Below are 144,179 nucleotides of genomic sequence, written 5' to 3' on the forward strand. Positions count from 1 at the left end.
AAGACTGCATGGGCACCAGCCACTCCGAAACGATGTGGTGCTGGAGACATGGCACAAACAGGGTGTGCCGCCTCTCTGTATTTGGTCACTGGATCCTGGGGGAGTCCCGGAGTGGGGCCTGGAAGGCCAGTGCAGAAGAGGAGCCCTTAGGAAGCTAAGAGCAGCAGCTAGTTAACAACCGGAACAGAAGGCTTTCAATCATTTAAGAACCAGAATGGCCATACACCAGTGCATAGCAGCTAGACATCAGCCCTGCTCTAAAACCACTTCTGAGCATGGCTGACCCTCTGGCAGAGGCTGCAACCCATTGCTCCAAGCCACATTTTATGGAGTTTTTTTTATTAGTCTCTCATGTAACGCATAGCCACATCATAAAATTAAACACCCCATTCTGTACATCAAGTCCACTGACTTCTTGAGCCCTGATTAGCACTGGGCCTTTCTCTCTGGGGTTGTATTACAGTAACATTGTAACTGACAGAAAAGGAATCTTTTCTTGGAACAGTCAAATCCTTCAGACTAACTCAGTCTCTGCTGGACTCAGAGTGTTTCGCCCTTTCTCTGAAGCCCCTTTGCCAGCCTCCTTTCCATCTTAGTCTGCATCTTTCATTCCTACCCTTCCCCATTCCTCCCTGTGGATCTCGTTCCCTTCCCCTTCCCAAGTCCCTTCCACTTCTTGTGATATTATAGCGCTATGGATGCTCAAATGCTTGCCTTGAGTCACTGGTCAGGGTAGCCCCAACTCACCCCGAGAATAAATTTAGCCTGTGGGTGATATTCCAGATAGAGAGGTTATCTTTAGCCTGGCAGAGGTTGGGAGTTAGTCTGGGCCATGATAGGAAACAGCAGAGGGAGGGCGAAGGAGGAAAGGAAACTAATACTGGAGAGTCTACAACAGCAGTGCTCAAGTATACTCAGGTGGTAGAGAACTAAAGTCGTGGTGTGTGCTTCCTGAAACATGAGGCTCTTCCGGGAACACCCTGGAATAATGGTCTGTTTCATTCCATCCACGAACTAGGAACAATTTTAATAGCAGAAAATATGGCTACATTATGGGCAGACCATATAAAACCACACGCACACATGTTCTTTTTAAAAAGCAACAAACTCAGCATGATCAGTGGTTTTCAAGCTTTCCCATTCATATCTGTTTACTACTTGTTCATTAGTTTTGTTGCCTGCAGGTGTTAAAGGTTTAAGACTTGAGAAAAATGTATGGAAAAAAATTTACATGGAAAAATTACGTTACCTGAACTAGAGGAAAGGCCACTACTATTCGATTTTAAAGGTAGAACATCTCAATGCACCTCAGGAATACCAAGGGCTCAGCTTGGGAAGAACTAGGACTCCGTTCCTGGACTATTCAAGAAAGACGGCAGACTTTTCCTTAAGGAGATCGAATAACTTTCCTTGTTATCATCCCCATATGAGAAATCCTTCCTTTTCACTCACTAAAATTGTTCCTACGATCCTTTATAGCCACAGCCTCTTGTTTGGCCTTCCTTACAGAGCAACTGATCAGAATCTTTTGTCCAAATGACTGAGCACTGGCTGGTTATTATTGGGGGAACCAAGGACCTAGTCTGAACCTGAGCTGGAGTCTGACGTGTCTGAGCATATCTGACAACCAACTCCTGAGAGGAGCTCATTCTGTGGGAAAGGAGACCTGAGGAGCCTGACTGACCCAGGAAGACAGTCTTGTTCATGGGAGAAAAAGAGCAATGGATTCTGAGTGTCCCTTGGCCAAACATGCTTTGGACTCAAGTCTGAGTCCTACCAGGAGCAGCAGGACCATAAAGGAAAACTGAAAAGACTCATGTGTTGGAGTTTTGCGGGAAATCAGAACGTAGACAGTAGAGCTTTGGGGCCACACTAGTGGAACATCACACAGAGAGAGGGAAGAAGGGTGTAAACACTCTTCCTCATTCCCCAGAGCTCTGGCGCCAGAGCACCGAAGGGGTGCCCAGTGGGAACTGGAGTAACCAGTAGGAGCGGGCCCCGGAGGCTCCTGGGACAACTCAGAGAAGCTGTGCAGAAGGCTGCAGAGCTTTGCTTGAGGCAGCCTTCAGGTACAGTGCCAGTAAGAAGTCATCTGTCCTCAGGTGGTAGGTGAGACCTGGGGGCACTCGACTTACTTTACCATGTGCTCAAACAGTTAAGTCACTTTTTGTTCTTTTCTTCTCTAATTAAACGATGCCATTTTGGTCAACCAGTCTATTGAGGGCACCCTTTATTGTAATGTTGTAGGAGGGCTTCTGGGTCTTCCTTATTCAACTAGAGGTTACCTTATTCATCTTGGTGATACTTCCTCCTATCAGTCAGTCACTCACCCTCTCAGTTTCACCATCTGCAAAATGGCATAATAGCACCTCCTTCCAAAAGTCCCTGTACCCCCCCTCTACCCCCCAGCATTAGGGCAGGGCCTGCCTCCTGTCTGCTCTCCTCTAATTCTAGCCCCAGGCTGTAGGTACTCTACTCCACCGGCTGTCCTTGTCACCTCCAAAACTTTGAGGAACAGGACAGGAGCTCTTCATCTCTGAATCAATCTCTCTCTCTCAGGGGCTTGCACGTGTCCCACAAAGTAGGTGTTCCGTTACTATATTTTGAAGGAACAAACAAAACATGGTCACGAAAAGAAAGGGGAAAAAAAGGGTCAAGTCCAAATGCAAAGACAAGGAAATGTAGGTGAAATGACGGGAAAGGAATGTAGAAAAGGAAAAGCAGGGATGAGAATCTGCCACTCCTTCAGAGGAGAAACATTTCTATCACCCCTCGTCCATGTCTTCCCCGCGCCTTTTTATTTGCATGATAGTTTTCCTTTCCAGCTTCGCTGGCCTTGGCGCCCCTCCCACCGCCCGGCCCGGCCGCAGCCCTGACCTCCACTCCCACGCCGCGCTGGGCAGCAGCCGGCCAGCCGGCGGGCAGGCGGACGGGCAGGAAGGGGGAGCCGCGGCTCCGGGCACCCGAGATCCTTAACTGCAGCTCGCAAAGCCTGGCTGATCCCAATCAGTGTGGGAAAGGAGCGCGGGCCGGCCCGCCTGCCGGGGACGCCGCCTCTTTTCATAAACTTTATCGCCAGGCGCAGCCACTGATAACCCACCGTAAATAAACGAGCGCCTGGGAGTGTGCGGTGGCCCGAGGCCCCCGGCGCGCGCGCCAGCTCGGCCCTGCCACTGCCCGGGGCGAGATGAATCACACACCAAGTTGGAAGGCGGTCCATGTCCTCCTCCTCTCCAGACCAGCGCCATAAATAATCCAGCATTCTTCCCCTGCCCAGAAACCCTCACCCTTTGTTTGACGCAGCCAGGAAACTGTGCAGGGGTTTCTCGCTCTGGCAGCCCGGCCACTCCTCCTCACCCAGGGAGTCCGGTGCGTGGTTCTGGGTTGTGCTCTTGCCTCACTCAGGTCAAGCTCCTCTGGCCTGGGTTGGGCCTGTGCCTGTGGCTGGGTTTTCACGAGTCTTTGGCTCCTGCACAACCTGAGAAGGGCTGGACCAGGGTAGGGAGAGGGTGGGAAAGTGATTTAAAGTCTCTAGGGACAAGTGATGAGCCCTGGTTCCCACAGAAGTGGCCTTGGACATGCATAGGTGACAGTTTGCGGTGGACAAGTCAGAGGAGGAGCCCTGGGGCCAGCACCCAGGTATTCAGAGGCAGAGGGAACATGCAATATCCTGATTGTATTGCAAGGGAGGGACCCCTCTCCACTTAAATGGTAGTGTTTTCAAAAGTCCCTTAGATGTTATTTGGCAGAACTGATGGTCTGCAGTCTTTAGTTCTTGAAATTTTGACTTGGGGGCCTTCAGATTAACTTATAGTACAACTTGAAGACTGAAGTTTGAGGAAGATTTCCCTGAGTATGAAGGCATATAGAAGATGGGTTGTGCAGAGCAGCGCAAAGCACCCCAGCTCAGGCACAAGACCCAGGTCTCTTGCCCAGCTCTGCTACCACCTGGTTCTAAGGCACCCACGACCCCTCTCTGTGCCTCAGTTTCCTCCTCGGTCTGTTGAATAAGTGACTAATATCTAAAAGGAGCCTCCAGTTTTCCTACTTTGTAGGAAATAACATCCTTCCTATAAATCACTACATTTCTGATGTGTGACATCACACGCCCCTCTGAAGAAAACACTGTTCTGTCCCTTTGGAAGAAAGCAGGGGATGGCCAATTTCCATAACTGACCCCTCATTAGTGAGATTAACACTAGTCTTTACCCCTCATGAAGGTTACAGAAATCCAGGGACCCTTTAGGTAGAACGAAGTCCACCTGTGAGTCAAAAAGACATTTAAAAATAAAATCCAGCAAACTAACATTAGTTCAGTGCTTCTTGAGGCCCCAACTGTAAGTTGCCTTTTGACTGTGGTTCAGTTTCATATGGGAGGGACTGGTCGGCTCAGAACATCTAATCTGGAAAACTTAATGTTTCCCTCAGTGGGAAGCAAGGCAGGGAAGGGAAGGAGCTTCTGGATGGCAGCTCAAGAGGTAGCAGAACCTGATAGGAATCCTGAAGTGATTCTCTCCAGGGGCATGTGGGTTGGGAGCCACCCTCCAGCCATGGCCAAGAGGAGGAGCTCACTCATGAACCAGAAAAGAACAAAGGCCTGCTTCTTCCCGAACCCATTTCTGACACAACAATGTGTCCCAAGGGAACATGTGACCCCAGACAAGCTTCATTTCCTGCTCTCTGGACAGAAAGCCACTCAGTCTTATTTCCCTCATTTGCATAATGTCAAGAAAAATGAGTCATACTGAATTATCATTTGTTAAGAAATATTGGCAAGAGGTTTCCAACTGAGATTGCAGTTGATTTCTTAAAAAGAAATGAACACTAACTTGATCACGGATTTATTTGGTGAGTGTGATCAACATTTTAGGCTTCAGTTTTCCCACCTATGGATTCTGATCATTTTTAAGGTTTTGGTTTTTTTTCCCACTCTGTCATACTGGGACTGTAATATACGTGGGACTATCATGAGTAAAAGAAGATTTTAACTTTCCAGAACAGAGACAGGATAGGGCAGCTTATGAAAACGTGACTTCTCCACAACTGTTCTTGCTTTCCACTTTGTCTGCTGTTGTGGAGGTCAGCAACCAAGGAAAAAGGAGAGGACTGGGCAGAGGGATGGCCGAACGGGTTAATGAGGGTCAATAACGTGGCAATGGATGGAAACTAGACTTCTGGTGGTCAGCACAATGTAGTACGTACAGATGCCAAAATACACTGCACACCTGAAATGTAAATAATGTTATAAACCAATGTTACCTTAATTGAAAAAATAAATAAAGAATAATTCATCAAAAAAGGGCTGAACGTCAAGCTTGGGCTAATCTGCCAATTATTTTACAAGAATTGAAACCCTAGGGTAGTGGTTCTGAATCTTTTACAGTCACAGAACTTCATAGAATTTGATGAAAATCACATGTTCTTCCTTCTCCCCTCCCTGCCAAATGCACATAAAATATATCGTTCTCTTTGCAGATCACGTCAGGTGTTCACAGACACCTGAAGCCCCATCCAAGGAGCGTGTTAAAAATTTGTGCTCCAGAGGCTAATAAAATATTGACCCTCCATTTCCTTACCTGTAAAAAGGAAATACTACTCACCTCCAATAAGCTTCATAGAGGAGGAGGAGGATAAATAGATCTTTGCTCTTAAAACATATTGGTTCTCTGCCTGGTAGACATGTAATATTGATGCAACATTATTACCATCATCGGCCATACTCATTCTGAACTATTCTGCTTCATGGGATGCAAATTTCCTTACAAGACAGAAGCAGCCCTGTCTGTGAAATCCCCAAAGCAAATCCTTCTGGTAAGCCAGCACTGTAAGTCTTCATACTTCCCTATTAGAAACGTAATAAATCCCCACAGAGACCAAAGGGAAGGCTGGAGGCAGCTCTGCAGGCACTCAAAGGGTAATAATTGCCGGAGTAGGAATGTACCAAATGATACCCTTGTGGCTTTAAAAGTCAACATAACTTTCCAAAGTGTCTTCCTTTCTTCCAGAGTAGGTTGTAATGTTATAGAAATTAATTCATTGAAACAAAACCAACGTTTAGGAAAAAAGCTTTTGATGAAGTAATCAGCTAATATATTAAATAGAGTCAGTCCATTTGCTGTAAGGAACCAAACATCAATTTCTATATTACCCATATAAAAGGGGTCAGATTGGACTCCATAATCTTCCCGGGTTCACAGATTCTTTGAGAATCAGGTGTAAGCTATCGTTTCTGGCCTCAGAAAATACACATGCACTGGACATACTGTCACACAATTTTACTTACAATGTAGGTATCTTACAGAGCCTGGTAGTCCATCTGTGGACCACTAGATTCATGGAAGCTGCACTACTCGTCCTAAGGCCTTAATAGTTGAAGACTTTTGGGATTCACAGATGGAATCAGGGCCAAGCCCTTGACCATTCTCAGAGCCTCTGAAAACAGAGGAAGGAGCAAAGAGTCCTTTCTATGGCTGCTGTGAAATAACCATGCTTTAAACATTCAATGTAGGTTATGTTTGGAAAGCATAGTTCCAACAGCAGCTCTTTCAGAAAATGGCGTGAAACTATAACTCATTGTTTTGTTTTGTTTTGTTCCCCCTGGGAGATGGGGAATGAGGAGGAATGGGAGGTCTGGATAGTACAGGAGAAAGAGTAGGATGTAATCAGAACATACAGACAGCGCAGTCCTTGGCGAAGTTAAGGATCTGAGAAAGCCTGGATGAATGGCAGCCTTCCCCATGTGGGAGGTGGTAGAGAAGGCTAGGCAGCTTCTCAACAGACAGAGGAGCTCTTCCTACAGCACCTGCCACCTGCCTCACTGTGGTTCATACATTTTCACTGCCACTCCCTGAGTAAAGATGATATTCCTCTTCCTCGGTGACATCAAACTTGGCCTCGCGATTTGTCCTGGCCAGTGAATTGAACAAAAGCAACATCCGTCACTCCTAGGCAGAAGATTCCAGAGCCAGCCTGAGGTGTACCAGGCACTCTTCTTCCTCTGCCACGAGACTGGACATATTCCAAATCTGCCACTCCACCAGGCTGGTCCCAGGGGGAAGGTGACCTGGAGCACTCCTGTGGTCAACCTGTCGTAGATCTCAGGCTAGTGTAACAAAAAATGTTTGGTGTGTGAGCCACTGAGATTTTGGAGTTGCTTGTGACTGCACCAGAGCCAAGCCTAAGTTACTGGTACAGCATCTCCTTTGGAAGGGAAGAGAGGTGGGTGCTCAGAATGGCCCTCACTAACCTGCAGGGCTGCTGATGACAGCACCAGCCAATGTCAGCAGGAGCAACGTATACACTTGTCACTCTTTCCATCCTTCCCTCTCCCTGACACTGTTAACAGTGCCCTCCCTATCCACCATCACCCAAGCACCCTAGAGCTCAGCTAAAACCCAGTAGCCCATCACGCCACCTGTAGTGGGGTGAATGGTAGCCCCCCCAAAAGATATCTATACCTAACTCACAGAAACTGTGAATGTGATCTTATTTGAGGGGAAAAAAAGGTCTTTGCAGATGTAATTAAGTATCTCTAGATGAGGTCATCCTGGATTACCCGAATACACTTTCAATCCAGTGACAAGTGCCCTTATAACGATGAAGAGAAGACAGAGGCAGAAGTTGGAGTGCTGCAGCCATAAACCAAAGAACACCAGGAGACACCAGATACTGAAAGAGGCATGGGAGGATTCTCCCCTAGAGCTTTTGGAAGAAACCTACAGCCTTGCTAGCATTTTAATTTCAGACGTCTGGCCTCCAGAAGAGTGAGAAAGTAAATGAGAAAGTAAGCCACCCAGTTTGTGGTAATTTCTTATGGCAACCATAGAAAACTAATACTCCACCTTACAAAATATTTTTTTCTTCATTAGCTCCTCCCTTTGATATAATTCTTAAAGGCAAGAACTACAAACCAGTATACTAATGGATTAGGAAGAAAGGCTCTCTTTCTCTCTACCCAGTCCCTAGAGCAGGCCCTCAATTATGTTTAAAGAGGGGAGAATGCCAGCTCACAAAACCCGACTGGTCTACTTCCTCTCCAGAGGAGACACCAGCCTGAGAGAGGTTGAATCCTTGATTATGGGCTCTGCAGAAACTGATGCTCAAAATAAATAGCTCCTGGAATCAAAGCTCAAGGGATGGTGCATAGAATTTTAGAGTTTCGAGGTGAGAGATTATGCAGTCCAACAGCTTCAGAGTTTTAAGAGAAATAGAGCTTAAAGGATTTTTGCATATTGGTTTATTTTATTTATTATTATTATTATTATTATTATTATTATTATGTTGTTGTTGTTGTTGTTTTATTGAGGACCTTGAGGCACAGAGAGGGACACAATCTGCTCAGGGTCACAAACTAATTAGGGGAGATTCCCATTCCACCATCCAGCGTGGGAAGATGCTTAGTTCTCCACAGAACTCTGGGGGTCCAGCCCTGTGGTACACTCCCAACACTCCCTCCCCAGGAGCAGGGGCTCACTGCCTAACTGGTCTGCGTGGCTTAGGCCCCATGTAAGGCCTCAACTCTCCTAGTCTGGGGACACTGCTCCACATCATTTTAAACAGCTTAAAATACATGCTCATCCCACATCAAATGTTATTTTTATTTTAAAATTATTTCATCGTTCTTTTATAATTTTTGCTTTGAAAGTAATTGCTCATAAGTAACTTCTTTGATTTTAGATTTACCACAATGTGCTCAGCAATCCTCATACAGAGCTAGGAAAATCAAACCATAGATTGTTTTCAAATGCAATGAAACTTTTACAAATACTACATTTCCGTTAATTTAATAAGATGGATAGCATGCTTCCTTTTGTACAGATTTAATTCAATCAATACAGATATTAATTTCCAGCTTGCCTTTTAATTTTTGGGTTGGGAAGTATGCGAGGACACTGTCGCATGAAGGACAGTGTACTAAGTAAGGTAGTCAGAATGGGATGTCAGTGTGTGAAACATCTAGCAAATGGCGTGCAGCTCTGAGGCTGAGTGTAGGTGAGGCAAGTAGCAGGGGATAGATTTGAAGCATCTACCCCAGGTCAGACACTGAGCCAGGCACCTCCACATCCACAATCTTCTCTAACATTTGAAAACCAAGCTGGGGAGAGATTACAAATGACTTCACATGCCACTATTAGCTCCACCTGCCACCTGCACCCAGGGCAGCCATGGGGGGCATTCCTGGTTCTGGATTCTTGCCTCCAAACAGCTCACTTGACATGACTAGAAGTCATATGCCAAGCCATACCCATTTCCATCTGTTTGTATGGCCCAAAGCCAGCTGAGATAGGGGCTTGCTGGGGGTGAAAGATAAGGCAGGCATCATCGAGTGGTTGGGACTTATCCTCCCAGGAAATGACTTTGCTGTACTCACCTCTATACCACCCGGGCCAGGGGACCCTTGTGGAGAGGATTCCAGCCGACATGACCTCAAACACCTGGGAGAAGAAAAAAACCACTCAAGCATGTATTTAACTGAAACATATAACTCTTACAGGCTAAATATAGAACAGGCAGACAGATTTTTCAAATGGTGCCTCTGCAATTCATTAGGCCACCATGAAATATCAATGCACAGAATGACTGTGGAAAGTCAGCCTATACTATAATCTTTCCTCTTTAGCTTGAATTTCATAGCAACTGCTCCATATGGTAGGAAAGACTAATTGTCCCCATTTTAACCCTTAAAGTAGAAGGGCCACTCTCCCAAGGATACTCAACTAGGAATGAAAGAAGCCAAGAAGACTGCAACTCAAGTCTTCACACTCTGAAGAGTCCCCTTTCCCTTACGCCCAGCAGAGCTATCATTCAAAAGACTAACTGACATTCTCAAAAAATGATGGGGAAATGCCAAATATACAGAAGTCAGCTTGGAAGCACTCTCACTGGTCAAATCTGGGACAATGTACTAATATTTATCAAAATAAATAATGATAGTAGTGGACTGAAATCACTGAGTAAGAGAGGAATCTAGAAGTCCATACTGATACAGAGAAATAAATGAAAAGAATAGAAAGCTTCTCCTTACAGTAAAATGCCAACTAATAAGTAGAGAAATTATAGATTCATAAAAATCACCACCTAGCAACCATCTGAGTAATAATTCAGCCAAGAAACATCAGTAGATGTTAAAACTAGTGGGCAGAGTTTGATTGAAAAAAAGCGCGTGGGGGAGGGGAACTTGCAGTTTCAGAGTACCTCCACACACAATTCTTATTAATTACAAGGAGAGAAAAAATACTTTCATGATGAAAAATCCTGACAGACTCCACCTCAACGAAGGGATTAAAGTGAACGTCACCAATAGTGGGGTCAAGTTGAAATCATGTACAACCTAATTGAATGCATAAGAACAGAGAATCACTTCTGTGGTATGTTTGCCAAAAATGCATAATTTGAATATCATTGGGAAGAAATATCAGACAAATATAAATTCAGGGACATTCTATAAAATATTCAGCATGGAAGATTCGAAAGTATCAAAGTTACAAAAGTCAAGGAAAGATCGAGGACCTATTCTGAGTGAAGAAAACTAAAGAGACATGACAACTCAATACAACCGGTGATCCTAAATTGGATACTTTAACAAACATATCTGATAAATTGTCAAAACTTCAATGGCATCTGAGGAATAGATGGTAGTAATGTATCAGTGTTAATTTCCTTATTTGATGATTGCATCATAATTATGTAGGATAATTTTTTTTGTTTGTAGGAATTATACAGTGAAGTATTCAGTTTCAGAAAAAAGTTGTTTTATGGTATTTTTGCAATTTTTGTGTAAACATATAATTATTTCACAATAAAAAATTTACAGAAGAAATTCAGGCACAAGCAAATCAAAGTCGTATTAAACACATTTTTGTCACTTTGTCCAGGAAATAGGCTGCTTCACTCAAGGGTAATAATCTGCCAATTGAGGCAGCTTGGTGCATTTCTAGAAAGACTTATGTGCAATGAATGTCTACAATCAAATCCTATCCTCACCAGTATAAATTGATGATGCCTGATCATTTACTGTCAACCCTTAGTTAGCAATGGCTCTTTTATTTTACCTTTAAATCTGACCCATTCAATGAAAAGATGTTCTGAAAAACAAAACATTTAAGGGTATTGAGATGGTTCCCATCTTAAGAACTCATCAATAAATTTTTTAATCTAATTTTGTCATGTGAATTCTGGTTTTCTTCAAAAGGGGGACCACCAGAAATGAATGTGCTATCTATCATCAGAGTGTAAGACGGAACAAAAACAACACCAGCTTACAAAACAATATACCTTCCCACACTGGATTCTCCTGTGCCCTCTACTGCCTTCCCATTAAATGATGAATTTCCAATGAAATAGTATGCAGGATATGTCTCTTCTTGTCTAGCAGTGATGGGCTTGCTCCCTCCTTCCCTTCTTTCCTTCCTCGTTGTCTTACTCCACTCAGCATTGTCTGGGTCGATCAGAAGTCTACTTTTCTTGCAGACTTTAGGAAATCTACGATATCTAGTGAACCTATAATTAAGCTTAATATAACCTGGGGAAGGCGGAAGAAAAGGAAAATGAAGGCTGTGAAAAAGAGGAGACATGCAGTGAGCATATACCCATTTCCTTTGTGAAAAAGGGAATAAAGTCTGCAAACATCAAGAGTTCTCTAATGTGTGCTGGGTCTAACTCAGATCTTGAGCTATTTCAAATCTTCGTTTTCAAAGAATTGACATGTGTGGAGAATGATTAGAGCACGTCCACAGTGGTCCATAGGAAGCTGCACTCACCCTTCCTTCTCTCCAAATGGAACAGCCTATCCCCAACTCACAATCCTGCTAATTTCCAAAAGTTCTTTTTTAAATTATTACTTAGAGCTTAGTAGTAATGTCATAAATTATAGTTTGATTTCCATATTAACCACAAAAACTCCCTATAATTAGTTTATAAAATAACCAGTACACACACACACACACACACACACACACACACACACACAGAACCCCAAACTCCATCAGAACTGCTAAGGTGGCATTTTCATGTAATGACTGTAAGTCAAGTGTTCGTAGCTCAGAGACTACCTTGATTTAAGTGATACATGTTGACAAATGGCTCCTTCACTTGGAATTCTGATTTGAACAAGAACATGGTAAGGGGTTCATACTAGGCCACTCTCTCTCTCTCACCCCCACAGGTATAAACCCCAAGAGTCTACACTGAGTTTCATTACACTCTAATCACTATTTTGCTGTAATTTTTATTTCACCCCCTCACAGCTCTCATATTCCCTCCTCCCACCCCTTTTTCTCATAATCATTTCACTGAGCCCAGAAAATATGGCAGTTGGGCAGAAAATTAGGCCTGAAAGGAAATTTAAGAAAGCACATATCACTTCTCATTTCACCACTAAATATGTATTTCATTTAGAATGGGCATCTATTGATACTTGGTGTAATTCTCTTATTTAAAACATTTTTAGAATATTCTATTTATCATGATAATGAGGAAAAGAAACAAGAAGAGGAGGAAGAAGACCTGAATAGCAATTGATACCCACTCATGGCTGTAACTGCACTTGGCTATAAAAAATGATAAGACTATCACCAGGATGATCTCACCGAAACTATAAATGTCCCTGAAATTCTTATTCTGTGACAAAAAAATGAAGACAAATCTGTCTAGTAGTCTCCCTAGATGTTCTTCTTCAAGACGAAGTTTCCAAAGTAATCTCAGATGTAACATTTGCCAGACAGTTATTCTAGGGAATGCCAAGAAGATAACCCCTGGGTCTGTCATAGTTTTTTTCTTCCTTCAGTGAATTCTGGGTCCCAGCCAGTTTGTAGACTCATGTTTTGAAAGTTCAAAAAGTCTCTCTAAGGAGCCTTGATGTTACTTAAAGCTTTTTACGTCTATTCTACCGACCTAGTTGGGAAGGCAGTCTGTTGACTTTTTCACAAAGGGATTGACCTGAACTCTATTTCTAGACGGCAAATGTCTATGAAGATAAAGCTTCCACTGAAGTACACCAGCCCTGAGATGTACCTGGTCTGAATGCTCTCTCTCCACCCTTGAGATAGCTCCCATCCAGAGTGGATGAAACCCTGGGACCAGGGAGTTGCAGACTTGTTGATCTTAGAGCCAGAAGAAAACCCTAGCAGTCATTTGGCCTGAACTGTTGGTTACACCCACAGTCTAGCTGAAATAAGTCTTCTAGAAAATGAAATTCTTTCTACCAATAAACATGTTCAGATTCTCGTGGATATTTTAACACATAAGACTTTATCTTTCATTCAAATGGGTTTAGTGAAGGAAGTTTAGACAGGGAGTAAAGGATTTTGTGTGTTTACATAGACCTAGATATAAAAACCTTAAGGCCAGACCTTCCCTCAAATCTTCAAAATACCAGTTCTCTGACGCTACTGCTTCTTAAATCTTCATCATCTGTCAGAGAACAAAGAAGACCATTAATAGAAGAGGAGACAGAGAAGCATACAATATGGACATGGGGACTGGAAAACAGACGCTGATCTCAGGCAGAGGAAACATGAGAGAGAAATGTTCACAGCTCTCTTTGAGGTCCCGACAGATTGTTGCAGAAAGCCAGATTTTTGGCTTTGGAGATATTTTCTCTTCTCACTAAGCTTTCTTCAGCTCTACTAAGAAATAGGTTAGTGCATTGGTTTTCATGGGCTGCCGTAACAAAATACCACAGACTGAGTAGATGAAACAACATAAATTAAATTTCTCATAGTTCTGGAGGCTGGAAGTCCAAGATCAAGGTGTTGGCAGATTTGGTTTCTCCTAAGGCCTCTCTCCTTAGCCTGTAGATGGCCACCTTCTCTCTGTGTCCTTACACAGCCTTTCCTCTGTGCATGCACATCTCTGGTATCTCTTTTTGTGTCCAACTTTCCTATTCTTTAAGGACACCAGTCAGATTGGATTAAGACCCACCCTAACAGCCTCATTTTACCTTACTTTCCTCTTCAAAGGCCCTATTTCTATGACATTCAGAGGCACCAGTGACATTCTGAGGCACCAGGAGTTAGGACTTCAATCTATGAATTTTGAGGGGACACAATTCAGCCCATAATAGTTAGAAAGAGTACTTTTCAAAATAGGGTACTAAAATCCAAGTAATTAGTAGGATTTCAGGGTTTTTAAAACAAGTCTGTTGACTACTTTATACTTACAGCACATGTCAATATGGACTGGCCACATTTCTAGTGCTCAATACCCATGTGGACTAGTGGCAGCCATACTAGGCAGTAGGATCTAGAGAGTGGTCAGGTCCACAGTGGCCTAGGAAACTGACCTATCTTATGCTCCAAACAAAAATCTGAGGGTTTAGTGAAGGAGCAGGATGGGCCAGAAATGAAAGGGATTTTCATGAGGAAAATCAAGAGCAGTCAGAGCCGGAGTGGCCGGTCAGCTCAGTTGGTTAGAGCGTGGTGCTGACAACACCAAGGTTGCGGGTTCGATCCCCTCATAGGTGACTGTGAGCTGCGCCCTCCTTAAAAAAACAACAAAAAAGAGTAGTCAGGGCCTTCTAGGACTCCTAAACCTGCCCAGGGACTTGTGAACGGGGCCCTGTCAGATGGTACCTTTCAGATGGTGCATTTCCAAACTCAAAACTGTATGAACAAACCAAGGATATGACTCGGGGGCAGAGCACCCAGAGGGACTGATGACCTTCCCCGAGCCACTCAGCTCTGACTTGGTGAACAGGAGCATTCCCTCAACCTTCTCTTCTAGAACGGTGGCCAAATCACCTCAGCCCGTGCCCAACAGGAATCACACAGGCCTAATAAGAAACGTCATGTTACCTGGCCTTGCCTCTCTTTCCTTCCATGCTGGCTTTTCTAGGAGTCCATCACCACGGAGGTGACAAAGAGGATTTTTCCTGCAGACTAGCAGGTGTATTACAATGACGGCATATACAAAATTAATAATTAAGACAGAAAAATGGGAACATTTTTGGAAGTCACATGGCCTTAGAGGATTACTGATTTTGGAATATTGTATGGGAAATGGGGCACCCTCAAATCCTCAAAAGGTTTTAAAGGTTTAATTCATGCTGAGAGATAAAGCAAGAAGCCTAAAGCCTGCGCCGTTCCCACTATAACAACATATACAACCTGTTGCCTGTCCTCGGAGAAGCCATCGAAGTGCGTGGTTAATCCGAAAGAAATCCATGGTTATCTACAAAGGTAAGCACATTATTTGCCCTAACGGCACATTCCTGATGCTTCTAATACTGACATCTTCTCGCAATGTCCCTATGAGGTAGACTAGAAAACTGAGGCTCACAGAATTGGCAAAGTTAGCAGGTAGTAGAGGATTTTGAAAACAGTCTCCTGACCTGAAGTCTGCATTAATAGTACACAGGGTAATTGGCATATAATGTGTGCTTGGCATGTAGTCAATAAACACTTAATAAAAGTTGGTTGAGTGAATGAATAAATGGATGAGTGAATGAATGAAAAATAAGAAACTGAATTTCTTGAAATTCCACAAAAAAACACCATTTCTAAATTTAAGTATGAGATCACACATCCTCAGGAAATGTCCTCAGGAAAGTGTCTTTGTTTGATTAACATTGTTTAGGAACAGCAGAAAGCACTTCCTTTAGTCTAGATTGCTTTATAAAATCATTATATAGCAGTAGTTGGAGAACATGGACCTCTGTTTCTCCAGGATTTTTGCAACAATATCCAGACATCCCAGCAGCAAGTGCTGAACATTAAGCAAAGCAGCCTTCACTGGGAAAATTCATTGTCCACAGATGACTTTGATTAGCTACAGAGATCATACACACATACACACATACAGGCAGAAATGGAGCTGGTCAAGGTAGCCTCTGCCAAGGCCTAGGCTTTCCTCACTTACCTGGAGATGGAAATTTCCAGGGAAGAAGATGCTAAAGAGGGAGCTAAAGGAATTCAATAGATAACTGGGTTGGAGGAACAAACCAGTTAAGAGAGAAAATCATCTGCTCATAAACTATTTTTGTCCTTCAAGATCAAGTCCATTCTCTCTAATTCTGGTGGTGGATGGAAATCATTTAAAGGATCTCAGACACTGGCTGTTCAAGCTGGAAGAAATTTTACAGGAACAAGAATAATAACTAATACTTGCATATACCAGGCATGATCTAAACATTACACCTGTATTAACCCATCTCATCCCCAGCAGGTTCTCCTACCATCCCCTCTTGAGTAACTCCATCTAGTCCAATCCCAGGTACCGTTGTCCACAGTATATTTGAAAGCACCAAGGGAATGCAGCCCTGGAGTTGTGCAACCCTGCAGCCTTCCCCATTTTGCAGTGGTAGAAACACCACACACACACATCCAGTACCCTCGTTTTACTGGTGGAGAAACTGATATTCAGGAACTCACTGGACAGCAGGTTATCGATAGAGCTGGTTCTAGGATCTCAAGCCCCTAGTTTTGAGGCTGGTGCCTGTGGGATGAGACATGTGCTACATTTTGGAAGCTGTCAGTGATTTCAGTATCCCCACCTTTAAAGAGCTCACAACAAATAAGGGAGGTACTGGTAACATAAGCACATAAACCCCAGCACTTCTTCACATCCAGGTTCTGGCCAATGGTTCCATCAGCCTCTTGGTTGTACTTGATTTCTCCTTCTTCAAGTCCCTCCTCCAAAAAATTGCAACACTCTGACATCTCAGCATAGAAGTTGAGGACATGTGCTCTGAAGTCATACTGCTGTACGACCTTGGGCAAGTTTCTGTGCCTCAGTTTCCTCCTCCAGAATGTGGAGATAATACCAAAACTTATTTCCGGGGGTTGTTATGAGAATTAATAAGTTAACATCTCCAAAGCAACTAAAATAGTGCATGGCACATAGTAAGCACAGTATGTAAGTGTTTCATAAAATGCTGGATTATTAAACAGCTTCATTCTCTTCCTACAATAGCAAAACACACCTGCTAAAACCCAAGTCTGCTCACCACCTGCCCGGTTCTACATTATCTATAGCAGTAGTTCTCAAACTTCAGTTTGCACAAGAATTCCCTGGGGTGTTTGAAAAAAAAAAAAGAAAGAAAAAAGTGAACTTCTGAGCCACTCCCAAGATTCTGGTTTAAGAAGTCTGGGTGGAGCTCAGGAATCTACATTTTAACACATTCCCACAGGGGATTTCTCATGTAGGTGGTCTGACAGCACACGCTGAGAAAAGAGCCCTCCTGGATAAAGTCCACTTTTAGCAAGGCTTTCAATGACCCTGGTCATCTGGCCCTTGTCCACCATTTGAACCTCACTGCTCAAAACCCCGCCCCTAATCCTGCCAGCCAGACCTGTGTCAGGAAAAATCAAAAACCATGTTAGAGTCAAGCCCAATTGCATTTCTCCGTATGACTGCTGTGCTATATGAGATTAGGAAAAAATAGCTGAGTTGACAACCAGCAAAGTCTCTATGATCATGCCTGTGGGTCACCATGGGAACCACATCTCTGACTTAGCCCAGAGTGAGCAGACAAGCTGAGAGGGACAAAACACATCAAGCTTCTGAGTTCCTGCTCTCTTTCTGAATCTCCCCTAGAGACCAGACCCCTTGTTTTCTTAAAGTCACTCAAGGGATTGTCAATTCTAAATTTGAGGAAAGGAAGGTGAGAAGGGGCAGAATAGAGACACAAGTAGGCCTGAAGCCAAAGGGACAAACACTGAGATAGATGGAAGTATTAAGATCTAGGAATGCCCCGGCTTCAAACCATGAACTTATCCAAAGGAAAAAAATATATATATACGTATTTTTCTCCCTCGTGGCAGAGCAATTTAAACTTGATGTTAGACTTGATGTTAGACGCACTGAAAACTGAGTCTTAACATGTGAGTCTGAGCACTTTTAATCCAAGTACTTTTCAAAGGTGTTCAGTCAGAAAACAAAAGTCTGTGAAATCCCACTGCAGGAAGCTTCCTTCTCCATGGATTTCAGGTCTAACCCATTTGGGTTTTTTCATATCTGAAGTTGACTTAATCAGCCACCAGCACAGCAAACTCCATTCTCTGCCTGTAGTGGTTGGACAGTGTCCCCGCAAAATGTACGTCTATCTGAAATCTGTGATTATGACCTTGTTTGGAAATGGGGTCTTTGCAGATGAAAGTAAAATGTAAGTTGAGATAAGCTTGTACTGGTTTTCTGTCTTAGACCATTCAGGGTGCTATAACGAAAATACACTGGGTCGCTTAGAACAATAGAAATGTAGTTTTCACAGTTCTGGAGGCTGGAAGTCAGGGGACCAGTGTGGTCAGGCGAGGGCACTCCTCCTGGTTCCTAGCCAGTGTCTGCACAATGTGTAAGGGGCTAGCGAGCTCTCTGGGCCTCTTTTTGAAGGGCACTAATCCCATTCAGGAGGGCCCCATCCTCATGACCTCATCATCCCCCAAAGGCCCCACCTCCTAATATCATCACATTTGGGGGTAGAATTTCAACATATGAATATGGGAGGGACACAAACATTCAGAACATAGTAGATGAGGTCATACTGGATTAGAGGGGACCCTAAATCCCACCACTGATGTCCTTAAAAAGAGGAGACACACAGAGAGGAAAACACCATGTGAAGACACAGACACATGGGGAAGACTATATGACAATGGGGCCAGAGATTGGAATGATGTAGAGGCAAGTCAAGTGTTGGGAAAATTTCCCAGGGCCGAGAGGCCAGACGAAGAGGGTGACATCTCTATCATGACATTAAGAGTTTGTTAAGGGAACTTACATGTGAGCGTACAAGGTATGTCCTAAGCAGCAGTGAGATGCCACGGATATCCTCTGTATCATGGGGCAGGCGCTAAGTAGTTGTGCAGGACAGGGCAGGATGGATGGGGTCCTGGGGCCTGACCCACCCCCCAGGCCTATCATGCTTGCCCCAGGTGAGGCAATGGCCTGTTCCAAGAACTAGCACAAACCAGCAAGCTATGGGGCATAGATGAGGGGTTGATCAGACAGTCTCTATGGGGAGTTAGGGGAAGCAATCTCTGTCCTGCACTGGATCTAGCTGGCAGACCCAGCAGCACTCAGGCAGCAGTCACGTCATGAACTAGTCTTTCCTCTAAGGTTGCCAGCCACCACCGGAAGCTAGGAAATGCAAGGAAGGATTCTCTCCTAGAGCCTTCAGAGGGAGCATGGACCTGCTGACAACTTGATTTCAGACTTCTGGCCTCCAGAACTGTAAGAGAATACATTTCTGTTGCTTTAAGCCAGTTTGTGGTACTTTGTAATGGCAGCCCTGGGAAACTGCCCAACAGGTCCCTTTCTTAATGATAGACAGTTCAAACTCTGCTGGCTTTCAGATAGATCATTGAACAATCATTGGGTCAGTTTATCACGAGAGCATCATTAGGATAAGCTCAGATAACAGAAAACAGTAAAAAGCAGCTGTATTTTCGAATCAGGAAATTTCCTTAAGCAAATCCAGCGTGGGGTGGAGTTAGTACCCTGCTGGATAACAGCATTCCAGTTTTCCTTAGGGAACTGTCCTCTGCCCTCATTGTGTGCAGTTTTAGTGAGGCTGTCAAAATTCCTTGACATCCTCTAACAAGTTGCTGCCACATGACTTACACTTTGCCCCTTGGACGCTCTTCTGGGATTTTTGTCCCATGCATAGTCATGCCGGAAGGAAGAGCTACACGTCGTCCACCCAGCTGCTGAGCCGCAAACTGCCTGTCCACTGAGACGGGCTGCCTGGGCACTGGGAAGTAACGAGGCCTGGTTCTCCTACTCTGCCCTCTGAAGGACTTCCTCTCCTGCTGATTGGGCCAGAAGCCGTTTTTGTTGCCTGCAGCTCAACACTAATAGAGATACCTGCCTGAACAACCACCCTAAATCCCCCTGTCCTCAAGGGGAGAGGGAGGACGGAAGGGAATTCCTTGGAGTATCTGATGAAATGTCACAATTGCCCCCCACACAGACACACATAGCTGCATCTGTTGCAAAAGTGCTGCTAAAAATATAGTCATCATGTTTTCCAAAGTGCCTTGTGTACAGACGTGTGACATACATTTACTTCAGAAATCATTACAGTGCTAGATAAAGGTCCTCTCATCTGAACAACAGTTACGTTTCTTGCTACCAGACAAAACACATCACGTAACTTACTGAGTTTCCCTTCTCTCCACATGTGCCTTTTGGTTCAGAGTTAAAGCCACTATCTGATCATAATGACTTGAAGTATATTTTTCCGTCCCCTTTTCCATTGTTTTTGATCTTTGATTTTCATTTTAAATATCTGTTGTAAGACCCCCTAAAATCTCTTATGGAAATAGGTGAGATGTAAATTATAAATAAATAAATAGACTCATAGAGAGATCAAATGATCTCCATAAATCTTATCAAATGAGATCCATAGTGATCTAAATTTAGCTTTCAGAAGCACATATTTATTCCCCAGACATAGTTTAATTGGGATTGGGAAGAAGACAGATTGGATCCCAAAATAAAACACACCCCAGCCCGTCTTCCTGATGTTGCTAATGTTTTTATGTGATCACCAAACTCTGATACCATTGCCTTCAAAGACCTGCTTTACACCCCTGAAATGTGTCCTGCCGATTGTTCAGCAGCATTCACGAAACAAACCAGACAAATTCCTAAACCGCCAGCCAGAGATCCCAGAGGCCAAAGGCCATGCCACACCCTCGTCTTTCACCAGAAATGTGTGAAAAGTACAGGCCACACACTGGTCTTGTTTTGTTTTCATATTTTTTAACTGAATTGGTGTGCTCACCTGAACGAGCTGGCCCACGAGGAAAGGATTTCACTGGGTGACTGTTTGGCCAGAGCAAAGCCATCTTTGTTTTCTAACCCCCCTCTTCTGTCCCCAGGGCCTGAAAATAACACCAACACCAACTTCTCTCAAATCTGAGGAGCTATTGTGTGAACTTGAGTAAGTCAGTTACTCTTTTCTTTGCCTTGGGGAGGAGGGAAAAAACAAAACAAAACACAGACGGGACTCTTCGCATAAACCAGACCTTAGGACTGAAAAGATTAATATTTCCATGGTCAGATGAAAGATGGTATGTAAATGCAAAATGGGTCACTGTACATTATTAAATTTCTATTACACTTGAATTAGTTATAGAGTGACATTTTGACTGTTTCCTCCATGTAGTTCTCATAACTCCACCTGTTTGACATTTCCTTCCTCTCCGGCCCATGAAGAACAGGTCCCACTTTGTGGGAGAGAGGCCACCCTGCAGAATTTCAAGAACACATTCCAGGGGAGGCTGTTGCTGAGGCACACACAGGAAATTTCAAGCACTCACAGATATCAAGAGGTTAATCTCCCCCAGGACTCAATCATTCAAGAACTATCATGGAAGAACAGAGAAAGTTCTTCATTAAAAAAAAAAAAAAGAAAGAAAGAAACAAAAAAAAATTCCGGACCCTTTCACCTCCTTATAGCCCTCAGGGACAAAAACTCATTGAGTAACCAAATAGGCATTTCTCTCCTGGTCTGAGTGGGCACTCAGAGAAAAATCACAAAGATTAAAAGCTTAGCACCGATTGTCCAGAAGAAATGCAAAGAGCAGTAAGTGTACTGGGAGAGAGGAAATAGGGTGCCAAAAACTGAGACTTAAGAAAAAGAAAAGACAGAGAAAGAAAAGACAAAAGGTAATGACCTCAAACAAACATTACCTTTGCTGCACTAAGGCGAACGGCAGGCAGAATGTTTATGAGGTGCCCATGCCCCATCCCCACCCCTGCTTTTTTCCTTGGGTCACAGCCAGGACTTCAAATGGCATCACATATGGGCTTCAGCAGATTCTAGCACCTACCTCACTTTAAGATAACTAGTCCAAGCACAGATTTCCTTCTAATGCATATTCTTCTGTCTTGGATAAATCCAAGGGGCATTACCAGCCAAAAGACCCTGAAGGATCTTGTTATAATATGGGAAGAGGAGGGGCCTTGCCCTCTAATCTGAATCTGTGGTATTATGGTGTCGTAAGAGTGGAATTAGCGCCCAGCCCCAAAGCACAAGCATTAGTGACTTCTCATTTCTCTGTAAAGTACCCCAGATAGGAGAGGAAAATGGAAGGATACCCCTAGAGGTAACCCCCACTTCCAACCCCCACTTCCCCCAAACATACACATACACCTACACTCAAGCCCAAGCTTTCCCTAAAGCCTGTGGTTAAGCTTAGAAATTCATGCAGAATTTGTATCCTATTACTCCATAAGATATCTTTGTTTTACTATAAAAACATGTCAAATTACTTACCACTAAGTGAACGTATATCTCACGAAGACATACCAAGTTTATCCTGTGGATTAATGTATTTTGCTGGATTGCGACCCCAAATGGAGACCATGTTTCCTTTTGTTTGAGAAGCACAGTCTTACACCATCACTTATCTTAGAGAAGCAAAAGTCTGGCCAATCATTCTGGAAACACATTTGAGCAGCCACCCTATTTTATTTTCAGTTGTCACCAAGAAAGCGTTTAGATAGGTGAGCAACATTCCTAAAAGTTGATGCAAAAGGGGAATTTTCTCCAATGTGCTGGTTCTCTCTCCTCATCGCCTTCTCTGAGGAAGCTGGGGAAATATGACCTGCTCATGATTAACCTCTCAAATCTTAAAATGGGCTACAAAGTGCTGCATGATCTGGCCCCTGCTCAGTTCTCCAAACTCATCTCACAATGCTGTCTTCCTCTTGATCGCTGTGCTCTAGCTTTGGTCCTGACTGGCCTTCCATCTAAGAGTAGCGCTTGCTTTGCTACAAATCCCCTACTTCAGTAGGAAGGAAATAGTTCTACTCATGGTCCCTGTGAGTCTGAGCTCTTCTCTAATTACTTGTCTAGGACCCCAGCTCATCATCTAGGACTTGCTGTCTCAGGGATCTTCTGCCACCAGTCCTTACAGTCCTGGACGGAAGTATGGTTGGCCTTCCCAACACACCTTCCACCCTTCCCCTACTTTATAACAGTCATTCAGTCTTGTACAACTGATCCCAACCTACTAAAAGACTTGAATCCATTTTGGCAATCCTCTTCTTACAGTTCAGGAGTGGACATACCATTGAATCAGAGAAAGTCTAGGACTATTGTTCGATGGTTGGAGGAGAAACCATCTGTGGTTTCTGTCTTTCTTTGCACATGGACAAGAAAGCAGGTATCCTGGGGGCTCCTAGCAGACACTGTGTGACAAGAATAGGAGACCATCTTAAGACAAAGCTGACACACAAAAGACAGAGGAGAGAGAGAAAAATAAACTGGGTCATTGCTTACACCCCTGAGCCACTGAATTACAGCCATATTGAGACTTACCCTCTGGAATATTTATTTCCAAGAGTCAATACCATGTTTCCCCCCAAAATAAGACCTAGCCAGAAAATAAGCCCTAGCATGATTTTTCAGGATGACATTCCCTGAACATAAGCCTTAATGCGTCTTTTGGAGCAAGAATTAATATAAGACCTGGTCATATTTTGGGGGAAACACGGTACACATCTTCATTATTTAAGCAGTTCGATTTGGGATAAAATAGATAAATGTCCTGCCCTTGGAGAGTCTAAAGTCCAGTGAAGGAGACAGAAAAGTACATATATAATTAAAACTAAACTGGGGGAAGTATAGGATTCTAAGAAACAGAGAGCTGGGCCAACTAATCCAAACTTGGAATCCAAACTTGAAAGCATTAACCAAGATTTGATGGGTGGATAGCATTAGGCAGGCAATGTGAGGTGAAGAAGAAAAAGAAGAGGGAGGTTATAAAGTTCCACACAGAGAGAATATGTGCAAAGACCTAAAGTGAGAAAGAACATGGTGCTTTCATGCAACCAAAACGGTCTCATGATTTGGTCCTGTGTTAGAAAGCAGGCACTGAGGGCATAGGTACCCTGGATCCTGCCTGGAGTCCTGTGATCTCTTTTGAATTATTTGTAGTCTGATGGCCAGACCCTGGTGCCATCTTTAGCCCAAAAGTATCCTTGCAGGAGCAGTGCAAGTAAGGAAAGCAGATATGGACCCACCAGGGTTTTGGGAGCCCCACACACAATCTCTACACCCCCTGCCCCAATCCCATACTAGCATAAGACCTCCTTCAGCCAGGATTTACCCAACAAGATATCAGGTCAAAGCGTTCTGGTGGTATCTAATGATAATCTATTCTCCTCATTTTCAGATTCACCTATTTCTGACCCCCATATCAATGTTCATGGTGCTCTGGCATTCATTTGTAATTATGAAAAATTTTAGTCCCTTGATGCACACATTCCCAGCTGAGGTCCACCCTGTGTCTTCTTGTTTCAGTTCTCATACTGTAAAACGTCCTTTTCACAATTTATTTAGTGTCCTTTTTTTTTTTTTGCATTTTTGTGCTTTTAAAAAGTGATTTCACTGTTTTAAAAGATCCCAAGTGTGATGCTAGAGCGTTGTCCAGTGTTCTAGTGGACAACTAGTGGACAGCTAGTGCAAGAAGGCTGAGTGTGCCATATGGAGCAAACAATACATGTGTTAAACAAGTTTCATTCAGGCATAAATTATAGTGCTGTTGGCTGTGAGTTCATTGTTAAAGAATTGTTAAAGAATCAACTATATATGTATTTTTTTACTTATTGGGGTGACAATTATTAGTAAAATTACATAGATTTCAGGTCTACAATTCTGTATTACATCATCTATAAATCCCATTGGTACCGCCAAATAGTATTCCATTGTGTATATATACCACAACTTCTTTATCCATTCATCTATCGAAGGACATTTTGGTTGTTTCCATGTCTTGGCCACCGTAAACAAAGCAGCAATGAACATTGGAGCACACGTGTCTTTATGTATAAATGTTTTCATATTTTTTGGGTAGATACCCAGGAGAGGGATTGCTGGATCATATGGTAATTCTATTCGTAATTTTTTTAAGAACCTCCACACTGCCTTCCATAACGGCTGCACCAGTCTGCATTCCCACCAACAGTGTACGAGGGTTCCTTTTTCTCTACAGCCTCTCCAACACTTGTCACTATTTGTCTTGTTGATGATAGCCATTCTGATTGGGGTGAGGTAATATCTCATTGTGGTTTTTATTTACATTTCTCTGATGATTAATGATGTTGAGCATTTCTTCATATGTCTATTTGCCATTTGTATGTCCTCTTTGGAGAAATGTCTCTTCAGGTCGTCTGCCCATTTTTCAATTGGGTTGTTTATTTTTTTGTTGTTGAGTTGCATGAGTTCCTTGTATATTTTGGATATTAGCCCCTTATCGGAGGCACTGTTTGCAAAAATCTTCTCCCATTCAGTTGGTTGCCTCTTTATTTTGTCGATGGTTTCTTTTGCTGTGCAGAAGCTTTTAAGTTTCATATAGTCCCATTCATTTATTTTAGCTTTTACTTCCTTTGCCTTTGGAGTCAAATTCATAAAATGCTCTTTGAACCCAAGGTCCATATGTTTAGTACCTATGTTTTCTTCTATGCAGTTTATTGTGTCAGGTCTTATGCTTAAGTCTTTGATCCATTTTGAATTAATTTTGGTACATGGTGACAAATAGTAGTCCAGTTTCATTCTTTTGCATGTGGCTATCCAATTCTCCCAGCACCATTTATTGAAGAGGCTGTCTTTTCTCCATTGTATATTTTTTGCTTCTTTGTCAAAAATTATCTGTCCATATTTATGTGGGTTTATTTCTGGGTTCTCAATTCTATTCCATTGGTCTATGTGTCTGTTTTTCTGCCAATACCATGCTGTTTTGATTATTGTAGCCCTGTAGTACAAGCTAAAGTCAGGGAGTGTGATACCTCCAGCATAAACAATATATTTAAATAAAGTTTCTTTATGTGCTCACTTCTGCAGCAAATGTACTAAAGTATCTTTAAACAGAAACACAGGTAAAACAAGGTTATGTATTGATCGATTAACAAAAATGTTGTGACCAGAGGCTCACAGGAAGCTAACCCTGAATTTCTCCTAGGAGCAATAGATCAGTATTTGCTAATTCAGTGTTCACCACAATCTTCTAGAACATAATTACCATGAATAAGGAGAATAAAATGTATAGATTGCAAGGACTAGAGGCTGTCTCTCTAGCTCAAGTGTTTGTTCCTATATGAACAAGTGTAAGTGTATCACTCTAGCAAACAAACCCCAAAATTCATAACAGTTCAAATGCAATAGATGTTTATTTCTTGTTCACATATCAGTTCTGAGCTGGTGAGTGAGGGAATCAACACAATGGCCCTCTTCCCCTCAGCTCTGCAGGAATTCAGGTTGGATGGATACTGCCATTACAATGTGTGGCTTTCAAGGGTCCCTAGGCATTATCCTCATTTAGCCCAAAGTGGAAAGGAACATGTAGGAGTGCATCTGAGATGTTTTAATCAGCCAGACCTGGAAGTGGCACTCTTCACTCCTGCTCACATTCCATTGGCTAGAACTGAGTCACATGGCCATGCTTAGCTGCAAGGGAGTCTAGGAAATGTACTCTGTCTAATAATCAGGAAGAAGAGAACAAGATTTCCTTCACTGCTAGCCGTCTCTGTCACAGGGTATTTGTTTTAAGGACTCATGGAGTAAGGTTCATACCAAGACCTATGACTGCCTCAGGAAGATTAATAACTTGTTCCCTTCCCTTCACTTCTTTAAACATTTGTTCAAAGTTTATTTGGAGGCAAAACCAAGATACGTGTGGAGGTAGAGAGGAAGAATGCTGTACCTTGACCTGAGGAATTCCTGCCCAAATCTTTGCTCTGGTTCCTGAGCCACCTCCGGATCTGATGAAGATTGTCAGCCCCTCTTCAGGGCTGCCTATAAATGTAGCATTTTTCTAACCCTCGTGTGACTCAGAGCCGTTGGGTGTAAAGCAGCCCAAAGGCTGAAGGAGGGTTCTCAGGCCCCTATGAGGACCAGGAATCCCCCAGAGGAATCACACAGGCCCAGCAAGCCCACACCCTCAGCAAGAGGGAGGCCACAGTGAACACCCAGCTCCAGCTAGGGAGTACCGAGCCCCTGGCAGCTCCCAGAGGCAAGTGATACGTGGTCATGTCCAGCCAGGGAAGGCCTGAGCCAGACCCGACTTTACCTGTCTGAGCCCCTTCCCACACTGCGAGGCCTACTGTGAGGAACCTGAAAGGAATGTCGCAGGAGGAGAGGCAGTTTTGGGTAAGAATGGCCTGAGTAAGACGGCGGGGGAATGGAGGGGCCTCATCTTCAGCCCATGTTCTAAGAAGAAAGAAGCACCTCTTTGTGTTTTAAAAGCCTCTATAGGAAAACATGTAGTCGCAGGCCACCTAGGAGGCCTCCTCAGCTTATTGCCCCTACATACTCTAGCTGAAGTGCAAAGGAACACAGACAGGGGATGTCTCACGAAAAGGCATTATACCCTCTGTCCTCCCTCTGCTGTATCTCTCCTGGGTGCCAAAAGAAAGAGTCTAGTTCTATAAACCAGCAGAAGCTTGAAGTCTGGAAATAATCCCTGCAAGAAAAAATAACAATAATTTTATATTGAACACCAGGCCCTGTGATAAACATTTGACGTGTTGTTGTACTGAATTCTCACGATGACCTGTGAGGCAGGGATTCTAATCCCCATCCTACTAAAGAGGTTCAGAGGAGTTAAGCCACTTGCCCTAGGTTCATGCTAGTTGAGTGAAGGCATTTGGACTGTTTGCTAAGCCTGTATTCTTAGCCTCTAAGCTCTGTGGCTCTGACAGAGTTGGTCACATACTGGGTTGGGCAGGGATGAATCTGTACCTGCCTCCCTCCTTGCACCTGTGTCCTCCTCCTCCCCAGCTGAGTGACGCCTGTCTCCCTTGCTAGAACCACTTCCGTGCTGACCACCTAGCAGAGTGGCCTCATCACCTCTACGCATTCACTGAACTCTGCTCTTTTCCTCAGATAGGTTTTCAGGCCTCTCCCTTGCATGAATTCCATCCTGGAGTGTTCGGCCAGAGTCTGCTCACCAGCAGCCTGAACTCCATTGTTGAAAGACTGTGTTTCTGGGATGCTGAAAGGAGCCTCTGGTAGCAGAGCTAACTATACAAACCCTCTTTCCTCCTTGTTCACTCCCCGTCATGTGGCTCTTGAAGCGCCTTAGAATTGTACCCACATCTCAGAACATATGACTTCCCCTAACCTCCTCACAGGAGCTCAAAAGGTAGTGTGATCCACCAATTAAAGGAGTTCATTATTAGCCCTGAATCAGGCCAGGGGTCTGGTCCATGCTTTCAGCTGGCAGGCTGCCATCAGTGGCTGCTTGAGCAACACAGAGATGTGACCTTGGACCTTGGACCTGGAAACCTGTGCAAACAGCTCATGTGACAGAGCTGAGTCCTAGGCAGGCAGAAAAGAGCTGGGGTTTCTCTTGACCGTGCTACTATCACCCTGCTGCTTGACCTTGGACAATATCCCTCCCTTCTCCGAACCTACCTTTTCCCTTTATAGGATGGACTAGGCCTTAGGGGTCTGCCAGTTCTAAAATGTTCTGGGGGGAAAAAAATAACACTTTAAACTGTGGGTCCTTCAATGGGTTTCCGTGGGCAGTCTTAATTAATGCAGTTGGCATTTGCTTCTTGGCCCGTTCTCTCTGGAGGCAGTCACCATGTCTGGCCTCATTTCAATCCTTTTTCTCTTTTTTGTTTTTTTCTTAAAACAAATGCTGTGGATTAGTGTGGGAAGGAACCAGTGAAGATCTTGTGAAGGCTCACTGTTTAGGACATTACTTCTTTACATTATTTCTAGTGTGTTTTTTTGTTTGTTTGTTTATTTTCTGGGGCAGGATGGAGGGTGGTGCGTAGGCCAACCCTTTATCGGGGTGTTGCTAAGCCATGTCAAACTGTCCCCAACCAGTACTTCTTTCCAAGGCTGTGGAGGATTTGGCAGAGAAAGGACAGTTGGGTGCTACAGCAGGTTTCCCAGGAGCCTGGGCCATGCCTGGCTTTCCAGCTGCGTTGGATTGAGTGACAGCATGGTTAAGAGATTTGCCAAAAATCACAGAGCCAGGGATAGCCCTCCCAGAGTACAGGGACACTATGAGCAGGCCCAAGGGCCTGGAGTAGAGTCCTGAGGCAGAAAGCATCCAGGGAGCCCAGGACAATACCTGGGGCTGAGCATTGGCAAGTGTGCTTTGGGCCTGACTGCTGAAAGCTCCCTGGAGAGCCTGTCCCCATGCATCCAAGGGTCTCAGTCTCCTTGTCTAGAAACCAGTGGGAAGGGCCATCTGAGGCAGACAGATACGAAATGGATTTAAGCCCCCCTCCAACTTTGGGATCCTCTGACTACTTTACAATTAAAGGGTCTGAAAATGCTCCCTTGGCCGTTTTCCATTTACATGGAGTGCTGTGGGTACAGCAGACCTCAGAAGCCTCATCCAGCTCTCCCTCCCCTCCCTTCTCCTCACCCCTGCCTGTGCCAAGGAAATGGAGTCAGGCTGTTTAGATCCATTTACCTCAAAGGCAACCAAACAATAGCCTGGCAAAGAGGACCCAATTCCTTCAAACCCATGATGAGCTCCCCGGGTGGGTGAGTTTTATGACTTCTCTCACTCCCAGGGACCAGACAGCTTTATTTGATCAACATTCAAGTCCAAAATCTTCCAGTTTGCCTGGAGCAACCCCAGGAATGTTAACCCTGGAGAGCTACCCACCTCAGCCATCACCAGACACCTAGCAGGGAGGGGTGGGGTTGCAACACGTCACACCCACTGCCCTGTGACATCTCCATCCCTCCCTCCCACCCCCACCCCCTCACCCCCACATCACCCTGGCTGCCCTGCCAGGAGAACTGGTCCCAGCCAGGGTCAGAAGTCAAAACAAAGCTGCTTTTCCATGTGCACATTCTTCCTCAATGGCTTAGACTGTAAAGTCATCAGGAAGCATGGTCTAATGCTCCAAGCTCCAGACAGACAGCCTGACCTCTGTCCTGGCTCCGTGGTCCAGCCTGGTCCAGACACCAGACCCCCAGGACTGCTTTCTCATCTGCAAAACAACTCGGGCCTCCCTCGGCCAGCATCACCTCTCCTGGCCAAACACAGCCCCTCCCTCCCTTGCAGCAGCCAGGCTTAGGAACCAGAAGCAGCCTGTCTTCAGGAGTGGAATCAGTGTGGGGAAGGGTGTGGAAGAACATAGCAGAGAGAAAGAAGAAGACTCATTGTACATGAGGGTGAGGGGCAGGGGATAAAGATTTCAGACAGTGTCTCCCATCTTCACCTTTTCCACTCTCTCGCCCTGAGGTGGAGGGGCCTTCCTCCGGGCTCCTTGTATTTGGACGGGTTCCCTTCAGAGGGGAACAGCCCGATGTGCAGATAAACAGAGGGGCTCATTGTGGATGGCTGCTCAGTGTCTCTGGGGACAGTAACACCTCCATCAGAGAGGCACTTATGTAAGCATTCACTTCCCTTCCCTGCCCCCACCCCCTAAGTAAGCAAGCTGTTTCCTCCGCCCGCCCTGCCCCTCACAGCTGGGTCACTTTGCCTTCCCCCGGCTGGAGCCTGACTTCTCATCCAGTTTCAGACCTCAGCTGCCCTTCGTGAACCTGTCTTCTGCTACTTTTGAGTTGTCTTTTTACACCTGCCTTTAAATAAGACCCCGAGCTGACCGTGAAGAAAACTTGTTTCTCTGTCTATGCTGGCATGACAAGCGTTTTTGGAGCCAAGAAACATGAGGCAAGGCCTTGAGATTCATGAAGAATAAGCCCCTGCAGGGACCCTCTGCCACGGCTCTGGTGACGGTGTCCATCTGATCCTTGATCCATCTCCAGACACAACAGCCAAACACACCCCACATAGCCTCCTGCGGTAGGTTCCAAATATCCCTGGCTCTCTGCTTTCATATAAGGAAACTTCACTTGCCCTTCATTACTGACCCCAGGTGTAGGGGTTCATCCTCAGGGGAAGAAACGGTTAATAGGTCCCAGAGCAGAAAAGTCCAAGAATTTGAAGAGGCAGACATCCTTGCTCCTGAAAGCAAACCACTGCACACAGTTTCATGGGCCCTTTGATAAGATCTAAGAGAGTGATTCTCAACCCTGGCTGCACATTAGAATCCAGGCCATTCCCCAGACCGATTAAATGGAAATCTCTAGAGGTAAGATACAGGCATCTGTCACCTTTGAGAGCTGTTGATCTAAAACGATGCCCTGTTTGGCAGCTTGGGAGACAGAAGCTAGAGAGAGGGGGAGTGACTTGCCCAAAGTTAAATGGCCAGTCGAGACAGAGCCCTAAGCAGAAGTTGGGTCTCCTAACTTTAAATTCATATCTCTTCCCATTATGGTTTTCCCTCTGGTTGCTTTAGATGAAAGGATCTTAACCTCAGGTGCACATTAAAGTTATCTGGGGGAACTTTAAAAATATATGATGACAGGTTCCTTCCTGAAATTCTGATGTAATTGCTCTGAAGTATGGCCTGGACATACATATATTTTTGAAGTTTCTTGAGTGATTCTAGTATGTAGTCATGACTGAGAGAAGTCCCGCTTTAAACGCAAAACTCAGGTGGGGGAAGGGAGGAAGGAGAGAAAGAAAACAATGCTATGGAGGCCAGGGAAGGGAAAAATGTTCCTGTAGGAGGGATCTTGGGATTTGTCCAAAGAAATGATGTTTGAGTTGGATCTTGATGGAAAAATGGATTTAGATACTTGGAACCGGTAAAAGGCTTTCCAAGGGAGGGAAGAGCGTGGGCAGAGTACCTTAGGAAGGGATACGGGAGAGGTAATAGTTGAGAATTGGACAAACTGGGACTAGAGTGTGGGAATTGTGAATACCACACAAAGGAGTATGGACTGAATTGTCTAGGCCACACATCAGAATCACCTGGAGGGCTTGTTAGAACAGGTTACTGGACCCCCCGGCAGAGCTGTGATTCAGTGGGTCCGGGTCCAGGCCCGATAACTTGCATTTTGAGCCAGGTAAGTGATCCTGGTGCTGGTGGTCCTCAGAAGGCACTTTCAGAATCACTGCGCTAAGCCAAGGGAGGTCACAGAGGGTTTGGCTCTGGGATCACATGGAAACTGTGGGGGGTGGGGGAGAGGGAGAACCTTACTAAGACAGGAACATGGATCTTGTGTAGAGAGAAAACAGGAAGTCCAGCGCAGCCCGGAAGCTAATGCAGGGGCTTTCGGTAGAAGAAGCAAGGGAGGTCATGAGGAGAGCCCGGGCGCGGGGCCTGGGGAGCAGTGCAGAATGTGGTGACCATCTGGATTTGGGGAGAAGTTAAGGCAGAGTCCAGGGTGAGTGAGTTTGGGAGATAAACAGCCAAGACAATGCTACTGCAATTCTCTGTGCTCAGGAGCTAGGAGGAGGCGCAAGCGTGGGGCTCGGCTGGAATGCGAATGCTGAACTCTTGTCTCAAGCTCCCAGCAAGACCGTGACCTCTGACTCAGGCCCAGAGCATGCCAAAACCAAGACGACTTGGCTCTGTGCCCCTAAAAGTCACTGCTTCTGCCCTAGAACTGCTACCCGCCTGGGGGTGGGGGAGCAGCTGAGACAGTATAACCTGACCCACCACACACAGCTCTTCCCATCCCATAGGCTGGAGGAGGGAAAGGCAATGGTGTATCGCTCCAGTGAAATCAGGAAGGCAAAGGAATGGAGCATTGTTATGTCCCTCAGGCTAAAACTCACTCTGCTCCAAACCCTCCCTTTTCACCTGCCTTCACGTTTACAGAATGTTCCCTAAAGTTGTCGTGCGCAAGCTTGGCTGCACAATGGAATCTCTGGGAACTTTAACAAGGCCTTGTACGCAGGCTGCAACCCACACCTAAGAAAACAGTCATCTCTGGAGTGGGACCGAGGCACCAGTTTACAATTTTAAAGCTCCCTGAGTGATTCAAAAGTGCAACCAGGATTGACAACTGTATCCTGTAGGGTGTGTATAGGCAGCCTTCAAATAGCGTACTTATGAAAATGACATTTCCTCCCTAAGGAAATGGTTTAAATGTGTCTAACATCACCCCACCGCCCCTCTCCCTTCCCACACATGGCCACTGGTCAAGGGGCAGGTTGTCCTTTCAGCCTCACAGGCCGGCAGCGCAAGTTGGGGGCAGGGGCTGTTTACCAGAGCTGTGGTTTATGGCACTGGAGGCCATGCCCTGGGAGAGGCTTGAATGCCCAAAGTCCAAGCAGGCCTTCACTCAAGGAGCCTGGCCCAAAACGGAGACGGGTGGGGGAGATGGGTGGGGGAGATGTGAAGGAGGGGTGGGGCAGAGTTCACAGCCAAAACTGACGGGAGGTTTGAGGACCCAAGAAACCCTGTGGGAGGAACAATGGGTGGGGCAATGGCAGCTGTTCTGCATGGATTTTGCCATCACAGGCAACTCTCACAGCTGCCCTTCAGGCCTGGGTGAGTGTGGGGGAGCCAGGAGAGGGCACAGTGTGACAGGTGTCAGCTCCTGGTCTCCCATCTGATTCGGAGTCCCAGAGGCAGAGAAGATAAAGAAACTTATAGGGGAGAAGGATTAACTTTAGGGGCTACTTGGATTTGGGGGGCCTGAATCTTGTACAGTTTGGGGAGGGGCACCTTTAAGAAAAAGAATACAAAATGACAAGTGTAACATGAAGCACAGCGCCTTGGAAAGCGCCTGAGTAAATAAGGGGCCTGGTTATGGAGCTTTATGACCTCCCAGAAAATCTGCTCTGGTTAACATGCTGACGTTCTGTGATAGGACCTTAACTAAGTGTTTCATTCCCAAATCTTGTCATACCTTCCAGCGTTGTGCCTGTGTGGTCCTGTAGGTGCTGTGGTCTTTGGGATACCTGTCAGACCAGCAAGGCCAGTCATCCATTTTATTTCTGGGGAAACAAAGTAGAGAGAGATATGTGGTCAGTCACCTAACACATCAGTGGCTGTGCCACCAATAAGGTCTTCAGTGTCAGCCCTGTGAGCTATTCACTCCCTCCACAGACTCGTATTAGGAGGTACCAACCGTGTGTCAGGGTGGTGCTGGGCGTGGCAAGTACCACAGTGACTCAGACACAGACTTGACTCTCAAAAATGACAAGACTCTGCCCATAAAGAGCTCCAACTGTGGTGAGGAGGCCAATTTAGGCAGGTAATTACAGTGTGAGGAGCACGGGAAAGGTGCACAGAGGAGCAGGCAGGAGGGAGGGAGTGCCCATCCCAGGCAGTGAGGGCAAGCTTCCTAGAGGGGGCCAGGAGAAGGGAACCTGAGAGAATGTGCACAGATTCACTGCAATGGGAACAACCACAATATTTATTGAGCATCTACTATGTACCAAGTCTGAGCTAATCATTACATATATTAAGCAATGAATCTGTAAAACATTACCACAAGACGGGTTCAATTGTTATCCCCCTTTCACAGGTACAGAAGCTGAGGCAGAGTGAAAGTGAAGGAGCTTTTTCTCAATCTCATAGCTATTTAAGTGGTGGGTCTGAGGTTTAAACCCAGGAAGTCTGGCTCCAGAGCTCACATGGGCACAAAAGTATGAGGAGACAACTTGGAGCATTTGGGGAACTATAAGAAATTCAGTGTCTCACACAGAGGAAGCACAAGAGAGGCTGGCAAGGAAGGAGGCTGGGGAGGCCCAAGGGGGCAGGATGGATTCTGAAGGGCCTAGAAGAACAAGTAAAGGAGTTTGTGATGGTCAAATAAGAGGCAGGAGAGCTCCTGGAGGTTTTGAAGCAAGAGTAGAGTGGGATCAGGTTTTTAGAGAGGTTTTTCTGTTTAGGAGATGTGAGTATAGAAAATGGATTGGAGGCCATCCGATGGAAGCAGGGGACCTCCAAGGACGCGATTGCAGAGTCCTGGCAGGTGCTGATGGGACATTAGCTGAAGCCGAGGGACCAGCTCAAAGGTCTTCTGGCTCCAAAGACCAGCTTTACCAGCCTGGGGAGATGGATTGTGGAGGGGCAGGGAATAACTATACCACAGAAAATGCTCTGGGCTTGGAGCCAAGAGGCCTGAATTCCATGACCATATTCCTACTGCCCACCTTCCTAGACTTTCTCAAATCCCTTCACCTGTCATAATTTTTTCACGTGGAAGGGGAGCATAATAATTCTTGCTCTGTATGACTCACTCAGTTTTTGTGAAATTCAAACAACATAATGTATGTGAAAAATGGCCCACAAGTACAATGGGAGATTTAAAATGTCTGCATAATGAAACAGACAGCCCAGAGACACAGGCCTTCATATTCTTGGGCTAAAGTGGTTTCCTTTGCCTTGGCAATGGGCCTCACAGCTCATGCATGTCCCTTCTTCCCACCTCCAGAGGACCCCCCAAATCTTCCCACTTCTTCAAAGCACGGTCTACTGCCACCTCTTCCATGAAGGCTTTCAAGCCTTTCTCCAAACCCCTGACTGGAAATAACCTCTTCTTCTGCTGAAGGAGTGCTGCTCTCCAGCTCCTCCAGAATCTCACTTTTTTCTCTTTGGTTTAGCTGCAGTTGGTTATTTACCTGGCCCCCACACCGTCCCACCTTCCTGAGTGTGATGGCTGGTGCCATTCTTATTCCTTTTGCAGCACAAAGGACACACTGCATTTTTGTTAAATGATTGAAATATAGTAAATGAGTGAACTGGCCACGGTTCCACAGAGAAGTCTGGGAAGACAGCAGCCCTTACCCAGTAAAAAGGGCCAGCGGGGTCCATGTGTTGCCTTGGGGAGGGGTGAGCATGGGGTGGGGGTCAGAAGCATGAAAGGCCTTTCAAATTCTACTCTTCTCCAAAGAATAAATAATAATACTGTGATGAAATAATGTGAGTGGTAATAATAATAGTGAGAATTGTATTTGCTAACAGTCATTGAGTACTTACTTATTCTATTATATGACCATTCGCTGAGTGTTTTACCGAATTGTCTCATTTAATCCTCACAACAAATCTATGAGGAGATAACATTTTTATCCAGCATCTAGCACAGTGCCTAGGACAGAGACAGTGTTTATAAAAAGAAACAAATGCTAGATAAGAAAACTGGGCACCGGAAGGTGAAGTAACTTGCCTAAGGTCATACAATTAATAGCCAGCAGAGTTGAGATTCAAACCCCTCTGGCTTACCTACTGCTTCTCATAAAAGAAAAGCTGATAGGATGTGGGCACCATGAAGGAAAAGCAGGAGTGGTGAGGGAAAACTCCTTTCCTCTGCAGTGGGATAGGGGAGCTGGAGTCTGAGAATCCAGGAGAGACCCCTGACTCCATGGTCCTGCGTGGCCAGCCTTCCCCAACCTGAAAAGAATCAAGTATGTGTCTCAGGTCCCCCGCTCAGAGTAGGAGGGGATAGTTTCAGGGTCCAAGACCAGCAGTCCAGCACATGCAGAGAAATGGAGATTTATTTGCTTGAGGTTTTTCCAGACATTTCCTTCTCAGCATCTCTCCTGGAAGGACCTAGGCAATCAGCTTCATTATAGGTGACTGAGCCTGACAGAAACCCTGTTTGTTAGAAAGGGTAGAATAGACTTGGGGTGTTCTAGGATCTGTCCTCTGCTCCCTCACCTCAGCTGGTTGAGAGAAGATGGGACAGGAGACAGAGAAGGTGTGAATGTGCAGGAGAAACCCCACAGCCTTTGCCCAGGAGAGGAGGAGAGAAGCAGACCCTGTCTGTCTGATCCCAGACCCCTCCACTGCCCCTGCTGACATTTGATAAATGCTTCCTGTGAAAATGTTTACCCAGGAGGAAATGGATCATGCTTCCCCTTCCTATCAGGAAGGTGGGAAGAGGGGCTGCATTGGTCCCATAAATTCAACAACTGTGTGCTCACCACCCCACCTCCCTGGGTGTCCCAGAGGAGGTAAGACAGAGGTGTCAGACACAGAAAGAGCTGTGACAGGAGACAGGTATATGGCTGGGAGGTCATGTCCATCTGTCGCTTTTATCTCCTATATTTTCCTCCATTTCTTTTCAATTAAGTTGCCATCTGTCCTTGTGTTATCCAGGAAGTCCTAAAGAAACCTTTATATTTTTCCCTGCTTGGGAGGTGATGCAATGGGTGGATCTAGCAAACCATCAATGTAGATCTTAAATCTTGGGAGCAGAGATGTCCATGGGCCTGGAAAAATCATTTGCTTCCCCAGCAATCAGAGTCACTTGGTTCCAGTGTCAATTGCACTGCTGTATTCTATAGAGAGGTAGTTGGATGTATTGAAAAGAGTGATGTCAGGAGCCAGAGCAGCCAGTGGGCACTGGTGTCATCACTTATTCACTCTGGGACCTTGCACAGGCCCCATAACTTCTCTGAGCCCAGACTCCCTCCCCTGAAATAGAGACAATGACATTACTTGCCACACAGTCTCCTCTGAGGGTCAAGTAAGGGAATACGTGTACAAATGCTCTGAAATAGTAAACTAATGCACAAATACTGTTTTTCCTTAAGCCTTGGCTGAGTTTCCCATTTGTAAAATGGGTACAATAATCTCTGTGTCTCACTTTCCAAAACGTCAGGAGGACAGAAGAGTTAATGTTTGCAAAAGTGTCCAAGATCTTGGGTCAATTTTCCATTTTACCAACATCCAGTCAGAAAATGAAAAACATCCCAAACACATTTCAATTCTAAACACTGACTACCTCAACCAACAAGAGTCCTCTGAGGCAAAGCACCAAAGACGCCTATTCTCTAAATATGTCATTCCCAGTCTCTAAAAGGTCTTGATCCATATTTCTAGCTTAGCTTGAATATCTCTAACTAAAGCGTCCCAATTCCCAGCAGTAGTTCTATAAAGTATAACTCAGAGAGTGCAATTATCAGAAGCAACACAGGAGCTTATTTAAAACCCCAGATTCTTGCCCTGTACTGAATCAGAAACTCTGGGGATAGGGCACAGAAACTGCATCTTAACATGCTCTTTAGGCGGCCGCTCTGCATGATGAAGTTTAAGAGCCACTAGTCTGGAAGCCCCATACTGTGCTGTGGACAAGGTTCGCGGGAAGTTTCTCCTGAACCTTCTCTCTATATGTTCTCTAGCAGCCAATCCCTAGATTCCTCCAAAAGAAGAGACTCAGATACACAGAAATCTACTGGTACCCAAGTCATGTGACCCCAGCCTCCAAGGCCCCACATCCATAGCTCTGATTCTGGAAAAGACAGGTGGGAAAGGCTGGGTCCAGAGCCAAATCTAGATTTGAGTCTAGACCAGAGCAGACATTAGCCGAAAGAAGCACAACTGATGCATGCATCTGAAGTAATAAATAGGGCCACTGGGCTCTGACAGGAGTAAGGTGGGCTGCAGGTGACATCAGAGTCCTGGCTGTCAAGCAGCTGACCCAGGTCAAAGGAGCAATGTCAGAGGGAGATAGACCAAGCAGGTCATTACAGTGTCTTGGGATACGAGTTCTAATGACTTGGATATTTCATTTTGATCAATGTATGCTTTCCTCTGAGTTTGTGGAAACAAATCTCGAATCTTGGAGCCCTTGAAAGAATTGATGCATTCTCAGGTACTGGCTGAACCGTGATTGGTTAATCATTTCACAGGATTCTATGGTTTTCTACATGGTATTAGAGTTGTGTGTGGAGCTATATTTCCTCATGAAGGGGGAGGCTGTCCTCTCACTTATTCCTCAAGATGACCTGAACTTACTGTGTTCCATGATACTGTTCACTGCAGCTCTTGGTCATCCTGTAGGAATGTGGTGAGGGTCTACAAATGAATAAACATTCCAATTCCATTATGTCGCTTGATGGCAGCACAACCTTTATGAGTAAGACAGAACGGGCTATCACCTCCATTTCTCAGGTGAGCAAACTGAGGTTCAGAGAAGGTAGAATAATTTCCTAAATTGCACAGTATAAAGTTCATAAATAGGAATCTGGGTCTTCTGCCTCAAATTTCCTTCCACTGCAACTTTCTTAAGTCTCAGAAACTTGACTTTTGAGATACATCTAGAAGCTTTCTTCTTAGCACTTTGAAAATCTACAGAGCTCTTTCTTCTTGTTTTCTGGTTAAAAACGACATCTTTATTTAATACTTTGGCATATGAATTAGGGAGACCAATCATCTGAATTTTTCCAGGACTACCCTATCTTTAGCATTAAATGTCCCATGTCCCAAGAAACTCCTCAGTCCTGGGGAAACTGTGACAGTTAGGCACCTTACTGTTCAAACCATCTCACCCCTCAGTGACTTTCCAGCTGCGTAGGAACTCATGCCTCCTGACTCCCCATCCAGGCTCTGACTCTCTCACCACATCCACTGCTCCCCAAGAATCTGACTCTTCACAGCAAATATGACACTGGGAAATCAATCTGCATCCTGCTAAGCATTCTGGTGAACTTCTGATCACAACGGGCATATTAGCAATATAGGAGAAAGGACACAGAAAACAATAATATTAGATTCATCAGTACCAATCCAAGTGACCATATACAAGAATTTCCTTCATGGAACACTGGTGCTGGGAGGGGGAAAAAAATGACTGAAGACACAAACACCATGGTGCTCTATAGTTAATTTAGAAATAGTGTTGGGTGCATTAATTATTATGGCCACTGAAGCAGACAATCTGGTTAAACCCTGGCTCTGCCATCCAACGGCTGTGTGAGCTTGGGCAGGTTGTGTCTAATTTCCTCATCTATAAAATGGAAATAACAGAATCTCCTTCATAGAGTTATGATAAGAATTAATACATGTAACACAAGAGAGAGGGCCTGCCATAAATCACTCATTGCCCCCATAACCTAGACACTGCATGGCCAATACCAATGTCTAAATAGTAAATACTACACAAACCAAGCAGAGATAACAGGATTCATTTGTTTCCCAATAACTGAGGACAGTAAAAGGGAGATGGGAAAACTGTTTTACCTGAATGTAGTCTTCTTTCTTCTTCACTTTGAGAGTCACTATAGCCTCACAGTATTATTGCGGTCTTTCACTTCATGATCACAAATAAAAGAGGAACAATCAGCGGGATAATTAATTGCTCCTTATACTAGTACAATACTTTATATAGGTCAACTCACTTTTCCATATTTGGGTTTCCATTTTTGGATTTTGATGGAAGCAGACCTGTACAAACCACATTCCATTTTAAACCAGGGTTGTTTGGCCCATGTTGTCTGACTGGTATTTACCACTGAGCATCTACCATACATTTCTTGCTAAGCTGGATACTGTGGGAAAAGCTGAACCTTGATGCATTCACTACTTATCTCGGGACAAACTATTAGTGGATACAGCAGTACATATAAGGTACCAAATGACCTGGGTATTCAGTAAGGACAAGAGAAGGCAGAGGTCACTGTGGGCTGAGGCAATTAAGACAGGGAATAAGAGAAATAAAGTGGCATTGGTTGGAGTGCCTGCTGTATCCCAGCTTTTTGGACGTATCTTGTTCAATCTTCTCTGACAGAGAGGTTATCAGAGCACGGCCTGTGACCCTCAATCTCATCCTTTTGGTGTGCTCCAGAAAACTTCCAACTACCTGTATGGACATCTCTGAGCCTGAGGGCTTTTTCCAGAAGCAGGAGCAGTCCAGATGAACCAGGAAATTAGCTCTCTCTAGGCAGCAGCCTTCCACCAATAATGGAGAGGAGTTAGTATTTAAATACCCCAGCTCCCTTTAGGGAGGATAATTTTTGAGGCCTGCATTTCACAACTTTCCAAGAGTGTCTCTGTTGGGACTAAGCTGCAGTTGCCCACAGAGGTAACTAGCTTGATAATGAACCCTTTCCTAGTTGCCTTCCCTTCCTTATATTACTGCCCATGCCTCTACCTGTGCTCCTTCCCCTTCCCAAATAGATCATTTGCACTCACATCCTTGTTTAAAGGCCTGCTTCTGTCCAAACCCAAACTAAGGCAGCCTCGTATTTGTGAAATTGGCTAAAATGGCATCATGTTGACTAGTGAGAAAACTAAGACTCAAAGAGATTAAATATCTAAGGCACCTAGCAAGTGTGCGGTAGTGCCCAGGCCTACATCCTTCTGACTCCAAGTTCACCCTGCCCTGTTAGCATACTGAGAAAAGTCGTGCGATCTTGCAAACAGCCCACTCCTACTCCTGCACTCATCCCACTCAGGAAACTGGGAACTTTCCCCAAATTAAGGCTGAAAAATAGGCTGATGACGGTCTCATTTAGTTCTCATTGACTATTCATTTTAAATTGGCTCAGTCCCAGCTCTCCATGTGAAATAAGGACAGAAATGATGGTTACACAGGAGAAAAGCATCCACATGGAAATCCAGTACTCCACATGTGAGGGTAGGTGAAAGCCAAGAAACTGGAAGGTACCCTTTCTGTATGTGGAGATGCGGAGAGAATGTTGTCTCTATATTGTTTATCCAGATCCATAGAAAATGGTTTTTAAAGCCACATTTCCATTCATGACAATTTTTGCAGATCACTTGGATTAAGGTAGAATGTAAGCCATTGTGTTGGAATAAGCCAAGTATATGGCTGGATATACCAACAACTATCCCAGAGTTGGGAATACCAACAACTGGATATACCAACTGGATATACCAACAACTATACCAGAGTTGAGAAGTTTGGAAGACTTGTGGCTCAGGGAGTTTTCTGCGAACCCAGGTGAAGTTTTGGCTCAGTCAAGAGGTAACTTGATCCAACTTTTAAGCAACATGAGATTAGCACGGTCAGGAGCAGGTCGATGGAGTAAATCACATGAAATCAGCCTAAATTTATCAAAAGTTACCAGCAAAATTTCATCTAGTTATGTCTAGTATTCTAGTTACCTATTGCTGCATATCAAACCATCCCAAAATTTAGTGCTTTAAAACAACCATTTTATTATATCTCATGATTTGTGAGGGTCAGGAATTCAGGCTGGGCTTGGCTTAGCAATTCAGTCCCACATGGCATCAACCACTGTTACTCAGAGGCATTCAGCTGGCTAATGGACTGGTATGAATGGTCTGAGATGGCTTCACTCACATGTCAGGCTCATGGGTGGACACGGCTAGAAGTCTGAGCTCAGTGGGGACTTTTAATCAAAGAACCAAGTCTCCAGTGAACAAGGTAGAAGCTACATGGCTTTTCTTTTTATGGCCTACCTTTGGAATCACATAGGGTCACTTCTGCCAAAGTTCTTGTCAAAGCAGTCACAAGTACATCTAGATTCAAGTGGAAGGGACTTACACCTAACCCTTGAATGGCACAGTGTGTAAAACTGCAACATCCAATTTGAGTTAAGCAAAGAAAGGAAGTCAAAGCCTGTAGGCTTTCTCTGAATCTGAGACTGTTGCTGCAGCTGCTTTGCCAGGATAAAGCATGTGTGACCTAGGGCATGGCCAGGGAGGGAATTAGGAAAGGAGAGATCTAGTGCAGCTAAAATCCCTGGTCTCCTGAGAGTGCTCCTTGATCCCAGCTTTGCTGGGCTGGCAGACAGCTTGAGCTGAGTGAAAGGTTTCACCTGCTCCAGGACACTGGTCCCTTGGAACTAAGAAAAAGGGAAGAGACCCATGTGGAAAGGTTTGGCTGATTTGAGCAATGTGCAAATCAAGCAGGGGTCAGAGCTGAGAAATAGTGCCTACTGTTGCTGTCACATCAAAGATCTGCAGCTGAGCTTAGGCTCCATGGGGAACTGTTACCAAAGCCTGCAGCTCCCAGGGGAAGGCCACACTGTGGGCTTCAATCCTGATATTACTGTCCAACACATTGATCACTTTCCTTAAAGTTTTATCATCTAGTTTTGAATTGAGTCCCTGGAATGACTCCTAGCAGAGTAAATCCTTAGTTTCCCTATAACCATGATGATAGAGCCATAAAAACACAGAGCCAGTAATTACCTGACATGTTCATATGTCTGGAGTGCTATAATGGAGTATCCCATGGGAGCTGAATGCAGGAGGAATTTTGCATTTTTGCATTGGACAATGTAGGCTGCTCCAATTAATGTCAGTCCTGGAAAGCCCAAACTTACATGCTGATTTATTGAAACTATAATGTTCCAAAATCAATTTTTAAACACCTCTACAAACCAGGACATTATACAGAGGATATATATATATATGTAAGTTCAGTGCTCTGAACTTAGTAAATATTTAATAAATGTGAGCTGAATAAATGGATGTCCCACAGGCTGGAAGTCAGGACACCTGAGTTCCAGTCTCATTCTTCTACTAACTGGCCATGAGGTCTTGGGAAAAGCACTTCCCCTCACTGAGCCTGCCAAAACAAATTCTAACACTCTTTAAAAGCAGATAGCAAAGTCCAGATACTTAATGATATAGCTTCACAATGTCTACTATCTAGTAAAAAATTACTAGACATATAAAGCAGGAAAATGTTCACCCATGACCAGGAGAAAAATCAGTTAATAAAAACAGGCTAGTATATGACAGAGATAATGTACAAGTATTTAAGTAACTAGACAAAACCCAACAGAGTCAGTAAAAAGTGCAAATTCAAACCCTGGTCTTCTGACACTTTCTTTCACACAGCGTTCTTTCCATTACCTGTGCTCACCAGTCTTTCTGTATCTGTGGCAATTTATAAGGTTTTACCATGACAATTCCAATGCAATTAACCTATACTGTAGTTGGCACTTTAGTTTAGAATCTCTCAGACGCTTATAGAGATAGGCACAGATCTGAAAATTCTGAACGCCAGTCTCTAATCAGGGACCAGCACAGACCATCCTCATGGACAAAATTTCAACATTATTGCAACAGAACTCCTTTGTCTGCTTCCCATGGCCACCCCTAAGTCACACCTCAGGCCGAAGGAGCTCTGCCATAGGGGCTGTGGCTTATGAGCACATAGGAATCAGTGTGTGAACAGTGGGAGCACATGCCAGAAACCAAGCCTCCATTTCAGCCCTGAGTTGGCAAAAACTTAAGCAAGAGGTAAAGGGGAACAGAAAATATTGCAGGCTGATGTCAACCTGCAGAAAGGTGCACATTCCCCCCATCCCAACCCCCAATGCTGAGGATGTATTCATGTGAGCGCTGCCTACAAGTGCTTCTGAAAAGATGGTTCAAGGAGCACAGACATAGGGTCACCTCCCAGGCTGAGGGTGTAGCTTTCCTCCCTGCAGTTCACTACAGAACTTATTACCAAAGCAAATATCAAAGCCCTGCAATTTGCTAATTACAAGCAGGATCCTGGGCTTGTGGGACCAATTAGGGACTTGTTCCTCATTTTCTGTGTGACCTGCCGACTATACCCAAAATTACCCACTCATCTTTTAACTGCCCTGAGATCTGGTTGACTCATGTCCAATTCACTCCCACAAATGGCCTTTGGTATCTCTGTGCTTTCCAGGTTCCCCTGCCCCAACACACACACACACACACACACACACACACACACACACACACACACACACCCCTATTATCTTTCTCTCTGCATCACACAGCAATGTCTGGTCTCCCCCAATTGGGGCTCCTCTGAGATTTCCTGATCTTGCTCCTTGCCTAGGCTTGGAGCATAAGGCAGGAAACAGCTCCTGTTGGTCTGGGCATCTTGCCTAGCTTCCCCAAGGGAGCTCAGGAGGCTGTGGCTACATTCAGTTCAGCCTCTGCCCCAGACACAGAAGGAGTAAGGAAAATTACAGCTTCTCTGGAGCCGGCTACTGCCAGCGCTCCTGCCCACACTCTCCATCAATACACCCCTGGCTCTGGACCTCAGTCAGATCAGGGCTGGATCCAGGAAGACTCACTGCCAGTCCTGGGGAAGGAGGTCCTAGTAGCTGCCAGCAGTAGCTCTCCAGGGAGACACAGTTGGAAAGGAGAAAAAACCCTCATGATTTTCTACTTCATTAGGCAAGCTACCTGGCAAGCAAAAAATTTCCAGCAAACTTTTTGATGATTTACTATGTCAATGCTTCCTACTCTTTTTTGTGTCACAGACACCTTCGCAAATCTGATGAAAGTCCTGGACCCTCTCCAGCAAGAACCTTTCATATTTTTATTACATTTATTTATTTAATCATTCAACAAATATTTATGGAGCACCTATGTGCCAAGCACTAAGCAAACACCAGTGGACAAAAGAGACAAAAATTTCTACTCTCATGGAGCTTATATTCTATCAGGAAGAGAGAAGCAATAAATAATAAATGTAACAAATAAATAAAATATACAATTTGCCAGAAAATAAGTGCTATGGAAAAAAAATCGAGCAGGCTAAGAGAGAGATTGGTGGAGATGAAGGTTATATTTCAAATAGAGTGTGCCAGGCTGTCCTCATTGAAAAGTGAAATGTAAGCAAATAATTGAAGAATGTGAGAGGTTTCACCATGTGGGTATCTGGAGAAAGAGTGGAACAGCCAGAGGTAACAGCCCAAGGGCGAGTCCCTGCCATGCGTCTGAGGAAAAGTGAGAACAGTATGGCTAGACTGGAGAGAGGGAGGGAGGCAGTCTCAGTGGGTCACAGACAAGGGAGTGGGGGTGGGGCAGATATCACACAGGGCCTTGTAGGTCACAAGGACGTTGACTTTTACTCTGAATTAAATCAGGAGCCATTAGTGGGATTTGAGCAAAGGGGGAATATGATCTCAGTAGTGGCAGTAGAGACCTTGAGAAGGTTGAGTCAAGAGGATTTCCTGAATAGTTGTGGTGTGTGTAAGAAAGACGTGCATGTATAATTTCACACACACTTCAGCAGTTTACCATCCTCCGAAACACCCTCCATGCATGCACGTGGAGGGCCCCTTGTCAAATGATAAAGGGAATAGTGACCCCAAGGAGGGAGGGGAAAGTGGCGACTCCAGTGGAGAGGGAGTAACTTCGCTATATCTAAAAGTTTCGTTTCTTTTTAAAAGTGCATAAGAAGATATTTCAGGCAAGCATGGTAAAATATAATATCTGGTAATCTGAGAGGTGGATACATAGGTGTCTATTATATTCTTTATACTTCAATTTTTCATAATTTTGAAAAGAATTGATCATTTCAGAGTTTTTCAGAAAGCCTCTCTCTCACTTGCTTGTCAATGCACGAGAGAAAATCAACACAACTCTGCTAGTCATTCTGGCTGTGACTTCTGGCTGGGTGTACTTCACTTCTCTGACTTACTTTCCTTCCCTTCCTTCTAGTAGCTCAGAATCAAAGGTGAGGTAAAACAAGGACTAACACAAAAACCATTCTATAGCCAACAGAATCTAGAAGAGGAACAGAGTAGTGGGAGCTGGGAAGACTACAGAAGGCCTCCTGGCAGAGGCAGCCCTTCTGCAGGATCCAGGATAGGCAGATTGGGCCTCGCAGAAAGGAGGGAAAGTCTTTCCAACTGGGGGCTGCTTCAGGAACAGCGGCAGAGTTGGGAGGAAGCGTAGGGCCCAAGCACCTACTCTACCATGGCCCACTTTAGGGAGAGTAAGCAGATAAGATTTTTTCCTCAGGATCAGAATTAGAGAGAAAGGGCCCGATGGAAGGGGCTTTCAGAGCCCTGCAGTTGACTGGTGGGACCAAGAGAGCCTGGTGGTGAAAAATCGTGGATCCAGCTCTGCAGCAAGCTGAAACTTGCAGATGAGGGGCCCCCAGGGATTAAAGCTGCTGAGCTGCGTGGAGTCGCCTTGCTGACCTCCAGAGAGACCTTCTCTGAAGCAGAAGACCAGGGAAGCTCCCCTGCCACTTCTGCCTCAGCCAGGCCATCGCCCTCAGACCGCAAATTCCTCACAAGCTGCAGACCTGTCATTGAGCCTGGGGGAAGGTCCCCTGCTGCCCACATTTTGCAGAAACTGGCCATGTCACAAGTCCTGATTAGGTGCCAAAGGAACGATTTCCCAGGCCACAGCTTTAACAAGACCATGCTTCCTAATTACTAGTTTTCCCCTAATTAAATAAAAAGGGGGGAGAGAAACCAGTGATTACTCCGCCTTGTAATACCACCTTCTATTTATGTGCGTCTCTCTTCAGAGGAGCTCAAAGTGCTTTTTATATTATTGTATATTTTTCCCTCGTAATAGCCTTGAGATTCCTAGGGATGGTTATTATCATACCATTTTACAGCTGGGAAAAGGGACGGGGCTGAGATTAAGCGAAGTGTCCAAGAGTCCTCACTGGCTATGGTCAGTATTCTGAAGCTCTTAATCAGAAACCTCCTCGTATTTGAAAATAAAGTTGTCCCCTTGGAGATAAACTAGGCTAAAGCAACACATAAAGAATAGTCATTTACTGCAAACTTTACAATAGTAATTAACACTGTTTATTCTCACAACAATTCTATAAAACAGATAGTTGTACATCAGTCTTGCATAGGAGGACACTGAGATTCAGACAGGCAAAGTAAGCTGCCTAGAGTTGCATAATGAAAATAATTGTAGTCGTAGTAAAAGCAGAAGCTAATATTTACTAAGCACTTACCATGTGCCAGGCATTTTGCATTAATCATTTTAATTCTTATGACAACCTTTTGAAGTAGATATTAGTATTATCATCATTTTGCTGATGACTAGACCGAAGCACAGAAAACTTACGTAACTTGCCTAAAGTCACACAGCACGTCAGTGGCAGAGCCATATAGGAACTCACAAAAGCTATGCAGTCCCACCACACCAGTGTACCCATCTGACGGAATGCTGTAATCTCAGGGGTGGCCTGGGAACACCCAGGTACAGTCCCCGTGACCCAAGTATAGCCCCAGGACTGCTCTGTGCCCTATTCACCATGGTACCAAGGTGGGTGGGGGTGCACTTTCTGCATTCCTGCTGTGTGCCAGGCCCCTCACTCTAAGGGTGGGTACCAGGAGAGGGGACCTTGGAGGAAAGGCTCTTCCTGCCCACCTGGAGCTAAATATGCTGGGTACTTTCACTGGTATAAAATGGCACTGTTGAAGCTGTTAGCGCAAAGGTAGTGGAATCTGTGAGTAAGGAGTAGCCTAGGGAGACATTCAGATTAGTGGGAAGTGAACTTGCTGCAGTGCATGTATGTAGGAGGTGGTGTATCTATCTCTTCCACACTCCAGAGACATGAGCCGCCAAAACATCCTAGAACCTTGGTTTTTACACTGCCCTCCCCGCAAAAGCATCCTCAAGTGACTCATTCTACCCATCTCCTTACCAGGAGGGGAGATGTCCTAGATGAGGAGAGAAATTCTGACTCCTTGACAGTCTAGCCAACCTTGTGCATCAGTAAATCGGCCTTCAAGAATGGGCTTAAGAGGTGGGGGCCTCCAAGTGCCCAGCTACTTCCTGGGGCAGTAAAGATGAGATCAGGCCCCTTCCCTGACTCCCAGGTAAGGCCCTGGCTGGCCTGCCAGGTGGCATGTTGCACTCAAACCTGTCTTCTCTTTTCAGACCAACACTTGTAGCAGACTGACTGCAATCCTCACCTCCTGCCATGATGTATCCTATCCCTTTCCATAGGTCAAAATGCCAGGGAGCCCTTCCTGAGAATGACAGGATGAAGGTTAACAAAGGGCTAGCATGTCACAATTCCCAGTGAGTGTTGGCTACACCACCCCCATGGTCCCCAGGTCTTTTCGACCAAATCAGAACATTTAGGAAGGGCTTGCCATGTCTCTTTTACAAACTTTCCAGAACTTTTGCTCCACCTTGTTGAGAGCCTAAGTGCTAGAAGAAGAATTCGAGAAGACAGCATCTTTTATCTAGTGAGCACAGTGGCTACAAGCACGGGATCTGGAGCAAGACCGCCTAAATTTAAACTGTAGTCCTACCATTTACTAGCTGCGTGACCCTGAGCAAGTTGGTGAACCTCTCTGTGCCTGTTTTGTTGCCTGGAAGTTGTGGATAATAAGAATTCCTACCTCCTAAGAGTCATAGGATTGTTGTGAGAATTAAATGTTAACTACTAGGTGGCCTGGAAATTTCCTCCCCAGAAAGAATCCATTACTTTTTGTCAGCTTCACCCGTGTACCCCAGTACCTCAGGCACGTAGAGGCAGCTGAGTATTGTGAAAACTTGTATTAGGTTTGGGCATGGAAAATGATATTAGAAAGGGGGCTTCATCTTCTAAAGGTTTATTCTCAGCCCCTGCGGACCACATAGTATGTGCAGGTAAAGAAAGAAGAAAAGAAAATTCGAGGTCCGGTTCCCACCCGAGGAGGGGGAAGCACGAACCTGGCTCTCTCCAGCCTCCTTGAAGATCCATTTGCTGTTTTCGCCCCACCCCCCACCCTCTGCCAGCGACTGGAGGTTCCCCTGCAGATGTTCAGACCCTTCAGAAATGTAAAACCAGGGAAGCCAATGCTGGTGAGTTCCCAGAGCCTCTCAGGCACGCGGCATCGCTCCCCACCCTTAAATGAGGCTTAAACACCAGAGGACTTGCCAAAGATGGAACTGTTTTGTTGGGAGCTCGGGTTTCTCCCCCCGCTTGGCTGAGCCGGTGGTGCAGCTGCTCTGAGGTCACGCCCGAGACACGTCCGCACAAGCCCTGCGGGGGGGGGGGGGGGGGGGGGGAGGACGCGGGCCGTCACCTTCTCCAGGGACCTGCTCTGTCTCTGTTCCCATCTTCATTTATTTCACAGTCATGCAGCCCTGGACGTGGCTTTCCTTTTGCTATAAAGATATTCTTTTTGTCGCACAAAAGAAAAAGACCCAAAGTGAAAGAAATGCTTCTTTAACAATGCTAATTGTGAGCACTTGTTAATAATTGTTTTGGAATTCTGTCTGTTGGATTTGGAGATCTTTTTCAGTAAATGGCAGAAGGAAAAAAATCTACGTTTGCCATAGGAAACCTGAAGCCATTTAACTTTGAAAGTTAGTCTTCATTTTCTATTACTTAAAATGTTTGCATTTGCATGCTTGGAGCCTTCCACATATGATAAAAATAGAGGCACTGAACAGTTAAACCACCTGTGTTTTCCTTGGATTGCATATTTTCCACTGTAAACAAGAAAACACAGATTGAAAATCCATTCATTCCTTCATAAGTGCTTCAGTTGGGGTTTATTTGTGTTTTCAATCAATGGAAACCAAAAACAACCTTTGGAAGATTAAGACATTCAAGCAAAAGAAACTCCAAGACATTTTTTTATCCCCTCTGCAGCTATTTCTACATAAAGCCCAAGATTTTTTTAAAAATACAATTAATAATTATAATTACCATTTAATGTACTGAGCACATACTACCCGTTTGACTTGTTGTCATCTCATTTTTTATAATATTGGGAGGTAGTTATTTCTAATTCCTATTTTACAGATGAGAAGACAGGCTCAGAGAGTATAAGCAATGGCTAATAAATGCAGCCTTTTATCCCTGTCACTTGGGTCTGAGAGCTAGCGGTAAAGCTGTGCTCTTTTCACCACCATAAACCATTTCCGGTGTTTAAATATTTCTAAGTAAATGGGTGGTTAGGAACATAGAGGTATAGATGATGTTTTCTCTTAATTTTCAATATAACTTTTAGAGAGTGAGGCAAACAGCGAAAGGCACTGATTTCTAGAGCTGGTGCTGCCTACATTCTCTGGCCATGCCACCAGAATAAGGCTCTGAGCCTCAGTAACCCCTCTCTAAAATGAGACGTTATCTCTATAAAGTCATATCTAGCTCTGACATCTTAAGATTTATCCTAAGTGAAAAGCTCAGATTCTTCAGCCTGTTATTGGACATGACGTAATATTAATCACTACCCTCCTGATTCTCTGGTTCCATTTATCTAACTCTGGGATTCTCAACACTGGCTGCACATTAGAATCTTTTGAAAGAGCTTTTTAAAAATACAGATGCTCAGGCCACACCCACAAAGATTCTGATTTAATTGGTCTGACATGTGGCCCTGGCATTGGTATTTTTCTAAGACTCCCCAGGTGAATGTGCAGTCAGGATTGAATATTGATCTAACCTAGTGAACTACTCCAATTTCATCTACCCCAGTGGTGCTTTTATAAATGTAGTTGCTGTGACTGGAATTCCTTTTTTTATAAAATCCAATAACACTAGTGCTACCAGAGTCCATCTCAAAACAGATGTGAGCTTTTACTTTATTTGTGTAATTTGCTTAAATAAGTTAAGATGTCTCATGATAGTTTCAAAATGCTCAAAGGGTGTGTGTGTGTGTTTGTGTGTGTGTGTGTGTGTGTGTTGTTGTTGTTGTTGTTGTTCTTGTTCTTGTTGAGACAGTAGATGATTTGTTTTCTTCAGAGGTAGAGACAGAAGATTGTTACAATAACCAGAGGTTCTAGATCAATCTGATCCAATAATTGACTGGCCAGGTGAAAGAGATCACACAAAATATTTATCTAACCTCAAGATGATAGTCCTTCTTTGGAAACAGCCTATTTTAGACCTTGCCTCAGAAACTGGGTTGAACTGGAGATGGTAGAAGTGTAGAAGTCTAGGTAAGAGGTCAGCCTGGAGCCATTTGAATCCCCAAAGGCCCTAAGTTATTTTATGTACAGATGATTAGTGTTTTGATTTGGCACCTATTAGAGGGGGGCAAACTTTCCAAAGCTCTCCATCTAAACGTAACCCAATGACATAAGTACCCAGGAAAAGTCCAAACATTCTTGCAAGTCAGAAAAGATTTACTTCTTATTTATGGAAGGATCTACTGATTTCTTGATATGCAAAATAAATCTAGAGAGTTTGCTTCATTTAAAAGAAAAAAGTCTGTTATAGTTTGTTCATTAAGGTTAAGCTTCTTTCTTTCTCTTTTGCACGAGCCTGTGAGACCCACCACCTCAGATGCGTGCGTGCGCGTACACACACACATAAATGAAAATGTCGTTTTTTTAATTCAACCTCTGGTGACACAGTTCAGGTGGATGAATTATTAGTAGGTCATGTTAGTTGGTACTGTGGTCAGAACAGTGACTTCTATAAACATCTTTGGTGGGACTGATATTCAAGCAGGAATATCAGGCGATTCTGTGGACCTTTGGCCTTTACCTGTTACTTGCAAACAATCTCAACCACACAACATGGACACAAAATTATACTTAATGTATAAATGCGTGAAATCACCTTACATGTTAAACTGTTTCCCCTTAGCAATAGAAAGATTAACATTTCTGTACAAAGAATGGTTTTGGTCTTGCCTTCCAGCTACAGTACTTATATTCCAATAAAGTTCATCTGGAACAGTTAGTAGTCACATGAATGAATATGTAGCCCAAGATCACATTCTTAAATAAAGAAATCACCCAAAGAACAGGGGTCGGGAGGCGGGTAACTTATCGTAGTAATCTAAAGATGAAAATCCCAGAAAGATGTGCAAATGTTCTCTGATGTGGATTTCCATAATAAACTCTGGGTCAAAAGAAAAAATCATTTCAGGATTAGAACAAGGAAAGGATGACTGATTAAAGCTTGCTTAAATGAGGAAACTGGGAAAAACATCTTGTCCACTCAGGTACATTGTCCTCCATAGATCAAAGATGAGCCTGTGCTTTAAAACATTGAAATAAAATTAAAAATCAGTCTAGGTAAGAGAAAGAGACTTTGAAGTAGTAGGGAAGTTGTCACCTCTTATATGAACTGCAGGGACCAGATCTGAAATGCTGACCTTAAGAAGCTAATAGCATAGCTTCCAAAGCAGGAAATAATTTTTTTAAAAATCTCTTTTACCTGTAATGATATACAGTATGACTTTGGGGACAGCAGTTGCCTAAGGAGAATGTGTTTCCTGTCTGTCTAATCTAATAAACATTTATTGAGCACTTACTATACCCCAGGCACTGGGCTAAGCATCAAGATACCAAGATGAGTAAGACTCAGTCCTCTTCCTCAGGTGACATGGTTTACAGTGGAAATTCATATGAGGTGTTAGTACAGCCACAGTTTCACAGCTGATAAATCTCATTGCTCACAACTCGAGGCTTGGTAGTCAAGATGGGTTGGGGGTAACTTGGACAGGGCACCAGCATCGATCATTAGTTCAAGCCAACAACAGTTCTCTCAGAGCCAACCCTGAGCAAGAACTCGTGGGAGGAGCTATGCAGCGTGCAGAGATGAACGTCAGGGTCGCCATGCAGAGGTTCCCAACCAAGTTTCCAAATGAAAAGGAAAAGTACATGAGTAACTTTAGGGGTAACTCATTGCATGTGGCAAGAAGGACTCCTTGCTAATTGGTTCTCCCCAAGAGAAACTACATAGAGAGACATTTGAAATACTCTGGAAGAAGAATGCTTCAAAAGCACAATAGATTGAAACACCAGAATGACATATTAGTTGCAAACCACTTAGTGAATAGCCTTCCTTCAGCACATTGGGCTGATTAAGAAGTATATTAACTGGTGAGCTTCTCTGTCTGACACAGACATTTAACCCTTTGCAGAGAATTTAACAGGCTTTTCAAGGAAAAGTATATATTCATTCAAAATAGATGCTGATAAAGCCTAACTAACCACCTCTAGACAAGTGTTGGAGCAAAAAGTATCACTGAAGGAAATGCTGCATCATAACTGTCTATGTCACAAAATCCATGGGGCTGACTTATTGTGAAGCTGTTCCCTCAAAGTCTCCCCAACCATCCCAGCCTGGATGGCTGTTACTGTATCTAAATTCTCCCAGGCCCCGGGGCTGTATCCCTGGAGCTCACACCGCAGCCAGTACAGTTGGGAGCTGTTCTATGGTTGAGTTGTGGCCTTCCCGATTAGTCTGTGAGACCCTGACACTAGAGATCACATCTCCTCTCCTCTCTGCCACCCCATTAATCCTAGAATAGGGTTATTTGTATGATTGGGGCTGAGCACGTCCTGACAGGGAAACCTTAGACTCAGACTGGAAGACCATAGCCAGTGTGACCACTGAATAGCCCTTGACCTTGGAAAAGGAACTTTTTCTGCCTGGACTTTGTTGCCCTCATCTATAAAATGAGAAGGTGGGTTATATATTATTTGAGGCCGGTCCCTAATACTCCGTGATAATGTGATTTCTAGCAAATGCCAAATCTCTCCCCCAACACACACACACCCCACCTTCCAGCTCACTTCTCCTTTCTTCTCCCTGTATTTGTGAATTAGCAGGCAACTGACCGTCTTACATGCGATAAATACACAACTTCAAGCACAGAAGCCTCACACTAACTGCTGTTAGGCCTCTCAAGAGGAATGCTCCTAACACAGGCCTTTTCTCCTAACAATAACAGCATCTCATTGATCCCAATTCCCACTAAATACAAAACTGAGCACCACATGTGTCCAATTCTTTACAGTTTATAGGACAATGTTACATATGGTCCCACAAAATTCTATAACCTGTTACTGTTGGGCCCATTTTACAGAAGAGGATTCGATGGAGTCACATAGTTAGCTAGTAAGTTTCCACTCCACAAAAGCCAGCTGCCTCCTCCCTGAGGTGACACAGTCACAGCTGCAGGTCCTTCTTTTCAAGTGAGAGGCAGGAAAGGAGTAGTTGAAGTTCAAAAAGAGAGAAGAGCAAAGGGAAGAGATAGGGAAAGGGGAAGAGAGAAAAGAAGGACAGCTACATCCTGATACTGGTAAGAAGCCCTCCAGCTTTAATCTGCCCTCGGCTCACAGCTCCTTACACCGCCCAGGATTTAGAACCCCTGGGTTATTCTTCTGACCCTCTGCCACTTCCCTGCCCTCTCCTGCTCTTTCCTCTTCTTAGGCTGACCTAAAAAGAATGTCTGTTGTAATCTCCAGCTGTTTGATCTTTTAAAATGTCTCTCACTTGTCTGTGGCATATGCTCCAACCAAAAAAATAGACCTTGGGCATTCAAGATGGGAAAGAGTATTAAATGGCAAAAGCCAGCCTCATGCCAAGGGTGTGGGCAGCCCCTAGATAACTATGATGACCAGGTGTCCTGGATTTGCTGGGATGGTCCTAATTTAAAACATTCTAGCCTCTTGTCCCCATAAGTGCCTTCACACTTGTCAGCCTGTGTGTCCCTGTTTGGGGTTTGGAAAATATAGTTACCACATGGATACCCGATATCCAAGTATCTAACAGACGCAGTGTCAGAGTCATGGGGGTGGAAAGAGGACAGATATTGGAGCCAGATGGATCTTGGGTCAACCAGCTCTGCCACTTACTATTTGTGTGGCTTTAGGCAACTTTTGTTCTTTCCGAACCTCAGTTTCTTCACCTAGAAAATTGTGAATTGCGCAATAAGTCAGCCCCATGGATTTTGACTTATCAGAAAAACCACTGCTTACAGACACTTAATATCTTCCAGATGTTTCTGTCGTTCTGTTTGTACGTCATATTGTTTGGATTTTGGTCAAATCTGGTGTATTACAATTTAAAGTATTAACTTAAATGTGTGGTTCCGAGTGCCATCTTAAATAGCTATAATAATAGCAGAATATCCCAACAGATATGAAATGCCCTTTTTTATTCCTATCCATCCATTCCAAATCCTCCTCATTCTTCAAGACTTAATTCAAATCTGCTCTTGTCTGATCCCTAATAGTTTCACGTAGGCTGATGCTGCTCCAGCCAAGTTCGGGGTCTCATCTAGATAATTGCTATAGGTTCCAGCTGCTTTTGCCTCAGCTCTCACCTCCCTCTAATGCACTTGTCACAAGCCCAGCACATAGACCTTCCTGAGCCCGGTCCCCCCTGGTACTCAGGGGCCAAGGCAAACAATAAAAGGGTCCACTGTGAAGCCAACCAAGCACCTTATCTGATCCTGGTGCCCCACTAACCTGATGTTGACCTTAGTCGCGTGATTTGACCTTTCTCAGCCTCAGTGCCCTCATCTAAAAACTAGGATTAAGTTTCCAATATCTTCTGCCCATGAGAAGCATTTTCAAAGCCTTATTGTTGCCATGTCATTTAACAAGCACTGACTCCTCCAATTCCCAAATCTTCTTCAGCTCCTGTTTTCAGGCACATTGAACACAAACTCAGCATTCAAAACCCTCCATAATCTGGCCACACTCCAAGATTCTCAAACTTATTTCCACCCAGCACACTCTTTTGGTACCAGCCACGACGGGCTCCTCACTGCTCACTCATCCCTGCCTCTGCATTTCTGCCCAAGCTGTTCCCTTTACCAAGCATGCCCTCTGCCCACTATCCAAGGAGTTCTCTCTTTCTAGACTGAGTCACATTCTTTTCCCACTACTATGGACTGAATTGTGTCCCCCTCCCCAAATTCATATGTTAACACTAACTCCCCTCATGTGAACTGTATTTGGAGATAGGGCCTTTAAGGAAGTAGTTAAGGTCAAATGAGGTTATAAAGGTCGGGCCCTAATACAATAGCCTTAGTATCCTCATAAGAAAAGACACCTGAGATCCCTCTCTCTCTCTCTCTCTCTCTCTCTCTCTCTCTCTCCCCACTATGGGAAGACACAGTGGAAGGCAGCTATCTACAAACCAGGAAGAGCGATCTCACCAAAGAGTAAATTGGTCAGCACCTTGATCTTGGGCTTCCCAGCCTCCAGAACTGTGAGGAAAATGAATGTCTGTTGTTTAAGCCACCTAGTCTATTGTAGTTTGTTATGGCCACCGCCCAAGCAGACTAATACACCCACCATCACTTCTCTCTCCTTCCTCAGAACACTGTGTCACTTGTCACCTGTCCCTCACATGATAGCACTGAATTAGTGACACTCTATCTTGCTGATTCAGTAATTTCCCTTATGCGTACCCCTTTGGCTCCTCCACTAAGGAGGAAGCTCTTTGCAGGTAGGGGCATCATGGTCTGTATCACCCACAGGTGCAACACACAGCACTGCACACACAGATACTCAAGACGTGCTTAGCTGGTTAAAAGTCCTGTACTGATGGAGGAGGAACAGTGGTCCTGAGAGGACAGGGGTCTTTCCAGTGTAGCTGTGGGACACCTTTAAGGGGCACATGGCTGCCCTCACCCATACATTTGCTTCTCTACATCCAATCTTGGCTCTGTCACTATGGCCCAAGGCAGGACCCTAGGAAGGAGCAAGCACCCAAAAGATGACCCACAGTGATATAACAAGGAGTTTCCCCAACCACCGGCTTAGCTAACAGAGACAGACATGTCATATTGAAATAGTCTTTGAAAATATTTGTCATTTAATTGCATATTTTACGTGTATACTAAAAAGCACTTGTGTACTATTTTAAAATATAGATACATATATACATATATGTATATATGTATATATGTATCTATATATATAATGGAGAGAGAGAGAGAGAGGCGGCTTCATGCCAGCCTCTACACAAGTCACTTCAGACCCAATACCAATTGAATTTATCTCCATTTTACAGATGAGAAAACTGAGACTTAAAGAGGTTAAATAGGTTGCCCAAGGTCACACATCTGGTAAGTGAAATTGCGAGTCAGTGATAAATTGCATTTGAAAACCCTTCATTTGTTAGAAAAAAAGCAGACACCATAAGTAGACCCCCACACTGCTATTTGTGGGAGATATAGAAAGGAGGGCAACATAGTTTCTGTCCTTTCAAAATTGTAGAAGAAAGGAGAGGTCATGTAGATCACGAATTATAGGTGGCTACAAATGCAGTAAGAAGAGAGAAATCAAGCGCTTTAGGAGCTCAGGACCGGGTGCACGCTGACTTGGACCGGATATTGAAGGACCAGCAGCAGCGAGGTACAGAAATGGAAAGATGCTGGTAGAGCGATGGGATCTTGTGGAGGTTTCACTCACCAGGACCGAAGGCTTATGCGGTGGTTCCCCCCCCCCCCCCCCCCCCCCCGGAAGACAGACTGAGGTAAGAGCGCAAGGCTGACTTGAGGCAAAGTTGCTAAGGTCTCAGGACACACACCCAACTTTTCTAGTTAAAGCAGGGTATTCGTTAGGGGCACTAGGCTGCTGAGAAGGGGCTCGATTCCTAGGAGAACGTTGGGGTGTGGCAGAAAGGGCTTGGAATCCAGAAGTAGCTCTGCTGCCACCCAGCAGAGTGACTCTGGATAAGTCTCCCAGCACTGCACAACCTAGAAGGCATCAGCCTGGGAGCTCTCTGAGTACCCTGGCGTGAAGCTCACTCACACCAGGCCCTGGGCTGCAGTTGTGTGTGGCCAGAGAGTGAAGGTGTGAGGGGGCAGGGAGATGCAGATCGCCCTGTTTCTGATTTGGGGGAAGTGGATACACAGTGGGGCCTCCTACTCAGAGCTCTCTGATAACTGAGCCCTACCTCAAGATGCCTGGCAGGGGACCAGGAAGGTGCTGACATCAGACACCCCCAGTGGGGATGGCCACCCCTCCTCCCTCTCTAACCACACCTCCTCCAGGCCTTCACTCCCCAGGCCCTTTTCTGTTCCATCTAACAGGGCTAACCTACTTAAATGAGAGAGACTAGAGCATTCCCCTGGAATATGAAGGGCAGGAAAGGGCCCAACTAGGCTGCCCCTTCCTGCCTGCCTGCCTGCCTGCCTGCCTGCCGCGGGTCACGCCCCCTGCGGAGGCAGGCCCTCCTTGGGTCCCCCGGGGAGGGCTGGGAGAGCGTGGGTGCGGGCCAGCAGCGTGCACTTGGAAGTGCCCCTGGGGCCTGGGCAGCGGGTGGCTCCTGTTTCCCAGCTCCGCCAGGGCGGGGCGTAGGGCAGCTGCTGGGAGGTGAGCTGAGCAGCCTTTTCCCACAGTCTGGGGCGGTGACACATGGCGCTCACACATTCCACAGCCCGCGGCCGCGCCAGCTCTGGCTGCGAGTCAAGGCCGCGCCAGGAGCCGAGGCCGCTGAGCAGGTTCTGACTTTGGCACCCGCAGCGCCGCCTTCCCGCCTTCCCCAGGCTGTGGGGCGGGCGGGCTGGGCAGGACGAGGGGTCCGCGCTGCCTGCTTAATCTTTAGGCATCTAGACACAACTGCGCAGTTTTTTGACTCCCAGTGTGTAGCTCACCTAGGTGCTGAATAAATGTAGAATAAATAAATGAAGGAAGGAACAAAGGAACACTAAGGGTAACCCCTCCTGGCGTGGATATACAACGTGCTTATACAGTTATTTGCCATTTCCAAAGCACTTGACTCCCAGCCTCTTTGGTACACTTTGAAAAGACCCTGAGAAGTGAGGGGAGGGGGGTATTTGCACCCTCAGTTTACCATGGGGAAAACTGCACTCTGAGAAGTGGCTTGCTCAGAGCTGGGCCACTCTTGCCTTTAGATTCAGATGGAAACTGCCAAAGGAAGGTTTGGTAGGGGCACTCTCCATCATGCACATTCTCCACCTCTCAGTCTGTGATGAGGGGGGTTACCAATCTCTAGCCAAGACCCACTCCCACAGTTCCCTATTTATTGATGGACTATGGAAGCCTTGATCACAAGCCCCCTCTGCAACCATTTCAGAGCCGTGAAAACACACGAGTAGAGAAAAACAAGAACAAAAACGGGCCCTCTGATCCCGGGGTGGGTATTCCTTTCTCTGTGTGGACTCCTTCACAACTCCTCCAATTCTATCATCTCTAGACCTGTATCTAACTGCCCAGGGCAGATAGAGCACCGAAACTGGAGGTCACAGGGAGACTTCACTCATGTAAAACCTCCCAGAGCAAGGAACCCACCAAGCATCTCTCACAGGAGCTGCCCAGACCCCAGGGTCAGGAAGTGTTCTGGAAACTCCACCATTTCCAGAGCTGTCTTATGTACATTGCCTTTAATTCTAATGACAACCAGTGAGCTGGGTGGTATTCTTGTTCTTAGTTTATACCTAAAGAAACTGAAACTTCAAGAAGCAAAAATCACTTGCCTAAGGTCAGAGTTATAAACATGCTTGACCCCAGGTTTGTCTAACCACCGGCCCAGTGCTTTTGTCAGCTAGGTCGCAAAGATGAAATGCAGTTCCGATTACATTCCATGCACACACCCTCTCCCCGTCACCTCTGCATAGCACACACATGCACAAAGGACTGCCCAACCTTAACCTTCTCAGAGTGTAGTCACACATGATCCTCTCCTGTCTTCTGATCCACAATCAATAATTATTGACCATTACAACATAATCCAAAGACAGAGATCAACCATGAGATCCTGCGTACATTCAAGTTAATTCACTCAGTCAGTTAGCATTCACTGTGAACCTGCTGGGCCAGGTACATAGCAGGGTGCTGGTGGACGCAAGAAGGGCCTAGGAGCAGACGAAAAGGAGAAAGAGAAGGTACAAGGAAGAATACAATACAAAAGACCTACAGTCCCACATGGGGTTCCCAATCAGGGAGGTTGGAAAGACCCATAAAGAGCCAATTATATCATCACATTGTCAGAGAAATATGAGGAACTGAGGCAAGAATGCTGCTAGTTGAAGGGCAGGAAGAGCTGACCTTTATGACGGGCCATGAAGAATGAATGGTCTCCTGACAGACGCAACCTGAAAGGCCACTCTGATCAGAGGAAACAGGATAGGATAGCTTAGAGAGGACACAGAAAATGAATCATAAATTTAAAAAAAAAAAGTGATAAATTGTATGTCATCAAAATTTTAAATGTTTGCTCACACTCAAAAAAAAAAAAATCATACCAAGAAAATAAACAGGCAAACAACAGACCAGGAGCAAATATTCATAAAAGCCTCTCTGACAAAGGGCTTACATGTAGACTACATAAAGATCTCCTGCCAGCTGACGATGAAAACAGAAATCCACCCAATTTTATTTTTAATGGCCAAAGACTAAGCGGACGTTTTCCAAAAGGTACACAAATGACCACAGTGTGAAGCCCTCAACATCATGAGTCACCAGAAAAATGCAAGTTAAAACTATAGTGAGATACCACCTACCAGAATGCCCAAAATTAAAAACTGACAACACCAGATGTTGAGGAGGCTGTGGAGCAATTGAAACTTTCATACATCACTGATGGAAATGTGAGACAGTACAGCCACTTGAAAAACTGTTCCTTAAAAATGTATGCATACATCTACACAGTAATATACTGCTAAATGTTTAACAACTATCTCCCACGGTACAAAACAAGCCTGATTGGTGATGCTTGGCTGATTTCTCTGGTATAAATACTCCCATCAGGGCCGATTTCAAGGTGCGTCTATGACATCAGTGAAAGTGGAACTGGGAAGAGATGAGCACACTTGCCTCTAGCTGCTGGTACAGACCACTCCAGGACACCACTGCATCGACCCCCTGACCTAGCAGTTTTACTCACAGCAATTCACCTAAGAGAAATGAAAACATACGTCTATGAAAAGTCTCATAGAAGAATGTTTGTGGCAACTTGTTTCGTTATAGGCCAACACTGGAAACAACCCAGGTGCCCATCACAAGAGAACAGGTTAATGAGCTGCACTATATTCATACAATGGAATACTACTTATTGATAAAAATGAATGCTCTCCGGAGACATCCAACAACATGGATGAATCTCAAAAATATCACGCTGTGTGAAAGAAGATAAACTTGAGAAGAACACCCTGTGTGATTGCATTTACATGAAATCCTAGAACAGTGACAACTAACCAGTGGTGACAGTAATCAGAACGTAGCTGTTAAGGGAAGTGGGGATTGACTGGAAAGGACCTTGAGCAAACTTTCTGGGGTGACAGACATGTTCTGGGCTTTGAGAATGCATTGGTCAAAACAGAACACGGAGGTCTGAGCATTTCACTGTATGTAAATGATAAGAAAAGAAAAAGGCACCACAGCTGAAAAGCCTGGATTTCCTTCACTTGAACACTCAAGCTACCTTAGGAGCAGAGGACCACAGCCCAGTGTGGGGGCTACAAAGCGTCTGGCTCAGCACACGGGCCTCAGGGACTAAACTGTGTTTCTCTTATTTTCTTTTAGCAAAACCAACAAAGCATTATTTGCTTTGCCGCCCACTGTGATTACTAGGTCCCCCAGCCACAGGGCAGAGTATGAGCTGGGCAGCTGGAGGGCACTGAGGTCATCTGGCCCAATCATCCCCACAGCTCAGCTCATCTTTCCACCGTCCTCTCTCCCCTCCCCCATTTTTAAGGAATAAGTTTAAGGAACTTGCAAAGTTACTCTGCCTCCCAGCTCTCTCTATTCCCTCATATTTTCCTCCAACACTCCCCTCCTCCCATCCACAACCTTCCATCCCTTTTCTACTTAATTATGGTTTCATAGATCTATGCTAATTATTTATCAGCCCATAGCAGTCAGGAATCCCTGTCACCAAGAGTTCTAAAATAACAGAAGCACAAAAATTGTTTAGTAAATTATCAAAGGTATTCCAGTGTGTTGAGTTTGGAACATCGTTCTGCCACCACTTACCTAGCTGTGTGATTGTGAGAACATTCCTCAAACTTTCTGACCTCAATTTTCTTATTTGCAAAATAGGGGAAATAATTCCTACTTCAGTGGGCTATGGGCTACCTAAGGGGTAAAATGAGATAACCTGTGAAAGAGCCAGTATGTTTGGGGGACTTAACATTTGGGGTTAGTTTATTTTTTTCATATTTCATTGTAATTAATCCTTACTATAAACATGTCAATGATATCATTTTAAAGAGGTTGTGCAACTCTCAAGTCACACACCTAAAAAGGAGCAAAGACAGCTTCCAGTCCTGGTCTCTCTCCTCTTCCAGTCCTTAGTCTACAAGGTTTTGGGGCTGGCAAACCATGGGGCTCAGGGCACAGCAGTGGACTCCGCCCACTCGGGCTTTCATTTCTGCAATTCCAGAAAAATAGCATAAGAGGGCCAGGTGCAGGAAGGTGGAAAGGCTCTTGTCTCACACAAAAACAGTGAAATTCCTTTCACACCCTCCTACCTCCCACTCTTTAAGGAGTCTCTTACGAACTAAAGTCTCCTTGACTTTTCAAACTTCTATAAAGAGTTGCTTGTAGGACCCGGAGACTGAATACGAGGCACTTGCAAAACTTCACACAATACGCAGGATTTCCTTTTGCTTTTTTTCATATATTATTCACACATCCTTTCCCATAACAAAATGTGCTAGTCATTGTCTGGTGGCTCCCCACTGGTCTCATCTTCTTAACTTCATTCTCATCCTACTCTCTCTACTGTAACAATGGCTGGTTCCAAGTTCCTCCAAAACACTGCCATCTACTCTCCTTAATTGCCTTGATGCTCAGAGTTAATGTTTCTCCGGTCTTCTTCCTCATTTGACCTTCTTTCTTGACAACTCAGTGTGCTCCAGACAAGCACAGTCCTTTCCTATCTTGGTGTCTTTGCTCATGTTGTCTCCCCTACACTCTCTTCTTCACATACTACCCATCTTTCAAAACTCAGCTCAAATACCACCTTCTCCATGAAGCCTTCTGTCATGTCACCAGCTGGAAGGGATCTCTTCCCTCATCGGAGCCACACAGCACTTGTCTAAACCTCCTTCTTATGGCACTCCTTCCTATCTCCCATGTAGTGTACAGATGAATGAGATGGATAGATGGACAGACAGACAGAGTGGTCAGTTGATGGGTGGATTGATGCATGGATGAGTGCTTGGATGGACTGTAGATGAGTTGTTGAGTGGGCAGATAGATAACAGGCTGGCAACAGGAGCTATAAGACACACTCATACCTGGGTGTCTGCATCATGTTAATATAGTAACTTGTTTAATGTTTATCCAACAGTTTCTATGTCTTGTCTATCTATCCAGAATTTCTTTCTGATCTTGGGAACAGGCACTGGGAATACTTAATTCAGGCTAGATCCGAAGTCCTGTGCAGTCAATATTTACAAATGACAAAGGGCCAGATATGTTTTAATTTGTCCCTAACCTAAAGCCTGATGAGTTCTTACTAGCATTCAAAAGTAGACGCCAACATATCTCTTGTTTCTGCTTTCGGGGTTCCAGCCGGATGGGAGGTCAACCAGTCCAACTGTTCATTTCTCAGATGAGGAGACCGAGGTCTGGAGAGGGAACATGGCGTACGCAAGATCAGGTATAGAGACTAAAGCTCTACCTGGCTCCCAACTCTCAACCTTAAAATTTAAATCCAAAGGTCTGGCTTATCTATTCTAGTTGTGTTTCAAACTTTGATGAAAAGCAGGGAGGCTGAGAAGAAAATCCAAGACTTCTCTAAAGAGAGGTAACATTTCTCTTTCCATAGATTCTTTTGAAGTTTAACATTAGATTTGGGGGCTTAACGTTCCAAGGTGTCGTTTGTACAATGAAGATAAAAATGTTCTGCCTCAGACTCCTTCCTGAGAGCTCTGAAGGATTCCAGTTGTGTTTGCACAGTAAGCTCCTCTCTGACGTGGAAAAGTGAAGACTCAGAGACCTGTCTGCTGTAGATTCTGACTCCTCTTTGTAATAAAATTTCTAACATCCACTAGGACTTCGTCACATTTTGAAGAATGCCTCTATTATCAGACCAAGATTTAACTATTTCTTTGCTCTGGTGACATAATCCCTGCCTACAGATTTTATTGAAGAACAAAATTCTCAGGGAAACCTCTGTACGCTATTAATCTCTCTGACTTCTCTAGCTCAACATCCAAGTAAACAGCACCGCCCAGGAATGTTTAAAACTTTGATCAAAAGTTTCCAGAAACACCTTCAGTTCTGTTTTTATATTGTAATATAATTTCTTGATGACCATGAGTCAAAATCCCAGTTCCCCTCCTTAAAAAAAAATACCACCATCTGGCTCAAAACCTTGTGTGAAGAACAAAGGGCACAACTTATCTATGCATCATAAATACACCCAGTGACTACCCATGGGCATTAAAATGTTTCTTGCATTGTCATTTTTCTCCTGGAAAGTCCAAAGATAATGGGAAGAAAGTGGGAAAGAGTAGCCAGAGAATGGGGACATCAGGGGAGGGTGTCTCTGTGAGAAGTTAACCTCGTCCCTGAGCATTGAAGCAGCAATTATGACTGGTCAGCCAACCTGAAACGCATCCTGCTTTTATGAATTTCCACTCAATACTCAAAATACCAGAAGTTTCTTTTCAAATTTTAAAAAAAAAAAATGAGTGAGGGAGGAAGAAAGGAAGAAATCCAAACAGCGGACAAAAACCAGGCGCCGTGGCCCCTCACTCCAGCTTGTGTCGTGGCGACAATGGTGAGAAATCAATGCTCAGAACCACAAGGCAGCTTTCAGACACCTCTTGACCTTGTCACTTCCTGGGTAATTAAGAGGCACTACAGTTCCGTGTCACTGTCAGGGGCTGAATGTATATCGATAGATAGATAGATATGTTCTTAAGAGATTCTTTTCCTACAGCCGTGGTCAGGATCTCACCAAAGAAAAGAGGGAAAAGAAAGGCATTTTGTCCAGAGTACGGTGAAAGGAAACATGAAAGGAAAAACCTAAATTTTTCAGCAGTCTGCTCCTGACATGGGAAAATGGCGCAGACAAGAATAGATGGCTTGTTCACTGTTGTTTTTTCCCTTCGGTCCCCTGACAGATTATCTCTGTGAACGTATTGTAGGCAGCAGGGTACCCCTCCCTCTCCGTGTTCTTCTTCAGATTCCTTAAGAGCAATCATGCAAACCCTGAGGTCTCCAAGCCAGGCTGAGTCACTGCTTTGCTTCATCGGGCTCAAAGGGAGCAGCTTCCCTTCTTTCGGCCTCAGTTTCCCCAAATGAGAGACATTAGACTAAACCCTCTTTGGAGTCTTTTTCAGTGCTGCCATTCACTGAGACTATGAGAAATGGTTTCTGTCTCCTGACCCTGCCAAGGAAATAGAGGAACAGGAACACGGAAGATTGAGAAAGTAGGAGGGGGCCTCCCCACCCAGGCCTGTCAAACACCAGCTACCGAGGCCACTCAAACCCAAACCCGTGGGGAGCCTTGAGGTAAGGACGCTCGCATGGGAGAAGGTCGTACTGCAACCCACTGCAGAGGAAAGCTCTGAAGGCACTTTGTCAGCTCTGACTCTGACAGTTCTTTGGGAAGTCTGTGTTCCTTCCCAGAGGCTCTTGTCTGTGAGGCTGATCACAGTCTGCTTTATAAATCGATACAAGTGGCATCTCCATCGTGGACTGTGAGCTGCCTGACCCATGGCCCTCACCAATTATCGCCACATCCCTCTCAGCTCTAAGCCCAGGGACCAGCATGCAGGAGGTGCTCAGTGAATGCTTATTCAGCCAACATCTGAATGTAAAGCTACAGCGGGAAGTAGGAAGTGACTGGTGTTGGATGCCTCAGTGAATCACTTCCATGTAAAACTGAGGGTTTTTATTTCAGCAAAACTAGTGACTTCACTAAGTTCTAGGTAACTAGTTTTACACCTCGAGGACAAGAATCTGGTTCTATCATCTCAGTTATCTCAGTTCCCACTACTATTACAGTGACGGTGTATATAAACCAGTCAAGTTTGAGGGAAGGAATGGCTGAATGATGTCACCCGCTGAGTGACATCTTTGGTCTGCGAACTCTATAGTGACTGCCCTAGAATACCTGTTGGTGTGCCCACTGATGCCCTGTAATGACTGACATTCTCTGCTGTCATGCTGCTGTAAGGGTGTTATGTACGCACGGGCGGCAAAATAGTCTGGAAGTTGCATTGGCTGTCACACCAAAGATGCCCCCCTTCACTCTTGGAATATCAAAAGTATGAATGTTGTAGATGTGAAATGGAATTACACTTGCCTGGAGGGAAAGTACAATATAAACGTATTATCATAATTGTGCATTTATAACTCCGATGAAGCTTGCCTTGATGTTCTGTCCAACTCACCAGCTAGGTGCTGTGTTTTAAAGCTTTCTGGCTGAACTTGTAGAAAACTGAGTCCCAGACACCCTGGCTTCGTCTGCAGCCCCACCTGAGGGGAGGCACCCGCTCAGCGTGACCCATCTTGAGGAAGGGCAGGTTCTGCCCAGCTACCAAAAGATCATCATTACTTTGGCCTTTTGGCGACTTTGTCTTCTGGCCAGCTTAATGCCCACTTCATTTGTTCTCACAGGGGCTTAAGGGGCAGAGGGACAGCATGACAGCCCAGGGAAGACTAGGCCCAGAAAAGCAAAGCTATTTGCTGCAGTGAAGTAAGAGTGGAGGTGAGACTGGACCTACAGCACTCACAGCTTGAGTCCTCTAAAAATTATCTGGAACAAGGCCAAAGGGAGAGATCGTTTAAGAAGAAAGGTAAAAGGAGACAAAAGTAGCTACCCCCCACCCCCTTCAAAACAAAACACTGGCTAAACTGGCTAAAAAGCAACTTTCCGTACCAGGGCTATCCAATAGAATATTGTGTGATGATGGGACAGTTCTGTCCTTGTTGTCCAACATGGTGGTGACCAGCCACTTGTGGCTCCCAGCACTTAAAATGTCACTCATGTGACTGAGAAACTCAATTGTACATTTTATTGCATTTAATTAATTTAAATAACCATATGTGCATGGTAGCTACCATGTTGAACTGCCCAACTCTACACCCATCTTCATCACCCCAAAATATTACAGAATCTCAAATATTTTGGGACTTGTAAGGCCTTGAAAAACCCAAATAAGACAATTAACAAAGGAACTAAAAGGAAGAAGAATCTTCTTAACTCTCATTTGGGGTCAACCGGGGACTGTAAGTCCGTAGGGCCCAGGCAGAGCTGGGTGCAGAGCCTGACCCGAGACAGCTGGCAGCATCTCCCCACTAGGATGACGCTTGTCTCATGGTCCCCTGCTCCCACCTCGCCATCCCAGCCCTGATGACAAGATGCATGGCCGCGTGAGTATGGAGCAGCCCGTCTTTTGGACTGTGAGCTCCTGGAGGACAGCGACCAGGATTCACCCCCAATTGAACACCTACCTCCAATCCCCAGCCCAGTGCCTGTCACACAGCTGAAACTCAAAAGAAAGTTGTTTTAAACAGAATTCCCAGTATTTAATTCAGAGGTTGTTATGATTACAAGATAGACAATGGACTAAATGTTTGTGTTCTCCCCCTCTCCCAGAATTCATATCTGGAAGCACTAATACCCCAATGTGATGGTACTAGGTTGGTGCGAAAGTAATTGAGGTTTAAAAGGTTAAAAATAATTGTAAAAACTGCAATTACTTTTGCACCAACCTAATATTTGGAAGAGACCAGAGCCCTCTCTTTCTCTCCACTATGAGAGGACACAGCAAGAAGGCGGCAGCCTGCAAACCGGGAAGGGGGCCCTTGCCCGAGCTAGCACCTTCATCTTGAACCTCCCAGCCTCCAGAACTGTGAGGAATAAGTGTTTATTGTTTAGCAGCCTGAATAGACTAAGACAGGGTCTTTGGGAAGAGCAGCTCTTGACAGCTTTTTCACATGTACTCATTAAAAGTAAAAATAAAACTAACCAAACCCAAAAAGACATTTTACCAAGCACCTCCCATGGGGACTATGGAGCCAAAAGAGAGACATTCCTTGCTCTGAAGAGGACCCAGTCCAGTGGGAGAAATAACCAAGTACAGAAGTAATTATGATCCCAAAGTGATTGGCTCAATTTGAGCAATGTAGATGGAGACCTTGAAGACTTCAGAGGAAATAGGGATGGATTATCGCTAAAATGGGGGGGTGGGGGTAACAGGGGACAGCCTCCTGGAGAAAGTGGCATCTGAGCCAGGTCTAGAGGGATAAGGTGGTTGTGCTTGAGCAGAAAGGAGGTTGGGATGGGAGCCAAGAGCAGAGGCTGGAAGGCAGGATGTCAGGGGAGTCGGCGTCTGGGGACTAGCAACCAGTCTAGCCTCATCTGTAGCAATGCTATACAATGAGCCTGGAGAGAAACGCTGCTCTGTCTGAAGAAGTGATGGTAAGGAGTCTCCAGCCTCCCACTCCTATAGCTCCTTGGAGCTCAGGTTTAAAACCATAAGGAACGGAGGTATTTTGTATTCCTAGCTTTTAGGTTCACCTCCACTGAAATGGATCCCCCAATCTCAAGCCCCACCCCTTTCACAAGGAGTGAGGGAGGACAGCTGAACAACCAGTGTGGCCTCCCAAGTGGCTGTGGGAAGGGGCTGGGTCGTCTGCTCCCCCTCACCCTCTTCCGCCTGCTGTGAAATCCACATCAGCTGGAGATGCCCAAGGGTTCATTTCCATCTGTTCTGGGCATGGCTGGTGGGAAACCCTCAAATCAGAGAGGGCAGCTCGGCCGATCAGCATGACAGAGGCAGCCTCTGTGGGGGCGGGGAAGGAGCCCACCGCAAAGGCAGACTCAGCCAGCTCTGGGAACAGCTGTCCAGCCGTGGGGCCAGGAGGCTTCCAGCTTCCCAGCCACTCTCAAATCACCCAGTTTGTAGCCTGGTTGCTAATAATGCAATTAAATTCATCAGAAAAACATGTGCTGTGAATGATAGGGACAGCTGGTATAGACTCTGAGGGACGCCCACCAGAGTGAGGGGACTTGGGTGACTAACCAAGCAGGGCCCTTGATGTCCCCAAGAGCCTGGACTTTCCCCTTCCAGACTTCATCCATCTCTAACTAGATCAGGAATTATCCTGGGCCAAGACCCCAGGACAGGCTCGTCCGCAGCAGTACTGCTCTTGGCAGGTCCCAGAGCTCGCTGCCACCCACTACCCTTCGCACTCGTGAGCTCCCCACACTCCGTGAGACTGAGGCAGGGGAAATACCTTTGAGAAAATACTGGATGAGCAGCTGTTCTGTTTAAGCTTATTGGCTTAGAAGTTCCCTTCGAAAGCAGGGCTGGAAACAAAGGTTCCCACGCTGGCATTCACTTGGGTGATGACCCCAGGGACAGGGGTGAGGTGCAGAGAGCCAGTACAAGGATGCATTACTGAGGCAGCTTCCACCTGCGAAATGAGTGCTCACTGCCTGGGGACGCCTGAAGAGCTTTGTGAAAAGCATCTCAGAACTGCCCACATTGGGGGCGAAAGGGGGAAGCATTTATCCATAGGTTCACGTCCTCTATACGTCAAAGGTGGTCCCAAGCAATTCCAGGATGGACAGCAGTAAACGTCAGTGCCACACAGCAGAAAGTCCCAGGACAGGAAGGGAGAGGCATGTGCGGTGGCCTAGGAGGCGGCAGCCACAGAATCTCCATGAAGCTGCTCAGAGCCGTTGAACACCTGGCTGCTGCACCATGGCTGGAGTAAGAGGGGTCCCGGAGAGGAGTTTTCTGAAAAGCCGTAGAGAGTGTGTCTGCTTCTACCATGTCTGTCCCTGCACATGTCTGGCAAGGCACAAGCTAAACCTGCTTGAGGATTGCTCTTTGCTAAGAGACTGTATTCATTTCCTATGGCTGCTATAATAAATCACCACAGTGCCTGAAAACAACACGACCTGACAATACTGGAGCTCAGAAGTCCAAAAGGGGTCTCACTGGGCTAAATCCAAGGGGGTGGCCAGGCTGCTTTCTTTCTGGAAGCTCTAGGAAAGACTGTTTTCTTGCTTTTTCCAACTTTCAGAAGGTGCTTGCATTCCTTGGTTTGTGGTCCCTTCCTCCATCTTCAAAGCCGGCAACGACCATGTGAGCCTTTCTCACATCACATCACATGACACTGGCTCTCCTGCCTCTCTCTGCCCCATTATAAGAACTCTTGTGATTACATCGGACCCACCTGGATAAGCCAGGACAATTTCCTCATCTCAAGGCCAGCTGGTTAGCAACCTGAATTCCACTTGCAACCTTAATTCTCCTTTGAGGTATAACATAACCTGTTCATAGGTTCCAGAGATTAGGTCGTGGATATTTTGAGGGATCCATGTTTATTGTCTGTCATACTGTTAGATACGTTTCCACCTCTTTCTGAATAGACGAGCTCAAACACTTATGCAATTAATTGGGGCTGACCCGCCAAGAGAGGAGAGGAGAAGCTGTCTGTCCCTGAAGCTGTTCCTAGGATTTTACACCTTCCTGGCAAAGCAGCCTCCTTTCCCAAGGACAACTAAGCCCAATAAAGTCAGGAGACAGATGACCCAGAGGCCCCAGGTCATCCTGGGCATCAGGGAAAGAGCCTGATCCACAGAGAGATGGATTGCGATCCAATCCCAACTCACCAATTAGCTAGTACTATGAGCAGGCCATTCAACCTTTCCTATGCTTATCAATATAGCAGGGCCAATGCCCCAGTAGGCTGCCAGGATCAGAAATCACTTTTTCATCTCTAAAATACACCTGTCGAAGAACTATTATGGGACCAGCATTCCTCTGGGCCTGGGACTGCAGCAGGGAACAAGGCCGCGTCCCAACCTTCATCAAGCTTCTATTCTAATGGGCTAGAATATGTGTTAAGTCTCCAGACAGTGACTGGAACATAGTAGGTGCTCAATAAATTGAAGGCATCATCAGGGCTTTCAAGGCTATAATTCTCAAGGAAATAAAACTACTCTTTAGTTATTTACTGATTTATAATGGACAAAATGCAATCATAACCATTACCTCATCTGATCCTCAAAACAATAACCCAGAGAACTATGTCGGATAGCAGCCCACTCCACAGCTCTTCCTGCAGCCTCAGGGAGACCTGTGTCCAACCCAAGCATCTCCAACCATGCAGAGCAGGCCACCTCCTGCCCTGTTTCTATATTTTCATTTGGCAAAGGGTTGGGGAATGAAAAAGCAAACCCTGAAAAATTTAGAATGGCACTTCTCTAGAGCTATAGATACAGTAAAATGTTTTAAAGCCATTTTCTCACCTGGTATAAATACTTTAATCATATGTGGGTGGTGGTGGAAGGGGATATTTGCACCTTTCTTTTTGCATTCAGCCCAGGCTGCTTTGCTTTAGCATGTGTGTTTTCTTGTCTGTCTCTCCCACAGAGCTGTGAACTCATCACCTAGGGACACCAAGGCCTCATGAGGTGTTTTACAATTATGTAGTAGCCCACAGGAAGCATTTGCTAAATCTGCCCCTCTCCCATCCTGAGGCCTCTGGGTGGGGGAGAATCTAGAGAGAGTCTGTACCAGAAGCCTCAGGTGGCTACCCAAGGCCTGACTATTTCTCTCTACGTCTCTATTTTACACTCAGGTTGGCAGGTATGAGCTTTGCACCTGGTGATGTGGGCTAGCCGCCTCCCCCTCCCCAAACTGCAGAGCGGAGGCGAGGTTGCCTGTGAGCGTGTGTATGAGCGTGCTTCTGGCTTTTCCCTTAGCCCAGTCTCCAGTTCCTGGAAGGCGAGCTCCAACTTCACAGAGCCTGAGGGGCTCGGGATGGGGGACGGCTGGTGCACAGGCCACAGGCGGTTGTCCCTGTTGCCCCTGCTTATCTGGCACGTGCCTCTGCCTCTGCCGGCCGCCCTTTCCCACACTCTGCTTGCCCCACCTCCAGGGCTCCCTCTGTCACTTGTCAGATCTCCCAGTCTCTGCAGGCAGTATGCCATAACTCTCAAGAAGAAAGAAAACATTTCAGGGGTTGACAAGCCCAACATTTGCATGTCTGTTTTCAGAGAAATACCCATCTTGGGGGATTAAGCCTTTTTTTTTTTCTCCCTCCCCATCTAACCCAAAGTATGGAAACATTCTTGACATAGTTGCCTGAAGAAGGATTTCTAAAGAGAAAAATACCACCTATACCCTGTGATTTCAGTGTCTTGGTGTGAAAGGCACCTGAAAGGAAGAGGATGGGGTGGAGAAGAGAAAAGAACAAAATCTCTTTAGTCAAATAGGTTGTTAATCTTAAAGCAGGCAATGTGTTAGCTTTTGTCTCTAGTTACAGGAAATACCCAGGTTGATTTGTGCCCTTTCCCTGCACTGGTGCATATTCCCTCCTTAGGCACGACCTCTTCGCAGAGGAGGGGAGCCTGGACTCCCCTAAGCAAGTAACAGTCCATGTGGGAAAGGGCAGAAGCCCGAGGTGCAGAGCCGAGGCAGTGAGCAGAGAAGGAGGAACAGGGGACATTCCCCAGGGCATTTTACACGTGGGGGGTGGGGGGTGTTGGGCTATCCCGATGTAAAAGGCTCTGCATTGAAGAGAGAAAAGATCTATTTCACTTCACAGTTGGGAAGTCTTCCTTCTCAGGGATGTGCCTCCCTCCTGAGGAGGTCCTCTGGGGCCTACTCCGAGCCTATAAAGTGAATCCGTGGGGGGGGGGGGGAGTCCTAGAAAAAGGTCAAGTAGGGTGACTTATCCTAAATCACTAAAGATTTTAGTTAAAGATGATTTCCACAAAGGCCAATTCCTCTCAGGTTGGGAAGCTGGTGAACTTGTAAGCGACAGGGTCCCTCTGACATAATAAACTTCGCTGTCATTGTCCCAAGGAAGGTGGAGTTGTGCCCAAAAAAGTGATTGAGTACTGAGCAGCTGGTCCAGGTAGATGTAGCAAAAGGCAGTTTTAGAGTTTTGAAGGCAAAGAAAATGTGCTGTTGTCCAGGATAAGAACCATTCACCTCTGCATTCATTCAACAATTGAGCATGTATGTTGGGCACAGCCCTGTGTTAAATGGTGAGTCCCTCCAACCTCAAGAGGGCCTATGAAGCCCTGGACAGGAGAGATGGCAGGAGGAACAGAGGATTTAGAGAACCCCCAGTGTGGAAGGGGGTGGGGGGCAGTGTCCCAGTACAAACTCCAGAGACGGGGCCAGTACATATTGCTGAAGATAGGTCGCCCACCACTCACAGGATCTCAGACACTTCCAGTGGCCTGAGCCCAAATGGCACAGGCTGAGGCCACCCATCTTGTACGTCAGGCAGGAGAGCAGTTTCGAAATGAAGCCAAGAGGAGAAGCCCACAGGAAACGACCCCTCTTCTCCAAGGAATCAGGGTGCTGATAGGGCGAGCTCAGCCTGGCCTGGGAGAGGAGAAGGGAGGCTCTTCCCAGGACCCAGTGCCCAGAGGGAAGGAGCTCATGTCAGGACTTCTGGGACAGACCAGGTGAGGCCAGGGCACCAGGCCCCACCTAGGACTTGGGCTGCAGAGCACAGTCCAGGCATGCCCTTGAGCCACCGCAAAGAGCAGTTGCCTAATCACTGCTGGAAAGCAGAGGGTTGGGCCAGGGCAGGCCTGACAGGGGGATCCTTGAAGAAAGAGGGAGGGGGATGTGGACAGCGGAAGCCAGAGACCTCCATTGAAAGGAGAAATATTCCCTTCTGTCCCCATTAACCCTAGAGTCTGCTGCCTGAGATAAGAGCAGTAAGGAAACCGGCCAGGGAAAAAGTCCTCCCTCTGTGGTTTTTGTCCCAGAAGTACGGCAAAGAGAATGCTCCCCACCACCTTTATGCCTTCTCCCAGGAACAGGTTAATTTCAAAAAAATCATTCTTGTACACAACAGAGCGTATCAGACAAAATTACGCATTTTGGATTTCACTCCTGGATTTCTCTGTAAGCATTTAGCTTTCCTTCTGCAGGACCAAACCTGAGGCTTGAAGGGAAGTTTGCAATCAGCTGACAGCAACAATGTCCCAGGTAGACAGATTCCAGGGGACAGTGAAGATCGCCATCTGGGTACAATATGTGATCCCAGTTCCGTCCGCCTAAGGCCCACTCAACACCTGGTACCATCTGCCTCACTGCTACCCTGCCAGCCCTGCCTCGACCACCCAGTCCTGCTCCGTGCTGAACTGATTAGTCATTCGTAACACTTAAGTCATTCATTCAGGAAGGAAGCCACGCTTACTGCCTCCTCTTCTCAGCCAGGAGTTTGCTGCTATTGCAAAACAGATGAGTAATCAGACATTCCTGGAGCCCTCGTTAAGCCCATTGCCAAGAAAGGTGTCTTGCAGCTCATTTGCCGGTGGGGAAGCCACGCTACAGCCCCTGAATCATGTTGGATCCAGGGGAGAGCAAGGCCAGACTTGCCTGAATTCAGTATTGCACCACCAAGATCAGCATGGGAGAGGCTCCCCAGGTCACCAAGGCCTGTGGACTCCACCCACGGCCCCAGCTGCGGCTGACCCTCTGTGGGGCACTCTGCTACATCTGGGGTTTGGAGAAACTCAAAGGTTCAGAGCTAGACAGGCTGGGAAGGACGCTAGATACTAGCAAGAGCCCAATGTCCTCATTTGATGGATGGTGAAACTGAGGCCCAGGGGGGCAGTGGCACTTGTCCAAAATCAAATAGCTAATTAATACAGGCTTAGGATAGAACTTTCATCTCTCAGATCTCTCGTCCCAGCAAATTACTTCAATGTTATTTGTTAAGGCTTGGATGAGCCAGCAGGAAAAGGACCCCTCTTCTCTAAGGAGTCAGGAACTGATGGTGAGAGCTCAGCCTGGCCTGGGAGAAGAGGTGGGAAACTCCTCATAGGACCCAGTGCCCAGACTGAAGGAGCTGCTGTCAGGCCTTTTGGGATGGGACCACGTGAGGCCAGGACATGAGGCCCTACCTGGAATTGTCCAGGCATGCCCTCGAGCCACCACAATGGTCATGCCTGGAACCACATAAATAACAAGATAATGAAAACTACCCAAAAGTCCATCAGTAGGCACATAGTTTAAAAAGTAAAATGTATGTTAAATAACATGAAATGCTAATCAGCCATTTAGAAAGATTGGCATGGCTCCCTATGTTCTAATATGGAGCTATCTCCCTGATTAAAAAAAAAAAAAGATATAGAAACAGAAAAGCAAGATATAGAAACAGTACATACAGGGCTGGCCGGTTGGCTTGGTGGTTGGAGCGCAGTGTTCATATCACCAAGGTCACCAGTGCGATTCCCACATGGGCCAGTGAGAGACAACGGCTTGTGCTTGGAGCTGAGCCACCTGTGGGCAGCGGGTTGGCTCAGTGGTTGGAATGCAGTGCTTATAACACCAAGGTCGCCGGTTCGATTTTCACATGGGCCAGTGAACTGCACCCTCCACAATTAAATTGAAGACAAAAGACTTGACCTGGAGCTGATGGGTCCTGGAAAAACACACTGTTCCACAATATTCCCCAATAAGAGAAAAGAAAAGAAAGAGTACATACAATGTGTTACCATTTTGGAAGAAGGGGCACGCACACACACACACACACACACACACACACAAATGCTAGCATATGCATAGACCAGGGGTGTTCAAACTGCGGCCCACGGGCCAACTGTGGCCCGCGATCCATTTTTAATTGGCCCACAGCAAATCCCAAAAATATATTTAGTTTAAATAAACCAGGTGAGGCAATACGTACTTCACCTCGAGTGAGTGGCCCGGCTGTTTGTGTATTTTACCGCATATGGCCCTTGGTGAAAAACATTGAAAAAAGTTTGGACACCCCTGGCCTAGACTATCTCTGAAGGGATGTACAAGACACGCAATACTGTTTGTGTCTGGGAGGGGCCCTGAGGGACAGGGGAGGGAGAGGCTTACTTTTCACCCTTTTCTCTTACAATTTGGATGTTTAACATGGGCCTGTGCAAGGCTTTTAAAATCTAAAAATCACACCTAGCCCAAAACTAAGAGTCAGGGATCCTCAGTAGCTACAACGTGCAGTCGGTTCTCAGGAAATGTAGGCTGAATTAGGGTTTCCAGGCAGGAATTCCCACCCGTTCTCAGGAATTTTTGTCACTTTCCCGAATCCCGAGATATACACTGTTTTTTGTCTCCACGATGAATCGTTTCCACAAAGTCACGCCTGATGCTACCAACCACCTGGGTTCAAGGAGCCGATTTTCCCAATTTCCCGACCAACTTTTCTCAGGATTCGGGAACGGGAAAGCGAAAAAAATTCCTGAGAATGGGCGGGAATTTCTACCTGGAAACCCTGGGCTGAATAAACAATGAATTGATGACTGAAAGATAAGTGAATGAACAAAAATGGGTCTGTTTTTTTCCTGAGCTCCAAGGTAATAATTAAATGTATGGCATGACATTTGGGAACAACCGGGAACATAGACCACAGTACTTAAGAGCTGGGAGGAAGTATTAAGATCATCGTGGGCTGAGTGGTAGGAGTCTGAAAACCTGGTTTATGTCCTTGCTCAACTAAAATGTACTCAGAAACCTCCATTGCCTCGTCTGCAAATTGGGAGTAGTAATATTTCCTTCCTGTAATTTTTGTGTGAATCTAAAGAGATGATGGATGGGCAAGAACTTCATAATATCTAATGTTTGGAACAGGTTGAGGGGTTATGGTTATTATTAGTAATACTAGTTATTTTCAGAGTGTGCTTTCTCCTACGGGTGCCCTTAATTAGTCAAGTTTCCAAGAGTGACTCCTATTCACTGCCCCGAGTCTAGCAAGCCCTGTTTTCCCTCCTCTCTACCTACAAGTCTAAATGTTTTTCCCAGCCTCTGCCACCTCAAGTGCTCAGTGACTCAGTTTCCACATGCTTTGGAAAAGCTCTTGGGGGTGGGGTGGGGTCGGGGGCCTCATGAGTCCCCTTCTACCCTTTACCCTCATGCAACAGAGGCCCAGACACGATTTGCCTAAAGTCACAAAGGGACAGCACCAGGAAGAGAATGACATCATTCCTTCACGTCTTAAAAGTGTTTGTTTTTTATAAGTTGTCTGGTCACATGTAGAGGCCTTGAGAGGAATCAGCCACCACCTCATTATTTACCCACCACCCTCTCAGGAGAGTGAAGCTCTCAGGAAACGCCTGAGCACCCTTGCAGGTGGCTGCATGGGATGAGTCACCCTGCAGTTCTCACTCTAGGACAAGAGCGGAGGGGCCATCTGAGCTTTATTGGGTGGGCATGTGGCAAGAACGGTACCCTTGGGTGGGACTGAGGCTTTGGAGAAGCCAGAAGGAAAAAAGCGCCCATGAGGAAAACTCTTCCAGGATTAACTGGAAAAGTGTCTCCAAGAACTCCTAATATCACCATCGGCACTCTCCGTAGAGTCTCAGGGAAGCTGGTATTATCGTCCCCATATTGTGGATGAGAAAACTGAGGCTTAGAGAGAAGAGAATCATATACCTAGTGTTAGGGCCAGGCTCCTGCCTGCATCGCAGTTGTTTCCAGCTGTGTCCATGTAAAGTGGTGCCTGGAACACAGTGGGCATCCGGTCGATATTCATTGACTAAACGGAAGAAAACCCAAGACAATGCTTGGAAAGGGTGAGACACCCATCATTTAGGATACAAATATTTGTAGTCTGAATGGAAGACAAAAGCAGGGGAGTGCAGTGGAGACACGAGGACTTCGTAAGGAAACACACTCACTGGTTTAGGGCCATCAGTCACATGCTATTTATGGACTATTAATTATGCATAAGGGCCACACGGGGCCCTGAGATCTGCACTTCACTTCACCGTATACTTTTATTCTTACACTCACTCCTAATTTCCATGGCTTCTCTCTCCCCTCCCTATCACCCCAACTGTATCACTGCTGCCATGTTTTCCCCTATTACTCTGTCCACCCTCCTTTCATCACCATCATAAACCTCTTCCCCAGGCATGGGCTGGTCTGGTCCTTCATATTGACCAGAGAAGTCTGTGCAAGGACAGAAGCTTTCCTTTTTGGGGTCCTTCCCTCCTTCATTAATGTGCTCATTCATTCATTAATTCATCCAATATTTACTGAACTCTGATATGCCAGACACCCCACTAATATCATTTCATATGAATAATCATTGAAAATAACACAGAATTTGGTATGTCTTTCATTGAAAGCCAGAAAGAGAAAAAAACTGTTCTCAAAAAATCCTAAAATGAAACAATTTCTAAGGAACAGGGACAGCAGTAAAAAATTTGAGTTTTTTGAGTTAATGCATTATAATTTATTAAATCTTTTCCTGTGTCTTATATTCTCCCTCATTCACCAGAATGGAGTCAATAAATGGCAACATTTTCCCATCTGATGTTTTTAAACCAGATTACAAAGGCATGGAGGTTTAATTTCACAGGCATTCATTTCTGGGTCTCTGGTCTTTTTTTTTTCTTCTTTTTTTTCCCTCAAAGCAGATAAATGAGGTTCTAAACTTAGGATAATAAGGCTTAACAGTGAGGCGCTTTTTAAAAAGTGAATCATTTCTCAGTTCTCCTTTGCTAATCTCTCTTGGTAACATTAATTATGAGTTTGTGCAGCGTGCCCCAAGGCGAGCTCGGCTTTCCCAGGACAATTAAAGTTACTTAATTATTAAAAACTGTGTGTGCTGCTGCCCAGAGAGAAAGAGGCAGCCAGGCCCGGCTCCCACAGCCCCCCACAGGACTGACCGGACACTCTGTGGGAACTCGGCTCCTTTCCCTCACCATTGTAATTCTTTCAATATAATCTATGAAAATCCCCTTGCCGGCCCCTCCCATCCGGGAAGGAATGATTTAGAGGCTGCTCCGTTGCTGCTGATCGCAGCTTGCTGGCTCCTGACTGCCTCGGGGCTGGACTCCAGCTTCTCCAGGCCAGTGCCTGGGGCAGGGAGGCCGGGGGAGAGGACAGGGCCTGTGCCTGGGGTTCATGCTGGAGTAAGGCCCTTCCGACTGAGGGACACTGGAAAATGCCCAACCCTTGGTGTTGAGTGATTCCTTGACCCCATTCTTTCTCAGGCGTTGTGCCTCACAGGAGCAGGACATGTCATCCCACACCCTGAAAATAGGTAGAGAGGAAGGGGATGGGGGGCCATGGCCAGGCTGCCTTTGCGGCAGACATTACCAAGGGCAAATGCTAATTTGTAATGGCCTTTTTTTCTGGACGATTCTTTGGTTGTGGGACGGAAGAAACTGGAGGTGGTCCTGTCTGCCGTCAACACCCAGAGAGACCCGAAGCAAGTCATTCCCACTTTCTAGCCTTCGCTTCATAGTGCAAGGCACCCTACAATCTCCAGGGGTCTCCAAGTCCTGACACTCTGATGAATCTACCACTTAACCGAGAAAGGAAAACTCAAATTTTCCTTTTTACTTCCTATTCTCATCCATTTTACTTCCTACTCGCATCTCATTCCTCTTCAGCAAGCACCCAGTCTGTGCCAGGCACTGTTCTAGCTCTGGGGACAGAGCAGAGGACAAACCTGCCCTCCTAGAAGCAACGGACTGGAATCCTGGTCATCATCCTGCACACAGGGGGACACAGACAGAGAAGAGAGAAGGCTGGTCTGGTCTTCAGGTCTCTCGGAAAGTCACCGTGAGATGGAGGGAGGACCCAGTCCTCTCACCACCCGGCTGGGAGCTTTCAGCAGTCTGCTCTGGACATCTGTCTCTTTTCCTCTGCTTTCTCCCCTTCTGCCCTATTTAGCTCCTTCCCACCCCAGCTCTGTCTCTGGGCTCCAAGTCTCCAAGGAATCATATAGTCCAATAGAAATTTGCTGGTCACAAATGCGAGCCACATACATCATTTTACATTTGCTAGTAACCACATTTTTTTTTTTTTTAGTAACCACATTTTTTAAAGGTAATTTAAAAAAAGATGAAACTTATCGTAACATATTTTGTTTAACCAATATACTCAAAAATTATAATCTTAACTTGTCGTACATATAAAATTTATTAATTAATAAGATAGTTTATATTTTTAAATTAAATCTTCAAAATCCAGTATTGCACATGTACAGTCCATCTCAATCCAGCTACCATATGTCAAGTGCTCAACAGGCCATGTGAGGCTAGTGGTTCCCTCCCGGGGCAGCCCAGGTACAAGGTCCCTCCCATCTCTAACTCTCCTTCACCCCTCAATCCTCCATACTGCCCAGGAACAGAAGTGTGTCATTCGTGCACACAGCATGGCAAGGGAACGATGGAGCACAGCTGCTTAGAGATGCCTGGCATTTTCCGCAGGACACGGACCCTGTGGAGTATTACGTAGCCAAGTAAAACAAAGCAATGGACTCGTTTATGGACGCCTACGGAAAGAGTGCCAAGCTACATCATTAGGTGAAAAAGGCAAGATACAGACTGTGTCCAGTATAGGGAAGTAGACATTTGGTTTTACGTGCATCAGTTATCTGTAGAACGATTCATAAACCAAAACATCAGTAGGGAGAACTGGATGGATGGAAGCAGGGGTGGGAGGTGGACTTTCACGGCATGACCTCCATTACATTTTTTGAATTTTGAAATATCTGGATGTATTACTTATTCAAAAATTAAAATCAAAATGCTCTAGTTCAAGCATATACTTTGGGTACACGAGGCCTGCCCGGCACAGCACTTGTCCCCATTCCCCTGCGGCAATGCATTAAGAGGAGCAAATACAGGTCTCTGTTTTTACTGTGGCTGCACAGTAGGAAGAGGAAGGCTTGGCAGAGGCCCAGGGCAGGAAGACTTGATATCAAGTGACTTTAAAGGGGTCTTTTGTTTCCGGAAAGGCAGTGGTTTCTACTCCACATCCCTGCACCCCTCTCACGCCCAATGTTTCTGGGATCCCTTCCCCACCTGCTATAAGAGCATCATTTCTCCCCCGGAAGAGCCTCTGAACTTGAGGTGGGGAGGGGAGACACTGGATGGGCAGGGGCATCAACCTCTCTTCCCAAAGGATGTCCGTCGTTCATTCCCAAATGTCATTTCCAGAGGCATGATGCCATTCTGCCAGCTGCCCTCTAACTCTTGGCCTCTCCAGCGTGCAGATGACATAGAACAATGGAACTAAGAAAGTAGAGCATGAGTGTTTGTGCATGTGTCTGTCCACCTGTGCACATCTGTGGCCCAATCTCTGGCATCATTCACCTATTAATTTATCCTTTCAACAGATATTAGTCGGGGCATCTGCTGTATTCTAGTCTCTGTGCTAGACCCTAGGGATAGAGCCAGGAACAACACAGCTGGGGTCCTGCCCTCATGGAGCTTACAGTTCAGCAGGAGAAACAGGCATTACGTTAAAAATAATTCACTCCTACCTATTGTAATAAGTGATTGGAAAAATACCTGAAATTGGGGCACATGATCTAGTCTGGGAGGCCAGGAAAGGCTCCCTCAAAAACTGGCATTTAAAGGGTGGCCGGATGGCTCAGGTGGTTAGAGCGCGAGCTCTCAACAACAAGGTTGCCAGTTCAGTTTCCACATGGGATGGTGGGCTGTGACCCCTGCAACTAAAGATTGAAAATGGCGACTGGACTTGGAGCTGAGCTGCGCCCTCCACAATTAGATTGAAGGACAGCGACTTGGAGCTGATGGACCCTGGAAAAAGACACTGTTCTCCAATATTCCCCAGTTAAAAAAAAACACACAAGAAACACTGGCATTTAAGCTGAGTGTGACAAACATGTAAATATAGAGATGATAAGATGTGACAAGTGGGCCTTACATGGATAGGGGCCCCACTGCTAACTTGCTCTTTATCCTTGAATAAGCCACATCCCCTTCTTAAAGAAATGTTTTACTTGGAAGTAAATTTAAAATTCCAAAAAATTATAAAAATAAAATTAGCATTAAAAACCCCTGTGTATTCTTTACCTAGGTGATTCACCATTGTTGTTACCCCAATTGCTTTATCAGTTGTTTCTCGCGCGCGCGCTCTCTCTCTCTCTCTACACACACACACACACACACACACACACACACACACACACACACACACACGATTTCTTTCTGAACAATTTGAAGGTAGCAAACATGGCCCTTGATGACTAAACACATCAGAACCCCACGCCCTTCCTGAGCTCAGCTCGCCGGGTTCCAGCCCCAGCACAGGCAGATAACGTTGTCCCCTCTCCTCCCTAGGCAGTTATGATAGGAAAGGCACATGAATGCTTGCATGCGCATATCTTGGGCACATGGAGCAAAATCACTGTTATCTTTTTACTAAGCAATTCTTGGGACTTAGACATGAAAATTAAAGTGCTTTCCCAGAGAGATGCTCAGGGTCGCAATTCCTCCAGCAGACAGGCTGCTTTTCAGGCTGGCCTTGGGCTGTGTGGTGGGGAGATGTAAGGAGGGCCGTCAGAGTTCTCTGCAGCCCCTCCTCTCGGCTGGGCAGACATGAACCCTGGTGAGGACCTTTCTGGCTGATCAGCTCTCCCCAGGGCTCAGGGGAGCTTCCCAAGGAAGCTGTGGCTGGTACAGACAATGCTCGCCCACCCCAGGGAGGGCTCCTCCTTGATGAAATGGAAGCCAGCCAGCGCAGAAACCCTCTCCTGGCCAGTTGGCTCTGTATTCAGGAGCACAATAGTGTTGGTCCTCTCAGCGGGTTTTGAGAGCCATTCCCTTAATGAGAACGATAAATCCACAAGAAAAGGCTGGTTGCCAAGCACAAGCAAGGGAAGTGCTCTCCAGGCCTCACGGCCCCAGGGGACCACCCCTCTGAGCGTGGGACCTGCGGAAGCAACCACCAGACACAGACCAGACCCAGAATTACTGAGTCGGAACATCTGGGCTCAGGGCCTGACAATGTGTATTTTTAAAAGCTTCCCAGGTAACAATCTGTCAGTGCAGCAACCACTGACCTGGATACTCTCTGAGATCCTCCCAGAGCTGAGATCCCTTCATGGTGTGATTGGGAGAAGAGACCCAGAGGTAGAAGAGATGCAGATGCAGTTAAAGGACACACATTCCTCCCTTGCACCCCAGGAATGAACTTGGTAACACTTTTTCCAGAGTAGAAACCTCAGGCAGTTTGCTGGCAGCCATTAATCTTGGAAGTGAAATGTATGCACCAAGCCTCAGTGTGTGTGCAAGGATGTTTTCCAGTGTCTCTCATCCTTGGTTTTCCTGAACCATCCCTCATGTAGGCACAGTTCTGTCCTTGAAACTCAAGTTCTCCCTGAGTGCCTGGTAGAGGCAGTGACGCAAGCTGACTGCTGGTGTGGGCCACTCGCGGAAGTACAGCTGTGAGAAAGGCCAGGTGCAGTCAGTCGGGCAGCCTCTGGGTGAGTCCAGAGGGCCCAGCTGCCCACCCAAGTCAGGGAGCAGCACTGCTGAGCCTGACTCATTCAGCTCCTCTCAGCAGCAAGCCTGGGACTTCCCCTCTGGCTGCCCTGCAAGCTGCTTCCCTCCCCCACTCCCTTGGCTAGCTTATTTTCTTTTACTCCAGTTACCCACACCCCTCCATGGGGTCACTCTGCCCCACGCTGGGGGCTTCTTCTTGAATTTCTAGGCAAACACTGGGACCCTGGAGCCCTGCAACTTTATCCCTCCCATCATTAAATACTGAGGCTCCCAGGGGGCCCAAAACTGTGTCAGACTAAGTTCCCTCCTCCCCTTGCCCAGCACTCAGCACTGCCCCAGGCAGATGCAGGCACTAAGGACTCAAGGGAAAGAGGAAGGGAGAGAGAGGAGGAGGGAGAAAGGAAAGGGGAGGAGGAGGGAGGCAGGGAGGAAGGCTGCAATAAATTGGCAATAAAACCTAGTTCTTAACTGACCCACTGCAATAGCTCTCTCCCCAGGGTCTACCAGCTACTTTCACATCAGTAGCTGCTGTAGTCCAGAGGGTAACTTGGTGAAGTTGCCCAGAATGGAATCATTATTGTCCCCATTTTACAGACCAGGAAAAACTGAGGCTCCAAGGAGGGAGACATACATATTTCAGGACACTCCACAGTATTCGGAGGAGGTAGATTCAGTCACTGATGTCAGGAGTTTGCTGAGAATTTTCCCTCTGCCCTCTGAAGGGGAAGCTGAGAGCCCTTTTTGATTTCTTCATGTCACTTTAAGGACATGCTTTTTCTTTCTCTTTCTTTTCTTTTTTAACTTTTATTTATTTTAAGTGTGTTTTTCCAGGACCCATCAGCTCCAAGTCAAGTACTTGTTTCAACCTAGTTGTGGAGGGCGCAGCTCACAGTGGCCCAAGAGGGAATCAAACCGGCAACCTTGTTAAGAGCATCGCGCTCTAACCAACTGAGCTAACCGCCCCCCCCTCCCCGACATCGTTTTTCTTGATGATACCTACTGATTGATGAGGCAGGCAAATAGTATGTTCACCCAAAAAATCCTCAGAGACTACTCTCCATGGCTATAGGGTATAAAAATTACAAAGGAGAGAGAAAGAGAGAGAGAGACAGAGAGAGAGACAGAGAGAGAGACAGAGAGAGAGAGAGAGAGAGAGAGAGAGAGAGAGAGAGAGAGAGAATATGCCACTCTGGAGACCAACGCAGCAGGCAGGGTCAGAGGGGAGAAAGGGAGAGCACTCTTCTGAAGCACTGAGCTCCTGGCCCCACTGAAAAGGGAGGTGTGTGCACCAGAGACAACAGAAGTAGTGCACCAATACATGATCAGCCACTTTTGAATGGATTCCAGGCCACAGCTGGGAAAAGGGTCAAGTCCAAAAGACAAGGCAGCTAGAGCTGGGAGAGCAAATGTCAGGTCCGGTGGAGGGAGGGTGGGTGCTGAGAAAAAGTCCAGGAAACCTGAGGGCACTGGAGCTCCCTCTTCTGTGGTGGGTGTGTGGGTCTGAGGACAGGCGTGGTGGCCACAGGGGCCCTGCAGGGTGGGGCATTTCAGCTGCAGTTTCCTTTCCTGGCTGATGAAGGGTTGACACTAGGTTCTTTGGCATGCCCAGCTTTAACATAGAAATTACCTTCATGAACTGAAAACCTTCTGGTTCTCCATCTCCAGACCACCAAGGGCTGGGTCACATCCAGATCCCAGTGACCCAGCAAACACACAGCTGTGTCACTGCAGTCTTTTAGTCCCCATGACTAAAGGAGCACAGTTCAGTCCTGTGGTACTGATGGGTAAACTGAGGCATGACATGGTGAAGGCACTCTCCTAAGTACCACAATTCATACGTGGAGGAGTCCGGATCTGAATCCAGTCCCACCTGGCTGCAAATCTCAGGCTATTTCTCTTCACTGCGCTGTTTCCCAAGCTCATGCTGAAGATTTGTCTAGAGCAACAATCCCCTGTGGTTGTTCTGCTTTTTTTTTTTTTTCAAGTTGGCCAGCTACATCAACAGAGAACTAAAAGGGACCAGTGATAAGGCGAGGCTCTATCTCTTTCCTTTGCCCAAAGAGAATAAACACTAATACCGAGGGCAATGGTGCAGAAAGCCATTTGCCCCAATGTCCTTGCCAGAGACAAACAGATAACCCTTATTTGCAAGTTTGGTTACATATTAACTCAGCACCCAAGGGCGCTGTCTCATACCAGCAAGACAAAGTCCTTACCTTACGCTTCAGAGCTCAGAACTGAGCCACAGGAGCCTGAGTGTTCACCATGCTGTGTCCCCCACACTGAGGAGCCTGGTGCTGGGGTCCTTTCCTCTCCACCATGAAGCTGCAATCAGGCACCACCTCCATGCACTGCCGGCCTGGGTGAGCGAGTGAGCGCTGAGCGCTCAGCCCTCACGCCAAGCTGGAAGTCTCCGGATCTATAGGAGAACTCAGTTTACACGCCGGGCCTTCTTCCGCACATGCCCGTACGGTGTCACCCACTCTCAGTCCTGGTGTCACGGGCCGTGACCAGGCAGAGCTGAGACACATGGCCCCCACTCCCTTGCAGCTTCGTGTGGGAGCCGCCTCTTCCAGCTGCATCAGGGTTTCTGCTCTCTGGGCCTCGGTGATGTCTCTACTCTGCGAACTGCCCACTGGCTGAGAGTCACATCACCCTCCGCCTGTGACCACTGTTTCTGTGGACACAGTGGGGTGGCAGAGGGGAGCGGTAACAGACCTCGGTGGTGCTGAAGGAGGGCTCTGACCATTTCCTAAACATGCTGACATCTCAATCCTCAGTTACCATAGGTGCCAACTCGCCTTTCCAACTGGATTGGAAAAATAATGACATATCTGAAAACCTACTTTCTTTCTTTAGCTAAACCCCGCTACTCAGTGTTACGTTAAAATCTTATTAAATAAGACGGTGTTGGCAATAAACCTCACCCACTAGTGCTGACGAGGAATAAAAAGAAAAACAAAAAGCAAACCAAAACCGTCTTCCTCTTAGGCAGTTACAGGTAGACAGGACAATAATTTTCAGGCCGATGGCTCCAATGCAGAACTGGAGCCTAAAACAAACCAACAATGGGCCCAGAGGAACTAAACAGGCAGTAAGACCTCTCCTGTTCGTACTTACCAATCAAGTCAGGAGACCATCTGCAAATACATTGTCATGCTTGTTAGACCTCAAAATTCTTGGCCGCCCCCAAATCCTCTTCTTCTCCACCTGGCTTGTGCCTACAACTGCTCAATGTCTCCTCCTCAGAGAAGCCCCTCCTGATTAACTCAGCCCTGAACCTCAATCAGGTTTGATTGCCACCACCACCACCCCCAACCCCGCATCAGTCCCTATGGTGGGCATAGCTATTTGATAGCACTTACCACATTTTTTTGTCCTTAGTTCTTTTAAAAATCGGGATTTCAGAATACTTCAAATTGTTCCTACGCAGAGAACATATTTATAAATCCCAAACCTGCTTTATAGTAACTGCTCAGCAAATGTTTATTGAATAGATTAGTGACTGGATAAAATAACTTTATAAACTACTTCTTTGTTTCTCATAGCATCCTTCATATGGGAAAGAACAGATGTTATTATCCCCGTTTTACAGATGAGACAAGGCCACAAGGCTCACTCGCATTCACTCACTTAACGAATGTTTGTTGTATGCAAGTTTCAGGCGAGAGTAGTGTTTCACAAACTTTAACGTGCACATGAATTTCCTGGAGAGCTTGGGCAAATGTAGGTTCTGTTTCAGTAGATCTAAGGTGGGGCCTGAGATTCTGCATTTCTAACAAGCTTCCAGGTGACACCCATGCTGCTGGTGCAAGGGCCATTCTCAAGACTTACCTACCTAACAGGGTTGCTAAGAGAAAGAAAATACCCAGTTAGCTTGAGTATGTAGCAAGAACTAGTCTTCTTCAAAACCTTAGAAAGGAGGAAGGATAGAGAGCATTATACCCCTTTTACAGACATAGAAACTGAGGATCAGAGAGACTAATTGACTTCTCCAAGGTCTAATACAGCCCTTCTGACACCAGTTCAGTGCTGCCTTGACTGCCACCCACTGCACTGAGTGCTGGGAGGATTCAGAGATGAAGGTACCACATCCCCTCAGGAAGATGACAAAGGAGATGCACATTCACCAGGAGCTACAGTACAAAGTCGACTGAGGGAAGAACCAGAAGTCCAGAGGTGGGTGAGCACGTGCTGGCCAGATTTGACCCCCAAAACGTGCCACATCTTTGTTTTCTACCCAGAGCCCAATTAGACTGCAGATGGGGGTCTTCTTCTATCGACCCAATCCCTTTAAAAGAGAAAAAAAACAGTGCCTTTAGGATTTTCCTTTTAAGCCCTGAACCTCTTCAGTGGAAAGCGCTGCCCTTCCGACCTGTTGATGTAATTGCCATAATTGAAGATTCCAGGCCCCCATGTGGGTGGACAGGGCCCCATTCATCCATCGGGTCAGCGAAGTGTAAACCTGCTGAGTCCTTCAGATGCCCCGGCCATAGCCTCCCCCTCCCACCCGCCTCCAGCCCTGCAGGCTGGGCTCCCTGCGACGCCAGGGCAGCCAGGCTCAGGCTGGTCCCTGTCTCGCTCTGGGAATGGTGCCTAATTAAGGGGTCTGTTCTCATCTCCATGGGGCCGACTTAAGGCCTCCTGACAGTAATGAGAGCCACACGTGTGCGACTGAGGGGTGGGAAGGACAGCTCCCCTGCTGTCTTAGCACCCTATTAAATACCAAATCTCTCTCTCTCAATCTCTCTCTCTCTCTCTCTCTCTCTCTCTCTCTCTCTCTCTCTCACACACACACACACACACACACACACACACACACACACGGTGCAATTCTGCAGTCACCCTCAAATCTTTAGAGCTACAAGGAGCTTCCCCAATTCTGAAAGAGGAAGGAACCAAAGAAAAGAAATAACTTGCCCAAGGGCACACAGCAAGTCAATCAGTGTCACTGGACTTGGGTGTCTAGTTGCACCTCACAGCACAGACTTCCCCTTGGAGGGTGGGGCTCTCTGCTGCAGCCCCAGGGAAGCAGATGTGGGGTGGAGGAGGGGGAGGAGACAGACTCCCAACTCGCTATTCTGGAGCAGCCAGTTTCAGGGACCAGCCACAACAGAGGAGAAAGGAGCAGTTTGCTGGGGCCGGAGCTGTTGGCATCTCTGAGATATCCTTTGATCACACAACAAATCCAACCTCAGAGTGGGACATTCCCTGCTTAGAGTGGATCCATACCTAATCCTCAACCTCCCAGCATGAAAAGGAGCCAGTCTTGTTGTCCTCTTCTGCAAACCCTCCCCCGCCCCCACACCCTGTCTCCCAGAATCCGCCCCTACAGCAGCACCTAGTTGGTTCTCAGTAAATATTCATTAAATATAATAAAAGTCAAGTCGATGTTCGTCCTAACGCATAGTCATGTTAGTGCATTGTTTTAATCACAACTTTGCTTATAGAGAGGGCCTTGGGGTGAGGTAGTACAGAACTGCTGAAAATAACATGAAGCAAATCTCAGAAATACTGGCTCATAGATAAAGACAGTGAATGAAGGGAACAGAATATTTCAGTTATGTCTAATACCAGTTCCTTGGCACTATGACGAACCCCAGGAAAGAAGCCAATGATAGCCCGGGGACTAAATACAATGTGGAGACCGAGGCTTCCTCCAGAAGCCCCCTCACTAGCATCTCTACTCCCATACTCCCTCTTTCCACCGCCCACTCCTCTGTGCACGCTAGCTATCAGACTGCTGGATCTCACTATGCGTGTCATATGACACTCCTGCTCGAAAGCCTTCGATGGCTCCCTATTTCCTCTACTTGACTGTCCGGGACCTCCTCAGTCTGGCTCAGCCTTAATTCAACATAGTTTCCCACTGCTCTCTAGAGCACTTATTTCCCTCTCGTCAGTTGGTCTCCTCACCCAGCTAAGGCAGGGGTGGGATGAAGATGAAATTTGGAGACTGAAGGCCTGCATATGAGTCCCAGACCCATCGCGTGACCTCTCGGAGCCTAGTTTCCCATGGGTAAACGGGGATAACAGTATCCACTTTGTAGAGTTGGTGTGAGGATTAAGTGGCATAAGGGATGTTAAAGTACTTTGCACACTATAAAGGGTAAAGGAATGACAACTGTTCATATCTAGTCGTGGTTATCCCCACCTCCAGCACTGCCTTTGATCTCATGACTCTACCACCCAGTCAAATCCAACTGGAGCTCTTGGTGACCCTAGCTTATAAGGCCTCACATATAAAGTATCTATATCTGTTCACTGTGTCTTGCACATGTTAGCCTTAAAACTCCAAGTTCAAGTGTATTTACTTGTATATCATATAATACAAAAATTTTGGCTACCTAAAATTAAAAAAATAAATACACTCACAATTCCCAAGCTCAAGAAACAAACGGAGGGGAAAATCAGAAACATCACTGAGGGAGGAAAAGGACGATCACCGCACGCTAGACATCTGGTTAGCTGGCTACTGTATTTAAGTACCCTCGGAGGTACCCCTCATTTTCTCTTCCTCACCTTTCTGTAGAAGAGAGATTTGCACGCCCCAGCCCACAAAAGGTTAGCGTTGGAATGGGACTTTGCCATCTCTCTCCTCCTGGGGAGGAAGAGTAGCTAACGAGCCGGGCACAGTCCACATTTCTCAGGAGTGGTCACTGAGTCAGGGGCACTGTGACACCGTCACCGCCTGTACTCCTTGGTCTGACCAGAGCAGAGCAGGTTCCTGTTCTCTGTTCCCCCTGGATTTCTATGCTAGATGCCTGCACAAGGAATCACCTCTCACTGCCCCCACCCCCCAGCAGCAGCATCACTACCCAGCAGGCTGGTCGCCTTTCTCCTGCTGCTTCAACTCCGCCCGCCTTCTAGAAGCAGGCCCATAATCTGTTCCTCACAGCGACAGCGACTTGAATACATGAACTCAGCATCTGTTTGGCAGAACATGCAAATCCCAAAGTCTAGTTCAGGAAAAGTGTAGGAGGTCCCACCCCATACAGGGGTTGAAAGAGAACCTGCAGTTTTGAAAGCTTACCTCGTCATCTATTAAGCTGCTACTCTGATGTGTATTTGGCTAGTGGTACTTGAACCTACTCTCAATCACTCTGAAAGAGGAGAGACGGTTTTAGAGCCCTTCCTTCCAGCAAACACCAAAGTGAACTATGAGCTTCTTGATATCCTAGGTATCATTATTTGATTTTTTTTTTAAATGGAAATATGACTGAAGTTAAACAGGAACATGTCCTGATATAAGGGACATTGAGTAACACAATGGATGGGGTCATCAATGAGGGTTTAGCAGAGATGCCAAATGTGCCTTTTTTGTTTTGTTTTCTAATAACCTGTAATGAAAGTTAAGGACATAGTATTCATTTATAATTCGATGTAAAGGAACTAAATTAATACAATTCAAATCTATTTTTTTGTGTTGATCCAATCAACATGGAGAAGGCTTAATTCATTGTCTCAGTGATGTTTTTGGCAAGAATAACAGACAATTGAGAATTAAACTCATGCACTCACATATAGTACAAAAATAAAAACTGGTATGACCCTTTGGAAAAGAATTTGGCAATCTGTATTGAGCGTCTTAATAACGCTCCTCTCTTTAATTAGCAATTCCACTTCTGGGAATTTATCTTAAGAAAAATGAATATTTTAAAAGTTATATACTTAAATATATTAAGTAAATCATGGTACATAAGTGATGAAAAACTATATAGTCATTTGAAATGAATTGTATGTTGCCATAAAATTTGAAATGAATTTTATATTGCCATAATATTAAAGAAGCAGATTATAAAATTATATATATGCAATGATCATAACCACATAAAATCATGGAAGGAAGAAAAATATGAAATAATGAGAGTGGTTGGTTATCTTCTTTCAACTTTTTCTGTATTTTTTTACTCTCTAGTAACCACATATTATGTTACAATCGGAAATAAAATGCTCGTAAAATAGCTGCCCATAGATCATCGTACTCTAGACACTAGCCTGGCAGACAACAGAGCTGGCATTCTGATACAAAAATTAAGAGCTGTACTTAAACTGCCTCACTCCGGTGAGGGGGCATCTCACTTCTACTCAGAAGGAAACTTGCTTTTGCTAGTGGGCAGGCCCTACCTTTTAATAAACTAGTAGCTCTGGAGGTGACGGCACATTTGGCCATTTCAGTTTAGCTGAGGGTAAGAGACAGATTTTCTCACTTCTGTTTTGTCCCCAGTGCTTAATGGTAGCTTGTCACCTTCCAGTAGGCCAGTTGTTGGTTTGACTGGTTGATCTAATATTTCATCTAGCTGGTTCGCTAAGACTATCATAGGTACTCAATCTGTAGTCACTGAATGGTGATAGGTCAGTTCACCTGACTGGGAAGTACCGAAAGAATACAGCACTCCTGCATATGCTTCCAGGTCCAGCTCAGTGGTCCCTGCCTAACCACTGTGCCCTTGCTGGAGCCCACCCCACCCCACCTTCCTCCGTGGCCTTGTGCTGACTATAGCTGCACCACAACTGCCATTCTCCCAGCCTTGATGCAATGTACTTGTCTGGCACCTCACTTCACTCTGAGCTCCTTGGGACAAGGTTTTGCATGTTGTTCATTTTTTAAAATCTGCCTTATTAGCACCGAGTTTGGGACATAATTCCTTCAACATGACACATAATAGGGGTTCAGCAAATGTTTGTGAATGAAGCAACAAACGAATGCAGGATATCTCAAGTACCAACGAGCCATCCAGCCCTGGGCCAGGTGCAGTGTGCCGGCATGGAGGAACCACGGGACAATGAGTGTAACTCTCACCACACTTCACTGCAATCCATCGCTTACTTGTTTCTCTTCCCTTATGGATCATAAACACCATGAGGGCAGGGGCTCTGTCTGTCTTATTTACTCAAACTCCCGGAACACACACAATGCCATGGAAGGGACTCGATAGATTTCTGTGGAAGGAATAAATGGATGGCAAGGGAAAGCCAATTTTCAGTTTTGCTTTCCTCTGTGATTACGCCCTGAACAAAATGGCACATTACATGTGTTTTTTTACAGCCTGCCCCATTCAATGCCCTTTCTCTCTCCCTCTCCCCACCCCCCCACCCCTTAAACTGATAACTAGGGAGAACTGTTGGAGCTTTCTCTCTTCAGTTGAAGATCACCTGGAGACCTAAGCAAGAGCTATGGCAGGTCCTCCACAAACAGGGCCTCAAAGATAAATGTTAATCCTCCCTGAGCAGGTGGCTGAGCAACAGGCAACAGAAACGATTCACCCCAGTAATCTCCTCGGAATTGAACTGTATGTCTTCAAACCTCCTTACACACTTTCCTTAGAAAATACAGGGAGAAACAGTGAAAAAAAGTGTTTGCCGGTTCCTGAAGTTTTGAGACAAAATCGGTTATGGGACATAGAGCTCCATCCTTATATTTTGCAAAAAGTTGTCACAGGCTGTCCCTTGCTCAGCTCTACCTCAGCCAAGTTCTCAGTTATAAATGAATGTACAGCTCTCTGGAGCTCTGGGCCTCTCCCCCAAGGTCAGACTTCCTTACTCACTCACGTACTCACTGGTCCCAACACTCACTGGAAACATCCTTTTTGATGTTGAAGCCTAAAGCATTCTAAATTAGACATTTTCCAACTTAGATTCTGGCTCACTAGGTTTGGGGTGAGAGTCTGGAATCTGCATTTTAACAAACTCTCCCAGGTAATTCTGATGCTGAGTACCCAAGGCCTATGCATTGAAAAATCACTATTCTAGTCCCAGAATACAACTCTCCTCCCTGCTTGCCCAGGCCACTGGTTGAGCTCTCTACTTCCCCATGACTCTCTCAGCTCCCTGGACAAACCTATCCTTAGTCATACTAGTATCACCAAACTGTGACATTGTCTCTATTTCCCCAGCATATCTCACAGTATATGGCCTCTAATAGGCATTCAGAAAATGTCTGTTGAATTAATGAATGAATAGGTGAATAAGTGAATGAGCAAATGAATTTAACATCGCCACAGAATAATTGCTTCCATTTCAGTTTCCCCCCAATTCTTCCAACTCTAACTTGAGAGAACCGTGACTTGCTATTTGAGACCATTTGTCATTCTCTTTGTCTTGGCGGCACTCTCTCAGAGACACTGACTGGGGAGTCAGCATCAGTGGAGAAAAGCAGTTCCACACATACGTCTTAAGGGAGGCCATCTGGTCATTTGCTAAAGCCCAGAGAATATTGTCTTCCTCAAAGATGTGTGCATCAAAGACATCCCCAAGTGTTGCTGCTGTGGTGCCCATGCCAGAGAGATGGCACCAGAACCTTCTCTCCCTCGCAGGAAAGCACTACTGAGCCAGGTCAGATCGGGGAAAGAACTGAGGGTCCAGTGGCTTGCTCTTCTCCACATCTGCTGCTAAGGAAAGACTTGCGCTGGAAACCCAGGATGGGAGGTTAATTGGGAAGTTTGAATTTAAACACGATAAGCTCCTCTTTCCTTCCCCATTCACATCTTCCATTCTCAAGGCTGGAAATAAAAGGACCCTCCCCCCTTGTACACGACTGCCTGACTTAATCAAAACCCTAAGCTGCTGTCATTCACCTGTGTTGGCAGCACAGTGACAATGATCAGCTTAGGTGTTTAGAAAAGTATGAGGTAAGTGGGGCTTGTGATGAAAGACTCACTGACAAGCTGACACCATGACAACAGCTTGGGGAATGAGGTCATTTGGTCCAACAGGTAGGCCTTTCTGTTTTCTTCACCCTGACAGTCGATGCCCCGCCAGTTATTCAGTAACCAGAAATGAGGTGGGTCCTACAAATTCCTGAATCTCCTTGGGGATGGAGGGGGAGGGGCTGTGCCTTCTTGATCAAGGGCACCTTAGAAGCTAGAGCTGGAAATTTGTCCCCAGGAGGAGGGGTTGATGAAACAAAACGTGAGGAAATATTTAGAAACAAGTAGCATCATTTCTGTGAAGAGATGAACAACGATGCTGCATCCCGTTTAATTCAGACAATTATGTCCTGCTCCTAGAGGGGCAAGTGAGACTCGCTCGCAGGCTGAACAAGTGCGCAAACGTGCAGGTCAAATGAAGAAGACAATTCTCAGCAAATTTGCTGTAAAAAGATGAGGGAGGGAGTTTTTGTTTGTTAGGGAAGAGGCTGTTCACTTTTTGATTTGTTTATCTTACTACTCATTTTACACCACATATATGATCCAAATACAAAGGATTTATAACTCTAAATACATGACATATTTTTGATGTGAGGCTATAATTAATGTTTGAAAAATGTACGTTCAAGCCAAACATATTTTCCTGTGAACATTTCATAGAGGTTAAAGGAAAAAGAGATTATAGATTTTCCTTTTCAGCCATAATATTGGGGGTGGGATAATGTATTCACTTCCCAGGGCTGCCATTAACAAAGTACCACAAACTGTGTAACCACCACTTTTCTGGATAAAACAATAGAAATTTATGCCTCAGTTTTGGAGGCCACAAGTCTGAAATCAAGGTGTCAGCAGGACCATGTTCCCTCTGAAAGCTGTAGGGGAGGGTCCTTCCTTGCTTCTTCTAGTTTCTGGGGGTGGCTGGCAAACCTTACTGTTTCTTGGCTTGTAGATGCATCACTCCCATCTGCCTCCATCATCACGTGGCCATCTTCTCCCCTGGGTGTCTCTGTGCCCAGTTTATTGAATTAAGGACCCATCCTACTCCAGGATGACCTCATCTTAACTAATTCCATCTGTAACCACCCTACGTCTAAATCAGGTCCCATGCTAAGGCACAGGAGGTTAGGATTTCAACTTTTTTTTTTAAGGGATCTCAATTCAACCCATAACAGGTGACACCCCCATCAGCTGTAATCAGCCCAGCTCATAAAAGGAAAACATGGAGCCCACAGCGTCCACAAGCTCCAGGCAGTCCTAGGAAGGCCCTTAGCTATGGCTACACCTATGATTCCTCCCAAACATGGAAGCAAGCCATTCATTCATCAATTCTTTCAGCAAATATTTACTGCGTCCTATATACACTAGCTACGGTGAGAGAGATAAGACAAGTTTCCAGTTATTGGTGAAGAATATTAGGAGTAAGCCATTAAGTAGTTCTTTGTTCAACTGTCTCCAGCCCACCCCGTTTAAATCTGAGCAGTTTGAGGGCCAGGTAACCTGTTCCAGGCAGCCTTTGAAACGGGTCCCACATACTCATAACAATTTGTGGGACTGGGCACTGAGGAGTCTTTGGGGAGACAAAAACAAGCACACAAGTGGTTAAAGCACAACATGCTACCAATTAGAAGAGAAAAAGTCCAAAAGCCAGGGAGGCATAGGGAACAATCATAAGATTTTAGAGCTGGAGAGAATTTTTGAGAGCATCTTGGTAGTTTTCAAATTTAACCACATAAACCAGAACACTTGCTTTGAAATAAATCATATGAGGACATGCAATGCGTGAGCTGGTAAAAGCCCAACTGTTCTTACGGGATGAGCGGGTTTGCAAGCGCCTGTCCTGCTCAGTATCAGCTCCAGGCTCTGCCCGCACTCCCTGGAGAGGAAAGTCCTCCGAGGCATTGGGTGAAAACCATTAGACTACGGATGGGGAAACTAAGGCCCAGAGCGGAGACAATGAATGCCATCTTCAGGGACATACACTGTGTGTCTACAGCAGAGGCAGGACCAGAACGTGGATCCTTCCCTGACGTCCAGTCCAAATCTTTCTGCACGACCTTGTGTTCTCAGGGCTAAGTGGACGAGAAGACAGTTTCCACTGTCCGGTCGCTCTTTTCATCCCAACTCTCCTTTTCTGCAGGCTACTCCTTGCCCCCACATTGCACTTCCCAGCAGGGACAAATCCAGGGCCAGCCCCGGAACATGTGCTCTCATCCTCTTTCCGTGGAGACCAGGAAAGGGACTAAATGACTTTTTGGTTCTCTTCCAGCTCAGTGATGCTACAGCTCCGATTGGGCTTCCTAGCTCTGTAGCCCAGGTGAAGCCTTTGAAACTCCCTGGGACTTACCCCACTCTATCCCTCTGTGTGAGGGAAAAATCAAGGTTAATGAGACAAACTGGGAGCCATCTCTTCACAAGTTTGTTCTGAATCCAGCTTTTTCTGGCCCACACAATTGAGAGGGACAGAATGAGTCAGGAAGGTGCATACACTTCCACCAAGCCATGTCCACCTCACTTTGGGACCACTTAGACGGCCATACCCCAAGAACAACACCCACTGCCCAGGTTTCTTAGCCAATCAACTCAACGCTGGGAGAACTTCCAAAGAGGCCAGGTGTCCTCATGAGGCATCCTGTCTACAGTTGTGGTCAGTTTGGCCTCCATTCATTGAATTACTCTCCAAAGACTAACTACAACCTCCAGAGTAACTCTCCTCTCCTGCCAGTCAAAGGAAGGGCAGTAGTTTGGGGAAATCTTCAGAGTGGTGTCTCTAGAGGTAATGATGGGAACTGTGTGTATTCAAGACTTGAGTTCAAGTCCAGACTCTGCCACTTACTACCAGTTGACTCAGGATCAATCTCTTGATTACTCTTGTATCTGCCGTGTAAATTGGGGGTTTACTCAACATTCATTCAACACTCATGTAGCACCGAGCACGAGCCAGATGCAATATAGAGCTGTGGTGACTGTTGCCCCTCCCCACTTCCCAGTCCTGTGTGAGTATCAGACCCTTAGGGATTTGAAAGTGCTCGTCAGTGGTGGTGATATTTACATGTCGTTTCTATTCTAAGACCCTTGATGGAGTGGAAGACAGTTATTTCCTCAGCATGTCCTTTAGTCCTCCAGACCACATTCTCTGATTTTATGCCAAAACAATGTGATTCGATCTCACATTTTTCATGATTTTCCATCACACCACCTGTTTTGAGGGCTGAGTTGGCACCTGAAAAACTGTGATCCATGAAAACAGGATGTCATGTGGGGTGACATGCAGGGTCTCAGCTCCCGCTCCCCACATAAGAATGCAGGACATGGCGAGGCCAAAACGAACACCCACGGAGCCACAGATAGGGAGTCATACCGCCATATTCTCACTGGCAGCCGGGCAAGACACAGGAAGCAGTATCCACATGATCCGCAATCCGCCGTCCACTTCCCTGCTGCCAACCAACCCCTGCTAACTGCAATCCGCGCTTGCTAGCTCAGCCACGGCAGTTATATCAGTGGCCAATGGCTCACTGGTTACAGCTGACGGCCAACTAGCCACAGCTAATGGCCATCCAATCACAGTTGACGGCCATTTACTACCTAAGCCAACACCTTTCCACATGAGGCCGAGAGCCTGGAAACTGCACTCCTGGCTCTGTCCCCACACAGGTATTCTACAATTTTCCTTTAAAAATGGTGAATGGCATGAATTTTGTCTTACGCACCCTCTATTCCTAGCAGAGCCAGGCACATAGTAGGTGCTCAATATGTCAAATAAATTAATGAATGAATGGGCAATCTTGCCTCCAAAGAGAATTAGTAAAATTGGAATTAATAAGAAGGAAAACTTTTCTATGAATCCTGTGTGTGTGTGTTTTTGTTTTTTACCAGTATATAAGCATCCTCTCTATACTTTCCTGACTACAATGAATGACCCCACATTGCATGGTCCCTCTCTGGCTATGGCATAAAAACCCTTCAGTCTAGTGGACATTGCACTGTCCAGCAGCCAGTCCCAGCTTCAATCTCCTGCCGTCTTCCTAGTACACCAGTTACACAAAAGGGAGTAGGCGATGTGTGTGTCCCCTGCCACCCTCATGCTAACTGCCGGGGGCAAGTGGAATATTTTCATCCAGCCTACTCCCCCTTTCTTTTTTCTTTTAAGCTTCTTCTAGTGATAAAAGCTGAAGCAAATTGAAATTGGCAGCTCCGTGGTCTTCAAGCAATAGGAAAAGTACTAGAGATCATGTGAACCACACTTTGAAAACTTAAAAAAAAAAAAAAATCTAATCTTGCCTCAATAAAAACGACATCATGTCACTGTAATCGGCAGGGGAAAAGGCTTGAAAGTTGCTGGCAGTGGCCCAGCAGAGTTCAGGGGTTCTGTTGGCTTGTGCTGAATTCCCACGGGAAAGGTAGAGGGAGAGTTTTGCCTTTCAGGTGAGCTTCTGAGGCACAAGGAGGGGTGGGGGGGAAATGATAACGCTCCCCCGGAAAACTCACTGTGATGTCCTGCATTGCTGTAATCACGGCTCAGGGACTGGCTCTGTCCACTCCCTCTCCCACTGGCCTTTCTTCCTGATACAGCTTTTGGCTGTGCTCCTCCCTCTGGCTGACATGGAGGGAGAGACAACAGCCAACCTGGGAAATCTCAATGACAATGAATCTCCCTGTCAGGGCACAGACCTACAGCCAAAGAGGGTGGTACCAAATGCCCAATTCCATTGAGTGCGGTGTCTCTGCAAATTCACCGCTGTGTGGTCTGAGCCAAAAACAACTATAAAAATGGTAGGTTGGCTGTGCTATAGCCAGCCCTTCTGCATGAGAGCTGCGTTAGCCCTGGGAAGTGCAGAGCTGGGGGCTGGTTTTCACAGCGCCTCAATTTACCTGCCATTGGTAGTTACTGTCTACTACCAGCCATTGACTGTACTTCAGCCATCCCCGGATGGGTATATAAGGGGTGAGTAGTAGTGACTCTTGGACAAGACTTGGGGGCTGGGGCCACAGGGGGAAGGGTTACTTTTGAGGATCTGCCCTTTCATACTGCTTCAAATTTTTAATCATATGCATTTTAAGTTAAATCAATCAGTAGATAAAGAGATGAAAATTCATCAGCAGTAAATGAAAACTCAGTGATGCCTGCTTCTCCCTATACCCCTCATCTGACTTCCCAAACTGGAGTACACAGGACTCCCAGGGGTACAGAGTGGCCCAACAAGAGGAAATCTGGAATTTTAATTTTACTTGAAGGGCTGGGCAGAGGGAGAGGCAGAAACACCATTTTTACATGAAAACAAATAGGACTATATGAAGTAAAATGCAACATGCACTTAGATGATTACAAAGAAACACAATATTTTTATTCAACCATGTGCCATTTACCAGCACACCAACCACCAGGCTGATGAAATATCCGGGTGCCGGTCTTCGTGTTTAAGGGGCCCCGAGGCCTCAGGAGTGTTTGAGGGCGTGTCTGTCCCAGGGGCTGCACATCTGAAGCAGAGTCAATTAGTGTTCCCAGCCAAGAGGGAAGGTATTCCTAGAGTGGGGCTGGGTGTGGCAAAGCTGAGCCTTGGAGGATGGGAAGGATCTCGTTTGGCAGAGGAAGGGTAGGAGACTGTGAGCAAACATGGTGGGTTGGTCTGAGCAGAAGGTTGGCCCTGGGAGAGAGAGAAGTGTGTGGTGCAGTATAGAGAGGGAAGGAAGGCAGACTGAGACAACAGAAGGCTCTGATGAGGGGCTGGGGAGCTTAGACTTGAGGTGGCCCGCCAGTGCTTCTCAATCTTGTTCTTGAAGCCCCACTTCAAAGCAGAAGAGAGAGGATACATGTCCTTGGGGTTTCAGGAAGCTGCTGGCCACCAGGGAGACCTTTCTTAGCACTATTAGTTCTACTTTCAAAAGACATCCAAAGTTCCCCACCACCTCTTGGCTGCCATTCTGGTCCAAGACACTTATCACTCTTACCTGGATGAATGTCATAGTTTCCTAAACATGGTTTCCTTGCACCCATCCTTGCTAACCACAGAGCAGTCAAAGTGATCTTTTAATAATATGAAGCTATCATGGGACCCCTTTGCTCAAAATCTTGCAACGGCTCCTGCCTTCTTCAGATGAATAGCCAGGTCATTAGAATGTCCCCACAATGGCACCATCTGGCTCTGTCACTCTTTGCTTCGTACTCTCATCCCCGTTCTCCCGTTGCTCACTACGCACCAGTCACTCCGGCCTCCTGGCTTTCCTAGAGCACTTAGGCTAAACGTGGTCCTGTCTTAGAGCCTTTGCACTTGCTGTTTCTTCTCTTTAGAAGCCAGATATTCACATGCTGGCTCCCTCCTCTACTTCAAGTCTTCTCTCTAAGTCCTTCCCTGACCATGCCATTGATACTTGCACTGCCAGAGCCGTCCCTTCTCCCCTCCCTTACTTGATTTCTCTCTGTAGTCCTTGTCACCATTTAAAATACTATCTAAGTCATGTGTTTATTTTGCTTACCTATCCCCCCATCAAAAATTTAGGCTCCAAAAGAGTATGGATTTTTTTTTTAATTTCTGCTTTATTACACTGTAACATCATGCAATTCCTCCTTAAGAAGACTTCCAATTAATGTAGAGACAACGAGGGGCATAAGAAAATCACTATTAGATTACCACAGTTATTCATTGGCACGAGTGAGATCCTTCAATAGATTCTAAATTTAGTGGGCAGAAGTGGGAGCAGAAAAGCACATTTACATCATCTTGAAGTATCACTTCCCCCTCAAAAAAACATTTAGGAAATACAAAAAGAAAAGTTGTAGCTTTAGAGTGGACAACCCTGGAGAAACCATCTTAACCTCACGATCATGGTTAAAACTACAGCAGTGAAATACAACAATGTCACACAGCCCCCGACCTGCTGCCCTGGGAGGGCACACACCTCTGGGGGCTCTTCACAATAATGCAGTTCCTCTCTACCCCCGTGAGAAAACATCAGACAGACCCCAGTGGGGGACATTCTATGAAACGACTGACTAGTACACTTAGAAGTGTCATGAAAAACAAGGCAAGATGGCGGACCTGTCACAGAGTGAAGGAGACTAAGGAGACAAGACAACCAAATGCACTGTGGAATCCTGGATGGGATCCTGGAACAGAAAGAGAAACAAAAATACATTAATAGAAAAAATGGTGAAATCTGAATGAAGTCGGCAGTCTCTAGTAGTGTACCAGATTACTTTCTTAGTTTTGATGATCGCTCCATGTTTGTGTAAGATGGTAATGTAGGGGACCCTGGTTAAGTGAGCTCTCTGTACTCTTTTTGCAACTTTTCTGTAAGTCTAAAGTTATTTCCAAATAAAACAAAATGTAAGGGTCACCAGGGCCAATTTGGCAGTCTTCTTTCACTGAACTTTAGGCTGTGGGGCAGGAAGAAGGGAAAATAAGTCTAGGAGTTATTAAGAGTGGGACTGTGGAAGCAGGGTCCACACAGTTAGTTGTTCAAACAACAAACCAGATGTCACCTTTTAACTCCTCCTTCCCCATCATGGTCCAGTCAGTCACCAAAGCCTGGCAGGTCTCTTGATCATTTGAATCCATTCTCTTCAACCCACCAGCCCCACCTAAATTAAGGCAGGGCTCCACCCTCTAGATTACTGCCAGAGACTCTCCTTCTATCAATGAAAACGAAGAGTGAGGCTCCAGGGAAAAGGGTCCCTAAAGACCCATAAAGAGACTCTCTTGCAGACTACTGACATGGAGTGACTAGACAGGTGGGAAGAAAATGAATGCACATGACAGGGGAAATGTTGCCTCAAACCTATCAGCAAGTAAAAGGAAAAATCTATAAAACTCAAAAGCCCCAATGTTGGTCATTCTACACAATCTTTATTCTGTGAGAGAAAGCGGTGGGCCCCACACAGGGTATCAAAGACTGAGATCCCACGTTATCTCCAGTTTTTACTCAAAGAATTCAGCATATTTAGGTGTGTGTTTTTTTTAAATCTCCCCCTTTCATTTATTGTCTCAGGGTAAACACTTGTGATTCATAAATGCCTTGAGAGTGAATCAGTATTCTCCTGTTCAAACCAGCAGAGGCCACATCAAACAATAGCCCACGAGGTGTTATTAATCATTAAATAGGCACATATAAGAACACTCAGGCAAGGGAGCCATTTTTCTTTTATTTTTCTTTCTTTCTTTTTTTTTTTTTTTTAAGAAAATTAACAAAGAGCAAACCTTGACTTTGACCTATTCAGAAAAAAGGTGTTTTCTGTTTGGTTGGGTGTTTGTTTGGTTTTCACTATTAAAGATTTAGTCAAATTCAAGGCTAAAAGGGCAAATATTTCACGTGGGAAAATGCTCCTTCCTTTGGGGGTCTTCCTTCAGCCATTTAAGAAATGGACTGAATTCAAATTTTAGCACTCACTTTTTCCACATTCATACGCCTGAGAAAGACAGATCTGCTCAGCCATGGTCAGTAGGTGCAAAAGTCCCTGGCAGCCTTACTCTGCTGTAGCCACAACGTGGGTGCAAACAGGCAGAGAGAGAAGTTTGGAGCACTCATGCTCTATTGAAGAAGAAATCAATACCGTAGAAACATACCATATTTTGCCAGGTATAATGCGTGCGTTTTTGCCCAAATTTGTGAGGGAAAAATAAGGATGTGCATTATACATGGGTAGTACTAATTCTGTTTCCCTGAAAGTTTGGGCCAAAAACGTGGGAACGCATTATACACAGCAAAATATGGTACCTTGAATACAACCATCCAACCACCATGGGGCCTTCCTCTGACCCTCCTGTCTCCTACACACACTAAGGTCCACTGCATTAAAAAAAATGGGGCTCCTCCCTCTGTGGAAGGTAGATCAATGGCATCACCCTCCACAGATATAGAAGTGCTAAAACATTAGTGACTTAAAAATAATATTTCTCCTTAGGCAGCATCTCTGATGAAAAGATAGCTGAGCGGACAGCTGAACAATGTAGCACGCAGGACCACAGAACTAGGATGGCCGTGTGTCCCAGTTTATGCCAGTTGTCCCGACATAGTTGTTGATAGCACTACCACCTTTCACTCTCAAAAGTGTCCCAGTTTGAATCATACATTCTATGGTTATCTACAAGCACGTGCTAGAGCAGGAAAGTTCTCAGACATTCACGTTTCCCATCAATCTTATCTCATACAAATGGGACTGGGATTCAGGAAAGGCCTGCCCATGATTACTCTTCTGGATTAAATGTCCCTGTACAGCCCTTCCCATTCCTTCCTACTGGGGAAGAAGGGAGGAGTTGCCCACACGTGCTGTGTGCTAGGCCCCTGCTGATGCCCCTGCCTCCATCCAGAACTCTCCTTTCTGTGGGCCTGAGGCTCATTTCAATTATCAAGGCAGGACCACACCATGCTCCACATCTGCCCACAGACAAAGCTACAACCCTAGTGCTTGGGTGGTAGAGACCCTCCTCCCTGGAAAAGGAGCCATATCGGTTTGGGGGGCTGCTCCCTGAGATTCATAAAAGACTGGCTGAAGCTTCTGCTTTGTCAAAGACTCATGGACCAATTTATCACAGTGGTTGTCCATCGTTTCTCTGAGAATATTAACATCTTGCGGCTTTTTTTTAGGTGAATGAGGATATCTGTCTTACATGTCACAGACATATGTAGCAATGATAAAAGCAGATGAGAACTTATATTGTATTGACAATATGGCAGGCACTGCTCTAAGCATATTTTATATATATTTGTCCTCCTAATAATCCTATAAATGCTATGGATATCACCTCATTAACAGGTAAGTAAATTGAGGTACAGAATGGTTATGTCACATAGCTAGAAAGCAAACAAGCTGGAATATGAACCCAAGCAGTCTGGCTCCAGTCTTTCCTTTTTCACCACCTTGCTATAGTTTTTCCTGAACATGCATAGAGATATGTGTTCAACATTCCTATAAGCAATAATCACCAGGTCAGTCAAATCTCAGCTGTAAAACACTTGAAGTTCACAGAGGAAGGCGCTATTTAAATATAACAGGCCATTTCACCTCGACTTTACAGCCCCCTTTATCAATACCACTCAACATTGTAAAACAATGGGAGTGTTGGGGTGCTCTATAAAAACAGGTGTTTTTCTGTTCTGTATTTACGCTTATTTAACCCAGTTTGTCTGGGCATGATTACTATGTATTTCTTGGTTATGCAGAATCTTCCCTGAGGGGCTGGCACGAAAAGAGTGAGGGCAGGAGAAGAGGTAAGCAGTGGTCCTTGCCAAGGCCGTCTGTGGGCTCCTGCTCTACCTCAGTGACTGCCCACCAAGTACACCCTTCTTAAGTTTCTTTCCTGGTTTTCCAGAAGGACCGATGATCTCCCCACTAGCCTTTTTCCCCTTTCCATTTGCTGCCCAGTGGTGGAAGCTGCCTGCTGAAATCTTACTTATTAACTATACATAGATATGGCAGACCGTGATTACAGTAGAATTGTTTGGGAGCCCAGTATCTCACTTCTTCCCATGAACCTTACCCTGGGAATTGCTTTGTACTTTCGTACTGCCATGTGGTGGTGTGTCTTTAATAACCATCAATAAAGATAGGCCTGGGAAAACTCGGACAGCCACAGACTCCTCTAAATTCACCTGATTGCAGGGGTATCCTGGCTGCCCAGAGGTGGTTACTGGGAGTGGTCAATGTAAACCCATCCCTGATTCAGCAACCGAAGAAAACTTAGAAAAATATGTTGACCTTCTGAGGGTTCTTTAAATTGCTAATAAAATATACTTCTTTAAGTCAAAATTCAGTTATGCATTTATTCTCTAAATATTTGAAAGATAAGTTCAGGAAATTGGAAATTGGATGGTTTTAACCCTTGATTATTTTGTCTACCATCAACACAAGTTCACTGGATACAAAGAAAATACACAGAGACTCCTCCTCTCTGTCCAGATGACAGGTACTCCTAGATACCCAGTCTAGGTTTGTCCCAGGTGCCAGACTTCCATGGCAGGTGAGGAGGGTGCAGAGGGTTGAATAGCCACCCAGGACGAGGAGATCAAATACTTGAACGTGATTACTTGGTCTCTCCGTAACTGTGGCAGCCTAGCAAGATAAGGGCCACAGCTAGATACGCGTGTGATACCTGCACAGCTGGGACTTTATCAGGAGCCCTCTGTGGATCAGGAAAACTGCCGCCACATACTAGCACGTCACATGTGAGCTCCCCTCCCTGGCTCCTCTCAGATTTCAGTCAAGGCTGGCCGTGGAAGTCTAACGCTGCAAAAGGAGAGGTTCCCTTTCTCTGCTGTACATAACGTCGCACCCCAAGCAATCCCCCCAACCTTTTCCAGTCTGTGGGATTTTATGTTATGCTTACAGCAATACAGACAGCATGGAATAAAACTTACTAGTGAGGAAAAGTGATGCGGGTTGCAGAGTTCTACAAGGACCCAGTCACAGACCTGGTTGCCCTTCTTGTGATCTTCCCAGGAAACCTCTCAGAGGGCACTGAATGCTGAACTAAGCAGCTCTAGCCTTAGCCCAGGACACACTATGGTCATCACCTTTCCATGTATTTTCCAGAACCTGCTTAATCATCTTCTTGCTAAGTGAGATTCCTTCCCCTCACTTCTTCCTTCCTCCTGGCTTCCTGCCATGAGAAAGGACCTCTTTGCTCCAAAGATGTGTCCTCTGGATTACTAATATTCTATACCAAAGTGTCCCCTCTTTTCCAGTTTCTGGAAGTCTTATTGTTGCCTGTGACTCAAAAAGAACAGTTGGTTCTCTCCTGGCCTCCCAGCAACCTACCTTGTCTCTCTAGAGATACTATTTTCCTGAAAACTCGTATGTCCTATACCCTGTATCCCCAGTAGCCCAGGGCCCAGCCAAATATCGCTTGCACTGACCACTTGAATCCTCTCTCTCCCTCCCTGGACTTCCCACCAAAGTCCCTCTAGTCTAGATCATAAGGCTATACAGATAAGGACAAAACGCCGGTATGTACTAGAAAGTGCTTCATCAACTGTCTAGTACTACAAGACAGGGGAACTCTGTGGAAGAGAGCAGAAATCCTAACCATACTAGAACCCACCGAGTCTTAAGCTGCAGCTGTCTGGACCATCTTTTCTTGTTCCTGAAGCCTGATATCTGAAAGGAAAATATATATTTCACATGCAAATACCATCTATCAATCACTTGGAGAATCCCTTATTTTTCTCATCTTTCCCTGTTAAATCAGCCAGCAAAATGTGTTCTTGCCCCAATGCCTTCACTATATTACTAGTATCACACCTTCTCTGGTCTAATAAAAGCCTAGTACTGATGGAGCACAGATTCAGGTGCTGGAAATAGTATCTTTCCCAGTCTTCCTTTTAGAGCACAAACAAGGGAAACAGGTTGGCAATGACAAGAAAGAAGGGATGACATGTGGCTTGGCTTAGGTTGGTTGACTGAGAAGCAGGCTGACTGTCCTGTGTGGCCCCTGCGAGCGCCTTCCTATCTCCTGGAATTCAGAAATCAATACCCCTTCTTTTCTAGAAGTTATAGGATAATGAGCAAATCCAAGAGAGAATGACAATGCAACAAAGCTGGAATTTAACCATGCTCTGTGCTGGGCATATTCTGTCATACTACCAAAATCTCTCATCAGCATGTAGCTCAAGTTTTCAACAGGCAAACCCATCTTTGATGGTAATGTTAGTTACATGCTGTTCATATTTCAAAACGTTCTTCTCATATATAGAGTGGGGTTGGTTTCTGGACTGGTGGGCAGGAAACCTGAGCCTATCCTGGCTTTGTTATACCCTCTCTGAGGAGGCTGTTTGACCTTGGGCGAGTCACTTCTTCCTGGGCTCAGCTTTCCCAAGCATTCAATGAATGGATCGATTCAGCCACCTTTTAGGTCACTTCCGCTGCCTCCTGCTACCTATTTCCTCTAAGTTGAGATGCAAGGATAATAATGATGGTGACTTAAATTAAAAGTATGTTGTATACATTCATCCCATACCACTTTCAGACTCTAAGTTTTACCTAAGTGGTTTTCCTGGCTAGCTGAGATTTTTGTTTGGATTTTTTTGAGAAATTTGATCAGATATCACCATTTGAGCAGCTATCAGCAAGCCAAACAAATGCATGTTCTGGGCTGAAAAGGACTAGGCTTCACCCCACCTCCCTGAGCCTTCCAGAAGCCCCCCACAGGCACCAGCCCTGATGCAGTTCTGAGCCTTTCACACACCAGGGTGCAAGTTCTGTCCCTCTGGAATGCGCTCCTACATCCCTGGCTTGCAGGCTTGCCTCACTGCAGTGCTGCTCAGAGGGTAAAAGGTTAGCCAAGAGCGCATTTACAGCCTTCCCACCACGCTGCTGTGGCCAGACCAAATGTGGGAGTTAAGCCATTCCAGGGTGCCCTGCCCCCTCTCTACTGGGAAAGGCTTTCTTGGCAACCATCCTCTTTCAGAGCCCATTAGAAAGTGCACATTCCCGTGGTCTCACTGGCTCTAGTCAAGTTTTCCAAGAGGAGGTGGGGGTGGCGGAAGGCACTACAGGCTGCTATTAGCCTATGTTGAAAGCTTCTGTCTTCCGCCCCCACCCCCAGTTTGCAGTTTGAGGTCCCAGCTTGGCCAGGAACCAACTAGGCAGTTTTGTTCAGAAGTAGTGACTTATTTTTATCAAAGGTGGAATGCAGAGTTGCAGTTGTTTATAATGTCTCTGCATGGCAACCAGGACTCCTGCTCCAAGCACTCTGGAATTCTCTCCGTAGACACTTGGCTTTCTTGCCTACCTCTTTCTCCATCCAAAAACTGGATGCAGAGCAGCTCCTGTGCCTCAGAATTAAGGGGCAAAATTCTGGAAATTCAAAGTGTCTTTATTAATGTGTTACTTTAAATCCAGGCTTTGGTGGTGATCACAGCCCTATAAACCCTACCCTAAATTTACCCAGGACCACAAAGCCAGCTCCCAGCCTGCTTTGGCCCCCCACTCTGGCAGGATGTTGCTGTGGGCCTTTGAGTCAATCCCTTGCCCTCTCTGAGGCTTAGAATACTCGTTTGTAAGTGGAGATTGCTTAGATCATTTTCCTCAATCTTTTGGGGTCACAAAATGCTTTGAGATTCTGCTGGGAAAAAATAATGCATTCTCTTCTCCTCCCGAAAAAATAATGCACTTGTTCATTCTCTCAAAAGGTATTTCTTAAGCTCTTGCTAAAGATGCATGTAGAGAGATCATTTTGAGTCCTATTTCATGGGCTGTATAGACTTCCTGGGGGTTCATCCACGAACCTTAAGGTAAGAAGTCCTGGTTATGAATTCTGCAGTGAGGAGCATATATAGATTCTTATCTAGAAGAACCATAATAATGATTCTAGTACAGGATCATAAAACTACCAGTCAGACAGATGCCAGAATGCGGAGGCACCCAGGCAGTCATTAAGAAGGTCATCTCTGGTTTCCCTCCCCCTCCCGGTGGCCCCACCCCGCACACGCGCCGGCAAACACGCGTGCACAACCGGCCTGGAATGTGCTGTTTCTGGGCACTCAGACGGCAGGGAGCCGGCTGCAGCACTGGAGAGACGACAAACATCTCTTCTATCCTGGACTTGATTTTTCTCACGGTGTCTGAAAGGACTGAGATCAGGTGATATGTGTGGGACTGCTCCCGGTACAGGTGCGGAGCAGGTACCAAGGGGAGGAGAAAATCCGCCCAGTGTGTACTTACTCAAGGCTCTTTCAATAGCCCTCCAGGATAGCTCTTGGCAGGCCAGCTACCACGTCTCTGGCAGGCTGCAGGGAATCTGAGTGTGAGAAAGTCAGTCAAGCGGAGGAAAAGGGGGGGGAGGGGGGAAGCTCCAGGTCCTCAGGCAAAATGCCTTTTTTAAACCCTTCTCTCTCGCGCTCTCTCTTTTCTGTAGCTTTAAACCAAACCCACAAACCATTCCGATACCTCAGGACAAAGGGGAGTCTCACTAGAGATGCATTATTTGTTTTATGGTTTAAAGCAAACAGGTGAAGCAATAAGACATAGCAAATCACCCTTCTTGAGGGCAGAAGGAGGGAGGTTGTACTCACTGGGCATGATACAGTGGCAAAGATGCCTTGTGTCTTGCTGGTCTCACAATGGGATCAAAGAAGTGACCGCTGATGAACAGGGTTCAATTTTCTCTTTGCTTTGAGAGAGTGGGGAGGATGACTGAAAAATAAAGGCTGTTTCTACTTTTTAAGAGAAGCCTCCCGACTCCAAAAGTCTTTTCTTGAGTTTAGGAGCTTAATTCCCCATTTGATAAGGGGTGGAGAGAGTGTCAACTTGGTGCTATTTTCACTGCCCAGGATAAGGACACTGAAAAATAGTCTGTGAGCACATTGCAAAGCTTGCTTCTTAAATGGTTAGAGTGGAGGGTTGTTGTTTTTTTGTTTTTTTGTTTGTTTGGCCCCCACACGAATTCATGGCAAGTTTTTTGTTAACCAATCCCTCTATCTAAAAATATGTGTGTGCAACGTATTTGCGCATTCTACCAGTCTAAGCACCCCTAAAGTGGTCGCAAACCAGTTGCTAATTAACTATCTGACTGAGGAGGCTGCTAACATGACTATATTCAACATTCTCCAATGAAACTTCAGAGCGCCAAATCTTGAAGCGATGACAGAATCAGACAAAAAAGACTCAGGCTAGAAGGGACAGGGGGTGGCACACCCAGCTAGTTAATTAGGGCCCAAGAGCAAACAGCAGTCAATGTCATAATAGAGCTTACTGGAGGAAGTCCCTGGCTCTCATAGATTTGGGGGGAACCTAGAAAGGGTTAACAGGCTTCCCTGGGAAGAGTTTAGTTCCTTGGAAGAATCTGGGTCAGAGTATTTAGGCAGTTTTTTAAAAGTCAGATGCTGAGCAGAAGCATTTTAAGAAGCTTGCAAAGTCTGCATGGCAAAAAGGAGGGTAACTTCATAGGCTCATCACCTTTCACCAAGAGGATTTCAAACACACAGGAAAACTCCACTTTTTTTTCCAAAAGCAACAGACAATTTTCTGTCATCACCACGTTTCCATCTGTTCAAAATAAGAAAGAAAAGTCCTACCCCACTGGCCCAGGGTGCAGGTCAACAAAGGAGGCATTGTTCATCATTTCTTCAGAACATGATAGGGCACAGCCCGCTCTGCAGTGTGTTAAGAAAACACACACACACACACACACACACACACACACACACACACACATCCCAGCGAGTAGCCCCAGGGGCAAGCGTGAGTAAACCAAGCCTGCAATGAGGTAAAAGTTTGGCTGCAGACTTGAGGGCTGTCCTGGAAGGTGGAAATGAGGCTTGAAAGGTAAATATGGTCAGAATCACAATGATTCCTTAGACTCCAGGTGGTGGTGGTGGTGGCGGCGGCATTTCATTAAAAGGTAGGCAGGTTTCTGCTGAACTTGATCACTGGACAGTGTATATAGTCAATACCCAGGTGAGCTGGTTCTGTGCAGGTACTTCTGGATGATTATCAGCCTATACTTGTCACTTAGGAACCTCTTTCGCTGGCTTGAACCACCTAACTGGGCTGTCTGCCTCCAAACCCTTCAAGCCACTCTCCGCACTTTTGCCAGAGCTATCTTTCTATTGGAAAACACTAATGTCCCTTCTCTGCTCAAGAGCATTTCATAGCTCTCCATTGTCTAAAGATAAATCCAAAGTCCTTTAGCAAAATGTCTAAGGGTCTTGTGACATGGCCTGAAGCCTCCTTCTTCAGTCCCCTCTTATATGCCTTCCAGTCACACACCCTGGGCTCCAGATTATGCTCCCTGAATAAGGACCTCAAGTTCCAGAGTCTTGGCCTTTAGCAATGGGTACCTAGCCCCATGACTCACATTTCCAATGCCCCAATCCTATTTTTTTAAGATACAAAGCACAGACCACTTCCTCCAGGAAGTTTTCCAGGATACCCCAACTTATGAATAATTTAATTATCCTAAAACTTTTCAGCATTTTACTTCTATCTAGTTATATAACTGTCTATTGAACGTAGGGCCTACCAGAGGAATATATGGCGAAATAGATAGACCACCACTGGCACTCATGACTATAGTATCTCTAGGCTGGGGGTTCCTGAGAGCAATAACTATTTTACTCATCCCTGTTTCCCTCACGTAGACCAATACTGTTGCCCGTACAGGAGGTGTACTTTAGTGTTTCTTTTAGATTCTGCTGATCTCTCAGGCCATCATCTAAGCCCTAAAGTAAAGGGATAATGAAGGAATGCCAGGTCATTAATCAGAAAATCAGGGTCTGTCTGCCTCCCCAGTAGACGGGAAACTCCTTGCAGGCTGCCACTGTATCTCTCATCGTGGTAATCCCTGGGTTTAACACAGTGTCTGGCACAGGGCAGGCACTCCATAATGAAAGAGGGGCTTGCACAAGGTCACCCAGAGTCAGGAACCGCTGACTCTCATCCGGGAGATCTGGGGAAATCATTTACAACATTATCCCAGTGGGGAGCTCAGAAGAAGGACTGAAGTGTCTGATAAATGTGTGCCAGGCCTCCGGAGGCCTCCAAGCCTGGGTAAGGGCTAGGAGGGCGGGGGCGACATCAAACAAGATGCTAGGCTCCTGGGCTGCCGCGAGCCGCCCCAGCAGTTCGTCGAGCTCCGGGAAGACCGGAAGGGTGGAGGAGGTGGGGGCACGGGGGCGGCGACCCGGGCAGGCTGGCGGGAGGGAGAGAGAGCTGCAGCAGTGGCGGCCAGCCGGCCGGGGCAGAGCGCGACGCCCGCCCTGCGCGGCAAATCCCCCAGGGAGGCCGCCGCCAGAGCCCTGGCGCTCCCGGCCCGGCGCCCGCCACGTGGCACCCGGCGGCGGCGGCGGCGGCTCCTCCCGGCGCGCGGCCCGGCCAGCCGGCAGCACGCAGCCGCCCGCGCCGCCCGCCTCCTCCCGGCCGCCCGCCGGCGGCCTCCCGGGCACTGTAAGGGGGAGCTGCCCGGCCGCCCTGGACCCCGGGAAGGGGCGGGCGGCGAGAAGCCGCTTTAACCGCAGCCGCCAAGCGGAGGCAGGAGGCTGACCCGGCCGCTTCCTAAGTGCGGTCAGGCATCTCGTGACCGCGGCGGGCGCCGGGGACCTCGCGGGGGGAGGGAGGGAAGGCTGGCCGGGACAAGGAGCAATCTAAAAGGCCCCCACCCCTCCCCCGGGCTGTGCTAGTGAGGCTTTCGGACAAGTTAAAACCCCAAGCCTGAAATCAGGGGTGGAGTGGGGGTTTGGAATAATTCCCCACTCTCCACCCTGGGGCGTGCGCTCCCCGCCCGGAAGGGCTGACCTTGGCTGGGGGAGGCGGGAGGGGGGAATAGTGAGCGCCTGGGCTCGGCTCCCAGCCCACCGCCCCCTCGGATTCCTAGCCCGGCGGGGGCTGGAGGAGGGGGCCCCGGACACACACACACACACACACACACACACACTCACTCACACACACACACACACACACACACACACCCCACACACACAGCGCTCGCCAATGAGCCCCGGCCAGGCGCAGGGGGCGGGGTTTTCCCAGGCTCGAGCACAGCAGCTGCTATTTACCTTCTTGGCTTCTCCGGAGGACCAGGAACCAGCCCCCGCGCTCCGCCGCCGGCCGCCGCCCCCCGCCTCCCTGCCCCCAGGGCGCGCGCACACACACTCACACACGCACGCACACACACATCCTCCCGGCCGGGCCGCAGCCGCGGCGGCAATAAAACATCCTGGCACGTGCTCCGGCTCCAGGCGCGCCCTCGCCGGCCGGCTGATGTCAAACTGCAGCTCGGCTGGTGTAGCTCTTAAAGGGCCCGTGCGTGCCGGATGCTGAGGTGCGCCGGCCGCCCGCGGGGCGAGAAGGAGGGGAGAGGCTGCAGCCCGGCTTGCCACCTCTACTTGCCGCAGAACTGAGAGCCCGCGGGGAAAAAAAGGGTGTCGAGGGCGCGCGCGCGTCCCTGAGGCATTGCCATCAAAGCCCCCCTTGTTCATCTTTCATTTGAAATTCCATTTCCTTTCTGCCCAGTGGGAAATTATTCTGATTGTTTCCTGGGGAAGTGCGGGTCCAAGGCCCCAACTACCGAAGAGGAATGGGGGCGGGGATCAAAAACCACCTTGCTCTGAACAACCTGCAAATGTTAGGTGGGAGGCATTTTTTTCCTTTTTCTACATGCAAAAAGGAATTTTTTTGTTCTTTTTCTGCATGGTCGACTTTCACACGCCCCTCCCCCCAATGTATAGTCTGAGCAGGAAATTTAGGTGTTTTGGTAACTCACACCCTTGCACACGTTTCCCCTTTTAACCACTGCAAATATAATCTTTTATCCCTGTCCTAAACCTTTTAAAAAATATTTTTCAAATGAAATTCTTATTAGTGTCAAAGCAGCTCTATTACACATATGAAAGAAAATAAAGAGCAAAGACCTTAGCCCCAAAAGAAATAAACTAGACTAGAGCAAAACTAATGCGGAAAAAATCCTCTCTAAAGCAAAGCCCAGCAGGGAGAGTAGCAAAGGGTTAAAATCCTTTTGATTGACGTTGTAGCCTCTGGTGCCCCAGGCTCAGGCGCGCGCCATTGGCCGCCAGGCCTTGTGCCTGGCGGCCAATGGGGGGGCGCGGTCCACGAGCAGTGCCGCGTGTCTCCTCCTCCCATTGGCTGAAAGTTACTGTGGGAAAGAAAGTTTGGGAAGTTTCACACGAGCCGTTCGCGTGCAGTCCCAGATATATATAGAGGCCGCCAGGGCCTGGGGATCACACAGGATCCGGAGCTGGTGCTGATAACAGCGGAATCCCCCATCTACCTCTCTCCTTGGTCCTGGAATAGCGCTGCCGATCACTAAGTAGCCATAAGATATTGTAATAAAACCCTCAGCACTTGCTCAGTAGTTTTGTGAAAGTCTCGAATAAAAGGGACATAAAACAATTTTTTGTGTGAAGGACTCCAAAAATAAAGTTCTCTAGGGATTAAAAAAAAAACAAAAACCAGAAAATGCCGGCTGATATAATGGAGAAAAATTCCTCGTCCCCGGTGGCTGCTACCCCAGCTAGTGTCAACACGACACCGGATAAACCAAAGACAGCATCTGAGCACAGAAAGGTAAGGGCAATCAATAGCTGTATCTTTCTCCAGCCCCAAGAAATTAAGCCGGGGTTGGGGATTCTTTTATCCCTTAAAACCTCCGGGTGAAATGGCAGATCCCATGGGAACTCAGGACTTTTTTTTTTTTTTTTTTAATTATTTATTTCTTTGCAGTCATCAAAGCCTATCATGGAGAAAAGACGAAGAGCAAGAATAAATGAAAGTCTAAGCCAGCTGAAAACACTGATTTTGGATGCTCTTAAGAAAGATGTAAGTGGATAATGCTGCTTTTCTAATTTAAAAAATGAAGTCTTATTTCTCTATTACTAAGAATGAAACACTCTCGCTGGCTGATCTTCCCCGCCAGCACTGCGTTTTCTGAGGAGGGAGGGCTTGGGCCCCTTTCGCCCGGGTCTGGGGAAGTCGGGGCCGCGGCAGGCGGGAGGGACCCCCAGCATTCCGAGGCTGCTGGTGGGGGGTCTCACTTTCCTTGCTTGCCTCTTCTGTGCAGAGTTCGCGTCATTCCAAACTGGAGAAGGCAGACATTCTGGAAATGACAGTGAAACACCTCCGGAACCTGCAGCGGGCACAGATGACGGGTAAGTGCGGCTTGCGGCGTCCCCCTCTGCGGGCGTCCCTCTCGCCCCGCGGTGATTTCTTCCAGACTTCCGCCCGTGGTTGTGAGAGGCATTCAGCTACATTTTACTGCCTTGGCTCACTCTTGCGTTCCCACGGTCTGGGGCTTATTTATAGCCACAACTCCAAGTTGTTACTGTTCCGGAAAGGGAGGGAGAGAGGTTGTAGCAGCGAGGGCGGCGGGCGGCTTGGCAGTGAGGGAAGCGGGTGGGGGCGAAAGGACTTAGAACTGTGGCGGTTTTGAGCTGCGTGGAGCCTGGAGGTCATCTGGTTTAGCACTCCCTCCTCCCCCATTACAGAAGGGGAAATGAGGCTCGGATGGCGGGGAAGGGGGGAAGGGCATTACCCAAGGTCACATCGCGCGTGCTGGGGGCTGGGAGGCAGATCTAGGACCGAGATTGGTTTAAATGGAGCGACAGGGAATGGAGAGAAGGGAGCGTCTTGGCTTAGGTCGCCAAGCTAGTGTGTAGAGGTGGATGGTTTTTCTAAACCCACCCCCGTAACCGGAGGCAGTTCTGCGGGCCAAGTGGTCAGGGAGGCGCGCCCGGGGGACCTCCCAGGGCGGAGGTGGTGGCCTCCAGGCCAGGGCCTTTCTGTGACCCTTCTGTCTCCTTCTGGCCTGCAGCCGCACTAAGCACAGACCCGAGCGTGCTGGGGAAGTACCGCGCGGGCTTCAGCGAGTGCATGAACGAGGTGACCCGCTTCCTGTCCACGTGCGAGGGCGTTAACACGGAGGTGCGCACCAGGCTGCTCGGCCACCTGGCCAACTGCATGACCCAGATCAACGCCATGACCTACCCCGGGCAGCCGCACCCAGCCTTGCAGGCGCCGCCGCCGCCGCCGCCGCCAGGACCAGGAGGTCCGCAGCACGCGCCGTTCGCGCCACCGCCGCCGCTCGTGCCCATCCCCGGGGGCGCGGCGCCCCCTCCCGGCGGCGCGCCCTGCAAACTGGGAAGCCCGGCGGGAGAGGCGGCTAAGGTTTTTGGCGGCTTCCAGGTGGTGCCGGCTCCTGACGGCCAGTTTGCCTTCCTCATCCCCAACGGGGCATTCGCTCACAGCGGCCCTGTCATCCCAGTCTACACCACCAACAGCGGGACCTCCGTGGGCCCCAATGCAGTGTCGCCGTCCAGCGGCCCCTCGCTGACGGCGGACTCCATGTGGAGGCCGTGGCGGAACTGAGGGGCTCAAGCCATCCCTCCCCTCTAAACTCCCCAACCTATCTCTCTTCCCTCGGGACACTGAACAGGAACTTGGACGCTGGGAGAGAAGAGGAGTTTTGTGGTTAAGTGGTTACTTTGGATTTTTTAATTTCTAAAAAGTTACTTTTTTGTAGAGAGCTGTATTAAGTGACTGACCATGCACTATATTTGTATATATTTTATATGTTCATATTGGATTGCGCCTTTGTATTATAAAAGTTCAGATGACATTTCGTTTTTTACACGAGATTTCTTTTTTTATGTGATGCCAAAGATGTTTGAAAATGCTCTTAAAATATCTTCCTTTTGGGAAGTTTATTTGAGAAAATAAAAGAAAAAAGTGAAGACTTTTGTCTTATAACTGATTATTTCATTATTTCAGAATGTGTAATAAAAAGAGGCTCTTGGCAGAATTTGAATTATATGTAATCTGAGAATTCAGGAATTGGCTCTTTTGTTACTCAAAGAACTTTTTTTTTTAATCCCTCAAACCTTTCACCAACCCTCCATGAATTAAATTCCATTTAATTTGCAAGAACCCATCTGATAGGGCTTTTCTGATCAATTTGTGGTCAAGCTCTTAAAGGATTTCAAACATTATTTTAGTTGCAGTTGGGTAAGTCATTCAGGCCTGGGTGTCAGACTAACTCCTGAGGAAAGTTGAACAGGACTGAATTCATGAAGTTAATGGATCCAGGACCATTGCTTATGGTGCATTAAGGAAGGTTCCTGCAGCATTACTCCCCTGGGGTAGCTCACCAACATTCAAAGCAAAACTCTTAATTGCTGCAAGTGTTGGAGTTGTCCTTTAATTAGTCAATTCTTAGGTACATTCCCTCCTATCAGTATCCAAAAGTTTGAAATAACCTCTCTGCACCCTCTTCAAGCAAGCTGAGAAGGTCAACAGATTCCTTCTGCCAAGGGACAGCTAGTTAGACTCCCATGTGGAGGCAGAGTCCAGATGATTAACACCAGACATATGTTTTTGATAAGTTTCTATGCTTGGCTCTAATAGAGAAAGCATGTGGGGGCCGCGCTGGCAGGCACACAGGCCATCTTCCCCTTTTAATACAAACAGCAAGCGACCCCTTTGCTTGGTCATGCCCCATTTCCAGGCAAGATGTGGGCTCCAGATAGGAGCAAAAGACTTGTCTCGGGTTTCAGCTCACATAACCCTCCTTAACAAGTCCTAACTCAAAGCGGACAGCTTTAAACTGTGCCAGGATCTGCAGGGAATTTCTTCCAAATCCCATCACAAAGGCTTGTCAGATTTTGTCAGATTTGGCCAGGTGTTTGACTGCATCCAGGTGTTGGGGAAATGAAAACCACGAGCCCTGCGAGACCAGACACATCAGCCCCGCTGTGGGTCTGGCGGGCGCGCCCTCCTCCCGCACCGCCGGCCAGTCCTCCCTGCCCTGGCCCCTCCCGCTGGCCTCCTCTCACCCCCCCTTCCTTTAGAGCGGCCTCTGGGAGGAGAAGGATGAGGCGGGAGATCAATCTTTGAAGCCTTCCTAACAAAGATAAAGCCAACGATTTTCTGTCTTGTTTCAAAAGCTTTACTTCTCCCCCGCCTTGCTCTGGCCTTTCCCACAGGCCAGTGTAGAGAGAGGCTCTATCACAGCAATGATCTAGCAGACAGCAGTCAGTTTTCTAGTTAAATACCTTCCACCCAGCTTTGGAGAGGTTTAAATGATACTTTTTAAAATGTGGCTCCTACTTGCCTCATTTAGAATATATGAAAGGGGTCCAACACACGCGCGCGGGTACACACACACCCTTCTTTACCATATTTTTCCATGATTTCTCTCTTGTTTGGACACAAACATACCAAGACCCAACCCAAGCTCAAATACTTCATTTGGTAAACCTGTCCTCTGGCCCCATTAAAAGTCCTTAACTGTCCTGGCAGCAGTAATGGAGACAGCATGGTCTCATTTTTATAAAAGTACATTTATGTTCTTAAAAATTCACACACACGTGCGCGTGCACACGCACAAAAATCCCGGTGCAATCTCCATACCAACTTAAAACTAAGTCTCTTTGTCTTTCCCTGTGCTGAAGGGAAACAACTGAAAAAGTGAACTTTTATTAATATCAACAAAAGTACATAGATATCTTGGGGGGAGTCATATATTTAAGGAAAAGAAGTGAACAATTGTTCACTTGAAAATAATTGGTAGTTTGAAAATGGTCTTTTATCCTGAAATAGAGGTTTTGGATTATTAGATGAGGCATTTGTCTCTGTACAATATGGGGGGCAGATCCTAAGCCCCAGTGGAGATTTTTCAGTCTCCTGTGCCAGGTATGCCACTAAACTCACTGTGTCACTTTGAATGAGTCATTTCCCTTTTCTGGGACAATTCCACGTCCTAAAATGAGTGGGTTTATTTCTAAGACCTTGTGCCCTCCCGCACCCAGTCTGCTTCTGGAGTAATTAGTTGGAGAGGCCAAGAATCAAAGAAGACTTCAATCCTGCCCCACCCCCCAGCCCCCACCCGGATCCCTCCGGCCTGGCCTAATGATACCGCCTCGGGGCACACCCAACAGCTCCTCTCCCCCGCCCGGGGCAGTGCCGATGGCTCCAGGAGATAAGGCACAACTCCAAGCTCCAAGTCCGGATGCGGGCCGAGGGTCTCCGCAGCCGCGGGTATGAGCCTCTCAATGGAGACCCTCCCAGGCCCGGGCCCCCCGCTGTCCCCGGCAGCTTCCGGAGCGGGAAAGGCGCTGAACTGGAAGGCGGGGGTCTTTCCTCGATCGAGAAGGGAGACTTGCCTAAATGGTGAATAAGCGCGACTCGGAGGCGTGCCTCCTCTTCGCGCCCCATTCCACACCACGTTTGTGGAGTGGGGACCCAGGGGTTAAACTGGACCCCCTCATCGTCACCACCGTCCCGGGAAACCTGTCATTAAAGTCAATTAACTTTTCCCACACCCCTTGGCCGGTAACAACTCGCTGCTAGCTTCCTCCCCGGCTCCTAAGTGCAACCAGATGGGCCGCCGAGCTGCCCCCGCCGCGCACCCGCCGAGGCGGCCCGGGGGTTCCAGGGAGGCAGCCGGAGCCCGCGGCCCGGGCGGGAGCAGGCCAGGGCGGCCACGCTGGGCCAGCCCCGGCGGCCCTGCGGCCAAGGTGGTTTGCTTAGCAGGCCCGGCTGCTTTCTGGCAGGAAATGAATAGCTCCCAGATGAGCTCAGGCAACCTGAGAGGTCGTGAGAACGGCGCGAACCCCCGCCTGTGCAGCCGGCAGCCTGCCAGGCCGCGGGGGGAGCGGGCGGCGGCGGCGGCGGCGGGAGGCCGGGAGGCCCCGCGGGCGGGCGGACGGGCGGGCGCGCGGGCGGGCGGCGGCGGGGAGAGGGAGGAGGGAGCCGCTGACACACGAGCCCGCGCCCGCTCCCGCTGACAGGCAGGCAGCCGCCCGCGCCCGGCCGCCTCCCCCGCTTCCCCCGCCCCAGGCCCCAGCGCCTCCCAAGCAGCAGGCCTTAGCCGCAGAAATGCGGCCGCCCGGCCCCGCCAGGGCCTGGGGGTGGGGCCGCCTGCCAGTGTTTTTCCAGTTCCCCCGGTAGCTCCGGGCCGCGTTTAGAAGCTGGGGAAACTGGGCCGAGGCCAGTGTCAGGACACCAGAGGCCCTCGCAGCCTGCCGAGCACTGCCAAGACTTGAGGCCAAGCCAGGGCAGGAGTAGGCAGGGAGGGTGGGGGACAGGGCAAGGGCATCTCAGCCCACAGAGCCTTTCCAAAAACGACGGAGTCACCAGACAGCAGCTCTGGACTCCTGAAAAAGTGAGTATCATTTCCAAAAACCAACTAAATGCCCAGCAAGCCCACTGCAAGCACGAAAGAGATTCCACTAATTCCCACAGAGCCCCTGCCCTCACAGCTCTCAGTTTAGCTAGGGAGATAAACACTAAAGTGACTCATCCCAGGCACCATGTGGTAAGTGCCAAAAATGAAGTTTAAACAAAAGGCACCTCAGATTAATTGTGATTTGAGAGGAAACCAGGTAAGTTTTTCAGAGAATTGGCACTTGAAGCGGAGAGGTGAAAGATGAGTTCAACAAGAGGAGATAGGACTAGGAAGGGGTAGGAAAACACAGAGACTGGTAAATATAGAGGTCCAGTTTAGGAAAATTTCAGGAAGTTCGCCTTGGTTGTATTTCAATTTTCAAATACATAAATTGGCTTAGAGGTCAAAAAGAGAGGGCTAAGTTGTCTGCATCAGTCCTTGGCTTAGTGCAGTATAGCCCCGGGGTTAAAAGCGCATGATCTGGCTTCAGATTGCTTAGGTTGTAAAACCGAGGCAAATTACTTCACTTCTCCCTGCCTCAGTTTTGTAATTCTGTCACATTTAGATCTTAGGGCTCTTTGGCTAGTATTTCATAGGGTTGAGAGGATAAAATGAGTAAATGTGCATAAAGCATTTAGAATGGTGCTTGGCACATAAGCCCTCGATGCACGTCAGCTATTTTGATTCCTAAACAACCACAGCGAGGTATGTTCACCAAACAAGAAAGCCAGCCCTGGCCTTTGCCCAGTAATTTCAGGATCTACTTGTAATTGCACCAGGCCCCATGTGATAGGACCACAGCTTCTTCCTTAGTTTCTGAATTTCTGAATTTCATGTACTCATTTGATAATTATTCACAGCCTAGTAGGCAAGACAGACCAGTAAAAAAAAAAAAAAAAAAAAAAAAGAATTACTCTGTTAAATGCCATAAAAGAGTAGTGTACATGGTGGTACAAAAGAAGGGCACATGTCATAACAGATAACTTTCTGTTCCTCCAAATTATAATGAATCCTTGTGAATTTTTGTGATCCTATAAATTGCTAGCACAGTAAATAACCAGTCAAATTTCACCTAAGAAAAAGTTGTTGTTAAATGGTTAATTTCAAGATTAATCATTTTACAACACTAACCTCTTTTGAAGGAGCACAGTCACCTTCAAGTGGTCAAGGAACTGGACCAGGGTCACAAAATCCTGGTTCCAAACTGGCCACTACCTGTGAGGTGCTGAGCAAGTCCCCATAAGCCTTTGGGCTTTAGTTTCCTCACTGACACAGTGAGATTAGACCAGAAGTCCTTTTCAACTCCACAATCTGTGATTCTCTCTGCTCAGCATGCTTCTGTGTGCCTCTCACAGTTGAACACTTGCTCTGTGGCTATAAGAACTATATGGGGCATATTTCAAAACTTTCGGCCAAGTCCAGGGACAATTTTACAACCACGTATTTTCACCTGCAGTTAAAGATGTAGAAATAGACCTGAAGGGTGTGCATTGTAGTTCCACTGTTGCAGGAAAATAGGCCACATGCTATATTCTTGGAGACCTGCTGTGTTAGTGAGAATTGTGCCCACTGCGTGGCACATCCAAGGAAGTCTGCATCTGACAGGATTTGCTCACATATCTGCTACTAAGACCCTGTCCTTTGCTGTAATATCTTATTATCTTGCTTGGAAAACAGAATAACAAGAGTTAAAAATACCATCACTTTCCTTCTTCATCCTAAAAAATGTCTTCCCACCCTTTTCTCTTGCCCACTTCTTTTCTGAAAAGGTAATGTGATCTGTTGGTTGTCAGAACTCTTTCCCTTAGGAAACATTTCCCCAACTGGCTAGAGTTTTTCCACTAGTACACTAACTGAATTAAGTAAACTTACTGAATTAGTCTAGTTAAACAAGAATGTCAGTCTGAATTAGTGAAAAATCTGAATTTTAAATATTCAACAGGAAAAGCAGTAAACTTTGCAAATACTTGTAGTGAGTCTGAATTCACAGTTTACAAAAGCACTTGCTCTCATAAAACTCATGCATTAAAATCATGTAAAGAACTTATTCTCTTAAGCGGGTCAAACATAGCCCTTTAATATTATTTATACGAAACGTTTATTGTAAGAATAAGAGGAGCCACGATTGCAGTCCACGTAAATAATTTGAGTCTAAATTAATACTATGGCTGTAGTGTCACTGTTCTTTCTATGTCCAGATATATTTTCGGTTGCAGTTTGCTTTTAGTCAAGCAGGAGTTAATGCATGTTCCCCCTTAGTACTGCAAATATCACTTAATGATTAGTATGGTAAGGAGCACTATTTGTGACTTGCTGTTTTGCTATTCACAAATGTGACCTGTTTTCATGTGAAACTACCTTTACTGGTTTAGTCATCAATGTGAGACCTGAGATTTAGAAATCCAGTTTTCAAAAAACTCCAGCGTAGGGGAAAACTACTGGTGTTAATATTGACAAACACCATCACCCAAAACTTCAAGTTTTCTGCTACACAGTTCTTTTTTTATCAACTATTTCCCTGAGTCATAAAATGTGTCCCTAAGGCATCAAAATGTAAAACGGGAATATTGTTCCTTAACAGGGCCATGAGAGGGCAAATGCCATGTCAAATCAGTTTCAGAAGCAACTGCCATGTGTGACGGGAGTGAAAGTAAGTGTAAAAGTTCTTAAGGCATTTCTTCATTTTAGTGAATACCCAATAGATACCTGGGGTCAAAGATAGGATACGAAACTTGAAGGAAGGTTTCCCACACCTCAGATTTGTAAAGAACAAATATTCTTGAGTACACAAAGTTATTCTTTCCTGTTTTCTGTTCTATAATTAGGACACAGGATTATTTTCATACGACTAGAATCTTGCAGGATTAGATAGGTGTTTCCCTTAAAACTCTACAAAACAAAGTAATTGTGAAATTGGTCATTAATACCTTGCAGAGGAGAGCAAGCCTCTAAAGAACCCTCACACCAGACTCATTTGTGTTATTTGTGTTTTATTGTTATGGAGTTGAGGGCCAGGGCTCAATGGGGAGGCCCAGTCTGGAGGGGGAACATAGTGTCTGATCATGTAGAGAACTTTGAAACTACTGTCGTGTGATCTCTTTGAGATCTCATTTTAAGTTCAAAGCAGGGAGTATCCATCCAAAGAAGAGACAATTCGAAACAGTTTAATGCTGGGAGCAGTTCAAAAAGAATAACTTAAAATGTTGTTCTTGCCTCAGATATTTGCACAGCTCCCATATCAAAGACCTAAGGCTATCATCATATTTACACACATACACTGGCTTAAAACTGAAAGTTGGATTTCAAACAATCGATTGTATCGAGATATAGCAATCAGTTTCTAACCTGACGTTGGGCTGAATTCAAATTAATTTTTAAAAAGCCAAGTTTTCATGTTTAGCGTACAACCTCTAGCCACAGGTCCAGATCTCAGCTGTGCTTTCCTTTCTCTGATGGGTCCCTCCTTGGCCTTTCCATTGTACTCAGGAAACTTGTTCTGTTTTAAATAAATGCCCTTCTATTTGCAGCCTCGGTAGGAAGCCCCTCATTGGCTGGTTCTGCTTCTTCTGAGCCTTGGGGATTGACGACTCTGCATTTTCCCCACCCCAGATGTGTGTGTATGGGGGTGAGGTGTAGGAGGGAGAGTATGGGTGCTTGTGCTGGGGAGGGGGATACTTTGAGTTGGCATTTGCACCTGGGCCCCGGAGCATGGGTACCAGGAACCAGGAAGTGTGGTATTGGGCTGGGGAATGATCCCCATACCCTTGTGAAAACAAGACTCCTTCTTGGAGTAAAAAAATCTGTCCTCGGGCCATCCAGCTCCCACTCCTTAGCCTTCCCAGTCCTTGTCAGCTCCTGACTTCTCTCCTTAAGCTTATCTTCACCTGGCTCCATCCTTCCCTCCCTTCTCAGGGACCATGCTCAGCATACCATCCCTTTCCCCTTCATCAGGGAGGTGGCCCACAAAAACATCTGCTTGTATTCCTGAATTTTCAACCTCCCTTACGCTTTTTTACTTTTTTCCTCAGCATATAAACACATTTATTTCTCTACAATCTTCAAGAACCAACTTCTCCAACCCTGTACCCCTCTCTCTCTCTCTACGACTTCTCTTCCCCCTTCTCACCATGGACTCCTGAATTCTTGCTGACGGCTTGCACTGCCTCACTTCTCTCTCCCCGCCACCCTTGCGACCAGGCTTCTGTGCCCTCCTCTCTACTGACGCGCTCTGGCCAGGGCAACTCAGTGAATAAACCAGAAGGTTACTTTCCTATTTTTTCCTCTGTCAACATTTGTGAGGTTTTGACCACGTGCAAACCCCATCCTTGAAATGCCTTCCTTTCTTAGTCCCTGTGGCATCTCCTGATTTCTTCCAACCCTCTGATGGCTTTTCAACATCCATCATGCGATTCTTTCCCTCTATCCACCCCATTAAGTTCACTGTCCCTGAAATTCTGTCCTTTTTCTCTTGTCATTCAGCCACCCATGGCAGTGAGGTGCATCTACATGGATACCAGCAAATCTGGAATCATCAATCCAGAATGCTATCTTGAGCCCGGCTGACCGCAGGATATTTCCACATGGAAGTCAGTAGATCTCAAACTCAATTCAAGACCCTGGTCCCCATCTCTACAAGGTACCCTATCTCGGTTTACTCAGGCTCAATGGGTCTTTCAAAACCCCACCACGTATCTTGTCCCTGTATCTCCCAGGTCACCAGGAACCAACATAAGACAGCCTTCCCTGTCTTATGAATCTTAACCCCCATCATCATTGCCTTCAGCAGGAGTTTAAAATTTTTTGCTTTCACCTCTTTCAGACTGATTCCCTCACTTTTATTCTTGCTTCCCTCCAATCCATCAGCCATACTCTAGTCACATATCCAAACAGCCATGTCTCTGAGAAAACTTCCAAAAGCTTACGATTGCCTCGAGGACTGGAGAAACACGGTTCGCCCTGGCCTACTCTCCTGCCTTACTCCCTATAAGAAAGCCGCATCCTGTCCATGCTCTACCCACATGCAAAGCTGCTCTCGTGCCCGAGCCCTCCATGCTCTCCCTGGTTTCTACCCCTTTGCACACATTGTTCCTGTGCTGGAGGTGTCTCTCCTTCACTTCTCCATTCAGAGACCTCCTACATTATGTGTCCTTCAAGATGGTCAGTTCACCTGCTTCCGGAAGCCCATCCTGATGCCTCCGGTTCCCTGCTCTGAGCCCTCCACGCCCTTCTTGCCCTCTCCTGGGGTATCTAACACAGCACTGATGATGTTGGAGAATAGTGACTATTTATCTGTCTCCCCAACCCAAGCTGTGCAAGTTTTGGAGGCAAAAATGATGTATTTTGTCTGTACCCCCCACATATGGCATAGCGCCTGCCATACAAAAGCTATATATTTTTGGTACAGCAAGGAGAGCATCAATACAAACAGCAACTCACATGTGAACACTGCGTTAAGGTTCACAAAATGCTTTCATAAACACGATCTCATGTAATCCCCCAAACAATTAATGTAGGTAAGCAGGCCTGGTATTGATATCCTCGTAGCAAACATGGAGAGTTTCACATAAAGTGTGTAGGTCATTTGGCCAAAGTGACAGCTAGAAAGTGACAAACGTTAAGTCTCTGGAACCCACATATTCTGCTGTAGTGCCATGCTTCCCTCATTCTCTGCCGAGTGGGGCAGGCCTAAGCACCACTCTCTAGAGCCTGTTTCTCTGATTGTGTGAGTACCTCTTTCCTGCTGACCGCCCAGGGCAAGGAAACCCAGATTTAGTCTCCGTGGTCCTGCACTTTTGCTACATGTATAACCAGAACCAATTGGGAGCAGTTGGAAATCTGTTTTCTTCACTCCCGTGTTGCTGCCTTAACATACATAAATAAAATCTCTCCAGGCATGAGAACTGCAGGGACCTTCCTTCCTCCTGTCTCCCAGTGGCATAAGAATTCATGTAACTGAAGGCAAGTTTTTTTGTTGTTGTTTTCAACACAAAGATCCGTGATCCTCAGCACAAATGAATCACAAATTATATAGTGAGAATGGGAAAATAAATCCTAAACTTTAAGAAGCAGGAAAAGTATCACATTTTAAAGGTCATATTTCTGTGGCTGGTTTGAAAAAGAGTGGTCCTTTAATAGGTGAATGAGTCACACTGTGACCCAGAGAAACCAGTGGGTAAAAGCACGTGAGGGTTTAACAAGTGACTCCAAAGTGCTCGCTGCAGGGTCAGACCACACCAGCAAAGCCACCACTACAATATTGTCATCTGCAACAAGGTCAGTACAGCCTCTGTCAGCAGCATGTCCCCTAGCCACAAAACAGTGGCTGACTTGCCATGTATAACTCATTTGGGCTTTTCTTTCCTGTCTGTGATGACCAGTGCTTTGCATTCCAATTTTGTGGTAAGTAAAAAAGCATTTATTACCTGAGGGGTGTCTTTAGAAGAGATGCTGCTGTTTCTTCAGGTCACCTGCAGCTCAGGATGCGGTCCCCGAGGCAAGGGGCATCTTGCAGCAGTGTGGGTCCCAGTGGAGGCTGGCTCGTCAGTCACTCAGCAGGGGTTAGTGCAGAACTTACTCTATGCCAGGCCGTGTTCCAGGTACCAGACAGGCAAGGCCACAGCTCTCAGAGAGTACACATTGCTAGCACAGAGAAGACAATAAAAAAGAAAATACATAAATGAAGGAGAGAATGTCAGCTCATGGTAGAGACTAAAGAAACAAAAGTCGGGTGCTGTGAGAGGAGGGGACCTTAGTGGGGCCGGGGTCTAATTTACAATGGGTGGTCAGGGAAGGCCCCGCTGAAGAGGAGACTCCTGAAGCCAGGAAAGCAAGTAAAACAAAAGCCCAACCTAATTTTGCAGGTCCAGTCAGTGGAGGGGCAAAATGTTATCTCTGGCTATCCTGAGTGGCTGACCAGAGATATAAGTGGCTGACCGTGGTACCCAGGGCCATTAATAGAACCAGTGTCATTTGCTGCTGTTTTTACGATAAATACAATTACCGAAAACTTTTCTACAGTTTGCAAAGCATTTAAGTATTCAAAGTAGAAGCTCATTTAGAGGTAACTAATTCAACCTCTTTGTTTCCCACATGAAGACATGGGAGTCTGGGGCACTGGGTGGCTTTGCATTCATTTGTTCATCCCATAAACATCCTCTGAGAGCTCGCCTTGTGCGTGGCGGTGGCCTGGGGACCCTAGGGATGCAGAGATGAGCAAAATGTGAAAGGCCTCCAAGGAGCTCACAGTCTAGGAGTAGCATGATGTGTAGACCACAGAGGAGGAAACATGGTAAAAATGGTCATCCCATGACCCCACCTGGATGTAGTCAGGGGCCGGGCCAGGGCTAGAACCCCAGGCTTTAGAAGTCCAGTCGAAAGCTTTTCCTGCTTCACTTATTTTGTTTTCCCTCTCCCAAATCTCTCAGCTTTGTATTTACTGTTTCTTCCACCGGGAAAAACTCCCCCTATCGCCAGCACTCTCACCAGTTCATTTGGTTAATAGTCTTCAGCTCTCACCCTAGACTCTACCTCCTCAGAAGCCTTGCAGCAGCCTCCTCCCCCTGAATTATTTTGTTGTGTTCTACGTGCTCTGCTGCCATTGGTGTTTTCCCCACCAGTCTGCTTATCACATGGGCTGTGATCTGTCCTTCATAATCACACTTCAACCTCAGGAACTTTACAATGCCTGATACACCGTAAAGTTCTGTTGAATAAGTAGGCAAATAGACAAATATACTGAGCATGTTTCCCCCACACTGCAACCTGAAGCAATATTTATCTTTGCTTGACCTCCCTTCTTTCTCGCCTCCTTCTTTCTCTCCCTTTCCCACCTCCAGGCATCACCCCAGACTCCAGCGCACCTGCTTGCCCCACCAGGGCTCCACTGTGACCTGCCTTCCATGAAGTACTGGGAGACTATTCATACCACGCGCACCCAATCTGGGCACTCTGGTTTGATGAGTGGACAGAAGACCCAGGAAAAGCCCTGACAGAGCCCACTTCTCCCAACTACATCTCTTTGCAAAGGACTAGCAGGTCCTCTCTGTAACCCCGGAAGTAGGCACAGGTCAGCCCCACAAAGCCACCCATTCCTCGGCAGTTTCCCAAGAACCCCAACAGTCCCCACTCACAAAGTGAGACTGGGAGGGAACACACTGGAACCGTCAGGGTGACTATGCTGAAGAAGAATATGGATGGGTTTTCTCTTTCCTTTCCCCATTTTCCAAGTACTCTGTAAAGTGGTTGTGCTACTTTTATAGCTGAGATGTTTACATTTTTTAAAATGAGTCTTGGACAACAGCTTAGAGAAAACATTTCCCTTTTCTGAATGGCAGCTATGCCAATAGTCGATGCAGTTTGGCTCAACATTTAATTATTAGGTTCCTGAGTCCTGTGTGTGTTTGTTGGTTCTCTCACAGCTAGATTGGCACACAGAGACAAGCTGATGCTTTTCTCTGCCTCCTTCTGCTAATATCAGCACAGGGTCTGCCTGGCATGTTGCAGCTGCTCAGACTGAGGTCAGCCTCATGGCTTCAGCCTGAGGACTGAGAAGAAAGCTCCCCTCCTTCTCGGCCCAGCCTGACCACTCTCTTCCGCTATCATGATGGGGCTAATGAATGTCTAAGTGTCTGAATTCAGCTCTCTGGCAGATTAAGGTGGAGGCATTTTTTCTTCTCATTCTCCTAGTGGAGAAGTGGAGTTTTTTTTCTCCTCCCCTTGATTCTGATCTGGCCCTGTGACTGTTTCAATGAACAGAGAGCAGTAGAGTTGCCACTGTGCCAGTTCTAGTTCTAAGCCTTAAGAAGGGCAGGCAGCCTCTGCTTTAGCACACTGCAGAGCCCTAAGCTGCCATGTAAGAAGTCAGCTACACTGATGGAGAGGACAGGTGGAATAGCCACATAAGAGAGCACGGCCTTAAGACTACATGGAGAGGGAGAGGCACTGCCCAGTCAGCACCCCAAATGAGCCCAGCCTTCCCACCACCAAGGAACCAGCCATGTGAGGACGCCATCTTGGTGTTGCAGTTGGTGGAATCCTGGGATGACTGCAGCACAGCCAAAAGCCTATGGAGCAGAAGAGCTGCCTAGCTGAGTTTAATCAACCCACAGAATGATGAGAGAAAATACAATGTTCTTTTAAGCCTATCAAGCTGGTTCCCAAATGAAACCAACACAACATATAGATAAGACAAAGCTGACTTTATTGCTTACTGTAGTAAGGGAGAATACCCCATGGCCAAGCTTTGTTATTGCGTCCAAGGAGGAGAAAGTAAGGTCAGAATTGATTGATAACTGGAAGTTTGGTTTAAGGCAATCTTTCAGTATAAGGACGTGATTAGATTCAGGCAAGAATCACCATGTGACAGTCCTTGACTGGTGGAAACAGCAAGACAAGGATTTCTAGCAAAAGAATGAAAAGAATCTTAGAGCACAGACTGTTGATGTTTCCCATTGAAGATTTGATGGGAAGTTCCTTTAATGAGAAATCAAACCATTTCCCTGGGCAGGAAACTCCTGAAGAAATAAAGTCATACTAATGGAGACAGCGGAATATTAAAATTCTGCTAATGAAAATAGAGAAATAGCACAAAGTCATGTTAATATAGACAATAAGATGTGTTCCCATCTCCAGGCTAAATGTGGGGCTGGCTGGTTTGGTTCTCAAGGCACTATGTTTGTGGATCGTTTGTTACACAGCAGTTAACCATTGAGATACCCCCCAACCTTTCACTTCTCAATGTTTCTGTATTTCTTAATTCATTTGTTCATCAAGTATTGTATACTCATTATGTGACCAGCATGGTGCTAGGAACTGAAGATACAAAGGAGAATAAGATAGACAGGATCCCTGTTTTCTTGGAGTTTAAATTATAGTCAGGAAGAGATAGACAGTGAAATATGAAACCCCAAAAAATTAACAAGGTAATTTCTATAGTGATGAAGTGTTCTGAGGAAAATAAAATAGGGCAATGGGATAGAGTGTTATTGGGAAGGGAGATAGAGCTGTTTTAGAAATAGTGGTCAAAGAGATCTTCTTGAGAAAATGACATCTGCACTGGATGACATGTGAATGGTGGAAGGATCCAACAGTCAAGCTCTCAGAAGAGAACATTACACACAGGGGTACGGCCAGGGCGTAATCTGTGAGGCAGGAAAGGGCACTGGCATGCTGTGGGGGATAGAAAGGCCAGCACGCCTGAAACATGCTGACCAAAAGGGGTGTGGCCCACTTGACAGAAAGGCTGGCAGAGGTCAGATCACACAGGGCCTTGGTGGTCATGGTGAGGAGTTTGGGTTTGAATCTAAGGACAGTGGGAAGCCACTGGAGCAGGGGTGCCCAATGGAGATCAAATGTGAGTTACGTATGCAATTTAACATTTTCTGATAGCCACATTTTTAAAAAGTAAAAAGAAATAGGTATTCAAATATATGGTGATGGAAGGAGAACTGACTCTGGGTGGTGAGCACACAATGTGATATACAGATGATGTATTATACAATTGTACACTTGAAACCTATGTAATTTTACTAACCACTGTCACCCCAATAAATTAATTTAAAAAAGAAATAGGTATTAACTGGAATTAATTTAAAATTTTTATTTAATGCAATATGTCTAAAATATTGTATATGTAATTCATACGTAAAATCAACATGTAATCTATATGTAAAATTATTAATGGGATATTTTTACATTTTTTGGTACTAAGTTTTTCAAATAGGTATATATGAGCTCTGACAATTAAGTCTGCGGACTTATTACAGCGATGTTGCTAACCTTTTTTGATATCAGAGGGATTATTCATTATGAATTTGTACCAACTGGACAAACAGTTAACCAAGTTTACTATTTGGAAGTGCTGAAAAGGCTACATGAAAAAGTTAGACGACCTGAACTTTTCACCACCATTTCATGGCTCTTGTATCACGACAATGCCCCAGCTCACATGGCACTATCTGTGAGGGAGTTTTTAGCCAGTAAACAAATAACTGTATTGGAACACCCTCCCTACTCACCTGATCTAGCTCCAATTACTTCTTTCTTTACCGGAAGATAAAGGAAATATTGAAAGGAAGACATTTTTGATGACATTCAGAACATCAAAAGTAATACAACAGCTCTGATGGCCATTCCAGAAAAAGAGTTCCAAAATTGCTTTGAAGGGTAGAGTAGGTGCTGGCATCAGTGCATAGCTTCCCAAGGGGAGTACTTCGAAGGTGATTGTAGTGATATTCAGCAATGAGGTATGTAGCACTTTTTCTAGGATGAGTTCACGACCTTAATTGTCAGACCTCGTATGTGGTACCGATAGCACATCTCAATTCAGACTAGCCACATTTTAAGTGCTCAATAGACACCTGTGGCCAGTGGCTACCAGTCTGGCCAGAGCAGGACTGGAGGGTCTAATAATTATTGTCCTTCCAGATATCCAGGCTCAGAGCTATCTTTCATTTCTCCCTTCCCCTCACACCGACCTGCCATCATCATCCATCAAGAACTTAGATAATTCCATCTAAATACAGTCACGTCCCTCCTGTCATCTTTACTCCATCTGAAGTGTCTTCAATATTTTGCACATCAGTTTTTGCTACGTCTGAACTGGGCCTTCTGCGTCCACCAATCTCTCTCCACCAGGCTACTGATTTATTCTGCTAAAGCACAGCTTCCATCTTCTCCCTTCTCCCCTTCAAAATCTTCCATAGCTCCCACTGTCCCCTGATGTTCAAACTCCTTTGGAAGGCCTATAAGATCACTCATAAAACAGTCCCACCCCTCCGTTTAGACTTCTTTCCCACCAGTCCCTTTTATAACACAGTTAAAACTCAGCTCCCAGCTTGGTCTACTTCATCATACTTGCCCTAGTGACTTGTGAAATAGTGTAATTTTATTTCCCAAAATATCCTTAAACACCATGGATCAATGGTAATGAAACACTGAAAGTTTTCAGGGTTTGTTCCTGTTTATTCTTTTCCTTTAGTAGTAATTTTCTTCCCTGTACAAAGTGTTTTCTATTTTTTATTTGATAGTTTTTATTTTGTAAAGTTATCATTTTTTTAAAGGCAATTCCAGTGCCCTGCAGCGTTTGGATATGAATTGCCTGCTTATTGTTTGATTTCTTATTTGTTCTTATCCCACAAGCCAACTCTTAGCAAAAGTGATGCATGTACATAACCAGGCATCATATATGATTGTGAATGGGTGTGTGTGTGTGTTAAATTTTAAGCTAACGTATACTTAATTGTATTTTGAACAACCTATGACATTACTTAAAATTACAAGAAACACTATGGGATATAACAAGTCCAGACTTGTAATCTCTGAAATTCCCCTTGACTGTGGTTATGACCTTATAAGAGCATCTTAGCTGCCATCTTTGAAGTATGGTTGAAGGACATTCATGTTTTTATTTTTCCCCTTGGTTAAAACATTCAAGCAACTGAATATGTAATTCTTGCAGACCCCACTCCAAAAGAGCCATCAAAACAAAATCCACATGATGGCCACATGCCGGTGCAAGACACACAGCTGCTCTTGACTATTTATGGCTGTGAGATATTAACTCCAGAGTTAGACTGGAAATGAACTGAGTCATAACTTGTTACTGAAGGAAGCTTGCTTGCATCACTGAAAATTAATATTAAAAGGCAGGGGGCTCATGAGCCTGTTGCAGCTGGAGTCTCCATTCCCTAAGTCTTGTCTATCAGCTTGGTTTGGCTTGATTCTAATTTGTTTTGGGAGCCTACTTCAGTCCTTTGCATATATTTCGGAATAAATGAAGGTCTAATAGCAACCACTTTCTGCTTGTCTAACATGTACATGAAGGCCCTTCTTCTTATCAGACCACAGGGTCCAAGGCTTTACTGAGAAAACCCACAAACAAATCTGTTGACCAAAATTAATTTTAGACAGTAATAAAGAATAAAAGCATTTATCTGAGCAAAAAGAGCTGCAGCCCAGAGACATAGATTCAGGCAGCAACCTAAAGTGTGCTCCCCTGAGACAAAGGAGAAGCCACCTTTTATAGAGAAGCTTCCTGCCCATAGTTCCTATTTTGCTCTGTTTCATGCAAATAAGGCTTCCAAATTGTGCAGTTCTGATTGGTCGGGGCAGGTCACAGTCTATTGGCTGGATGGTAGCATGGTGACAGAAGCAGGAACTTCCCTACAGAGGTGGACTCAGTGTAAACAGATAGGATGGTGCAGGAAGTTAGAAGTTCAGTTTGTTCTTCCTGGGGTGCAAGGTTGGTGAGAGGTCCCTATCAGCACTAGGCTGCTAGGCTCTAGTTTAAATTTGGGCTCATTTAACCACAAGGAGTCTTGGCAGGTAAATTTCTTCTTGGAGTTCAGAAATCTCATAGCTCTCCAGGCTGCATAGAGTTCTGGTCTGCATCTTTTCCTACCTCCTCATACTAAACTCTTACTGAGCACCTACTAAGTGCTATCACTGCGGAGAGACAAATGAATGAGGTACCCGCCTCTCACTCTCTGGGGAATCTAGGTGTAAATAAAAAATATTTTAAAGGAGTCCCTTACGGTGATTCACGCAAAACGAGTGCTTCTTTTTTTTTTTTTTTTTTTTTTTTTAAGGCTGTGGATTCCAGGCTTCTTGATAGGTAAGAGCAGTAGAAGTGGAGAAGAGGTTAGAAGAGGCTCCAGAGCTGGGGTGTGATTTAGAGAAGGAGGGCAGAGAAAGGCCAGGTTTGACTGGTTTCATGTGCTAATGAGTCACAGCCATCTGTCAGTGTCATCTAGGTAAAGCTGCCTCTTTAAATCCCCCAGAATGGCCCAGGTGGAACCAGAAGAACCTGACCTGGAAATGGGTCCTGCCCCAACTCTCCTAGACCTTGGCAATGTCACTTGCGCTCATATAACCCTAGTTTCTTTATCTGTATAATGGAAGCGTTGGATCATTTGGTCCCAGGGGTCCTCCAAATTTGAGACCACAATCCCCTGAATTGTCCTCCCAATAGGCCTGCTCCCTGAATGGGGGTCAATGTGTGCAGACAATGTGAACTACGGAACTGTTTACGCCAGATGTTGCAGTTAGAAGCTGATGGTTATGATTCATGAATTGCAAGTACACCTTATCTGCCGAGGACAAAACACCCCTTTCAACTCTCATTTATCCCCCCTTGTCCCCAATCTCTGCTCACTCCTGATTTCTACTTCCTTCGTCTTTCTCTACTCCCCTCTCTGTTTGGTTTATGTTTGAATCACTCATTCATTCAATGAATACGTTTAGCGCCTGCTAAGTACTGGGCACTACATTAGGTACCACAATGATCCCAGTCCCACTCTGGGTAAGGAGCAAAGAGAAGACCGCCCTCCTGTGCTGTCAGGTTGGCCCCAGGAATCTGATGTTGAGTTCTTGAGCTCTGGGGATTTCCTGGAATGGAGAATGAGGAGAGTGACTGAACACGAGTGTCCTGCCACACTTCAGACTCAGGATTCCTAAGTGAAACTCGAGAGTCCCTGCCCCCTCACATCACTCTTCTGCCCTCAGTTAACAGGATACCCTTCCTTACCTCCTCCAGTTAAAGATAGTTCAGTCTCTTTGGCCTCCTTACACACCTTGCACAGAGGAGGCAAGTGACCCTAAGAAGTGGAAGGGCAAGTGTGGTCATGACAAGCAAGTGATGAGAGGACACTGGTCCACTAGCAAAAGACTAATGCAGCCGAGAAAACAACGTGCTCAGAGAGGGATTAGGCCCAGGCTTGTCGTAGAGAGTCCCCTGGCAAAGCCCCAGATTAGCTGAGTGATCTGGGTTTCAGGGTTCAGGGTACCTGACAGCAGCTGGCATTTCTCTGCCACCTCCAAGTCACCTTCTTTCCCCTCCCTGTGGCTCCTTATTTGCTTTGAATTAGGAGGGCCTGTTCTGGAATCTAACTGATGCTCACCATTGGCAAACACCTACCTCAAGGGAGATGGGGCAAGCCTCTCACTGGCCATGGACAGAGCAGGCAGGCCTGGGCTTCTGCTGGGGTAAGGCCCTCCCTCCATCCCCAGCCTGACCTGGAGATTAACACCTCCCATGGGAACAGGAGCTATAGCCTTTCCTTCTGTCCTCTGGGAGGCCACATCTCACCCTCAATCTTCTTTGTTCTGAAGAATGTTCATATTTATAATTAAGGAGGTGGTGAAGTCGGGAAGAGGGAGTGTTGAACTGGGAACCCAGGGCAGCCCACAGTCATTGCAACCTTGGAATGAAAGAAGAAAAAAAAATCTCTGAGCTGGTATGGAGAGGGTTGTTTAAAGGCAGAAATGAACTGGGGTGAGAGAGTAGGGTGCTGGGTATGGAGAGAGAGAGAGAGAGAGAGAGAGAGAGAGAGAGAGAGAGAGAGAGAGAGAGAGAGAAAACAAGACTGATTTATAGAATTCTGAGGGCAAAATTCTTTCCTCTCCACAGCAGGATGTCAGGGCTCAGCGTGAGAATCTCAGTATTTCAATCTCTCTCTCCCATTCCTCCGCCACCCCACCCCTCCCCCATGCCCTTCTCCCTCTCTTCTTTCGCTTCAGCGATTTGCATTATCATTTGCCAAGCTCAAACAGCCTCAGGACCTGTATCTACTTCAGCCCCAGCTGTAAGTCTTCCGCCCCACTCCAGGAATTTCACAAATAAATCACTGAGAACAGAGCCTGCCTCACCACAAACAGCACACAGGCTTCTGCTTAGCCTTTGTGGCCTTGGACCAGCTCCTGGGAAGGGCCCCTGCCTGGTAACAGGCAGTGACACAGCCTGCTTCTGCCTCTCACAAACACTTAACCATGGGGAGCCCCTACCTCCCAGGTGACCAGCAAACTCAGAGGGAACCTGCAAGGTCACTGTGCAGTTCACAGCCACCCTTACCCTGGGCTAAGCTGGGTCCAAGGCACAAGGCTTCTCTCCCAGGGGACCATCCACACAACTCTGCGACCTTGAGAAAGTTATTTTAGCCTCTGCAGACTTCCCTTTCCCTGTTTTTAAATAGATCAGAGGTTTATACTGCTTAATTCACAAAGAAGCTGCCTGGGAAAAGACTGATTTATTCTGAAGTGTTTTTGCTTCCTGAGAGGAACCCAAGGTTCTGGGAAACCTCGTTGAGCCGGCACAGACACAGGTGTCCACACATGCGTGATACGCAAATCCACCCACAGGCTCACACCACATCCATTCATGGACTGGGCTGCAACCCCCAGGACAGAGATACGATTTTGTGCACTGCTGGTTCCCCTGCAACGCACTGCTTGGAATAGGGTTCATGCTCAGCAAATATTTATTGAATGAATACACTTGACAATTATTTCCTGTGTCCCCTCCTTGTACCAGTCACAGTGCTGGTAGCTTAGGGACAGCCCTGGCTCTCAAGTTGCTCACAGTCCAGGAGGGAGACAAACCCGTAAACAAATACAGCCGATATAAGGTGTTGATGGGTACCGGGACAGAAGAGAAAGCAGGGCACAGGGAAGCTCAGCAGAGGGGAGTTCAGCTCTGCCCAGACGAGGAGGTGGGGACAGGCGAAAGGCAGCTCTGCGCATTGAAGGAAGGCTGGGAGTTCATTAGTTGAACAACAGGAAAGGTGGAAGTGGGGGTGGGGAGGGGCAGATATCTTCCAGCTGAGGGAAAACGTTTTCACAAGCACAGAGCCCCGGAACAGCATGGCAGAGTCCAGGGTACGGTGAATTATCCTCCCTCGGGGCAGGACCCCAGGAAGGAGGCAGAGCATTAGGAAACGAGCCGGGGAGGAGGGAGGCTCGGTAAGGAGGGCTGGATCCTGTAGGTCACTATGGGCCAGTATTTTCAAGCGGTTCCTATACTTAACTTCAACATTCTTATGAGACCCTTAAAATGTAATTGTCTTACTTTTCTCTCTGTTGATTGAGAAACTATATAAGCATGATGGGCTTACAAACACCCCACAGAAACTCTGAGAGTCCCCCACCATCATGCCTGTCTCCACACCTGGGCCCATATGTTGAAAAGCATTACTTAGGGGGACCACATACAGTGATTTATCATCCAAACTGGTTCATTTCAGGGAGTGAAAGGGTCACTATAAAAGGGTAACAAGAGAAAACTAGGACCATTCTGGGCACACCAGGACCTATGGTCTCTCTAGCTAAGATCTTGGGCTGCCATTAAAGGTTTTTATAGAGGCACATGGTGTGATCACATTCACGTTATTGGAACTAAATTACTCTCTCCCTTCATTTCTTCACAAAACAAAGGGAGTAAGAATAAGGATGGAAGCCCTTTTCAGCTGCGGCATTCTATAAATCTATGTTTGCTAGACATTTGAAGGGTTAGATAAAATGTAACCTCAAGGAAGTTTTGAGGGTGGACTGCAATTCGACCTAAACCTTGAGGATCCATACCAATATCCTGTGATTGTAGTTGAAACCCAATACAAGTGCCCAAGAAAAACACTCCCAAGGAAACGCCACTCATCCACCCACCCAGGAAGGGAAAGGCGATGCCCATGAAAACATTCCATTGAAATTAAAGCCTTGCTGCCAACCCACCTCTCCCACAAGTCCTAGCCCTCCCTTTCCTCCCTACCCCGACTCCAGGAGCCTGTACCCAGGTGAGAGGTTTGATGGTAAGAGGATGCAAGCATGAAGAGGTTAAGTTAGTGCTGTTGTTTCAACTCCTGTAACAATCCTCTCCCTTTTAAAAACCCTCTCTCACAAAAAGAAAAAAAAAAAAATCTACCCACTCCCCCACTCTCTTAAAAAAGAAAACTTCATGGCGCCTCATTGCCTAGAGAATTAAACACAGACTCTTGAACCTCCATTTCAAGACCTTCTACAATACGAAGACAACCCCCTTCCTTCATCCACCCTGTCCTACAATCTAATTGGAATTCATACTGTGCATACTGTATATTATTCTTTCTAGATGCTAATTCATGTTCTATCTACTCCTTACTCATCAAAATCCTACCAATAAATTGTTATCTCTTTCATGAAGCTCGTCTTCCTCCCTCTCTTCCTTTCTTTAAAGTTACGTAAACACTTATCTTTCAAGATACTTATATACGGTACTTCTACATAAAGGTATAATTAATCAGTGCTGGTATTTATTTCTGAGTGCTCTTTCCTAAGGAACTGGTAACCAGTGTGGTTTAAAGAAGTTTACATTCTCTTCTCTATGTCACATAGTTGGCTAATTCTGTCCAATTTGGAAATATAGAGGAACTAGGAGAGCCAAAACACTTTTGAAAAAGAACAAAGTTGGAGACATACATTATCTGATTTCAAGAATTATTTGAAAGCTACAGTAATCAAGACATGTGATACTGGTGTAGCAATGGGCAAATATATCAATGGAGTAGTACAGAGAGTCCAGAAATAGACCCTGCATATATACTCAATTGATTTTTGACAGACATGTAAAAACAATTTAGTGGAAAAAGATGATCTATTCAACAAACTGTGCTGGAATAATTGGATAAACAATTCAAAAAGAAAACTTTGATCTATACCTCACATCATATTCAAGAAATAACCCAAAATAAATCTTAGACCTAAATATAAAACCTAAAACAATAAAACTACTAGAAGACCCATAGGAGAAAATCCTTGTGACCCAGGATTAGGCAAAGATTTCTTAGATACAACACCAAAATCATAGTATATTACAAAAAAAAATAATAAATTAGATTTCACCAAAATTAAGAACTTTTCAAAAGAGACTGTTTTAAGAAGAAACACTTTGAAGAAAAAGAGAAAAAAGAATTGGGATAAAATATTTGCAAATCACAGATCTGATAAGAGAATTCTATCCGAATTATATAAAGAACTTTCAAAACTCAACAATCAGAAAACAAACAAACCAATTACAAAATGGGCAAAAGAGTTAAACAGATATTTCATCCAAGAAGAATATGAATGGCAAACAAGTACATGAAAACATGTATGTTATTAATATTAGGGAAATGCAAATTAAAATCACGAGAGCCACACCCATGAGAAACCCACTAAAACTAGTCTAAAACTTAAAAGACTAACTATTAATATATTGAGTGGTGTCAGTGACACAGAGTAATCAGAATTCTCACACAACACTGGTGGGAATGTGAAGTGGTACAATCATTTTGGAAAACAGTTTTTTAAAAATTTAAACATTTGCCTAACATATGATCAAGCAATTTCACTCGTAAGTATGTACCCAACAGATACGAAAGCAAATAGCCATACAAAAATTTACATATGAATATTCAAGTCAGCTTTATTTGTAATAGCTCACAAGTGGAAACAATACAAATTTCTATGAATAAGTGAATGCATAAACAACTTGTAGTATATCTATACCATAGATTATTGCTTAGCAATAAAATGGAATAAATTATTAATATATGCAATATGGAAGAATTTCAAAATAATTATGCTTAGTGAAGAAGCCAGAAAAAAAGAGTGCACTCTTTATGATTCCATTTGCACAAAATTCTGCAAAATACAAAGTAATCTATAGTGACATATGGCAAACCAGTGGTTGCCTAGGGACTAGGGGACAGCAGCAGATAGGGTGCTGGAGAGGGCTAAGAAGGGTCACAAAGAGAGATGAGGAAACTTTTGAGGTTGATGGATATATTCACTATCTTGATTGTGGTGATGGTTTCATGGGTGTACACATGTGTCAAAACTTATCAAATACTTTAAATATATGCAGTTTATCTTATGTCAATGTATCTCAATAAAGCTTAATTTTAAAAATTAGACATAGTCTGTCATTTAGGAGCTCAGAGTCATGGTTTCACTGAAGAGATATCACTCGAAGGAGAGAAGGATTTTCGTTTGTTTGTCTATTTTGTTTTAACATCACCAATTCAGCATTCTCCACAATCACTCCACACCTGGCCAAACAAACTTAAACTGCGCTGCTGTCCCCTCTAAACATTTACATCTGCTGTTTGAGCATCTGGTAGGAGGAGGGGTAAATACCTTAAGTCTGATTTCTTGAGACCTGCACCCATTGCTCCTGAACCACAGTGGCCCTCTGGGATACAAGTGAGGGACTGACCCCCGGGGCCTCAGGGGCTTCCGGTCCCACCTCCATCCAGTGCAGGAATCACCTCTACTTTGGAGTCTCCATCATCTACTCTCTGACAATATCACTGGGATGGGAAACTCCCACTGTTTACAGCATATAAAGCAACCAGCTACATTCCAATGGGAAAAAACCAGAGCAGGACAAGAGGAAGAGAGAAAACTGTCCCTGAAAACCATCAAGACCCCTTTCCTTTCTTTCAGTGCGGTTCTTTAGGAATCTTAAATTTGGGAGGAAATCAGCTGTTTTCAATAGGTGAATACATTTCTTTTGAACTGTGATGGAGGCGGGAGGGAAGGAAGAGAAGATGGATGGATTTGAGAAATGAGACTTAAGTTACCAATAAATGTGTTTTTAAAAATTGCATTTCAGACACAATGGGCTATTTCTGTTTGGTTGGAGGGGTTTGTATGTTAGTTATCTGACTTTGAGCACATCTCTTAATGTTTCATTCCCTTGACTTTTTCCACTTGGTATACTTAGCATCAAGAGCCTGGGTCTGCCTCCCACCTGATCAGCAACAAACCTCCTAAGAACTTCGGGTTCTGAGGAGAAGAAAAAACTCTGAATAGAAAGACCAGGACTGTATCATTTCTATTTCTCCTTGACATCTTTTCAAACTTGGTGATTTCAGCTACTTCTCTGAAAGGAATAATCTTTTAAGCTTTCCAGCCGATCTGTTCTCAGACAGGAGTTTAAACTCCCCCATTCGAAGTTTATCAGACAGATCTACGGAGACTTTTCCGGGAGGATGTTTACAAAGGACTTTTAGTGTTGCCAAGAAAAGAGAGAGCAAGAAAGATAGGGTTTCTGAAGGGCAGTTTCAGAGGCAGGGAGATTTAAACATAAAAGGGCCTTTCTTTCCATTACTAACAGGTTGTCCAAGGGCCAGTGGTGGGCAAAATGGTTTGCAAGGTGCAAATGGCTTCCCTATTGGAGAGGGTCCCTCAAAATCATATGAGCCAGTGTAGTTTGCCTCTTAGGGTCGTCTTGCTTTCTCTTGTTGCAGAGTTGGAATTATTCCAGAGATTAAAGCCCATAGTTCTATTTTCCCCCACTCCTCTACTTTCTATAGAAACACTTTATTTTTCGGGGGGGGGGGCCTTCTTAAAAGGGGACGTCTTGCTTAATAATGCTGTCATATCTACATGACTGTGTAGCAGTAACCATGCAAAAATAAACTAATCTCCTTTGGGGAGAAGGGAATTCTAGAACATGGTAACTTATATCTAATAAATCATGTGATACGGGCACAGAGCACTTTAAGTATGGCTTCAGTAATCTCAGAATTATTTTGAAATTGTGTACCTGTTCAGGTATTTCTATAGAATCCAATTGTAGAAATCTAAATGTGTATGGCTTATTAAGTTGGGATTCATTGTGTGAGAAATTTCCCCTTATATTCAAACATACAATAATACATAGTTGGAGTTTGGAGAACAACCATTTAACATATCAGATTAGGAGCATTTTCATTTTTTAATTCTAGAAAAATAAACACTTCTGCAGCCAATTTTGGGAAACAATTTTTCTCTCTAATGAAGACAACTTCATTTTATCCTAGTGCAAGATAAGTTCATCATCATAATCAAACAGGAGTGAAATGATTCCCAGTGAGCTGCCTGACAAATTGTATAATTGTGGTTCATTCTAATTAACAAGCTCCATTTTTGAATTGTTAATCTCCATTCCTTTCATTTTAGTCAAAACTAGAATGAAGTGGATTTCAACCGTGAGTTTCCCCCTCCCCTTCAATGAACTATTGCATTTCAAGGATCTTATAGAGAAGAAAATGAATTTATCCCATTTGTCACAAAGCTAAAATCCTCAATTGTAGGAAGAACTTGTTATTCGTGGCAACATCCTTATGTGATGAAAAAGAAAACCTAAGAGACCTTCTAAAGAACATCTACGGCCAAGGGAATGGGTGGGAGGGCTGTGTGTTGGGAAGGGAGGGCGGGGGAGAAGGCTGGCATTCCTCAGGAGATTTCCACATAGGCTCAATAAATAGGGAAATCATAATATTAGGTACAAAGCTCTAGTCTTTATTATACTAACATGAAGAAAAGTTGGGAATCAAATTTTGTTTCATGGCTGTTTTCAGCACAACACACACACATACATTTTCAAAAATTGTCTTTTTCTAAAGAACAGTTTTAGGTTTACAGTATATTTTTTAAGAGAAAACCATGGGTCTCAACATATTGCCAAGAAAGATTTCCAAGAACAAAGCATAGCCATAATATTATTGAGAATTAAGCAAAATCCTAGAACAGCCTTCATTTATCCAAGTTACTTTCACCTACCACTGGGTGGTAGTATGATTGAAACCTTCATTCTCAGGTAAATGGTCCTCAACTCTCCCCCATTCTCCCTAGGTCACTGATGTCACCATCTGGGAAGTGTGTGTGTGTGTGTGTGTGTGTGTGTGTGTGTGTGTGTCTTTTGAATCAATAGAATGCTGTCCTGATTGAATGTGATCTGCAGCCATCATGACAGAGGGTATTGTTCTGTCCTTTTCAATCAACAGTTTTCCATCTAGAGGACACAGAGGTGGCTTACAAAGAGGTCACCACAGGGCATGTGGCCTGCATTATGGTCCTGGGCTTGTTTTATGACACCAGAAAATATGCACAGTCAGCCCAAGGGAACGAAATGAAAGTCCTTCAATTAAATTTTAATCATCCACTGCCTGAATGAAAATCAAAAACCTTACAGTCGCCTGTTGTAAAGGGTCTCAACTTTTGTCAACTACAGCCCCTCCTAGCTACAAGTTTTGAAAGATATTTGCCGAACAATGTGCTGCTTTTATTAAATAATAATTCAATTTCTAGTTTTTCATTAATCACAGTTACTACTAACAATAACAGCTACCTTTAACCGAGGGCTTATTATGGACCAATTCCAAGAGATCTGTGAGGTCGTTGTCCTTACTTTACAGAGAACACTGAGGTTCAGAGAGATCAAGTAGCTCCATCAACGTCATTCGGCTAGAGGTGGAAGCACATAGCATGATCCCCAGATCTGTCTGCTGTCAAAGCCCAGGTGATTCATCACAATTCTATTTGGCACAGCAGAGCTTCTGGTTTGTTTGAGACAGCCCCTGGTATAACCACACAGCCAAAAGCAAAGAAAGGGGGTGTCTTGATGAGATTGCAACCCATATCCAGGCAAATGTGGAATTCTCGTCGAGCTCTTTGAAATATTGAAAATTGTTCACAGACCTCCTCTCATCTTCCACACCATTAACACCTTTAAATGTTCCGAGAAATCTGTGGGCTCAGAAGTAACCATTTGCTAAGTCCCATCCACTCACATAAGAGGCAGTTTGATTGTCAGTGAGATTGTGAGGTAGATGTATGTGCAAGCACATGGAAAGCATGGTTCCCAGCTTCCCTCCACTACTGGGGACTCCTGGGAAAGCAGAAATGGTATATGGCCTTAGGCGAAACATCACTCCTTATTTTCCTTTTTTTTTTTTCCCCTCTGCAATATTGCTTTTCCTGGGATTCTATTCCTCACTGCCCAAGAAGTAAAGGCTTCAGCCTCCACTAACAAACAACAGAGAATTCTATTTATTTATTTTTTTTAAATAATTCCTTCAGTTGTATGATATTACTAGCGTGTGACCTGGTGTCTCCAAGATTTCAGAGATACCACATGTTGACTGCTTCTAGCCATTTTGAAACAATCTGAGACCTAAACCTACAGGCCAACAAATACAAAGAGAGAGCTGGGCCATCAATCATTAGCAGACATCCTGAAGTGTGTTTTCTCACACTTCAGAGGTGGGGGTGCGGGTGGCAGCAGAAGAATGTGAACATTTAAGTAGATCTTGCTGGGACTTAAAGAATGAATTAGTATCAAAAAGGCTTTGAGACAAGCCGAGTCAATGTTGACAATAATATTTGAGGAGCACCGTGAACCCAGCTTCTCTTTCAGGTGAAGCAGCCTAGGATTTCACATTTCTGTTGACTATGAGCCACTGGGGGCCTGGCATGAGGCTATTCATCTCTGTGTCCCCACAGTGCCTCATATACAACTTGGCACACTGGAGCATTAAGGAAACACTGGCTTTATTACTAAAAATAAATCCCAGACCCTCCAGGATTGGCACTGAGAGGAGACTGACTAGGGGGCAGAATGGGGGCTTGACAAAGGCAACTCCAGAGACCCTCATTCCATATCTAGCATTTGCTTTCTCCCTGGAGTGATCTTAGTAGGTCCACCACTCCCACCTCCACAGTGGTTTTGGGGTAGGGCTATACTTCCTCCAACATGTCGGTCCCGCCATCTTTCCAGGTGAGGTCTAGAGCCTGCTGAGGGGAGGCAGGAGCATTAAAAAAAACTCCACCAAGCAAATAGGAAAGGGAACACAAAAGGCAGGGAACTGAGAGATACAGCAAGTCTTGAGAACCTGGCTTTGAAACACAGTTTTACATAGCAGCAGCTTGCAGTTCGCCATGGGCTCTTTCCCCTGCGGCTCTGTGTGGCAAAAAACATAGTTCACCCGTATTTCCAAATAGGCCCCCAGAATTCTCCATGTCCATTGCCCAGAGACATTCCATGCAAGTGACTTGGAAATTCTACAAGCATTACAGTTAAATCTTTATTTTTATAATGTAGTTAGAAATATTTTAAAAATTAAAACAAGAAATAATATGCACATTCCATAAATTATACTACATTAACACATTACAGACCACTAACAGAAATCTCTAACTCATTTTAGGGCCAATCTCAGAATAAAAAGTTTTTCTATCTCTATACACCTGAGAAGTGTTCCCTGATAGCAATGCTACCCTCAAAAGAAATTCCCATTTGCAACC

The 144,179-nt window shown here is 45.8% G+C and overlaps 1 protein-coding gene and 3 long non-coding RNA genes across 4 annotated transcripts; 2 read left to right on the forward strand and 2 right to left on the reverse strand.

Moving 5' to 3' along the window:
- Positions 1-9,370: 9,370 nt before the first annotated feature.
- Positions 9,371-75,237, reverse strand: LOC148754789 (uncharacterized). The gene is made up of 3 exons (XR_016019548.1): positions 74,981-75,237; positions 33,626-33,713; positions 9,371-9,434 (listed from the first exon to the last, which is right to left on the reverse strand). It is a non-coding gene; the product is annotated as an uncharacterized LOC148754789 (long non-coding RNA).
- Positions 75,238-100,223: 24,986 nt separating this feature from the next.
- LOC109442976 (uncharacterized) lies at positions 100,224-112,408 on the reverse strand. Its single transcript, XR_002136645.3, has 3 exons — positions 112,204-112,408; positions 108,374-108,449; positions 100,224-100,822 (listed from the first exon to the last, which is right to left on the reverse strand). It is a non-coding gene; the product is annotated as an uncharacterized LOC109442976 (long non-coding RNA).
- Positions 112,409-113,369: 961 nt separating this feature from the next.
- On the forward strand, positions 113,370-115,895 carry HES1 (hes family bHLH transcription factor 1). The gene is made up of 4 exons (XM_019723255.3): positions 113,370-113,731; positions 113,888-113,983; positions 114,225-114,312; positions 114,975-115,895. The coding sequence occupies exons 1-4, from the start codon at positions 113,624-113,626 to the stop codon at positions 115,526-115,528; spliced, it is 846 nt and encodes a 281-aa protein (XP_019578814.1). The 5' UTR covers positions 113,370-113,623; the 3' UTR covers positions 115,529-115,895.
- Positions 115,896-118,924: 3,029 nt separating this feature from the next.
- On the forward strand, positions 118,925-128,731 carry LOC141571032 (uncharacterized). Its single transcript, XR_016019718.1, has 4 exons — positions 118,925-119,321; positions 121,906-121,974; positions 123,804-123,960; positions 127,160-128,731. It is a non-coding gene; the product is annotated as an uncharacterized LOC141571032 (long non-coding RNA).
- The last annotated feature ends 15,448 nt before the right edge of the window (positions 128,732-144,179 follow it).

Source organism: Rhinolophus sinicus, chromosome 17 (assembly GCF_057876585.1).
Source record: "Rhinolophus sinicus isolate RSI-liver-muscle chromosome 17, RSI-T2T, whole genome shotgun sequence".
In the NCBI taxonomy this organism is placed as follows: Eukaryota; Metazoa; Chordata; class Mammalia; order Chiroptera; family Rhinolophidae; genus Rhinolophus; species Rhinolophus sinicus.

What these genes read in the sequence shown, in the direction of transcription:
- HES1 (XM_019723255.3), top strand. Translation starts at nt 113,624, where the DNA reads ATGCCGGCTGATATAATGGAGAAAAATTCCTCGTCCCCGGTGGCTGCT. An exon ending in TGGATGCTCTTAAGAAAGAT is followed by an intron (nt 113,984 to 114,224) that starts GTAAGTGGATAA and finishes TCTTCTGTGCAG; the next exon opens with AGTTCGCGTCATTCCAAACT. An exon ending in GCAGCGGGCACAGATGACGG is followed by an intron (nt 114,313 to 114,974) that starts GTAAGTGCGGCT and finishes TCTGGCCTGCAG; the next exon opens with CCGCACTAAGCACAGACCCG.